This window comes from Microcaecilia unicolor, chromosome 2 (genome assembly GCF_901765095.1).
Source record: "Microcaecilia unicolor chromosome 2, aMicUni1.1, whole genome shotgun sequence".
NCBI lineage: Eukaryota > Metazoa > Chordata > Amphibia > Gymnophiona > Siphonopidae > Microcaecilia > Microcaecilia unicolor.
The window spans coordinates 96158257-96280152 of NC_044032.1; the positions used below are offsets into that span (position 1 = coordinate 96158257).

At 43.4% G+C, this 121896-nt stretch overlaps 1 protein-coding gene across 1 annotated transcript; it reads right to left on the reverse strand.

Annotated features, from left to right (window-relative positions):
• Positions 1–28336: 28336 nt before the first annotated feature.
• On the reverse strand, positions 28337–120866 carry LOC115462995 (interleukin-6 receptor subunit beta-like). The gene is made up of 6 exons (XM_030193146.1): positions 120689–120866; positions 82856–82936; positions 76783–77088; positions 72712–72832; positions 54805–54882; positions 28337–28393 (listed from the first exon to the last, which is right to left on the reverse strand). Exons 2-6 carry the CDS (start codon positions 82920–82922, stop codon positions 28348–28350), a joined length of 618 nt encoding a protein of 205 aa, XP_030049006.1. The 5' UTR covers positions 82923–82936; positions 120689–120866; the 3' UTR covers positions 28337–28347.
• Positions 120867–121896: the final 1030 nt, after the last annotated feature.

The window sequence follows — 121896 nt, forward strand, 5'->3', positions numbered from 1 at the left end:
TGGCATTATTTTTTTGCTGCGGTTAAGGCAGTTTTGTTTCAGCTGCCCCATGCTTGTTTTTTTGTGAAACTGAGCTTGTGTAAGGCTGGCCCAGCTCCATGCATACATGAAACAAGAGTATGTGCAGAGGATGGGCCTCTCTCTTGCATGCTCAGTTTCACAAAAGCCAAGCATGAGTGACAGGACGGGTGAGGGGAGTGGCTGGCTTGGTCCAGGAAAAGTGCTGCCAAGCACCAGGCTTCACACAACAATGCATCAATTTGGGGGGCACCAGACATCCCCCTTGGCTATGCCACCGGTATCCCTTAATGTGCTTTAACTATGATCAAGTGAATTTAGTGAATCAATAATAAAACAAACATTGTCCTTATACAAAACTGTCCTTGTGTCCAGCTCTGCTCTATATCATATACCAGGGGCCCACCCAAATGACGACGACTAGAACGGCGACTTTTACCCGAAGTCGCAATGATGAACGGGCAGGCAGCGCTGCGGTAGTAAAAGCAACAAGTCGACTGGTTCGACTCTCCGTCCTTCACTTCCCTCCCTTTGTGTCCCGCCTTCCTCTGACATCATTTCCTTTCGGGCGGGACGCAGAGGGAGGGAAGTGAAGGACGGAGAGTTGAACCAGTCGACTTGTTGCTTTTACTACCGCAGCGCTGCCTGCCCGTTCGTCACTGCGACTTCAGAAGTAGAATGGAACAGAAGTGAGCCAGTGGCCAGCCTATCGCGTCAAAACACTGCTTCCCAGAACAGAAGTCTATCACAAGCTCCACCCAAAGCCGCAAACAATCACCAAATTCACTGCAGATCTGGGACAGCCTGTCACAGGGAGCTATCAACAAGGCTGTTAAGAACTTCCCAAAGCAACTGAAGGCCTGTGTTAAAGCTGGGGGGGGGGGGGGGGGGGGGGGGTAGACTCTTTGAACATTCACAGTGACTGCAAAATTCTGACACATTGAGGCATATTTTCAAAGCACTTAGCCTTCCAAAGTTCCATAGGTTTCTATGGAACTTTGGAAGGCTAAGTGCTTTGAAAATTCTGACACATTGTTAACTGTATCATTTGAAGGACATTTTACTGTATTATAGCTCAGACATTTTTAACATGCAAAAATCGTTAGGTAGTGATGCTAAATGCTGTTTAATAGTAATACGTAAGTTTGATGACTAAGTACGTAAAATTTATTGTTGAAATTCAAAGCAGTTGCTGAGAAAACAGCAAAAAACTAGGGGGTTGCTTTTTTTTTTTGCCTCACCCTGTATATACCATATTTAATTCTCCCACAAAATTCAGAGAGAATGTGAAAATACACTGAACTTATCTGTAAGCAAATATTGAATCCTGTTCAACAGAGAACTCTGCCATTTTTGGACACAGAGTAAAACGCTAACTCAACAGCAGGAAAGTTTGCATTCTTCATAGAATTGTTACTGGTGACTGTTCCTGAAGAAGAATTGAAATGGAGATCACCATTGAACAGAATTAACCATTTGATTACAGATGCATGACAGCTGTTGCACATTACTTAGAAGTCCGTTGTCAGATACATTCTATGGTACTCTCAATACGAGTATAATTAGTAGGGCTACTGCCCACCCACGTCTATGTTCCCCCCCCCCCCCAATAAATCTGTTCTGGCTATGCCACTGCACTGGAGTCAAGTCTCTCTCTCCAAGCTCCTAGAGACATATGTCAAGTGTTTGCATTCTTCCTGATTATGTTCTGAACCCAAACAATGAGGCATCTGGCATGGGCGCAGAAGTTTATAATTTTTTTTTCCTAGGTTCAGTAGGGCTGGAAACCTGGCTTTGTCTGCATTATGTTTACATGTCATGTATTCTTTTTGTGCGTTTGTATGATTTATGTACTTTCCCCTGGATTCTATATAGTGCAACTGAAATTGTATGCACAAATCTGATCATATTCTGGACTTGCACAAGCCAATCAGCGCTGATAATTGCCAATTAACAAGCAACTGATATAAACTGGTATTAATTAGAATTTACGCGCACAACTTACTAGGCGTATTCTGTAAAGAGGTGTGCATAAATTCTAATGCACGTTGCCAAAAAGGGGGAGTGGAGTGGGCGTGGAATAGGCAGACCATGGGCATTCTGAAAATCTATGCGCACGGTTATAGAATACACCTGCTCTGCACCTAACTTAGGTGCCGGTATTTGCACCATGTTTTCCTTGGTGTGAACGGGTGCACCCAGAGTTAGGCGCAGGCATGGCCACTAGGCATATTCTATAAACTGCGCCTAAATCTTGATGCGGTTTATACAATACGCCTAGGCAGAAATATTTTTGGCGCCGATTTTTCAAACGCCATATACAGAATCTAGTCCTTTGTGTATATGCATTGTACCCCGCCTAGAACCGTAGATAGTGTGGGCTATACATCTCTATATATTAAAGGCACCTCCAAAGTTCTAATTGAAGCCTCTAGCTGGAAACTTGAGGTGGCAGAGATATCCGGTTTGGCACCTGGAGTGCTTGCCCTGGGTGATTAACAAGGTCAGCTGGGGTGCACAGCTCCTTGCAAGTAAAGCAATTAACTCCTCCCAGAGTTGTTTTCTCAGGCACCTCGAGTGGTTGCCCTGGGTGATTAACAAGGTCAGCTGGGGTGCACACTCCCTCAAACATACACACTCCGAGGAAAACCTTGCTAGCGCCCGTTTCATTTGTCAGAAACGGGCCTTTTTTTACTAGTTTTTAAATAAATATTGGAAAAGGATAGTATCTTAAACCAGAATCTTGAAGTGGTATATTTGTTAGTAACCACTAACAATAAATAATCCAAGTTTAACGTAAATGTTAAATTTAATAACTGGTTACAGAAGAAAAAAAAGCTTTCCTTAAATAAAAAGGGCATAACATTCCCTCAATATATTTCAGCTTATCTGCTGTTGTAAAAATTAATCTTGTAGAAAATAAAACCCCACAATAATACTTGAACACTTTTTAAGCAATACTTACTAGTTTCTGGTGTGACTGTGCTCTTTTCTTTACTCCAATCACTCCAATATCCACTACCATTTTTATTCCTGCAACGAAGTGAGATCACATACTCTGTGTAAGGCTTAAGATCTTGAAGGGTGAATGAATTTCGATATGTAGCTGTGTCTTCTTCGGGAACCTAGATAACCAAATATTATAGTTATGAATTATGTATCTGTAATTCTGCTAAACTATATGATGAGAAATAAAGCCTCTTTATTAGAAGCTCAATGCAGATAAAGCATTGGAAAACAACAAACATCACAATCCATTGAGAAAAAGTCAAAACAGTCTGCCTTCAGGCAAGCATTAGCAGTGAATTTGAGAGACTGAAATCATACACCATTTACTCTGGCAGAGGGGAGTGAAGCAAAATTACTCACCTGTAGTGATTTAATCCAACTGAGCTCGATGTGAACGTTGACTAGTGAGTTGTAGAATTTTCTAGTAGCATCCCACCGCAAATGCATGGGTGCTTTCCTGCTTGATGTGCGAGTGCAGGTCCCTCAAGACAGCGAATGATACATACCTGTAGCAGGTGTTCTCCGAGGACAGCAGGCTGATTGTTCTCACGACTAGGTTGACATCCACGGCAGCCCCCACCAACCGGAATAAAACTTCGCGGGCGGTCCTGCACGCAGGGCACGCCCACCGCGCATGCGCGGCCGTCTTCCCACCCGTGTGCGACCGTTCCTGCTCAGTTGAATGACAAGCAAGGAATGGGTAAAAACGCAACTCCAAAGGGGAGGAGGGAGGGTAGGTGAGAACAATCAGCCTGCTGTCCTCGGAGAACACCTGCTACAGGTATGTATCATTCGCTTTCTCCGAGGACAAGCAGGCTGCTTGTTCTCACGACTGGGGAATCCCTAGCTCTCAGGCTCACCCAAAACAAGAACCCAGGTCAATTTAACCTCGCAACGGCGAGGGCATAACAGAAATTGACCTACGAAGAACAACTAACTGAGAGTGCAGTCTGACCAGAATGAATTCGGGTCCTGGAGGGTGGAGTTGGATTCAAACCCCAAACAGATTCTGCAGCACCGACTGCCCGAACCGACTGTCGCGTCGGGTATCCTGCTGTAGGCAGTAATGAGATGTGAATGTGTGGACAGATGACCACGTCGCAGCTTTGCAAATCTCTTCAATAGTGGCTGACTTCAAGTGGGCCACCGACGCTGCCATGGCTCTAACACTATGAGCCGTGACATGACCCTCAAGAGCCAGCCCAGCCTGGGCATAAGTGAAGGAAATGCAATCTGCTAGCCAATTGGAGATGGTGCGTTTCCCGACAGCGACCCCTTTCCTATTGGGGTCGAAAGTAATTAACAATTGGGCGGACTGTCTGTGGGGCTGTGTCTGCTCCAGATAGAAGGCCAAAGCTCGCTTGCAGTCCAATGTGTGCAACTGACGTTCAGCAGGGCGGGTATGCGGTCTGGGAAAGAACGTTGGCAAGACAATTGACTGGTTAAGATGGAACTCCGACACCACCTTTGGCAGAAACTTGGGGTGAGTGCGGAGTACTACCCTATTATGATGAAATTTTGTATAAGGAGCATGAGCTACCAGGGCTTGAAGCTCACTGACTCTACGAGCTGAAGTAACTGCCACCAAGAAAATGACCTTCCAGGTCAAGTACTTCAGATGGCAGGAATTCAGTGGCTCAAAAGGAGGTTTCATCAGCTGGGTGAGGATGACGTTGAGATCCCAAGACACTGCAGGAGGCTTGACAGGGGGCCTTGACAAAAGCAAGCCTCTCATAAATCGGATGACTAAAGGCTCTCCAGAGATGGCTTTACCTTCCACACGATGATGATAAGCACTAATCGCACTAAGGTGATTCCTTACTGAGTTGGTCTTGAGACCAGACTCTGATAAGTGCAGAAGGTATTCAAGCAGGTTCTGTGCAGGACAAGAACGAGGTTCTAGGGCCTTGCTCTCACACCAGACGACAAACCTCCTCCACTTAAAAAAGTAACTCTTTTTAGTGGAATCCTTTCTAGAGGCAAGCAAGACACGGGAGACACCCTCAGACAGACCCAACGAAGCAAAATCTACGCCCTCAACATCCAGGCCATGAGAGCCAGAGACTGAAGGCTGGGGTGCAGAAGCGCTCCGTCGTTCTGCGAAATGAGAGTCGGAAAACACTCCAATCTCCACGGTTCTTCGGATGACAACTCCAGAAGTAGAGGGAACCAGATCTGATGGGGCCAAAAGGGCGCTATCAGAATCATGGTGCCGTGATCTTGCTTGAGCTTCAGTAAGGTCTTCCCTACCAAAGGTATGGGAGGATAAGCATACAGGAGGCCAGTCCCCCAATGGAGGAGAAAGGCATCCGACGCTAGTCTGCCGCGGGCCTGTAGTCTGGAACAGAACAGAGGCAGCTTGTGGTTGGTCTGAGAGGCGAAAAGGTCCACCGAGGGAGTGCCCCACTCTCGGAAGATCTTGCGTACCACTCTGGAATGGAGCGACCACTCGTGCGGTTGCATGACTCTGCTCAGTCTGTCGGCCAGACTGTTGTTTACGCCTGCCAGGTATGTGGCTTGGAGAAGCATGCCGAACTGGCAAGCCCAACGCCACATCCCGACGGCTTCCTGACACAGGAGGCGAGATCCAGTGCCTCCCTGCTTGTTGATGTAATACATTGCAACCTGATTGTCTGTCCGAATTTGGATGATTTGGTAGGACAGCCGATCTCTGAAAGCCTTCAACGCGTTCCAGACCACTCGGAGCTCCAGGAGGTTGATCTGAAGATCCTGTTCCTGGAGGGACCACAATCCCTGAGTGTGGAGCCCATCGACATGAGCCCCCCACCCCAGGCGAGATGCATCCGTCGTCAGCACTTTCGTGGGCTGCGGAATTTGGAATGGACGTCCCAGGGTCAAATTGGTCCGAATGGTCCACCAGTGCAGTGAATTGCGGCAACTGATGGAGAGGCGGATGACATCGTCTAGATTCCCGGTGGCTTGACACCACTGGGAAGCTAGGGTCCATTGAGCAGGTCTCATTTGAAGGCGAGCCATGGGAGTCACATGAACTGTGGAGGCCATGTGACCCAGAAGTCTCAACATGTGCCGAGCCGTGACCTGCTGAGACGCTCTGGTCTGGGAAGCAAGGGACAGAAGGTTCTGCGCCCTTGCTTCGGGAAGAAAGGCATGAGCCGTCTGAGAATTCAGCAGCGCTCCTATGAATTCCAGAGATTGGACTGGCTGGAGATGGGACTTCGGGTAATTTAGCACAAACCCCAGCAGCTCCAGAAGGTGGATAGTGCACTGCATGGACCGAAGGGCTCCTGCCTCTGAGGTGTTCTTGACCAGCCAATCGTCGAGGTACGGGAACATGTGCACTCCCAGCTTGCGCAAGTACGCCGTCGCCACCACCACAAGGCACTTTGTGAACACTCGTGGGGCAGAGGCGAGCCCAAAGGGCAGCACACAGTACTGAAAGTGCCATGTTCCCAAACGGAATCTGAGATACTGTCTGTGAGCTGGCAGTATCGGGATGTGAGTGTATGCGTCCTTTAAATCCAGGGAACATAGCCAATCGTCTTTCTGAATCATTGGTAGAAGGGTGCCCAAGGAAAGCATCCTGAACTTCTCTTTGACCAGGTATTTGGTCAGGCCTCTCAGGTCTAGGATGGGGCGCATCCCCCCTGTTTTCTTTTCCACAAGGAAGTACCTGGAATAGAATCCCTGCCCTTCCTGCCCGGGTGGCACGGGCTCGACCGCATTGGCGCTGAGAAGGGCGGAGAGTTCCTCTGCAAGTACCTGCTTGTGATGGGAGCTGAAGGATTGGGCTCCCGGAGGACAATTTGGTGGAGTGGAGGCCAAATTCAGGGCGTATCCGCACCGCACTATTTGGAAAACCCACTGGTCGGAGGTTATTAGAAGCCACCTTTGGTGAAAAACTTTCAACCTCCCCCCGACCGGCAGGCCGTCTGGTACGGACACTTTGATGGTGGCTATGTTCCCATGGATCCAGTCAAAAACACGTCCCCGGTTTTTGCTGTGGAGGCGCACGCTGTTGACGGGAACGAGCGAGCTGGGACTGTCCCTGTGCCTGATGAGGCCTTCGGGCCGGCTGGGTGTATCTACGCTTGCTGTAGGCGTAGGGCGCAGCCTGCCGGACCTGGGAAAAACGTCCACCTGCAGAGGTGGATGCTGAAGGCGCCCGGTGGGACAGCTTGTCGAGAGCGGTTTCCCGCTGGTGTAGTTGGTCCACCAACTGCTCGACCTTCTCACCGAAAATATTATCCCCCCGGCAAGGGACATCAGCCAGCCGCTGCTGGGTGCGGTTGTCCAGGTCAGAGGCACGCAGCCATGAGAATCTGCGCATCACTATACCTTGGGCCGCAGCTCGAGATGCCACATCACAGGTGTCATAGATACCCCTGGACAAGAACTTTCTGCACGCCTTCAGCTGCCTGACCACCTCCTGAAAAGGCCTGGACTGCTCCGGGGGGAGCTTGTTGACCAGGTCCGCCAGTTGCTTCACATTATTCCGCATGTGTAGGCTCGTGTAGAGCTGGTAGGATTGGATGCGGGTCACGAGCATTGAAGATTGGTAGGCCTTCCTCCCAAACGAGTCCAGAGTGCGAGACTCCCGCCCCGGGGGCGCCGAAGCGGTATCCCTTGAACTCCGTGCTCTCTTGAGAGCAGAGTCCACGACCGCCGAGTCATGAGGCAATTGAGGCCGCATTAACTCTGGGTCTGAGTGGATCCTGTATTGGGACTCCGCTTTCTTGGGGATGGTGGGATTAGATAAAGGTCTCAACCAGTTCCGAAGCAGTGTCTCTTTGAGGACATTGTGCAACGGTACCGTGGAGGACTCTAGGTGGTGATGGATAGTCGAGGACCTCAAGCATCTCGGCCCTCGGCTCATCCTCAGAGACCACGGGAAAGGGAATGCAGATAGACATATCCCTAACAAAGGAGGCAAAGGAGAGGCTCTCAGGTGGCGAGAGCTTCCTCTCCGGTGAATGAGTGGGGTTGGAGGGAAGGCCCACAGACTCCTCTGAGGAGAAATATCTGGGGGCCTCCTCCTCCCCCCACGAGGCCTATTCCTCGGTGTCGGACATGAGCTCCTGTAGCTCAGACCTCAACCGGGCCCGGCTCGACTTCGAGGCACTGAGTCCTCGGTGGTGGCGTCGAGCGGTGGACTCCCGCGCCGGCGGGGATGAAGCTCCCTCCATCGACGTCGACGGGGACTCCACCTGCGTGGCGGTCGAGACCGGTGCCGCAAGCGGCGTCGGCGTCGAAGGCCTCGGCACCGGGCTAGAGCACGCCGGCGCTTCCATCAACGGCGCCGGGGGGCACAGTCTGGCGCATCATCCCTTCCAGGATCCCCGGAAGGATGGCTCGGCAGCACTTGTCAAGGCCCGCTGTCGGGAAAGGCGAGGGGGCCGGTGGAGGTGCCGGTGGCAGAATCTGCTCGGGTCCAGGAGACGGCACCGAAGTGCCCGTGCCCTGACATAGCGATACCTCTACCACCGAGGGGGAACGCTCCTCCCGGCGCTGCCGCTTCCTCGGCGTCAAGTCATCTCTGGAGCCGGAGCTGGTAGCCAGCTGTGCCGTGGGCGACCGATGACGGTGCTTTTTAGCTTTCTTCCGGTGCCCATCATCGGCGCTCGGCGGTACTGAAGAGGAGGAGGTAGATCCCCCTTGGCCGCGAGGGATCGGGTCCGGTCCCGATGGCCCTGGGTAGAGGGAGTGACCAGGGCCGATTGCCCGCGCGGCCGCTCACCCCTGCCATCTCCGGAGGACCGGCGGGCCAACGGAACCTGTGCTCCTGGGGTCGGTGCCGATTTCGTCGACATCGGTACCAGTACCGAAGATCCGGAGGTCGAAACCGATGCCGTCAAAGTCGACGTCAAGGGGCCGGCGCAAGTTCCAAAAAGATGGTCCCGAAGAACTTGCCTCGCCACCTGTGTCTGTTTCCGTAAACCGAGACACAAGGTGCACGTCTTGGTATTATGCTCCGGCCCGAGGCACTGGAGGCACCAAGCCTGAGTATCGGTCTGCGAGATCTGCTGGCTGCACCGACCACACTTCTTAAATCCACTCGGGACCTTCGAGGACATCGATGGAAAAATTGCGTCGGCAAAGTCAAAGTCGTTGATGGTGGCAGTAAAAAGCACACCTCGAAAAAGAAAACGACCACGCGGCCACAAGGCCGCAACGAGGCGCCCCGCGCTAAACGACGAGGGGAGTACAAACAAAGTTTTCTTTTTTTTTTTTTTTGAAAAAGAATACGGAACAAAAGAAAACAAACGAAGAAGAAAAAAACTCACGTCTAAGACGCGATCCGCTTTCCGGGGCTGACAGAGAGCGAGACAAACTTGTCCTAAAGGACAAGTCCATAAACCGCTACTAAACGGACTTGGAAAAATCCAAAATCCCAGGAATAACATGTATAGAATGTTTGTACGTTTGGGAAGCTTGCCAGGTGCCATTGGCCTGGATTGGCCGCTGTCGTGGACAAGATGCTGGGCTCGATGGACCCTTGGTCTTTTCCCAGTATGGCATTACTTATGTACTTATCTCCAGCGCGGAAAAGAAAAGACTGAGCGGGAACGGTCGCGCACGGGCGGGAAGACGGCCGCGCATGCGCGGTGTGCGTGCCCTGTGTGTGGGACCGCCCGCGAAGTTTTATTCCGGTTGGTGGGGGCTGCCGTGGACGTCAACCCAGTTGTGAGAACAAGCAGCCTGCTTGTCCTCGGAGAAATGTATATCAGCTAAAGAATACAATTCCAAGGTGAGGTGGGGAAGGGGGGGCTACGTGAGAACATTTGTACTGCTGTCCTCTGAGAACATCTGCTACAGTTGAGTAACTTTGCTTTGTTCGAGGACAAGCAGGCCATCATATTCTTACGGATGCGAATCCCTAGCTACCAGGCTCACAGAAAACAATGTTAAGACAATAGGGACTCAAACGTTGAGGCCCGTTAATCAAACTGAAACAACCGAGAACTAGTAATAGAGGTGCGGCCTGGAACAGAAGAAAACTGGGCCTACGGGGGTGGAGTTGGATTCTAGACACTGAACAAACTCTGTAGAACTGTCTGTTCAAACCGGCTGTCACATCCAGCTGCTCAAGGCAGTAATGAGATGTGAATGTATGGACAGATGACCAAGTCAAACTTTGCAAATCTCCTCTATGGAAGCTTTTCCTCCCAACACCTAGAGTGGTACCATATGCACCAATGTCGACACCCATCGAGGTGCCAGTGCCCAAGATGTCTGCACAGACAAAAAAGGAGCCTCAGGGAGAAGCTGGGGCTTATCTGCAACTGGTGCAAGCACCCTCGATGACTAAGCGTTCTGCTGCTGCAGCATTTGTGCCAGCTCCTCCCTGAGCATGGCCCAAAACCGCTCATTGAAGGAAGGTATCGGCAAAGGTGGGGCGCCGGGAGAGAGGCAGCCTGAGAAGGCATTAGTATTGAACTGGTAGTGTAGGAACAAAAGGCACTATATATAGCATTACATGTCACTATATAACAAAGTTATAAAGGATTATAATACCTGACATCTTCCAGCATTGCCAACCTGATTTACATATACAGACTCTGGCTAATTTCATCTTTCACTGCCAAGCCTGTTGCTTGTCAGGCTTCAGACTTGCAAGAGCATTGCAAAACACCACCAAGGCTGTTGGTGGACAAGGAGAACCACCACTACATTACCTCACCATGAGGGGAATTCACAAACTTGTAGTTACAGAGTTTAAGGCTCATTTTCACCCAAGAAAAGCATATTGTTTACAGAAACATGACAACGGATAAGAGCCAAATGGCCCGTCCACAGCAATGACTATATCCTCATTTTCTTATGAGATCCCATGTACTTGTCCCACACTTTTCAAAATTCAGACCCAGTCCTCATTTCCACCACCTCCACCGGGAGGTGATTCCATGCATCCACCACCCTTTCTGTGACAAAGTATTTCCTTGGATAACTCATGAGCCTATAACCTCTTAACTTCATCCTATGTCCTCTCATTCCAGAGTTTTCCTTCATTTGAAAGAGGCTCACCTCCTGTACATTAATGACACAGAAGTATTTAAATGTCTCTATCATATCCCCTCTCTCCCGCCTTTCTTCCAATTTAAACATATTGAAAGCCTTAAGTCTGTCCCCATTCACTTTAAGACACAGACCACTGACCAATTTTGCAGCCACCCACTGGACCGATTCCATCCTATTTACATATTTTTGAAGGTGCGGTCTCCAGAATTGCATACAGTGTTCTACATGGGGCCTCACCTGAGACTTATACAAGGGAACTATAAACATCTTTTCTTCTGCTGGCCATTCCTCTCCATATGCACCCAAGCATCCTTCTGACCGTTGCCTTCTTTACCTGTTTGGTCACCTTGAGATCATCCGAACCAATCACCCTCAAGTCTTGCTCTTCTTTCATACACAGAAGTACTTCACCCCCTATACTATATCAATCCCTTGGATTTTTGCAACCTAAGTATATGACCCTGCATTTTTTTAGCATTAAATCCGAGTTGACAATTGCTGGACCATTCTTCAAGCTTTGCCAGATCCCTCCACATGATATCCACATCCTGCGGGGTTGTCTACCCTATTGCAGAGTTTGGTGTCATCTAGAGAGACACAAACCTTACCAGACAGTCCTTCCACAATATCACTCACAAAGATATTAAAAAGAGCTGGCCCAAGGACCAATCCCTGTGGTACACCACTGATAACATCCTTTTCTTTGGAGCATAACCCAGTATTGGTGCAACTAACATTTATGTGCCCGTAGTTACACCAGCCACAGATCTGGCATAACTGGGGGCACATAAATGCAGCAAGGATGTGCGTAACTTACAGTATTTTGTAAGTTACATGTGTAACTAGGAGCCCTGTCATGCTCACGCCCTCCTTGCATCTACATGCTAAGTCAAAATAAAACATATTTCAATTCTCTGATATTGTACTGTCATTCCAAATAACATACTCTCCACTGGGTCTGCATTACTGTAAAGCTGATCAGTATCAACCAATACATACATGATCATATATCAGAAATAATCCTGCATCAGGGAAAATATATAATTTCTGTCCTCAAAGCATAAATCTTCTTTCTAGCCTCAAACTGCATGAATAACTGGTTGCTTGACTGTACTTATGATCCGAGGACTGAAATTATAAAATTTATTCCCCAGATGTAGGATTATTTCCAAACCATGACTGTGTTGGTTTGGCACTGATCAACTTTACAGTAATACAGACTTGGTGGAGAATATATTATTTGGAGTAGCTACACAACTTCAGAGAATTCAGGTAAGGTATATCTATATAAATAATTCTCACCTCCAACATTCTGAAGCTCACTCTGTGGCAGGGAAACACTGAAGCCCTGCAGTGTTGGTAGGCTAGGCTGTCAGCACTACTCACTCTCACTCATGCACCACTCACTGTCACTCATAGACCCGCCTCAGCCACGCCCCATCCGCACGTAATTCACAACCCCAATGTTCTAATGAAGCTGCAAAGTCTGCAACTTCTGTGGTGGTGTAGATCGGAATTTTTACCCATCTGCCCCGCCCTCATGTCAAAACGTCATGACGTCGAGGGCAGAGCAATGACACTCAACAAATAGCATCGCTCACCCGCCCCGCCCTCGCGTCTAAACGTCATGACAAGAAAATACAAAAGGAGTGCGTTGCCTCCACAATGCCGCCGCAAGCCCCACTACAAACATTTACAGCGCAAGGTACGGACCACATATCACCCTCTTCTTCTCTCTGAAACGATGTCACCCGCATTCTGCGGACTTTACTTCCCGCTTCCTACAACTTCAACTGTGTCGTGGGTTGCACAGCAAGGATGCAAAACAACTGTTTGCTAAATGGTAGGGAAGCCGTGTGGGGAAAGGGGTTTTCTCTCACTCTCTTTCTTCTTCCTGCCTTTCACTCCGTCTCCCGCGCTATGAGCGCGAGTACACTGCAAGTGGTGGTCATACTTTCCTAAGCTGCCACATCAATTGACTTTCTCTGTTTAGTAATGGGGAAAATCTGACGTCTATTACAATATATTTTTCATGCTGGCGGCAGGTCTTACTACATCTCTCTGAAGCTGCTTCAGGGGTACCCCCCCCCCCCCCACACACCTGGCGATGGTGCTGCAGGAACAGGCAGTAACTGGGAGGGAGGGGGAGGGAAAACACTGAAACTGGGACGCAAACCAGTACAACTGGGAGGGGGAAATGGGAGGGATGGAGGGGGGTTTAGGACCCTAGAACTGGGAGGAAGGGGGTTCAACAACGCTGCAACTGGTAGGCCACAGAGGGAGGGAGGGAGGGGGTGGAAAAACACTGGAACTGGGAGGGGAGGGAGGGGGTGGGAATACCCTGGAACTGGGAGGGGAAGGGGGCCCTGCCACTGTCACTCTCACACACACACTGTCGCGCCCAGTCTCACTCTCTCTGTCACACACACTCAACACATTCACTCTCTCTCTATCACACACTCACTCTCACACACACTCTGAGGAAAACCTTGCTAGCGCCTGTTTCATTGGTTTCAGAAAAGGGTCTTTTTTACTAGTTTTATCATATTTTGATACTGAAATATGGACATTGATTTGAGGTTTTAAGACTAATGACTGATACTTGAGTTACCTGCAACTGTTCTTTTGAACACATAATGGTTTTAGTTATACTGGGTCCATCACAATAGTTTATATTTAAAATAAATATCATTGACTTTGAATATTATTAGGATCTATGAACTGTATTCGATATATGTTTGATTTTTTATAAAAGCATGAAAATATGTGCACGTTGAGCATTTTTCTGGATGCCCCTTTGTAATATTACCCCACAGAACACATCATCCCCTGTAATTCATCATGGGAGTTCCAGATTCTTGAAAACAGATTGTTGCCTTTCTACTAGCATTTATTATTTTTTTTATCAAATGATACAAAACAAAGGTATAAGGATACCCATGACTCCAAAAGATGGCACATAAGGATTGTTTTACAATTTTTGAGATCTCATCCATAGAAATTGGGTCCTGAATAGCTAGAAAACATCCTTTAGAAAAATTGTATGGATGTAACTCTAAGCAGAAAAATGTTTTTCATGATGGAACTGACTTCTAGTGGAAATTCACATCAAGTAATTTGCAGATATGTTCTTTAGGAACTTGACTACACAGTTTCCTTACTACATTTTACTGTTGTACTCTATTTATGTTTATGAATATTATATCAAAGTCAAACTGAAAGGGAAATGGAGTACAAAGCAAACAATCCAAAACAAAAAGCACCAGGAGCCTTCAAGACTGGAACATGTCCTTTAACTGACAGTAGAAATGATGTTGTACCATCAGTGACCCAACTCAGGTCGTGTTTCAGCACACACTGCCTGCATCAGGGGTCATGAGACAATACCTTTCAAAAATGAAAAAAAGCTAGCCCACCACCGGGGCTCCAAATAGTAATAGTTGACCTGCAAAGCAGTCAAAACTCTGGCGTTCCGGTGTCTGTCTGTTTTACAGACACCAGAGTTTTGACTGATTTGAAGGTCAACTATTACTATTTGGAGCCCCGGTGGTGGGCTAGCTTTTCCTCATTTTTGAAGGTATTGCTCTCATGACCCCTGATGCAGGCAGTGTGTGCCGAAACACGGCCTGTATCGGGTCACTGATGTACATCATTATTTCTATCAATTAAAGGGCACGTTCCAGTCTTGAGGGCTTCTGGTGCTTTTTGTTTTGGTACATTATATAAAAGTTAACAACAACAACAAAAAACATGGTTACCTTAGCCCAATCCATGCTGCTACTGGCTTTGTATTGAATATTATACTTGAGGTCCATAACAGTTTTATCTAACGGGTTCTCCCACACTATTTTCAAGGCATAGGGTAGTTCCGGTCGAGATATCACTTTTTCAATAACTGGAGGATTAGGCTTTACTGAAGAAAAGAATGAAATAATCAGAACATCAATTATTTAAAACATAGAATTCTAATATATTCTAATGCATTTATTCATTTCATTTATTTAAATTTAAAAACTGCTTTTCTATGCTTATGTAACCCAAGCCAAGGAGGTGCACAGAATAAAAAACAAATCATAATATACACTTTATTTGTTTGGATTTATCTCATGCTTTTTCATTGATAGCTTAATGAGGTACATGCGTTCAGGTACAGTAAGAATTCCCTCATCCCCTGAGGGCTTACACTCTTACAACCATCAGTTATTCATGGGGAAAACAGGAGAATAACCTCTGCAGAAGCACACAAGCAGCACAGACAGCAAACATGATCCATGGAATGAGGAATAGACGAATGTTCACCAAAACAGATTTTACTGAGGAAGGACCAAGTTTTGGCTTTGTCTTCGTCAGGGGTCTACAAACACATATAGGTAAAAATAACAATATAGTTAAAAACATGACATTTTTTAGTTTTTCAACATCCTTCATATTTAAATCCTTCATGTTAAATAGTACTCGATTATATTGTCCAAGTTTGTTTATTCACAGGAAGTTGCATCTTTTTATTGAACCTTTTTGAAAGAATCTGGTAGCAATGTTTTTCATTTTTATATTTATATGTCTCATGCTTATATACAATTTTACTGTTAATATTGGTTTTTGTACCACTGTGGTTTTTATTTCTAATTGTTTTTACCTATAGGTGTTTGTAGACCTCTAAGACAAAAATCAAAACTTGGCCAAGTTGGGTCCCTCCTCAATAAAATCTTTTTTGGTGAACTTTCGTCTGTTCCTCATTCCCTGTATCACATTTGCTATCTGTGCTGCCATCATTTATTAATGTGTGTTAAAGTGTTAATATGCATTGACAACTTTAAAGGAAGTTCTGCCTTTAGGGCACTATTTACTATAGTGCAGTTAAGGTGTTGCAGTTGCTACATATTAACTACTAAAATCAGCATGCAATAACTGCAAAAAATCTGTATTAACTTTTAGGGGTATTCTCAGCATCTTCCCACACTGTTCATTCAAACACAATACAGTTAATTTGATGACATCAATCTACCCATGGAGGTGGCATTAACTGTTCATTATCTACAATGTTAATTGTAAGGCACAAGCCCCATGTATTCACTAACTATTCTCTACCCTGCATAAGGCAGGTGGAAGGTAATTTTCTAACAGGTTGCCTAAGTTAAGAAGGCAAGACATTGCCTATTTGTAGAATATTTTAGAGAGACAAATGTCTTTTTCTTTACAATAATGTCAGCAGTAATTCTGTAGAATCTGCAGTTAAAATAAAGCCCCTAGTATGTTTAAGGAACTTTTTTATGCTATTCTATGACTTAACATCTAGTAACTCTACTGTCCATTCTACTACTTTTGGTCTCTCAGCTAAGGATCTCACAGTACTTCGCCAACAAGGTACAAAACCTTGTTAGCACCCTTCCAGTCCCCATTTCTTCCCCAGCTTCTTCCTTGTTGTCTTCATTAGTATTAGGCACGAAGGTCCCAAACCAACCCTCTACTCCCTACCTCAGCAAGTCATTGTGGTCCTCATTCCAACTTCAGACTCAGTTTTCTTTGTCTAAAAATACTGCAGGATGCGCCTCACCTTTTGCTCTCTTGATCTCATACTCTAGTCTCAACTTGTTTAGCCATCTCAGAACCTGATCTTTTGCCCAAGATACTCTGTATTGTAAATACTAGCTTATCAACTAGACAAGTACCTCTCCTCTGGAAAATTGCAATCATTCTTCCTATACTTAAAAAGCCTTTATTAGATCCACTTGTACCAGCACATTACGGCCCCGTATCTAACCTCTGCTTCATCTCTAAAGTTTAAAAAAAATAGTTTTCACTCAGCTTTTTTCCCTCTCTCAACAAACCTTGCCCCTCCAACCTAGACAATCTGGATTTTGACCTCACTTCAGCATAGAAACAGTTCTTACGGCAGTCCTAAATGAAATCTACTCTCACTTAGACATACACGTGATTGTTCTCGTAGATTCACTTGACCTTTCAACAGCTATTGACTTAGTAAATCACAATCTTATCACATTTATCTATAGGCATTGCTGGGGGATGTTCTTTCATGGTTCACTTCATTCTTCTTCAACCGTTCCTATAAAGGTCATCACATTCTTTTTTTAGTGCTTCACCGCGGTCATTGACTTGTGGTGTTTCATAAGGGTCTGTTCTGTCACCATTGCTGTTCAACCTATTCCTAAGTCCACTTGCTCTACTCATCCCAAACCACTGGGATTTCTTTCCACTTTTATACGGATGATATTTTGCTTCTCTTTCCAAAGAATTCTTATAACCTCACTATCAACCCACTCCAAAACTGCCTGACCATAGTCTCAAACTGTCTAAGTTACCATAAATTACTTCTCAACAAGCAAAAGACGGTGGCATGCTGGTTTACTGGCGGTTTTACTGTTCCCACTATTACTTTGAACCTTTTTGACACTAAATCACCCCGTACAATCATTTAGATACCTGAGAGTCATATTAGACACACACACACAACCCCCCCTTCACACACACACACAACCATATTCTGGTACTAATTAATTTCTGTGCTCCAAAGATTTGATCATTCTGGTTGAGCAGGAATGTATTCTCAGTACCTTAATCTCAGATCATGCAGATATTTCTTGTAAAACTGCAGCCTGAAAGGGCCCCAAGAAATCCTGTTGGATAACCACAAGATAAAGAACTCTGGGCTTATTTTACAAAGGCACACTAGCATTTTTAGCACACAGTAATAATTAGGGTAGATGGTAAAAATTAGGGTGTGTTAAATGCTAGCGTGGCTTTGTAAAATACCCCCTCTGAGAAATGATAACTACCCTGACAAAGGATTATTTCCAAAGAAGCAAAACAGAAGGGCTTTCCTACATTACCATCTAGGATGCTTATAAAGCTTTAAGAGGAGAGCTAATCAGCTACTGTACATAGTTTATGTTTAAATCTTGTTTATTGATGGCATTGCAACCCAACCCTAATACAGAACACTACTAACCCAGTATGCCAAAACATAACCATTTATATCCCCAACCCCCCCCCCCCCAACCCTCTGCATATTGAACCACTGCTATGTAGTGACCTTATGTATTAGATGTTTAAGATAGTGCTCCGTGCTCGAGGGGGTCAATGTCCTCCAAAAGACCACCCAAGTGGCCTGAAAGTGACAACCAGTGGCATGCTCAAAGTCTCAAATTTGCATACGGTCCATATGAAGCTGTTTAATCATTAGTGTCCTCCAATCCTGCAGATAGGGACCATTTGTATCCAACCAAAATGTAAGAATAGTTCTCAGTGCACACAATAGTGCCTTACGTGTAAAATTAAGGAATCCTGCAGGATATATGGATCCCTGTAGCGGGGCTCCAAATAATAGTAAGGGTGTTCTGGGAAGCACACAGTCCCAAAGTTGGCGTATATACTGCAAAAGACGAGTCCAACATTTCTGTACCACCAGGCATAACCAGAACGTGTCCCAGTGTCGCGTTCCCAGCTTGGCATTTGGGACACGGTCACTTGTGTCAAGATGCCACTGATCTTAAAGTAAAATTCAGCAGCTAGAGCAGAAAGGTATTACTGATTCATATCCCTTACTAATGACAAATATTTAACAGCTAAAATTTCAGTACAACAAACTGTTAAGCCAAGCGACTGCTGATGTGGTGTTTTGGCAGAAAGCTACTGGCTACAAAGGAAACAAGGTAAAATGCCTTTTGGCACAATACAAGGGTCAAAGAAAAAGTAATTGGGTTCATGCAATTAAAGTAGCTGCTGAAAACTTACGTATATCTAATAAGATACTTCAACAATTTTTGTTACACCATTCTTTGCTCTATAATACAGAGACTGGGCAATCAAGGAGACAGCAAGAGAGAACTTTTTCTTCATCCTGGAACTGATTGCTTTACATGCAGAACAGGTATAATCTCCAAAACTCCATTCATCAGGACAAAAATTATGCTGGCTATGAAAACTTTACATCTAGATGGCCTTTCCTTAGAATATATATATATTTAAGAGTCTTGCAGTACCTCTGTTACCCAAACTACTTTCATTATATCAGAAGCTGGACATGGGGTCATTTTCTGAGGCACTAGGTGTACCTCACCTGCATCTGTCAAAAACAACTGATTTTGATAAGTGACACGCCCACTTATAGGGTTTCAGCCAATCAAAAGTGAGGTCACGCCCACTCCCAGGCCCCTTGATGATGCAACAGCTCAAGCTACACCTGCTCCTCGGCCGCTTGGATGACATCAATGGATATGACATATTGATCCCGCCCTTTGCCCCACCTTATTTGCATAGCCCTGCCCAAACCCAACTTTTTTTTATATAGCACTTCCCCTTTTGGTGATGTCACAGGAAGTGATGCACAACCACGCCCCTTTTCAAGATGTCTGCCACTACTGTATGCACTACATCACTTCCTGTTTCCACTAATAGCTGAAATCTTAGATGGGTGTCATGTGATGGGAAGTGACATCAAACCCCCCCCCCCCCGACACCGCCCCTAGAGGTTTTCAACCCAGTCCTGTGGGGGGGGGGGGGGGGCACACCCAAGCCAGTCAGGGTTTTCAGGATATCCCCACTGAATTCAATGGGGATATCCTGAAAACCTCGACTGGCTGGGTGTGCCCAGAGGACTGGGTTGAAAACCCCTGTGCCTACAGCCTCAGTGGAATTTAGTTGCCCATGCTCAGCTTAACCTTTTTTTCTCACAGGAAAGAAAAAGACATTTTGTTTTCTTTTTCTTATAATTTTTTCTTTCAAAAGGATACCTTGTGCTTATTTTTAAAGCTGGTTTTACTGAATGAGAGCCGTAGACTGACTTTCCTCCCCCTCTTTTCTTTTAGATTACATAAGAAACCATAGTGGTCTGACTCATTAGGCTTTGAGATCCATTCACACAGGGGCATAAGCCCCTCCTGTTTTCAAGAGACAACTGTGTGAGATCATACCCTGCAGGGCGCGCACACACACAGCCATATCCTGGTCCATGAATTCTATAACACAGGGAAAGTATGAGCAGAAAAAGTGCTTTTTTATACAGGGGTCGCCTGTGTAAGATCAAAACAGCTTGTAGCCAAGCTAATTGTTTCTGCAGCCCCTCTGAAATGAAATCCCCTTTCCAACTCATCTCTCAAGGTAGAGCGCTGCTACTTTGTGTGACAAACCCTCCCCTTCCCCCTACTGTTTTCAAGACCTCTGTGTGAGCTCAATTTATGCTTTCAGACTTCACACAGACAAGTTAAAAAAAAAAAAAGAAAAAGGGGCAGAATAAATGCTTTTATATAGGGATTGCTTTACCCTTAAACAGTATTCATTTTAGGAAGCATGCAATGTTTAAAATAACCTGTAGCCTTACAGGGGTTGGGTAATTATTTCCTCAAGTGAATGAAAATGTAATGACATGTGGCAAAGCTAGGCATGTCTGGACAAGTCTGCAGGCAGACCAAAAGAAGCCTAAAAACAACACATGATTGATAGAAATAAAAAAGGCATTACCACCATTCTAAATACACCACCTCAGTTACTTTCTGTCACGGTTGTGGCCGTGCCCCAGGTCTACACTCACCTCTCCTTCCAGTGACCAGACCCTTCGGCTGCTGTGGACTGCCTTTTCCCTGTTTCCCAATCGTGTTCCAGAGATCATTCCAGTCCTATTCTGATGTTCCAGCATTCCAGCCTTGCTCCGGTGTTCCTGTGGTCAAGCCTTGCTTTGGTGTTCCTGTAGCCAAGCCTTGCTTTGGTGCTCCTGTAGCCAAGCGTTGCTTTGGTGTTCTTGCAGCCAAGTTTCGCCCTGGTGTTCCTGCTGCCAAGCCTCATTCTTGATTATGATATCAGTCAACTCCTTTATAAACAGCTTGGAACTTTTATGCCTTGCCTTTGAAACAGAGGTCTTCAGACGAGTTCTTGTCTGTGTGTGCTTGTTGCACTTCCAGCCTTACCTGTCTTCAGCTTCTGTTCCAGTCCTGCTTGTTCCAGCCCTACCTGCCTTCAGCTTCTATTCCAGTCCTGCTTCTGCTCGTTCCAGCCCTACCTGCCTTCAGCTTCTATGCCAGTCCTGCTTCTGCTCGTTCCAGCCCTGCCTGCCTTCAGCTTCTGTTCCAGTGCTGCTTGTTCTAACACTACCTGCCTTCAAAGCTTCTGTTTCAGTCCTGCTTGTTCCAGTCCTACCTGCCTTCAGCTTCTGTTCCAATCCAGCCTACATGTCTGCAGCTACGGTTCCAGTCCTGCCTGTCTGCAGCTACGGTTCCAGTCCTGCCTGCCTGCAGCTACGGTTCCAGTCCTGCCTGCAGCTACGGTTCCAGTCCTGCCTGCCTGTAGCTACGGTTCCAGTCCTGCCTGCCTGTCTGCAGCTACGGTTCCAGTCCTGCCTGCAGCTTCAATCCTTGGTTGGGTGGTTCTCTGGCAAGGGCTCACTTTCCTTGAATACGTGACACGTTCCATCTATCGGGGGGGGGGGGGGGGGGGATCAGAAAGACACAACAGCTAAACATGGAGTCCTACGAAGCCCTAATATACAGAGGATCAGAAGGGGTAAACACCCCTTGTTGTTAAAGTGAGGGTGACACCTCAGTCTTTATCTTAAAGGTCTTGACGCTGAGGCCGAGGACTACCCACCGGTAATTGACCTGACAGAATCACAAAACATTATTAGTAACCAGAACGTAGCTGAAACGGAACAGGAGTACCCGTTGCCGGGCCAGGAAATGACAAAGTCCTTGCTGGATAAATTGCCATGTGGGCTAAAGCTATTTGACTCTCAAGAAGTCAACATCTCGCTGACAGAAGACCTAGATTGTGAACAGAATATAACTGTGACTGAAAATGCCACGGATTTAGCAGGACACATTCAGAGATGCCGTCAATAACACAGAAATATATCTGAGGATACGGAACTCATAGATCTTCTAAACCAGACGGAGGCGTTGTTTTCCCCCATTTCATAGGTATGCATGTAATTTTCTTTTCCTTTTTTGACAAAATATGTTCTGGGGTATACCTTTGTGGAAGTTTTTCTTGATCTGCCTTTAACAGACCGCCCATATTCTCTTGTAGGTGAAAAACAAAGGCTATAGAGACGTCGCAAAGCCATAACCAGTCAGAGTCATGTACTTGTGTTGCTTGTGCTGCTGTTAGGCTGCAGCTGTTAGGATGCAGACGAAAACGCGCAAGATATTCAGAGATTTTGCAAATGAGCCTCCAGACCCGAGGATGATGGAGACATGGGATGGTGGCACCGTATAGGTCTTATTAAACAACCGAGGATACATGCTCTTTACTGGAAAATTGTCCAATTCGCTTGTACGAATAGTGATATACAACATTATACATCACTGCTGGGCCGAGGATGTGGCAAAAGGCTGTCAAGGTTGTGTGTTGGAAAGGTAGGGGCTGAGCCAACATGCGTGGCTGACATGGCACCCTAATGTCAGAGTGCAGAAACTACAAGCGTTGTAAGAGACTGTGCTTGGAACATATTCTAGGCATCATTCTAATAGCTGGGTACAAAATGGAAATACTGATGGTTTTTAAAACACCATCAAGGATATCATCAAAAGTGTAAAATCAGCGCCTAATCCGTTTGGCCAACAGAATGAAGGATATGGATTTTATAGATTATATAAACTGTATTTTATACAAAAGAAACATTAATTCCTTTTACAAGTGCATGTAGTTCTCAGTGTATCTGTTTCAGACTTTGAGATGTGTTTATATCCACTGTATTATACTTAAAAGAAAACATGATTCCTTTTACAAAAGAGTGTACTTCTAAACATGTTTGTTCCGTTTTAGACTTTCGGGCATGTTGAACAAGTGTAGATCACAGCCTGCGCAGGCTACGATTGTTAAATAAAAACATATCATAATAATAAAAATCATAAAACTAATGAAGCGTCATGTGTATTCTTATGAAAATGTGTAAAAAAAAAAAGGTTCAAGACCTTTGCTTTTCACCAACATATCAGCACATCTGGTCACAATTGACCTTTCGGACAGTCAGCCAAAATAAAAGGGGTGGGTGTCACAGAGGGGGGCCCCCCTTTGTCCAATCGTATTTCACATAGGCATGTTTATCCTGAAACCCCCTCCAACTGGGTAGACTACTATAGCACCAGGCTTGTGGTAGAAGGAATAATATGGCTAGAGATTATAAAGCCTCCGTGATCTTTTTAAGATTTAAATTAAAAAACCCTCGCCACAACACAGAAATGGAACCTACAGAGAGCAGCGGAAGTGATACGGTAAGATGTTTAAAACATTCCACCGTCTCGTTCCATCATAGTATATCTATGATTCACTATTTTTATCTATATTTTACATTCAGTATTATATATTTCAATATTCAATTTGTGTGATCACATTGGTATTTTGCTCCTTTATAATTAATCAGAAGTTTTATTATTAATTTATATGCTTTCTTGATTTGTGTTATAATTTTAATTACATTTCTTAGTTCGTATTAGTTATGTATATTTACTATTTTCATTACCTGCACAGCCCATGTTTGCTGTTTTTTTATTGCTTCTCTATGCATTTTATTTTATGTATGTATGTTATTTTGCTCTTGCAGAACAAAATTGTTTGACTCCTGAAGCAGGTGCAAGTGGTGCCAAAATGTAGGACTGCATCGAGTCATTTTCATTGACATCCTTCAACAAACCACCTGTTTTGGAACCACATTGGTCTGCCCCCTCCTTTGGTTTTGTTTCTGTGTCATGGACTGTCATTAGGGGGAGACGTCTGCTCTTTTTTTGTTATGCAAATCTATCTAAGCTCATTCATTGAGGTACTTCTGAAAACATGACTGGCTACATATGTCTCCATAAGAAGGCTGACAAGAACTGAAATAACACACAAATAGTATAGCAGTGTCCCGAGTGAAAAAGACGACACTGCTGGGTTTCTAACAGAAGAGCTGACCTATGCCAAGGACAAGGTCTACTTCTGAGAACACCAGGGAGGGGGGCTAGTACGTGCTTTTCACCTATAATACACCCACTTTTCCCATTATGTTGAGTCATCTGGTACTCAGAGGCTGCCAGGAGTTCACGCATAGGCCCAAGGTGACCCCAGCAAGGAAGATAACACACAGGACATCTGGTAAAGAAGGCAGGAGAAGTACTAGAAGTACTAGCCACATCCAAGTCAGCAGGCAGAGGTCAAACACTACGAAGAAGTAATGTACATAAGTATTGCCATACTGGGACAGACCAAAGGTCCATCAAGCCCAGCATCCTGTTTCCAACAGTGGCCAATCAAGGTCACAAATTACCTGGCAAGATCCCAAAAAAGTACAAAACATTTTATACTGCTTATCCCAGAAATAAGCAGTTGATTTTCCCCAAGTCCATTTTAATAATGGTCTATGAACTTTTCCTTTAAAAAGCCGTCCAAACCTTTTTTTAAACCCCAATAAGCTAGCCACCTTTACCACATTTTCTGGAAACGAATTCCAGAGTTTAATTACACATTGTGAAGAAATCTTTTCTCAGATTTGTTTTAAATTTAGTACTTTGTAGATTCATTGTCAATGACAAGACAGACTCAGAGGAGACTTATCTGAGGACAGAATGAATAAGAGTTACAGGGTTGTGCGGGAGGCTAACCATTCTTCCCAAGAACCGTCTTCCATAATCTGGTACAATCATTAGTACTTAGTCATCTAGATTACTGCAACTCACTCTACGCTGGATGCAAAGAACAAATATTCAAAAAACTCCAAACAGCCCAGAACACGGCAGCCAGACTAAAATCAAAATACGAAAGTGCAAAACCCTTACGAGAGAAGCTACACTGGCTCCCACTCAAAGAACGCATCACGTTCAAAGTATGTACCCTAGTACATAAAATCATCCATGGCGGTGCCCCAAACTACATGTCAGACCTGATAGACCTACCATCCAGGAATGCTAAAAAATCTTCTCGCACATTCCTTAATCTTCATTTCCCCAACTGTAAAGGTCTAAAATACAAATTAATGCACGCATCAACTTTTTCCTATATGAGCACGCAATTTTGGAACGCATAGCCACGTAACCTAAAAGCGACCTATGAACTGACCAGCTTCCGTAAACTACTAAAGACCCATCTCTTCGACAAGATATACCATAAAGACCAAAACATGTGAAACTCCCACATATATCTAGAAATGTTAATAATGCCTTCTGTTTTAGCATTATCATTTATTCCTTTACCATTGAACCCAAAATCTTTCTGTAATACTAAATGTTTACCCTCTTCTCATTTCCACTATCCATGATGTATTGCAAGCCACATTGAGCCTGCAAAGAGGTGGGAAAATGTGGGATACAAATGCAATAAATAATAAATAAAAATAATTAGATATTCATATCACAGAGCAGAGGCATTCATAGTGGACCAATTGGGGTGTGCCAGATCAGTACAAGACTAGACTAGTGACAGTATAAAGGGCAAGAGGCAGCCTAGGCTCACTCCTGTGTGCAACCAGCCTTCTAGGAGGTAAGTGCATGACAAATACTCAGAACACCTGAATTTGGTGTACTCAAACGAGTCCTCTGTTATGAGATGAGTAAAGAGGATTAAGATAGCATCTAAAACTGAAAGCTGAAGGTGTTGATCTTGCAATGATTCTTCCTGTGACCCCCGACAGAGAAATCTATTTAGCTTTCATGTCTACGCCACTGTCTTAAACACTGAAGTAATGGGAATAGATGAATAACTGCGTGGACCGGAGTGTGGGAAGAGGGAAGGTATTTCAGCCACTCTTGGTGCTGCAACACTCAGCACTGATAAAGGCACATGTAATAACCGAGTGCACGACTTACTCAACAGGGCACAGGGTCTTGATTTTCCAACCTCTGTACTGAGTACCAGCTAAATTCTTGTTTAAAACTCTATGTTGAACAATGCAGATGACAGGGAAGGTCCCAGGTGAGTTGTCAGGTGGCCCCATCAGGGACTAAAGGAGTATCCTAATAGTTAGTGCAGCGGCCTGAGAACCAGGGGAAATGGGTTTGATTCCCACTGCAGATCCTTGTGACTCTGTGCAAGTCACTTAACTCTTCATTGCCCCAGGTATAAAATAAATACCTGTATGTATAGTACATAAACAGCTTTGATTGTAATCATAAACAAGCAGCATATCAAGTCCTTTTCTCTTCCCCTTGGTGAAGGAAGCTGAGCTAATGGTGGTGCTTGCTCAAATCTGACTGGGGAGATTGAGAATTGGTTCAACTACTGGGCCTATCTTTAGAGTAGGGGTTCTCAACCCAGTCCTCAGGGCTCAACCAGGCAGTCAAGCTTTGAGGATATACACAATATGCACATATGTATATGGATATCCTGAAAATCAACTGGCTAGGTGAGCCCTGGGTTGAGAACCACTGCTTTAGAGTGAGGCTGAGTATTTCTTTGGTGAAAACTAGCCAATAACATAACCAGACAACATTCCAGGCCATTCCTGAGACAAATGGAATAACTTTTGCATTGGTCAGTGACAGATATTGTTCATAAGTATATAAGTATTGCCATACTGGGAAAGACCAAAGGTCCATCAAGCCCAGCATCCTGTTTCCAACAGTGGCCAAACCTGGCAAGATCCCAAAAAAGTACAAAGCATTCTATACTGCTTATCCCAGAAATAATGGATTTTCCCCAAGCCCAATTAATAATGATCTATGGACTTTTTCTTTAGGAAGCCATCCAAACCTTTTTTAAACTCCGTTAAGCTAACTGCCTTTACCACATTCTCTGGCATTGAATTCCAGAGTTTAATTACATGTTGAGTGAAGAAAATATTTCTCCGATTTGTTTTAAATTTACTACATTGTAGCTTCATCGCATGCCCCCTAGTCCTAGTATTTTTGGAAAGCGTAAACAGACGCTTCACATCTACCCGTTCAACTCCACTCATTATTTTATACACTTCTATCATATCTCCCCTCAGCCGCCTTTTCTCCAAGCTGAAGAGCCCTAACCGCTTTACCCTTTCCTCATAGGGAAGTCGTCCCATCCCCTTTATCATTTTCGTCACCCTTCTCTGCACCTTTTCTAATTCCACTATATCTCTTTGATACGGCGACCAGAATTGAATACAATATTCGAGGTGCAGTCGCACCATGGTGTGATACACAGGCATTATAACATCCTCATGTTTGTTTTCCATTCCTTTCCTAATAATACCTAACATTCTATTTGCTTTCTTAGCCACCGCAACACACTGAGCAGAAGGTTTCAACGTATCAACGATGACACCTAGAGTTCCCTTTCTTGGTCCGTGACTCCTAACGTGGAACCTTGCATGACGTAGCTATAATTCGGGTTCCTCTTTCCCACATGCATCACTTTGCACTTGCTCACATTAAATGTCATCTGCCATTTAGACGCCCAGTCTCATAAGGTCTGCTTGTAATTTTTCACAATCCTCCCGCGAATAAACGACTTTGAATAACTTTGTGTAATCAGCAAATTTAATTACCTCACTAGTTACTCCCATCTCTAGGTCATTTATAAATATGTTAAAAAGCAGTGGTCCCAGCACAGACCCAGAGAAGAGGGCCTGGGAAAGAATCCAAAATGTGTATGTGTGTGTGTACTGGGTGGGAGTGGGGGGGAGGGGAGTACAATTTGACAGTGACAAAAAGAAAAATTTAAAGGGCATAACAATTGGGAACTGAAAAGGATTAACTCTATGAACAACAGGAGAAAAGCTGTGAATTTTTAAGTGCAGAACCACACAGTCTATTGAAATAGATCTGGCAGTGTAAGGAGAAACATCATCTTGTCTTTCCCAGAAAGCTTTGAATTTATTCTGTTGTATATGAAATGGTACCCTGTATATCTTGAAAGCAAGGGGTTTTTTTTTGGGTGGAGATATAATAGCAATTATATAATAAATAAGTAGGAACTGCCAGAGAATGCTGCTAAGCAAAACTCTTTTGCAAACATTTCCATGCCACTTAACATTTGTACAAAAACTTTCATTCCTGAATCCAGACTGCCAATGTTACAGAGACTAGGCATGGTTTTGTATTTCCAGAAGGTAAGGAAGCCCACATAACTATGCAGCCTGACACATTAGACAGCAATGTTAACTTTGGTTTTCAGTGATCAAATTTCTGCAGTCTTTCATCCTGAGAGGAAATAAAATTGGCCATCAACTGTAAATGCAAACTAATTATCCAGTCTTCGTCTAAAGACTTCATACATAAATACTACACAATATAAAAACAAAAATATTTTAATAGATGAAAATTTAAGATGTTTTGGAAACATGTAATTTAACTAAAAATGAAACAAACAACAACATATACTCACCAATGTTCACGGGATCCATAGTATGAGAATCTGACCGGGCCTTCCCTAGTGCGTTCTCAGCTTCCACCCAGATCCATGTGTCAACAAAAAACTGAAAGTGTGGTTCAAGAATTGTACAGGAGTTATTTACACCAACTGGAATGCAGTCGGGATGTTTACCTGTTGACCTAAAATCAAGACAGAGAAACAAAAGTTACTCATCTGTAGCCAGTGTTCTCCAAGAACAGCAGGCCAAGTATTCTCATAGCTGGGTGATGTCATCCAACAAAGCCCAGTGTGGATGCTGACTAGCGAGACTGAGAACTTTCTGGTAGCACCCCACCGTGCATGCGTAGGTGCATTCCTATTCACCACATGAGCGTGGGTCCCTCAGTTATGTACAATAGGTAAAGAATACAACTCCAAGGGGAGGTGGGAGGGTATATGAGAGAATACTTGGCCTGCTGCCCTTGGAGAACACCTGGTTCTACTTCAAGGACAAGTAGGCATTCGTATTCTCACAGCTGGGAATCCCTAGTTACCAGGTTCACCAAAAACAACAATGCTAGGAGAATGACTCGAAACATCGAGGCCTGGTAGTCAATTAACCTGAAAATATGTGCATACTAGCTGTAAAGGTGCAGCCTAAAGCTAAACAAAACTGGGCCTAGAGGGGTGGCGTTTGGATTCTAGACTCTAGACTCCAAACAAGTTCTTCAGGACTGCCTGTCCGAACCAGCTATCACATCGTGTATCCTGCTCAAGGCAGTAATGAGATGTGAATGTGTGGACAGATGACCAAATCGCAGCTTTGCAAATCCTATGGAGGATGACCTCAAGGGGCTATGGACGAAGCCACTGCTCTGACTTTATGAGCCTTGACTTGACCCTCTAGTGTTAGTCCAGCCTGGGCATAAGTAAAGGAGATGCAATCTGTTAGCCAATTTGAAATTGTACATTTGCCAATGGCTAGCCCCATTCTATTAGGGTCAAAAGAAACGAAAAGCTGGGTTGACTGTCTATGGGCTTTAGTCTGCTCAAGGTAGAAGACTAAGGCTCACTTGCAGTCTAAGGTGTACACAATCATCACAATGAGCATGTGGTTTGGGGAAAAATATTAACAGGATGACTGACTGATTAAAATGGTATTCCGACACTACCTTAGGAAGGAACTTGGGATGCGTGTGAAGATCTACTCTATTGTGATGAAACTTAGTGTTAAGGTGGCTCAGCTACCAGGGCCTGAAGCTCACCGACTCTGTGAGCTGAAGTGACAGCTACCAAAAACACAGTTTCCCAGGTCAAATACTTCAGATGACAGAAATCAAGCTGCTCAAAAGGAGTGCTCATCAGCTAGGTGAGGACAACATTGAGATATCATGTCACAGTTGGAGGTTTGAAAGGGGACTTTGTCAAAAGAGCAAACTAGAGGCTGTACAGATATGGGCTTACCTCCCACATGGTGATAAGTACCGACTGCACTTAGGTGAACCTTTACAGAGTTTTCAAACCAGACTCTGGGGCAGATGCACTAAACCTAAGAAGCCAGCAACGTGGGCTTTAAACTGGTTCTAGCCAGTTTAGCGCACAAGTAGTAAAACGGGGACATGCACAAAAGGGCATTTTTCTGTCACGGTAGCAGCTAATGAAAACGGAATGCAAACTATTATAATGAGATGCACTGCAGTTGCAAATGATCCAAAGGCTATTATAATGAGATGCACTACCGTTTTCCCATCCCCTTACCATGGAAAACCTAACGGGAGGTCTGCACCTCTCGTTGGGGCTGCTGTGAGGGAATCGGAAAGGAAAAAAAAACGTTCAACAAGTGCTCAGAAGAACTCTCGTGGGTCTTCAAAGAACAAAGGAGGGGCACTTTGCGGTCCATTTCTCGGGCCCTGCTCGTCAGAGACGTCCTTTTTTTTGGGGGGTGTTTTCAGTGAAGGACGTCCTTGGCTGCTTGTCAGAGACGGCCTTTTTTTTTTTTTTTTTAAGTCCATAAAGGACGTCCTTGGCATGCGCAGAGCAGCCAGCATAACGCTTAGCTGCTCTGCGCATGCTCGACCGGCCGACTGGCTTCCGAGGGAATACAGAATGCAAGTGAGCTACAACGAGCAGCTCATTTGCATTCCATTTCCTTGATGCATGGCCGTTCCCTACCGATTCGCTATGGAATTGATAAGGTAAGGGCTCTTCCGAGGACCTTAGTGCATCTGGCCCTCAGAAAGGTGCAGAAGGTATTCAAGCAGTTTTTGTTTAGGGCACGTGAGGGGATTTAAGGCCTTGCCCTCACACCAGACAGCAAAACCTCCTCCAGTTAAATGAGTAACACCTCATTATCACTTGATAAGCAGATTAATACCCTTAGTAAAAGATTTGTTTTTAAAGCTCTGGCAATTGTGTACTGCAATAAGTTCTTTATTAGTGACGGAAGATTTTAGAACTATAGCTCAAGCGGTTTTGTTGCCACAATTATACTACTGTAACTCACTCTATTCTCGGATTTCAACTAAGTTGTTACGTTGTCTACAACTGATGCAAGATACTGCTATCAGGCTAATAAAGCTGCGCTAGGGGCTGCTGGTGCCCAAATGCCAACACAGCCCATTCACTCTGAATAGGCTGTGTCGGTATTGTTGAGTGGCAGCTGCTAGCGCGGCTTTGTAAACAGGAGGGGACTTTTTGTTTGTTTGGTTTTTAAGAACCTGGAAATTAGGGGTTTTTGTCTCTCTTAAAAAAAAAAGATTCATTTTAAATCTATTTGAGACTTTTCCTTTCTCTGGGGCCACAATAAAGAATAAGTTACCTCTGAATCTCAAGTCTGCACCTTCCTATCTTTTTTTTCAAGAAAACGTTATAAACTTATTTGTTCAAGCAACAAATCTGACTTTTTTTTAAACATTTTTGATTTTTTTTAGTGTTAATCTTGCATTATTTTTATTATGATTTTATTGAATTTGTTAATCCTCCTCATTATTAGAGCTTTTTTTTTTTAATTAACCACTGTGAATCCTTTAGGAAAATTAGTGGTATATAAAAGGCTGATAGTATAGTATAGTCTTTCCTGGAACAGCAAGATGCAAGAGACTCCCTCTGGCAAATCTAAGGATTCAAATTCTATGCTCTCAATATCCAAGCCATGAGGGCCAGGGATTGGAGATTGGAATGCAGGAGAGAGCCCTCATTCTGTGTGATTAAGATTGGAAAATATTCCAATCTCCACAGATCTTTTGAGGACAACTCCAGAAGAGAAGGAAACCAGATCTGCCTCAGCCAGTAAGCTGCGATCAGGATCACAGTTCCCTGGTCTTGCTTGAGTTTCAATGCTAGTCCATGTGATCTGAGCCTGGAACAGAACTGGGAAACTTTGTTGCTGAGATGAGCGGCAAAAAGATCCACTGAGGGGGTGTCCCATGCTCAGATCTTGCAGGCTACGCTCATGTTGAGACACCACTTGTGCGGTTGCAAAACTCTGCTCAGTCTGCCCACCACGCAGTTGGCCTTTCCTGGTAGGTATATGGCTCGAAGTACCATTCCATGAAGGAGAGCCCACTGCTACATTCCCACTACTTCCTGACATAGGAGATAGGAACCCATACCCCTGCTTGCATACAAAGAACATTGCAACCCGGTTGTCTTGTTTCAATGATAATAATTTGGTTTTCTATCAAATCTCTAAAAGCCTTTAGATGGTTCCAAATAGCCCTTAAGCAGACTAAGTTCCCTGGGTGTGAAGCCCAGCTACATGAGCTGCTCATCCTAGGTTGGATGCATCCGTTGTTAACACCTTCTGAGGAGATGGAATTTAGAAGGGTGGTCCCATAGTCAAATTCGATCGAATTGTCCAAGAGAGAAGGGCATGAGCTAACTCTGGAGGAATCTGGATACCATCCATTAGATACTTAGCCACCTGAGACCACTAAGAAGCCAGGGTCCACTGGATCGCTCTCAAATGGAGCCGTGCCATGGGAGTGACATACACTGTTGAGGCCCTGTGGCCCATCAATCTCAACAATTGCTAATATATGATCTGCTTGCTGCTTCGAACCTGTGAGGCTAGTGCTTTCATAGAGTCTGCTCTCGTTTGTGGGAGAAAAGCCTAAGCTTCTATGTACTCCAATCACTGGACCAGAAAAAGGTGGGACTTGGAGTAGTTTATGACAAACACCAGTAGCTCCAACAGTTAGGCACCCTTGACTCTATTGCCCCCTCCTGTGATGTGCTCTTGATTAGCCAATCATCCAGTCTGCATAAATATGCCACTACTACTGCTAGACACTTTCTGAAAACACTGGAAGCTGATGCAATGTCAAATGGCAGAATGTGGTACTGGTAGTAGCATTTTCCTATCTGAAATCTGAGATACTTCCTGTGACTGGGAAATATTGAAATGTGGGTATAGGCATCCTTCAAGTCTAGAGAGCATAGCCAGTCATTTTCTTGAATCACGGGGAGAACGGTGCCCAAGGAAATCATTCTGAACTTCTTTGACCAGAAATTTGTTCAGAGCCCTTAAGTCTAAAATGGGATGAATTCCCCCCTCTTTTTGGGCACAAAGAAGTACCTGGAATAGAATCCCTTCTGTTTTTGTCCTGGTGGCATGGGTTCAACCTTACTGGCCTGTAAAACATAACATAGGCATTGCCATACCCCAGAACGAAGCTCCATCAAGCCCAGTATCCTGTTTCCAACAGTGGCCAATCCAGGTCACAAGTACCTGGCAGGATCCCAAAACAGTGCAATACATTTTATGCTGCTTATCCTAGGTGGCAGTTCAAGGAAGGAAGTGGTGCAGTTGAGACCCAGCGTTCTGGTATTCCCCTTGACAAAGCTGGATAGCGTAACAGGCACCTGTCGGGGCGTCATGATTCGAAAACACGGGGTATTAAGATTCGAAAACACACCGGAAGGGTTCAGATAAGTGACCACCACAAGCCTGCCATAATTAGCACTGTCATGCTAGTGGATATGTGTGCAAGGATTGAACATGCTACGCTGAGAACAGCAGTAAATAACCTTAAAAAAGATAAAAAAAAAAAGCAGTTTCCAACAGAGGTTGATAGCACATGAAGGAAGGAAGGGGGTTTATCGATGATTAAAAATTGTCACAGAAAGGGCTTCACCTGTTGGTGAGTAAGACGATACAAGAGTACCCAGTGACTATATATGAGACTTTCCCCTTAAATAAATACAAGAGCTGTTCACTCCAGACAGTCCTATCTACCACAGAATTCTGTATATGAGTAGTTGTAAGTAGAATAGGGTTCACAAGTTTCACGCTTATCCTAGAAATAAGCAGTGGATTTTCCCAAATCCGTCTTAATAACGGCTTATGGACTGTTCTTTTAGGAAGCTATCCAAACCTTTTTTAAACCCTGCTAACTGCTTTGACCACATTCTCTGGCAATGAATTCCAGAGTTTAATTACACATTGAGTGAAGAAATATTTTCTCCAATTTGTTATAAATTTATTACTTTGTAGCTTCATTGCGTGCCCCTTAGTCCTAGTATTTTTGGAAAAAGTAAACAATCTTCCCTCAACTGTCTTTTCTCCAAGCTGAAGAGCCCTAGCCGCTTCAGCCTTTCCTCATAGGGAAGTCATCCCGTCCCATTCTCTTTATCATTTTCATCACCCTTCTCTGTACTTCTTCTAATTCCACTATATCTTTTTTATGAGATGTGTTGACCAGAATTGCACACAGTATTCAAGATGCAGGCACACCACAGACCGATACAAAGGCATTAGAACATCCTCATTTTTGTTTTTCAATCTTTCCTAATAATATGTATTTGCTTTCTTCATTGATGCTGCACTCTGAAAATGGTGGAGATTTCCTCTATTAAATACCTGCTTATGCTGAGTGCTGATGCAATTTGGTGGTCTTTGATGGCAATGCAGGCTGTAACTGAGACAGACTATTTGAAGAACCCACTGGTCTGAGGTTACAAGGGGCCAACTGTGTTGGTAAAAATTCAGCCTCCTCCCTACTGATAAGCCGTACGAGACAGCTACTTTGAGCGCAGCTATGCTCTCCTGGAGCCAGTCAAAAGTTCAATCTTTGCTTCGACTGGTGACTCAGCTGGGGCTTCTGAGGGCAGAATTAGAGAGGCTGAACACAAGGGGCCTGGAGGTTTTGCGCAGAGTGAGGTGGTGGTGGAAACTACTATTTCGCATTTAGCTATGCTCCTGAGTGTAGTAGGCTCACCACCTAGGCCCGCTTGAAACCATAGAACAGGAGGCTGCAAATGGAGTTTAGATGGTATCTGTATATTTTCTGATGAGGTCAGTGGCCTCTTCTACCTTATCTCCTAACAGGTTGTCACCTCAACAAGGAAAATCCGTCAACTTCTTCTGAACCGTTGGTTCTAGGTCACAGGCAAGCAGCCATGAGAGTCTGTGCATCCCACAACCATGGTGGAGAGTCTGAACACTATATCAAAAGAATCATACACGTCCTGGCCAGATATTTCCTACATTCCAGCTGCTTACTGGCCAACTGGCAAAACTCTGTGGCCTGCTCCTGTGGGAGAGAATCAACAAGACTTAGTGTGCTGTGGACCAAAGACTGCAAGTAAAGGCTCGTATAGAGCTGGTATGACTGGATGTGGGCAATAAGCATCAAGGCTTGAAAAGTTTTCCTCCCAAACAAATCCAGTGTCCTTGCCTCTGTACCTCGGGGTGCTGAGGTAGGAGTCCTGGAACTTCTGGCTCGACTAAGGGTGGATTTGACCACCAGAGAGTGATGAGACAGCTGGGCACTCTTAAATTCAGGAGCTTTCTGGATACTATACCTTCTTCAGTGCAACCTGCATTGAGAGGGAAGATTCCCAGTTAGTAAGTGCATCTTTAAGGATAGGGTGCAATGGTACTGTGACCCCTTCCTTAGGAGGAGACTTGTATTCTATGGCAGTTAATATTTTGGCCCTAGACTCTTCCTCTGTCTCTGACTTAAATGGGATGGCAGAAACCATCTCCCTAACAAAACCAGTGAAAGAGAGACCCTCAGATAGAAGACTGTCAAAGCACATCCCTAACCTACGACTCCAGGGAAGCTTCCTCCCCTGATGGCTGTATGTGTCAGTGTCAACAGACTTTGAGGTGCTGGCATTGAGGATCTCTGCACAGGCATAGGCTGAGCCTCAGGAAGAATTTGGGGCTGAGCCGCAGTTGGTGAAAGCGCCCTCGATGCCTGAGCTGTTTGCAGCTGCAGCATATGCACCAGCTCCTCCCTGAGCATGGTTCAGAACTGCACATCGAAGGAAGGCACTGGCAATGGGGGGGGGGGGGGGGGGGGGGGGGGGGGGGAGTTGGGAGAGAGGCAGCTTGAGAAAGCATTGGTGCCGAACTGGTAGCAGGAACCTGGATGCCTGGACACTTGCGCACCATCACCTCTTCCAAAGAGAAGTGTTCCTCCTGGTACTGATGCTTCTTGGGTACTGGCAAAGTCGATACCCCTGTGCTCCCAACAGAGTGTGTCAATGAGGACTGATGCTTGAGCTGCTTGGGCTTTCTCCATTGCTCAGCATCACGGTCCTTCGGTGCTGACGAGGATAACATTGAACCCGTACGTGTCCTCTGTGTCAGGTTTGATGCTGACCGGTCCTGGGGCCTGCTCTCAGCATCCAATGTCAAGAGAGGTGGAGGCCTTTTTGATGTCGGTGTACTCCCAGTGGACGTTGAAGTCTTGGCAGCCACTGAGGTTGATGCTTCTGGTGCTGACGACGATGTACCGGCCTTCAAGGATCCAAATGTTTTCTCCTGTTGGACCTGTTATGCCCTATGTGTCTTCAAATGCATTTTTAAACAGAGAGAACAAGATTTAGGTTCATGGTCAGGCCCAAGGCATCCAATGCACCAAGATTGTGGGTCCACCACAGAAATCACCCGATTACATTGGGCGAATCTCTTGAAAGCCACTGGTCGTCTTCTGGGACATTGAGAAAACAATTACGGCCAGATTAAACTACTTGTTGTTAGCCAAAAGAGGGGCAGCATTGAAACTGAGGTCGGTGCTCCAGCCTAAATAGGTTTAGCAGCTCGATAAAAAATAAAGGAAAAACTTGAAGAGCCGAAAAAACTAGTTAAAATAAAAGAAAAAGAAGAATAAGAATGAGAAATTATTAGCCTAGAAAAAGGAAAGAATACCTGCATGGGAAGGCACTTCAAAAGAGATACATGCACTGTGAGAACTCAAAACGTGCCCTATCTGCTCTGCGGAAAAAACGAGTCTGAGGGACATGCGCATGCGTGGCAGGAGAGAAAGGAACCAATGTATGTGCGGTGGGACACTACTAGGATGTTCTCAGTTTTACTAGTCAGCTTCTGTACCAGGCACTGTCGGATGACGTCACCCAGCTGGGAGAATACGAAGGACTGCATGTAGAATATTACCTGTACTTCAATTAATATAAAACTGAACAAGTTAATTTACCTGGCTCTTATGTCTGTGGCATCAAAAAAACTTGCAAGCTTAGAACAGGAATAGTGTCATGACTTTCAAAGTACAGAGTGACTGATAGGCAAGCCAAACTAGAATCTCAAAGTTTGCAACTTGGATCATTCATAAACACTTTAAATTGCTAGACCCCAGTTTAAGGAGGAAGTTAACAACCTGCATTTTGGCCTTAAGTCATGTTATTTGCCCCTTAATGGGAAGGGCTCTAATGCAGCTTGTGTTGCCCTAATGCAGCAATATTTAGGTTACCACAGGTTATACAGCAATGAGATACAAAACATGCATGTGTGCAAAGCAGTTCATTACTATGCTAAAAACCATAATGTAATGAACAGTGAACAACAAGTGCATACCACAAGTCGCATTTTGGCCCTAAAATGACAGTAAACTTTTAGCTGGGGCTATTTTACTGCCCGGGAGGCACTGGGTTTCAAAGCCACAGTCCAATGCTCCCAGCCTTCACCATCCCTTGATCCAGACCCCTCTCCATCTAAGCACCTTCCATCAAGTCCCCAAGTCAAGTGCCCAGCCAACCTTGGATCCATAACCACCCCCCCCCCCCCCACCACCAATTACAGCCTTACCTAATCTGTATAACCAACATCTATCTCCCCCTCCCGGTTGACCCCCTAGCCACCAAAGGTAAGCCCCCAACCCCCATGGACATACCGTATTGGACTGGTGGTCCAGTGGGTGATTGGGCAAGAGCAATCCCCAGTTGCTCCTACTTTTCTGGCATCATACCTTAAAATGGCACCCCTAGCTGTCTTGCACTACTACTGCTAGGGGATCCATTTTGTGGAAATGCATCAGAAAGGCAGGAGTGACTGGGGACTGCTCCTGCCTATGCACCCGCTGGGCCACCAGGCCATGTGGTATATCCACAGAGGTGGGGAGAATACAGATGGGGTGGCTTGATAGGGATATTCAGAATAGGGTGAGGAGTTGCACCGCGGTCCTTTACAGATGTGGCCCAATGCTCCCATGCCACTGGACTAACAATGCTTGTGAGGTGGCTCACAGGAGTGGTAAACCGAAGTGCACTAAAAGCATGCCTTTTAACTGTACCTTAATAACTTTTCCCCTTAAATGTTAGAGAACTCAATGGTTACAATTACATTTCATATGACATCTAAAGTAGTTACTGCCATATGTTTCCTAGCCAAGTGAAGACCTTTACTATAAACTAAGAGAAATTATGAAACCATTTCTGCAGATAATGCATTTTACCAATGGAAATCAACTTTTTAAAAATGTGCTCATCCTCAGTGTGAGCACAATGTCTGAGTTTTATCTGCATGGTGGTGCTCATGGTGCAAGGAAGACAATAATAGCTGTAATTAAAAATACTTATAACATGCAGTTTGACTGGAAAAAGTACCCATGGAGACAGCCGGCACAAGTCTCTGCAGTTAATTATACTTCCTAGGTAATTTTCAAATGGAAAGCATGATCCTACTAGTGCACTTTTTTAAAATTCCCTATCAGAACACAGTAAGAGTTATTGGCATCTTTTACTTGCAGTAGTAACTTTTTCTATAAAGCAAAACATTTTAAAAGTCCTTGAACTATAACTATGTGTCATTATAACTTACCACTGCACAAACTTTTGGTTTTTCAACCTCCAAGTATTTTGTGAAAGTTATAAGCATTTACTTCTAGTTTAGGAATAATATTGAATTGTATAAATTTATCTGGTTATGTTGCTGGATGAGGATTATGTTGTTTCAGTGGGAAGCTAGGTAGATGCTAGAATTTAACTGTATGTTTGTGTAATTGAGGGTGTGGATTTGGAAAGATTGAGGATTTTTACAGGGTATTTTATTATGGTTTATTAACATTTATGAACTGCCTTTCTTTAAATAACGAGGCTTTTTTTTTTGTAAAACTGTTGCAAGTATTGTGGTTGTAAATCAGAACCTGTTAAAAGAAGTGATTAAGAACTGGAGGGGGTCACGTGATGCTCTATAGCTGAGCGGACGTCTCTTGGCCAAGCTCCGCTCCAGCCACCCCAAAATCATTTAATTTACCTGCGAGATCTTCCCTATGCGGGGCTAGAAGAGTTCGGTCTGCGAGACCAAGTCCTGGTGCACCTTGTGACAGAGCTCAAGCCCATTTTAATGGTAGAGTAGGGGGGGGGGGTTATGCTCGCGAAGACCCCGTGGATAGGAAGGCACCGCGCACAGAACTTCGGCCTCAAGATGGTGGCAACGCAAGCGAGTCCTCCACAGGCCAGTCTCTCGGCGGAGACCACTAAAGGCAGTACAACAGATATCAGCAGTGCTTGAGGACAAACTATCTAAGCTGCAAACGGATCAAATTCGGGACTCCTTGGAGCGAAAGGGCACATGTATCCAGCAGGCGGAGGACCATATCTCGCACCAGGAGGATCGCGCTGAGGCGGCAGACATGAAGATTTTGGCGCTTGAGAAACAATGCGCGCTTCTAATGCAACAAGTTGATGACAAAGAGACTAGAGGAAAGCAAAACAATCTCTGAATCATAGGGCTACCTGAAACTGTAAAAGAAAAGGATCTATGGAACTTCATTGAGCGGTAGCTGCCGGAACAATTGAACATACAGTTATTAGACAAGGTGCTGAGAGTCGATAGGATCCACCGAGTTGGTGCCTTGCTTGAGGGGGAACAGCGCCTGAGACCTGTGATGGCCAGAATACTTAATTATGCAGATAAGGAGCGAGTTTTACAGGCATACAGAGGAAGGAAATCGCTTGACTACAACGGAGATAAGCTACTACTTTTCCAAGATTACTCAGCACATGTTGCTGATCAGAGGAAGCAGATGGGCCGAAAGTGTAAGCATTTGTTTGACAAAGGAATACGATTTGCACTATTGTACCTGGCGAAGATGCGTGTGATGCACGATAATAAACCTATCTTTTTCACGGAGCATGGAGCTTTGGGCCCATTTGTGGACAAACTGCAATGACTGGTGGGGATGAACGATTTCTCTCTACAGTATCGCACTTGCGCTGATCAGGGGTTTGACGTGCTGACGCGCTCTGCTATTGCCGAGGATCCTGAGAGCGACTAGGAACATGGGCCCTTGCCTGGAGCTCAGACGAGCCTGAAGGTCATGCGGGACATCATGCTTCTTTCATTATTAGCTGGTTGGTTCGAGCAGGGTTTCGTTTAAGCTCATTTAAGTCTGTTACTGATTTCGTTGAAGTTTTGTTACTGATTCAGAATTAATATTTCCTGGGAAGATCTTACTTTTACTGCTCATAGAAGGGGGTGGAGGGGCATGGGAGGGTTAGTGGTGTGAAGGAAGGGGAATGTTTGTTGTGCTTTTGTATGGGTTATGTGTGCTAGTATTGTTGGTTCCTTTGGTGGGTTGTCGGGGGGGGGGAGGGAGAAACTGGTTTAGTTTCTGGAGGGGTAACATGGGGAGTTCGGGGGGGGACGACAAATGTAATGCATGTTCATTGAAATCTTATAAGCTACAAGGGGGGGGGGGGGGAGATTGATGCTGCAGAGTGAATGGAGGGGGAAGTCTCTGCTTCATGTTAGCTTCACATCGGTCTGGGGGACTCAGCTGGGAGGTCCCCTGGGCATGTTGAGGATAGTGGTGTACTCGTTTGACCCTCGGTTGCTGATGGTGCTCCATGGTTGCTCTTAAAGTGGTATCGCTAAATGTGGACGTGTCCATTCTCCTGTAAAAAGAGCTAGAATCTTACAGGCGCTTAAGTGACTGGTACAGACAGCATTTCTACAAGAAACTCATTTGGGGAAAGCAGAACACCTTAAACTAAAGAGGGACTGGGTGGGGGATCTTTACTTTGCCGCTTATAACAGAAGGCAGCGGGGAGTGGCTCCCAATCAAAGAACGTACTGCTTTCAAAATCTGCACCCTGGTTCATAAGATTACCTATGGCGAGGCCCCGGGATACATGACAGACCTCTCGACCTACCAATCAGAAATACAACTGGATCAACACGAACATATCTAAACCTCCACTACCCAAGCTGCAAAGGACTCAAATACAAATCAACTTATGCACCCAGCTTTCCCTACATAAGCACACAACTATGGAACATACTACCAAAAGCCGTGAAAACAACTTACAACCACCTAAGCTTCCGGAAATCACTAAAAACTTACCTGCTCAAAAAAGCATACCCTTCTGACCCTACTTAAATACCTGAACCCTTAAACAAACCAAAGAACGTAATGGACATAACTTAACTCTTCCTCTATACGATTCCCTAATATGTTTGTTCCACATGAACCCTATTCTACCATAACATCACTGTGTAACTGTTTATACTGGAATTGGCGAACGCCTTTAAGGTACGGAGATGGACAAGAGAAGGATGGTATGAGTAGAGGGCAGTGTACCAAAGGAGGGACAGGGGCGTGCTTAACACATGGGCGTCCTCGGCCGATAATGGAATAAAGGGCGTCCCTGATGAGCATTTGGCTGACTTTACTTGGTCCAATTTTTTTCACGACTCAGTCCTGGATTTCAAGAACTGGAAATAGGTTAATCTTTCAGGGGGGGAGGGCTAGTTTAAGCATTTGCTACAGGCTGTTTGCTCTTCTGTCCAGTTACCTGATTTTCTAGGGGCCAGCCTCTTCAATTACTCTTTTGGTAAGCAACTAGTGAAAGAGATTCCTGCTTTTTTGATAGCAGGGTTGGGCCATGTTGCATTTTCATGCAGTTGAAGTTTGTGCTCGGGACTTTGGATCATTTTCTTCCACAGCGATCAGTGGCTCTAACAGTTTACCTCTATTGGTTATAAAAATGCTCCCCAAAACAGAGCCATCTGAAAAGTAATGAAATTACAGTGCAAGCAGGCAATGCCTACAGTAGTGGTACTAGGATTTTCAGTGGCTGTGTTTTTGGATGGGGGCGACCTTTGCTGACTACCTGAGGCTCTGTTTAGATCCGACAGTGCTATCATATTCAGCTGAATAAAGCTTGAGAACATAGTAACATAGTAGATGACAGCAGAAAAAGACCTGCACGGTCCATCCAGTCTGCCCAACAAGATAAACTCATATGTGCTACTTTTTGTGTATACCTTACCTTGATTTGTATCTGCCATTTTCAGGGCACAGACCATAGAAGTCTTGCCCAGCACTAGCCCTGCCTCCCAACCACCAGCCCTGCCTCTCCCCACCGGCTCTGCCACCAAATCTCCGCTAAGCTTCTGAGGATCCATTCCTTCCGAACAGGATTCCTTTATGTTTATCCCACACATGTTTGAATTCCGTTACCGTTTTCATCTCCACCACCTCCCGCGGGAGGGCATTCCAAGCATCCACCACTCTCTCCATGAAAAAATACTTCCTGACATTTTTCTAGAGTCTGCCCCCCTTCAATCTCATTTCATGTCCTCTAGTTCTACCACCTTCTCATCTCCGGAAAAGGTTAGTTTGCGGATTAATACCTTTCAAATATTTGAATGTCTGTATCATATCACCCCTGTTTCTCCTTTCCTCCAGGGTATACATGTTCAGGTCAGCAAGTCTCTCTTCATACGTCTTGGAACGCAAATCCCATACCATTCTCGTAGCTTTTCTTTGCACCGCTTCAATTCTTTTTACATCCTTAGCAAGATACAGCCTCCAAAACTGAACACAATACTCCAGGTAGGGCCTCATCAACCACTTATACAGGAGCATTAAAACCTCTTTTCTTCTGCTGGTCACACCTCTCTACAGCCTAGCAACCTTCTAGATACGGCCACCGCCTTGTCACACTGTTTCGTCGCCTTCAGATCCTCAGATACTATCACCCCAAGATCCCTCTTCCCTGTCTGTACATATCAGACTCTCACTGCCTAACACATACGTCTCCGGTGGATTTCTACTCCCTAAGTGCATCACTTTGCATTTCTTCGCATTGAATTTTAATTGCCAAACCTTAGACCATTTTTCTAACTTCTGCAGATCCTTTTTCATGTTTTTCACTCCCTCCTGGGTGTCCGCTCTGTTACAAATCTTAGTGTCATCCGCAAAAAGGCAAACTTTACCTTCTAACCCTTCAGCAATGTCACTCACAAATATATTGAACAGAATCGGCCCCAGCACTGATCCCTGAGGCACTCTACTACTCACCTTTCCCTCATCTGAGCGAATTCCATTAACCACCACCCGCTGGCATCTGTCCGTCAACCAGTTCCTAATCCAGTTCATCACTTCGGGTCCTATCTTCAGCCTGTCAAGTTTATTCAAGAGCCTCCTGTGGGGGACCATGTCAAAAGCTTTGCTGAAATCTAAGTAGATTATGTCTATAGCATGTCCCTGATTCAGTTCTCCAGTCACCTAGTCAAAGTGGAGGTGGAGGAGTGGCCTATTGGTTAGGGTGGTGGACTTTGGTCCTGGGGAACTGAGGAACTGAGTTCGATTCCCGGCACAGGCAGCTCCCTGTGACTCTGGGCAAGACACTTAACCCTCCATTGCCTGCCGCATTGAGCCTGCCATGAGTGGGAAAAAGCGCAGGGTACAAATGTAACAAAAAAAAAATAATAAAATAAAGAATTCAATGAGATTCGTTTGGCACTGGGCAGATGTTTTTAACGTCTTATCAACGATTACTCCCAGATCCCTTTCTAGGTCCGTAACTCCTGGAACCTTGCATGACATAGCTGTAATTCGGGTTCCTCTTACCCACATGCATCACTTTGCACTTGTCAACATTTAACTTCATCTGCCACTTGCATGCCCAATCCCGGAGTCTTGCGAGGTCCTCCTGTAATCTTTCACACTCCTCCTGCGACATGACGACCATGAATAATTTTATATCATCTGCGAATTTAATTACCTCACTAGTTACTCCCATCTCTAGGTCATTTATAAATATGTTAAAAAGCAGCGGTCCCAACACAGACCCCTGCGGGACCCCACTAACTACCCTTCTCCACTGAGTATACTGACCATTCAACCCTACTCTTTGCTTCCTATCTTTCAACCAGCTCTTAATCCATAGTAATATCCTACCTCCGATTCCATGACTCTCCAGTTTCCTCAGGAGTCTTTCATGAGGCACTTTGTCAAATGCCTTTTGAAAATCCAGACACACAATATCCACCGGCTCCCCATTGTCCACATGTTTGTTCACCCCCTCAAAAAAATGCAGTAGATTGGTGTGGCAAGACTTCTCTTCACTAAATCTGTGCTGACTTTGTCTCAGCCCATGTTTTTGTACGTGCTCTGTAATTTTATTCTTGATAATACCTTCTGCATCTCTGAATCAGATTTGGAAACCAGCTTGAAAACCATGTAGATACAACTTAGTGCTTCTAGTTATTATCACTGCCAAGTACTATGGAAACCCACATCTGTACAGCCTTTGGTTATTCACTTTATGCAAGGCTAGTTCCACTTAAAGCCTCCCACCTGCTGTGTCTTGGGATCTCAACATTGCTCTTACCCAGCTGATGAAAGCTCCATTACAGCTACAAAACACATGACCTGGTAGATCTTATATTTACTTGTTGGCGGTCATTTTAGCATGCAGTGTTAATCATAAGTTATATTTCTTATACTGCCAATCAACAGACAACGTAGCAGTTTACAAAGTAATAAAATCCAGTGGAGGAAACATTGAACCATATCTATGTGAAAGATAATAACATATAAAGCAAATAGAAGAGGGGAAAAACCATAGGTCAACATGGCAGGTAGCTAATACAGATTTTCATAAGCTAAATAGCCAAGCAGGAGGGCAGGGCTAGAGGGGGATGGAAAGAATGGTAGGGTAAGATCCACAGCAGTGATTACGAAAGCAGTAGTGAAAAGGGACAAAATTTCAATGGAGAATGTTTGGTGGTGGTATGACCTTAACAGCAACCCTAAATTTCTTAAAAGAAAGTTCCAATCTAAGAAGGAGCCAAATCGACAAGGTACAGTTGTAAATCACCTGGACTGGATGGTATATACACCAGGGTATTGAAAGAACTCAAACAAGAAACTGCTGATCTGCTGTTAGCGATCTGTAACCTGTCATTAAAATTGTCCGTAGTACCTGAAGATTGGAGGGTGGCCAATGTAATGCTAATTTGTTTTTTAAGGGTTCCAGGGTGATCTAGGATATTAATTGGTAATCCTGACATAACGGCAAAATAGTGGAAGCTATTACATAGAATAAAATTACCGAACACATAGACAAACATGGTTTAACGGGACAGAGTCAACATGGATTCAGACTCATCAATTTGCTTCATTTTTTTGAAGGTGTGAAGCAAATAGGAATTATTAGGAAAAGGAATACAAAATAAGACATAAAATCACCGTATCGCTCCATAGTGCAACCTCACCTTGAGTAATGTGTGCAGTTCTGGTTGCCATATCTCAAAGATACAGTGGAATTAGGAAAGGTTCAAAGAAGGGCAGCTAAAATGATTAAGGGGGTGTAAGTCCTCTTATATGAACAAAAGGCTTAAAACTATTTCAAAGTACACTAGTTATTTATTTTATTGCATTTGTATCCCACATTTTCCCACCTATTTGCGGGCTCAGTGTGGCTTACAATACATTGTATTAATGGAAGTACAATTTGTAACAACTCAATTGTGGTTACATTGTTATGCATTGAGTTTAAAACAGAGTCTACGTATCGTTAAGAGAATAGTACAATGGAACAAAACAATGGAACAAAGGAAGAACAACGGATACTGATAGGACTATAGAACAATAGCGCGAAAAACTTTCGGGTATAGCATTTTACCTGTAGATTAAGGTTTAAGTATGTTAAAATGAGAGTACAGATGAGAATGTGTTGATGTATTACTAACAGTGTGCGTAGACTTCATGTGTTTTGATCCTTTCAATAGATATTTTCGAAGAGATGAGTCTTCAATAATTTGCGGAAGTCGGTCAGCTCGTTGGTCGTCTTCAGGTTACGTGGAAGATTGTTCCAAAATTGCGTGCTCATATAAGAAAAGGTTGATGCGTGCATTACTTTATATTTTATGCCTTTGCAATTAGGGAAGTGGAGGTTCAGGAAAGTTCGGGATGATCTTTTAGCGTTTCTAGGTGGTAGGTCTATTAAATCAGACATGTAGGCTGGGGCAGGTACCTTATTCAAATATATTTTTCCAGTTTGAAAATGGACACTGTACCCTTATTATGGAAAGATGCCATTCTATGTCCCAGACTGAACGATCCCACATTAGGTACTTCCATTTTCTCTATCGACCTGTTACTGTCCTTTTATATCCAAAGTAACTGAATGATTGGTAGCGAACCAACTATATGTTCCTATGATAGCGGGGATGGGACGACTTCCCTATGAAGAAAGACTAAGGAGGCTAGGGCTTTTCAGCTTGGAGAAGAGACGGCTGAGGGGAGACATGATAGAGGTATATAAAATATTGAGTGGAGTGGAACAGGTGGATGTGAAGTGTCTGTTCACGCTTTCCAAAAATACTAGGACTAGGAGGCATGCGATGAAACTACAGTGTAGTAAATTTAAAACAAATCGGAGAAAATATTTCTTCACCCAACGCATAATTAAACTCTGGAATTTGTTGCCGGAGAATGTAGTGAAGGCGGTTAGCTTAGCAGTGTTTAAAAAGGGGTTAGATGGTTTCCTAAAGGACAAGTCCACAAATCACTACTAAATGGACTTGGGAAAAATCCACAATTCCAGGAATAACATGTATAGAATGTTTGTACGTTGGGAAGCTTGCCAGGTGCCCTTGGCCTGGATTGGCCGCTGTCGTGGACAGGATGCTGGGCTCGACGGACCTTTGGTCTTTTCCCAGTGTGGCATTACTTATGTACTTATGTATTATTTGGGAAAGCTTATGCTGCAGACCCGCCTAGCATCTCTAACTTCTGAACTGCTGCAGTTGTTACGACATATTGAACTGTATTGCACTTTCTCCTTTTCCACTCCTTTGCTGTTACTCGCTTCTCTTTCTTCATTGATTTTGATTGTTGCTGAACTGATGTATGTTTTTTTGCAGACTGATGTAAGCCACATTGAGCCTGCCCATGGGTGGGAAAATGTGGGATAAAAATGCTATAAATAAATAAATATGTCTATGTGGAAAACACCAATACCTTACATCTCAATCAAATCAGGCTTTTGCAGCTCCCATACTACTTGCTTTACATACATGTATTCAAACTCATATACACGTAGACCAGAACAAGACAGTTATCCTTCTGTCATTTGATCAATCAGTGGCATTTGACCTAGTGAATCATACATTGTTACTTTAAAGACTGACAGAAGTGGAAATCTCTAAATATTCTGCTAGAATGGTTTTGGTTTTATCAGGATGGACATATAGAGGGGCATTTTCGAACGGGGCGGGCCCTAAGGGCGCCCATCTCTGAGGATGGGGCCTCGAAGGGGCGGCCCCAACCGTATTTTCGAAACGAGATGGACGTCCATCTTTCGTTTCGATAATTCGGTTGGGGCCGGCCAAATGCCTTGGATTTGGCCGGGTCTGAGATGGGGCAGCCTCGGTTTTTGTCGATAATGGAAACCAAAGCTGGCCATTTCAAACTCGGCCAAATCCAAGGCATTTGGTCATGGGAGGGGCAAGCATTTGTAGTGCACTGGCCCCCCTGACATGCCAGGACACCAACCGGGCACCTTAGGGGGCACTGCAGTGGACTTTCTAAATTGCTCCCAGGTACATAGCTCCCTTACCTTCGGTGCTGAGCCCCCCAACCCCCCCCCCAAAAAAAAAAAAAAAACCCCACTCCCCACACCACTACCATAGCCCTAAGGGAGGAAGGGGGGCATCCACAGGTGGGTACAGTGGGTTTCTGGTAGGTTTTGGAGGGCTCCCATTTTCCAGCACAAGTGTAACAGGTGGGGAGGGGGTGGGCCTGGGTCCGCCTGCCTGAAGTCCACTGCACCCACTAAAACTGCTCCAGGGACCTGCATACTGCTGCGATGGACCTGAGTATGACATTTCAGGCTGGCATAGAGGCTGGAAAAAAAGTTTTGAAAGTTGTTTTTTTTGGTGGGAGGGGGTTACTGACCACTGGGGGAGTCAGGAGAGGTCATCCCCGATTCCCTCCGGTAGTCATCTGGTCAGTGTGGGCACTTTTTTGTGACTTGGCCCTGAAAAAAGAGGGACCAAATAAAGTGGACCAAATTCTCAACATGGACGCCCTTCTTTTTTCCATTATCGGCTGAAGGCGGCCATGTGTTAACCACTCCCCTGTCTCGCCTTCGCTACCCTACCGACACGCTCCCTTGAACTTTCCCCATCTCCGCGACAGAAAGCAGTTGAAGCCGGCCAAAAATCGGCTTTCGATTATACCGATTTGGCCGGCGTCAGGAGAAGGGCGGCCATCTCCCGATTTGTGTTGGAAGATGGCCGCCCTTCTCTTTCGAAAATAAGCTAGATAGGGTCCTGTATAATGGCTCTTATTCTGTTGGCACCCACAGTTTAATATCTCTATGGCCCCATTACTGGAACTAATACAGTCCCTTGGGGTCACAAGCATTTGCTTACACAGTCGATTTCCAGTTACTTAACCAAATTGACCAGAGTGATAAATCACCTGGACTGGATAGCATACACCCTTGGACACTGAAAGAACTCAAACTTAAAACTGCTGATCTGTTTTGTCTGTGATCTGTAACCGGTCTTAAAATCATTCGTAGTACTTGAAGATTGGAGGGTGGCCAATGTAACGCCAATTTTTAAAAAAGGGTTCCAGGGGTGATCCAGGAAATTAAAGACTAGTAAGCCTGACTTCAGTGCCGGGGGAAATACAGGAACTATTATAAAGAATAAAATTACGGAACACAGACAAACATGGTTTAATGGGACAGTCAGCATGGATTCAGTCAAGTCTTGCCTTACCACATAAGCACCGCCATACTGGGAAAAGATCAAGGGTCCATCAAGTCCAGCATTCTGTCTCTGACAGCGGCCAATCCAGGCTTCAAGAATCCAGCAACCCCCCCCCCCCCCCAAAAAAAAAGTTAATAATGTTCAATGGACTTTTCCTTCAGGAATCTGTCCAAACCCCCCTTAAACTCCGTAAGGCCAGCTGCTGTCACTACATCCTCCAGCAACGAGTTCCAGAGTCCAACTACATGCTGAGTAAAGAAAAACTTTCTCCTATGTGTTTTAAATCTACCATATTCTAGCTTCATCTTGTGTCCCCTGGTTCTATTATTGTTTGAAAGTGTAAACAAATGCTTCACATCTGTCCGCTCATTATCTTGTAGACTTCTATTATATCACCCCTCAGCCGCTTTTTCTCCAAGCTGAAGAGCCCCAACCATCTTAGCCTTTCCTCATAGAGAAGTCATTCCATCTCTTTTATCATTTTCATCGCCCTTCTCTGCACCTTCTTCAATTCCTTTATATCTTTTTTGAGATGCGGCGACCAGAATTGGACACACTATTCGAGGTGTGGTCGCACCATGGAGCGATACAATGGCATTATAACATCCTTGTATTTGTTTTCCATCTCTTTCCTAATAATACTCAACATTCTGCGTGCTCTTAGCCGCCGCAGCACAGTCTGCTTCATTTCTTTGAAGGCATAAATAAACCTGTAGAAAAAGGTGAGCCGGTTGATGTAGTGTATTTATATTTTCAGAAAGCTTTTGACAAAGTTCCTCGTGAGAGACTCCTGAGAAAATTGAAGAATCATGGGATAGGAGGCAATGCTCTGCTGTGGATTAGGAATTGGTTATTGGACAAAAAAACAGAGGGTAGGGTTAAATGGCCATTTCTCTCAATGGAGGAGGGTGACGAGTGGCGTGCCACATGGATCTGTACTGGGATTGGTGCCATTTAACATTTATAAATGATCTAGAAATCGGAACAAGTGAGGCTTTAGATTGTAAGCTCCTTTGAGCAGGGACTGTCCTTCTATGTTAAATTGTACAGCGCTGCGTAACCCTAGTAGCGCTTTAGAAATGTCAAGTAGTAGTAGTGATCAAATTTGCATATGACAATACTATTTAAAACACATATAGACTGTGAAAAACTGCAGGAAATTAGAAGTCTGGGTATCCAAATGGCAGATGAAATTTAATGTAGACAAATGCAAAGTGATGCACATTGGGAAGAATAAGCTCAATCATAGTTACCTTATGCTAGAATCCATCTTGGGGGTTCGGCAGCCAAGAAAGATCTAGGTGCTGTTGTAGACAATACGCTGAAATCTTCTGCCCTGTGTGTGTGGTGGCGGCGGCAGCCGCAGCCAAAAAAGCAAACAAGATGCTAGGATTGTGCGGAAAGGGATGATAATTAAGACCATGAATACTATAAAGCCTCTGTATTGCTCCACGGTGTGACCTCACCTTGCGTTCAGTTCTGGTCACTGTATCTCAAAAAAAAATAAAGCGGAATTAGAAAAGGTTCAAAGAAGGGCAACTAAGATGATAAAGGGGATGAAACTACTCTCCTATGAGAAAAGGCTAAAGAGGTTAGGGCTCTTCAGCTTAGAAAAGAGATTGCTATGGGAAGATATGATTGAGGTCTACAAAATCTTGAGTGGTGTAGAACGAGTATAAGTGAATCGATTTTTTACTCTTTCAAAAAGTACAAAGACTAGGGGACACTTCATATTACATGAAAATACTTTTAAAACAAATAGGAGGAAATATTTTTCACTCAACAAATTGTTTAATCTCTGGAACTTGTTGCTGGAGGATGTGGTAACAGCGTTTAGCGTATCTGGGTTGAAAAAAAAAGGATTGGACAAGTTCCTGGAGAAAAAGTCTAAGGTCTGTTATTGAGACAAACATGGGGAAGCCACTGCTTGCCCTGGGATTGGTGGCATGGAATGTTGCTACAATCTGGGTTTCTGCCAGGTACTTGTGACCTGGTTTGGCCACTGTTGGAAACAGGATACTGGGCTAGGTGGACCACTGGTCTGACCCAGTATGGCTATTCTTATGTTCTCCAAGCTGAAGAGCCCTAGCGGCTTTAGCCTTTTCTCATAGGGAAGTCATCCCATTTATCATCTTCGTTGCCCTTCTCTGTACCTTTTCTAATTCCGCTGTATGTTTTCTGAGATGCAGTGACCAGAATTGCACGCAGTATTCGAGGTACGGTTGCACCATGGAGTGATACAAAGGCATAACATTCTTACTTTTGTTTTTCATTCCTTTCCTAATAATTCCTAATACTGTTTGCTTTCTTAGCTGTAGCTGCACACTGAGCAAAGAGTTTCAACATCAACATCAACAATGACACCTAAATCCTTTTCCTGGGCAGCGACTCAATGTGGAACATGCATCATGTAGCTATAGTTTGGGTTCTCTTTCTCAAATGCATCACACTTTTGCACTTGCTCACATTTGGATGCCTAGTCTCGTAAGATCCTCTTGTGATTTAACAACTTTGAATAACTTTGTGTCATCAGCAAAATTTAATTAACTCACTAGGTATTCCCATCTCTAGATAATTTATAAATATGTTAAAAAGCAGGGGTCCCATTCAACCCCTGGGGAACCCCACAATCAACCCTTCTCCATTGAGAATACTGACCATTTAACCCTACTCTATGTTTTCTATATTTTAACCAGTTTTTAATCCACATAGGACATTACCCTCTATTCCATGACTTTGTCAAATGCCTTTTGAAAATCCAGTTATACAATAAAATCGAGTAGTTCACCTTTATCTACAGTTAAATGCCTTTTAAAAATCCATTTACACAACTTCAACTGATTCACCTTTATCCATGTTTATTCACTCCTTCAAAGAAATGTATTCGATTGATGAGGCAAGATTTCCCTTGACTAAATCCATGCTGGCTTTGTCTCATTAATCCATGCTTATGATATGCTTTGTAATTTGGTTCTTTGTAATAGTCTCTACCATTTTGCCCAGCACAGATGTCAGGCACACCGATCTATAATTTCCCTGATCATCGCTAGAACCCATTGCTGCTTGTCTCATCACCTAAAATAGCTCAGTTACTACATGCCACTTAAATAATACTGCACAGATTGTGTTTCATTGCCAGTCATAGCTAGTAGATACTGGTAAATTCCTACCTATTCTTTATGTCCATTGACCTGCCAAATTTAATGCAAAGTTTAATGAGTGCAGGTCAATATGCACCAAGTAGAAGGTAAGCCCATGGAAGTTGACATGCGTAGGTGACAGGTTCAGTTTCAAATCTCCAGAACAGAAAAAACTAAAAAGTCAAGAGCACAGTGAATTGTAAGCATACCAAGGCAATCCTGAATCAGTGAAACATCCTTGAGATGGAAATGTACCACTGAAGTGTTGAAAACACACAGATGCTAATATGCTTAAGACATAGCTAAGCCTTGTGAAAGCAACCCCCACTACTTAGGACAGTGATTCCCAAACTGGGTTCCACAAACTGTCTTCAGTTCAGTTGGGGCAGGAGCAATCTCCTGTTACTCCTGCCCATGCCAGTTCCGCTGACAAAATGGTTGCCAAGACCTCCCGTTGCAGTCTCGTGAGACTGCTGCTGGAGGTTCCAGTAGCCATTTTTAGATTGGAGTAAACGTGGGTAGGAGCACTGTGGATCACTCCGGCTCATGCTGGTTCCAATGTCAAAATGGCTGCTGGGACCTCCATCAGCAGTCTTGCAAGACTGCCGCGGGAGGTCCCAGCAGCCATTTTGTCAGTGAAAACGGTGTGGGCAGGAGTGCTCCTGCGCCCTCTAGACCACCAACAATATGGTAGGCCTGGGGAATGGGTGGGGGCTTACATGTGGTTCCAGGAGAGGATGGGAATTAGGTTTCTCTGTGTATGAAAAATATTTTAAGGTTTTGCCATAGAGAAAAGTTTGGGATCACCGACTTAGGCAGTCATGTACAAACACCCAATTTAGACAACAGACTACTGAAGCATTGTTTAGGTACTGCTGAGTCAAAAGCTCTCATGACATAAGTACTCCTGAATCAACAAGCACTGAAATTAGAGAATGCCTTATAGCACAAAGCAAAATGGATCAAACACACACTTATCAAAACCAAGGCACATCAATCTTGTCCTGAAAAAAGTACGAATTCACTAAGCGCCAAACACAAGATATTAAAAACCCACTTAGCACTACATTGCGAGATCATCTTGGATCCCGGAAGTACTCATGAAATGCACTGTCAAAGCATCAAAGCACTCTCAAGGTTCAAATGCAGAGGCACTAAAAGTACATTCCAGGTACCAAGTAGTTGCAAGGTATTCGAGTTCCAATGGAGCAATACAGTGGCCTATTATGACATACCACAGTGCTAGGCACTAATGAAAAAAACACACACAAAAAAAAAAAAAAAAACACCACCCCAAAGCAAAAACAAAACAAAACAAAAAAAACAGGGCAATATCTGTATATAAGGGACTAATAGTGTGACTAATGAGGAAAAAAGCAGCCATAAGGCAGAGACATATTTAAGGCAGCAAGTCATACTGAGGCAATGAAACAGCTGAATGAATGTGAGAAGTTTTGTACTGAATTGCAACAAGAAAAATAGCTGAGAGTATGAATGGATGACAACTGGCTGCTAGTTGAGGGTTTTAAGTTCTGGAGATCTATGGCTAGAAATGTCCCTGAAGTACAATGACAGAAAGTAGTTTAAGAATAAGTAAGTTTATACATATAGGCATACATTTTTTTTTAAAAGTTAAGTATATTATGTAGATTCACATGGTAAATATACACACTATCAGGCTTATTTTCGAAAGAGAATGACCATCTTTCGAGACAAATCGGAAGATGGACGTCCTTCTCACAGGGTCATCCAAATCGGTATAATTGAAAGCCGATTTTGGACGTCCCCAACTGCTTTCCGCCGCCGGGACGGCCAAAGTTCACAGGGGCATGTCGGAGGCGTAGCGAAGGCGGGACGTGGGCGTGCCTAACACTTGGTTGTCCTAGACCCATAATGGAAAAAACAAGGACATCCCTGACGAACACTTGGATGACTTTACCTGGTCGTGTTTTTCTTATGACCAAGCCACAAAAAGGTGCCCAAACTGACCAGATGACCACCGGAAGGAATCGGGATGACCTCCCGTTACTCCCCCAGTGGTCACTAACCCCCTCCCACCCTCAAAAAACATCTTTAAAAATATTTTGTGCCAGTCTCAGCTTCATCACAGCAGTGCAGGTCCCTGGAGCAGTTTTAGTGTGTGCAGTGCACTTCAGGCAAGCAGGCTGACCCAGGCACCCCCCCACCTGTTATGTTTGTGGAGGAAACAGCAAGCCCTCCAAAACCCACCACAAGCCCACTGTACACACCCTTCACCCATAAGGGCTATGGTAGTGGTGTACAGTTGGGGGTAGTGGGTTTGGGGGCTCAGCACACAAGGTAAGGGAGCTATGTACCTGGGAGCAATTTATGAAGTCCACTGCAGTACCCCCTAGGGTGCCCGGCTGGTGTCCTGGCATGTCAGGGGGACCAGTGCACTACGAATGTTGGCTCCTCCCACGACCAAATGGCTTGCATTTGGTCGTTTCTCAGATGGACGTCCTTGGTTTCCATTATTGCCGAAAATCAGAAACGACCAAGTCTAGGGATGACCAAATTTCAGGATTTGGACCGTATTATCAAAAGATGGACGTCCATCTTGTTTCGATATATCCGCCCCTGGATTGGGACGTCCTGCGAGGACGTCCAAATCAAAACAAGGACATCCCTTCGATTATGCCCCTCTATATATACATATTATCATTATTTTACTTTGGATTGTAGTGGTGATTTTAAAGTATGCTGAGAGACTACTATTAGAGAGCCCCCACAGTATGAAAAGATAAGACACATGGATAACAAGAACAAAGACTAATGCCGATCCAGTCTGTCAAATTTAATTCCTGTTGTGTTATTATAGGCTCTTAGTTGATTGCTGGCTTCAGTCTTCTACAACCAAGGATTCTTTCTGCTTATAACTCACACTTCTGAATCTCGTTACTCTTCCCCACCCCACCACCATCACTAGGAGGCTCTTTCATGCATCCACCAATCTTTGTGAATAAAATTTTAGCTAAAGCAGACTATGGAAAAAGTTTTCAGTTTTAAGCAGCCATCTTTGAATCCTAAAATCGCTCTCCTCTCCCTGCATACATTTATTTTTGGACAGTGAATCTTCTGCCATCATACTGAGGAGAGAGGTTTCTTGTTTACCTGGAGATCTGGTTTCTCTGAGACTTTTTATACAGCAATCTGTTTATTTTCATGCTCCAGTTGTGTCTCTCTTCAGCCCTGAGAGTAGGCAAACGCATGATTAAATCTGTGCCCACCATATAATAAATTTTCCAGTATCAGTACAATTTTTTTTTCTTAGCAGCAGCAAAATAAAAGTTTATAGACCTAAAAAAAATCATTGTTTTGCATTTCATCCAAACCATTTCAACATGCATTCCAAACAGAAACACATAAGCATTAAAATGGACAGTGATGGACATGAAGAATTGATTATAAAAACATTGATTATATAAACATTTTATGGTGCACTACACTGAAGAGAGAAGGAAGTAAAAAGTTTTAGAAAAGCAGACAAGTTAGGTGGTTCTCTGAAAATGGTTCACTTCATAAGACTATGGATTATTTCCCATGGAATTTTACAGTTTCTATTAATGTCATGAACTCACTAGCCCCTGTTTTACCCTGCATGCCCTTGCTGTATGCAGCCACTGTTTGTTTGTTTTTTCATCCTAATGGGATAGAGTCAGTCAGTATGTGCACAAAGATGCATCCAATATTTCAGAGTACTTTATTTGGAGAATACTGGAAGTCTTATCAGTAGTCATACAGAAAAGAAAAGAATCAGCTACCAATGTTCAGCATGATTGATGATCTAGAATATCCCAGTGATGTAAAATGCATGAGAAGGGCAAACAGGGCAAAAACTGAGGGAATAAATGGTTTCAGATAGATAGTCAAAAAGTATGTAAGAAGCCAGATTAATAACAAAGGAAAAATCTGAAAACAATTAAGAAAACATACATACAAAATCAGTCATATCCTTATTAACGTTTTTCTTTCATTTTCAACTACATCTTCCTTCAAAAAAACAAAACAAGAGGTCTGAGAGCATTTAGAAAAGATTTGGTACTGCTCTGTTGTGTGGTGACTTTCTATAGGGCTAATTACCCCACGATACAGCTGGGCCATCACTTGTATGCACTGGCAGGGCTGGCTCTGGTGTAGGTTCATCCTGGAAGGAAATGCCAAGGGTATCCTCCTTTAGTTCAATGGAAATGGAAGCACTGCCCTGCTGGCCCCTGCTCCCCGAAGCAATGAGTCTCCTTGCAACCTTGTCTGCATTTTATTTTCTTTGGTAAAGCCAAAAGTGTTGATACAGAAGATCTGGGAGCAGTAATAAGTTATGAAATCCTATGAGCTATTTTAAGGTAAGAATGTATCTCAAGCTAACAGCAAGGAGGAGGTTGGTGTGGGGCAGCAGTGTTGGAAAAGTAGGGGAGGAAGTTCTTCTTTTGGTTTATGCACACTCCCTGTCCTCCCTCCCCCCCCCCCCCCGGGTGCCAGACATGACTCGGGACTCTCTCAGCAGCAGGGACACAGGGTGCCTTGGCCTGCCCACCCCCTCCACCCACTTCAGGCCAGTCCCTCCAACACTGCAGCAGCACGTGTCTGGCTGACGGGGATGCTCAAGCCCTTCCAGCCAAGGACATTCACCACCCATGCTGCATAAGAAACAGGAAGTTCATTTTAAAAAACTGTTGACGGGTATGCATGGAGTAAGTGATAAGGCTTGGGTTTCAAAGATTCGAAGGTGTGCTTTCCAACAACTAAACTATGCTCTCAGCCCATACTACATTGGATGGTTCTTTAGATTGCTGTATCGAGAGGCTCAAAAAAAACCCAGATGTTCAAGCAAGAAAATTCTTTCAAGAACATCTGGGTCACTATTCAAACACCAAGATCAGTGTTTGAAATGTTGGCCATGGCATTTAAATTGTCCATCTACATACAGCACTTCTAGATGCATATTCAGTGGTGAGTGAACAATGCTAGATATACCTATAGCAGCAATATTTAGCCACTATCCAGATAGCTATATGTTTTAAGTTAAGAAACCTTTTTGCTGTCCTTTCTCCATGCAGATACCTGGATAACAGCTGAATAAGCTGATTAACCACAAAGTTAGGTGGAACATCCTCCACCCTTGCTCTGCCCTAGTACTATCTAGATAGTGCCAGGGAAGTCACAACATTTTCAGTGGTACTATACATAGCAGTTGCTACTCTCTGGAAGTGCTAATTATGTATAAATTAATTCACATTCACAACGTGATCAGAAAGCTTAAATCTAGACTGAAAGCCCACCTCTTTAACATTGCTTTTGACTCGTAACCACTCGCATCCACCTACCCTCCTCTCCTCCTTCCTGTACACATTAATTGATTTGATTACTTTATTTTTGTCTATTAGATTGCAAGCTCTTTGAGCAGGGACTGTCTTTCTTCTATGTTTGTGCAGCGCTGCGTACGCCTTGTAGCACTATAAAAATGCTAAATAGTAGTAGTAGTAGTAAAGCTTGCCAGAAGTGCTAAAAAAGAAATACAAATGAATATCCAATTAGGGGCAGCAGCAAACCAATGATAATGCTTAGTTGAACTTAATTAACGGAACCAGATACTTTTGATCTTTTTCCACTGGTGGTTTCATTATTTTCTCTGATAAGAAAAGAAGGAGCTCCTAAAAATAAATGAGAAAGCTTGAAAAAGGATAGCATTAAAACAGCCGATTTTTGATTAAAATAAAATTTAAACATAAAAAGCAGTTCAACTTCTGCTTTTCCCCTTCAACCAGATGTCACTTTGCTAGTGGATAGTGATATGCATAACAAAGTTATGCCACTATGGGTAAAGTGTTCTAGAAATCTGGATATTATTTTTTAAAAGAAAACACCTTTTCAAGACACGCTTGTTGTGTTTCTGGGTTCCTTTACTTTCCTTTTAAGGAAAATAATGAGTCTATCAGAAGAAAAGACAGCTTAAGGATAATTTTTTATTATTAGAACAAACACTTATTCTAGTATCTTTTGTATATATTTGTAGTTTTACTAGAAGGCTCCAGTAAATCTTCTATAAGCTGAGTCAGTGTTGGTCATTGTACATATTCTTTGCAATTTTCAGTTTGGGTCACACCTTTCTACAGAAAAAAATGTACCCAGATGTTAGATCATATATGACCAATATAATTACAAAATATGACTAGACCTCTTTGTGCTATCCTGTCCTTTGATGCCCTCCACACAGCTATTCAAGCTTTTATCATTACACTAGACTGTTGCAATTCTATTTACACTGGTCTCCCCCTCTCTCAGATTAAAATATTACAGACTTTACAAAACTGTACTGCACGTTTTCTATGTAGGGCCAAGAAATTTGATGATATCACCCCTCTTTATCTGCTTGCATTGGTTCCCATACAATACCAGATTCCATTTAAGATATTTTCTCATGCTTATACAGCCTATCACACAGAGACTCCTTCCTACCTCTCAGCCCTAACTAACCCCCGCATGCAATTTCAATCCCTTGATGCCAATTGGCTCATTCTTCCTGGACCCAAACAATGTTTCCATGAATCCACATGTCAATCAGCTTTCTCATATCTGGCCCTGAAACTATGGAACGACCTTCCACCTCCCATTCGTGGAGAAATTGCCTTTTCTAAATTTAAGGCTTTACTGAAAACTCTTTTGTCAGTAGCCTGATTTATTAATTTATTTTTTTAAGTAGTGGTTTTTCCTATTGGGACCTGTTACCCTAAGTAGTAGGCTGTGTCTCTGTCCTCTGGCTGGATGTTTGCCTGTCTGTTGGATGCATACCCACCTGTTATAACTTATTGATGGAGTTATTTCCTTTTTCATATGCTTGTTTTACTGTAGTTGTACACCGCCTAGATCCATCGTGTGTGGCATATGCGGTATAGTAAATTGAACAAACATTACAAAAATAGAAAGTTAATATATTGATAACCCCCCATAAAGCAAAATAAAAATAACCTTACATCTTATTAATATAGAAATTCAGACCAAGGAAGTAAAACAGCTCAGAAACAGACATGAATGTCAGAGCAGAATCCAGGAGCTCAGCCCTCAGACTGCCCCAGTGCTATCTGGATAATGCCATGGAAGTCTGTAATGATTTTCAGTGGCTTTATCTTGATAATATTGCTAAAAACGGGTGAATAATTGCAATTAGTGCTACTCAGCAGGTGCTACTAGCTTTGAGTGTGGGACCCTTAGCATATAAATTGGATCTACAGATTATTCTTCCATCCAGTCTTTTTCTTACTTTTAACAAAAATACAGTGGGTCAACATAACATCAGAGAAACAGACAACACAAACGGCACAGATGTGGACAGAAGCATAAGCGATGGGGTAGGCAAGATCTAGGGACACAGTAAAAAACGTCTTCATGCTTGTTTCATCTCTCCACCTACAACAGGACTCAAATATAAACATAGAGGCAAATATTGTGTAAGCAAACTGAGGAGTTCAGCCTGACCGGGAGAAAAAAACCAGGAAGGCCAAGCAAACAAAAAACAAAACAAACTTCATAATGAAAATTTTGTTTTTATCTACTACTTCACATGAATTACTGATTAAATGATTCTAAAGAATAAGGAGCCCTAACAAAAGGTGTGTTGATATAGATATCTACATATAATCTCTATATCTATCTCTCTGTATCTATGAAATATATATATATATATATATATATATATATATATATATATATATATATATATATATATATATATTTCATATATATATATATATATATATATATATATATATTTCATATATATATATCTATGAAATAAATATATATCTATATGAAATATATATATATAGATAGATAGATAGATATAAAGATATATATTTATTTCATATATATATAGATATATATAGATATATATTTATTTCATAGATATAGATATATATTTCATAGATATAGATATATATATAGATAGATAGATAGATAGATATTTATATATCTATATCTATGAAATAAATATCTCTATATCTATATGAAAAGACACAATGCCTTATCCTTTCATCACAACATAACAAGATCAATTATACTAATACAAATACCCCAAACCACATTCTTCCTGTTTCAGATACCTTGAAACTCCTGCGAGTCACAATTGATCGAAATCTTACTCTAGAAAGTCACACGAAAAATGTAACAAAGAAAATGTTCCATGCAATGTGGAAACTTAAAAGAGTAAAACCTTTCTTCCCAAGGGAGGTATTCTGCAATCTGGTGTAATCAATGGTGTTAAGCCATTTGGACTATTGCAATTCCATCTATGCCTGATGTAAAGCACAAATTATTAAGAAACTCCAAACAGCCCAAAACACTGCAGCCAGACTCGTATTTGGAAAAGCGAAATACGAAAGCGCCCAACCCCTCAGAGAAAAATTACACTGGCTCCCACTAAAGGATCGAATTACATTCAAAATTTGTACCCTGGTTCATAAAATTATTCATGGCGAGGCCCCGATAAATATGTCAGACCTCATAGATTTACCAGCAAGGAACACAAAAAGTTCATCACGTTCATTTTGAACCTCCATTACCCCAATTGTAAAAGACTTAAATATAAATCGATATATGCATCTAGTTTCTCCTACATCTGCACGCAACTTTGGAACGCATTACCGAATGCCATAAAAACAACACAGGATCTGGCAGCCTTCCGGAAATTACTAAACCTGTTCAAAGAGACTTATCAAAAGGAGCCTTCATAAAAGACCTGATATCATAACTTTACCAGAATAAGTGACATTGAACTATTTTTATTTGGTTACTTTAATCACATTGTCATTATTGAATGTTGTATATTACCCTTGTTCTCAAAAACCTGAAATGAACTATATATCTTTCTTCTAATTTACTTTTATTTTCTGTACTTTAATTGTAATAATATTCTGTATTTTTCATTCCGGAAATGGCGATCGTCATTACGGCATAATGTAAGCCACATTGAGCCTGCAAAGAGGTGGGAAAATGTGGGATACAAATGCAGCAAAAAAAAAAAAAAAAAAAAAAAAAAATATATATATATATATATATATATATATATATATATATATATATATATATATAAGAAGATCACTTCCTTCCACTTTTAGTTCTATTTTACTGCAAAATTCTGGACTACTCTCTATTGTCTCTTCTGGTTGGAAAGTTTGTTTATTGAAGAAAAAGCTAATTTGGAAGGAATTGTGTGTTGGGAAAGTTTTAAGGCATGATTTTTGCCCTGGTTATGTTCTCGTGTTCTTCTCTCATATACAATTTTTGTATTTTAGCAGTCTAAAAATTGTGTTCATAACAATTCTCACTTAATTTAATAGACAAGTAGGGCTGCAGTTTGATTAAAAATTGTAATCGCATGATTAAAAGCGGGGCATAGCCAGCAGTCCATTGGGAGGGGTCACACATTTCCCTTCCCTCCCCACCCCTCCACATTAGATATCATAGCTTTGCTAGTGGGGATGCCGAAGCCCCACCAATTGAAGAAATCCACTGTCAAAGTGGTCCCCTTCCTCCTTTTAGTGCTTCAAGGAAATCAGCGGGGTGCCTCCAGCAACCAATGCTTGCACTTCCCATGCTCGTTGAGTGCCGGCATTGGTGGCTGGAGGCACTGGGAGGGGAGGGGAGATGCCGGACCGACCAGGGAGGGCAGATAACTATTAATCGCGACATTTTAAAATTGCAATTAATAACTAACATACGTGTAGCCCTAATTTAAAGTTTAACACCAGGGTTATCTTTGGAATTGGCCCTTTGAGATGCTTATATACATATTCGATAACGTTTACAATATATGTTTTTATACATTCGCTGCCACTGAGTGAGGTTATTTGATTAAATGGAAAGTTAAACCCATAATTATAATTCTGTATTGTTGATCATGTAATTTTGTTTTTATACAAGACATAAGCACTTTTCAAAGTGTTTGAAATAATTAGTTCATTTTATTGAGTTTGTTGTTAAAAAGCTCTGGATAATCAAATTCTTTTGGTATGTACATTAAGGAGTCCTTTTACTAAAGGTGCACTAAAATGAAGATACATACCTGTAGCAGGTATTCTCCAAGGACAGCAGGCTAATTGTTCTCACTGATGGGTCGACGTCCATGGCGGCCCCAAAAACGTAAATCTTCCCTAGCAACAAATGTTTGCTAGAGCCATCAAGCGCGCGGGCGCGCGCACCGCGCATGCGCAGCCATCTTCCCGCCCGTCGCGCGAGAGCCCCGATCAGTTCGATAAAGCAAGAACAATGATAAAGACAACTTCAAAGGGGAGGCGGGCGGGTATGTGAGAACAATCAGCCTGCTGTCCTCAGAGAATACCTGCTACAGGTATGTATCTTCATTTTCTCCGAGACAAGCAGGCTGCTTGTTCTCACTGATGGGGTATCCCTAGCACCCAGGCTCACTCAAAACAACAAAGAAAGGTAAACTGGGCGAGGACATAACAAGAATTGACCTACGAAGAAAACATCTAACAGAGTGCAGCCTAGAACAGAATAAAAATGAGCCTAGGGGGGTGCAGGTGGATTCTAAACCCCGAACAGATTCTGCAGCACTGACTGCCCAAACCGACTGTCGCGTCAGGTATCTTGCTGAAGGCAGTAGTGAGATGTGCATGTGTGGATTGATGACCACGTCGCAGCTTTGCAAATCTCTTCAATAGTGGCTGACTTCAATAGTGGCTGACTTCACCGACGCTGCCATGGCTCTAGCACTATGAGCCATGACATGACCCTCAAGAGTCAGCCCAGCCTGAAGGAAATGCAATCTGCTAGCCAATTGGAAATGGTGTGTTTCCCGACAGCAACTCCCCTTCTGTTGGGGTCAAAAGAAACAAACATTTGGGAGGACAGTCTGAAGGGGCTTGTCCGCTCCACATAGAAGGCCAATGCTCTCTTGCAGTCAAAGGTGTGCAACTGATTTTCAGCAGGGCGGGTATGAGGACGGGGAAAAAATGTTGGCAAGACAATTGACTGGTTCAGATGGAACTCCGACACCACCTTTGGCAAGAACTTAGGGTGCGTGCGGAGGACTACTCTGTTATGATGAAACTTAGTATAGGGAGCATGGGCTACAAAGGCTTGAAGCTCACTGACTCTACGAGCTGAAGTAACTGCCACCAAGAAAATGACCTTCCAGGTCAAGGACTTCAGATGGCAGGAATTCAGTGGCTCAAAAGGAGGCTTTATCAGCTGGGTGAGAACAACGTTGAGATCAAATGACAATGGTGGAAGTTTGACAGGAGGCTTTGACAAAAGCAAACCTCTCATGAAGCGAACAACTAAAGACTATCCAGAGATAGGCTTACCTTCTACATGGCGACGATAAGCACTAATTGCACTAAGATGAACCCTTACTGAGTTGGTTTTAAGACCAGACTCTGATAAGTGTAGAAGGTATTCAAGCAGGGTCTGTGTAGGACAAGAGCGAGGATCTAAGGCCTTGCTATCACACCAGACGGCAAACCTCCTCCATTTGCAAGAGTAACACCACTTTGTGGAATCTTTCCTGGAAGCAAGCAAGACCCGGGAGACACTCTCAGAGAGACCCAAGGAAGCAAATTCTATGTCCTCAACATCCAGGCCGTGAGAGCCAGAGACTGGAGGTTGAGATGCAGAAGCGCCCCCTCTTTCTGAGTGATGAGTGTTGGAAAACAGTCCAATCTCCACGGTTCTTCGGAGGACAATTCCAGAAGAAGAGGAAACCAGATCTGACGGGGCCAGAAAGATGCAATTAGAATCATGGTTCCATGGTCTTATCTGAGTTTCAGCAAAGTCTTCCCCACCAGAGGTATGGGAGGATATGCATACAGAAGGCCCTTCCCCCAATGAAAGAGAAAGGCATCTGACGCGGGCCTGAAGTCTGGAACAGAACTGAGGGACCTTGTGATTGATCTGAGTGGCAAAAAGATCCACCGAGGGGGTGCCCCACTCTTGGAAAATCTTGCGTACCATGCTCATGTTGAGCAACCACTCGTGAAGTTGCATTATCTTGCTCAACCTGTCGGCCAGACTGTTTACGCCTGCCAGATACGTGGCTTGGAGAAACATGCCGTGACAGCGAGCCCAAAGCCACATATGGATGGCTTCCTGACACAGGGGGTGAGATCCGGTGCCCCCCTGCTTGTTGATGTAGTACATGGCAACCTGATTGCCTGTCTGAATTTGAATAATTTCACTGGACAGCCGATCTCTGAAAGCCATTAGAGCATTCCAGACCGCTCACAACTCCAGGAGATTGATCTGAAGACCTGTTTCCTGGAGGGACCAAAGTCCTTGAGTGTGAAGTCCATCGACATAGGCTCCCCACCCCAGGAGGGATGCATCCGTTGTCAGCACTTTTTGAGGCTGAGGAATTTGAAAAGGACATCCCAAAGTCAAATTGGATCAAATAGTCCACCATTGAAGGGAATTGTGAAAAAAAGTGGAGAGCTGGATTGCATCCTCTAGATCCCCTGTAGCTTGACACCACTGGGAAGCTAGGGTCCATTGAGCTGATCTCATGTGAAGGCAGGCCCATAGGAGTCACATGAATTGTGGAGGCCATATGGCCTAGAAGTCTCAACATCTGCTGAGCCGTGATGTGCTGAGACGCTCTGGCCAAAGAAACTAGAGACAGAAGATTTCTGCTCTCGCATCGGGAAGATAGACACGAGCCGTCTGTGAGTCCAGCAGAGCTCCAATGAATTCTAGTTTTTGAACTGGAAGAAGATGGAACTTTGGGTAATTTATAACAAACCCAAGCAGCTCCAGAAGTTGAAGAGTCAACTGCATGGACTGTAGAGCTCCTGCCTCTGAGGTGTTCTTCACCAGCCAATCGTCAAGATAAGGGAAGACATGCACTCTCAGTCTGCGCAGAGACGCTGCAACTACTGCCAGGCATTTGGTAAATACCCTGGGCGCAGACGCCAGACCAAAGGGCAGCACACAATACTGGAAGTGCTGCATTCCCAGACGAAATCGAAGATACTTCCTATGAGCTGGAAGTATAAGCATCCTTTAAGCCCAGAGAGCATAGCCAATCGTTTTCCTGAATCATGGGAAGAAGGGTGCCCAGGGAAACCATCCTGAACTTCTCTTGGACCAGAAATTTGTTCAGGCCCCTTAGGTCTAGGATGGGACGCATCCCCCCCGTCTTCTTTTGGACAAGGAAGTACCTGGAATAGAATCCCAGCCCCTCTTGCACTGGTGGAACGGGCTCAACTGCACTGGCGCTGAGAAGGGTGGAGAGTTCCTCTGAAAGTACCTGCCCTTGCTGAAAGCTGAAGGACTGAGCTCCCGGTGGGCAATTTGGAGGTCTGGATATCAGATTGAGGGAGTATCCTAACTGCACTATTTGAAGAACCCACCGATCGGAGGTTATGAGAGGCCACCTTCGGTGAAAAAATTTTAACCTCCCTCTGACCGGCATTTCGCCTGGCATGGACACTTTTTTATGGCAGCTATGCTCATCTGGAGCCAGTCAAAAGCCCGTCCCTTGCTTTTGCTGGGGAGCCACAGGGGCCTGCTTTGGCGCACGCTGTTGACGTGAACGAGTTCGCTGGGGCTGAGTCTGAGAAGGCTATCGAGAAGGAGGATTGTACCTACGCCTGTTATAAGCATAGGGAACACGCCTCTTTCCCCGGAAAAAACGTCTACCAGTTGAGGAATAAGCAGAAGGTACCCGGGAGAGATTGTCCATAGCGATTTCCCGCTGTGTGATCTGATCAACCACTTGCTCGCCCTTCTCGCCAAAAATGTTACCCCCCCCCCCCCCCCCCCCCCGGCAAGGATCATCCACAATCCGCTACTAGACTTGATTGTCCAGGTCAAAAGCACCCAGCCATGAGAGTCCGCGCATCACTATACCTTGGGCAGTGGTTCTAGATGCAACATCAAAAGAATCGTAAGCACCCCTGGACAGGAATTTATGACACACCTTCTGCTGCCTGACCACCTCCTGAAAAGGCCTGGCCAGCTCCGGTGGGAGCTTATCAACCAAGTCCGCCAGTTGCTTCACCGTGTTCCTCAAGTGGATGCTCGTGTAGAGCTGGTACGACTGAATCTTGGCCACGAGCATGGAGGACTGATAGGCCTTCCTCCCAAAAGAGTCCAGGGTTCTAGACTCCCTTCCCCGGGGGCGCCGAGGCGAAATCTCTAGAACTCCTGGCTCTCTTGAGAGCGGAATCCACAACCATAGAATCGTGAGGTAACTGTGACTCCATCAACTCAGGTTCTCCGTGAATCCGATATTGGGACTCAGCTTTTTTTTTGGAACGGTGGGATTACTTAACGGCTTAATCCAGTTCCTTAGCAATGTCTCCTTACGGACATTATGCAAAGGGACAGTGGATGACTCCTCAGTCCTGGGCTTATTATCAGATACCACAGGGAAGGGAATAGCCACAGACATTTCCCGGACAAATGAAAAGAAAGACTCTCCGGGGGAGAAAGCTTTCTTTCTGGTGAAGGAGTAGGATCAGCGGGAAGACCACAAGACTCCTCAGAAGAGAAATACCTGGGATCCACCTCTTCCTCCAACGAGGCATCCTCCTCTGTGTCGGACAAGAGTTCTCTGACTGCAGTCCGAAACCGGGCCCGTCTCGACGCCGAGGAACCATGTCCTCGATGGCGATGTCAAGAAGTCGACTCCCTTGCCGGCGGTGATGAAGCTCCCTCCAACTATGTTGAAAGAGTCAACCTGGGTGGCAGCTGAGGCCGATGCCGCAAGCGGCACCGGCGTCGAAGACCTCACCACAGGCGGAGAGCCAACTGCCGCTTCCATCGATGGTACCGAGGGCGCAAGCACCCCCCGCACCGGAACAGACTGACGCAGCAGCCCTTCCAGAAGACCTGGGAGAATGGCTTGGATGCGCTCTTCCAGAGTCTCTGTCGGGAAAAGCTGTGGGGTCGGTGCAGGAGTCGAAGCCAGAACCTGCGAAGGGCAAGGAGGCGATACCAGGCTCTCCGGAGACCGACGCAGCGACACCTCTTGAATGGAGGGTAAGCGGTCCTCCTGGAGTCGACGCTTCATGGGTGCCGAATCCATCGACGCCTGGAGCTCCCGGTATCGTGTTTGGAAGGAGACCGTTGACGATGCTCCTTTGCCTTTGCTCAATGCACGTCATCGATACTCTTCTGTACCGACGAGGAGGACGTGGAATCCACACGCCTCCTTGGGGTCGGGTCCGAGAGTTGTCTGTCCCAGTGGGCCTGCACAGCAGGAGTCTTCGAGGCAGGTGGAGACCCACTCAATGGCTCACTGCTCCCAGCGTATGGTGGTCTCTGGACAGCCATTACCTGCACTCCCGAAGTCGATGCCATATCTGGTGCTGATGTCGACATCGACGCCGAAGTACCGGGCGAAGCTCCAAACAGACGGTCCCGCTGAGCTTGTCTCGACACCTGTATCCGCTTTTTCAAGCTAAGACACAACCTACACGCGTCTGGGCAATGGTCGGGCCCAAGGCACTGAAGACACCACGCGTGGGGGTCGGTACCTGAGATCGCCTGGTTGCACCGAGTACACTTCTTGAAGCCGCTGGGAGTCCTCGATGACAGAAGTCAAAATTCTGAATTGTGCCAAAAAGGAGGGCACAAAAATGAGGGGCCGCGACAAAATTGAAAAGAAACTTAAAAGGGAAAAAAAAACTAGGAATAAAGGTCGTTTTTTTTAAAGTTTTTAAAAGAAAACAGCTCAAAAAAAGAGCATAAAAGAAAATAAGAGCGAAAAACGCCAGAAAACGAAGGCCCTTTTCGGGCCGAAAACAGAGAGACTGCAAGCAGTCACTCCCCAACCGCGGAAGGCGAAGAACTGATCAGGGCTCTCGCGCAACAGACGGGAAGATGGCCGCGCCCGCGCGATCGAAGGCTCTAGCAAACTTTTGTTGCTAGGGAATATTTCCGTTCCTGGGGCCGCCGTGGACATCGACCCATCAGTGAGAACAAGCAGCCTGCTTGTTCTCAGAGAATAGATTTAGTGTGTGCTAATGATTAGTGTGCGCTAAATGATAAGATGCCCATTATATTTCAATGGGCAACTTATCATTTAGCACACACTAATCATTAGCACGCACTAAATCTGATAGCACACCTTAGTAAAAGGACCCCTTATAGTAGAAAGAATAATTTATCAGAACTGGACATAAAACGTGCTAGTTAGACTATTAAAAATTTAGCCATCAGAGGTAGATTATTTATTTTTTTTAGCAAATATTTTTTATTTAATGAACACCAGCCCTTGAACGTCCTCTACACCCTCACATATGCCACGGATGTAGAGCATTTCCAAGCCAGAAGCAATGTAGCAAGGACTGAATCAGAATAACCTTTTTGTCTCAACCAAGCCCTTTCAATGGCCAAGCCATAAGACCAAAGGGACACAGATCCTCCAGATGTACCGGACTTTGCTTCAGCAGCTGAATCAGGTCTGCATACCACGGCCTCTAGAGCCAATCTGAGGGTACAAGAATTATTTGACCCTGGTGCAATGTGATCCTTTTCAACACGCAGCTGAACAAGGACCAAGGAGGGAAGACATACAGCAGATGTGTCTCCAGCGAGGGCTGCAGTAGGGCATCGATCCCCATCAACCCCAGTTCTTTCCAACGGTAGAAGAACTTGGGCACTTTGGCATTCCTTTTCATCATCATCAAGTCCAGAAGCAGAGATCACTAATCGATCCACTATCAGCTGAAAACCATGGCTGGATAGCTCCCATTCTCCCGGGTCCAAGGATTGCCTGCACAGAAAGTTCACCTCCATATTCAAGGACTCAGTGATGTGAGCTGCTGACAAACAGATATTTTTCTCCACCCAATTCATAAAGGAGGCTGCCTCCACCACCATCAGATGGCTGCGGGTCCCACCTTGCTTGCTGATATAAGCCACTGTTGTCACACTGTTGGAGAAAACACAGACTGGGGCCCCCAACTGAAAGTGAGTGGAGGAGTGGCCTAGCGGTTAGAGTGGTGGACTTTGGTCCTGGGGAACTGGGTTCGATTCCCACTGCAGGCACAGGAAGCTCCTTGTGACTCTGGGCAAGTCACTTAACCCTCCATTGCCCCAGGTACAAATAAGTACCTGTAATATGTACCTGTAATATGTAAGCCGCATTGAGCCTGCTATGAGTGGGAAAGCGCAGGGTACAAATGTAAGAAAAAAAAAAAAGGGAGAAAAGTCGTGTAAGGCACTCTGAACTGCCCTGAGCTCCAACAGACTTTCTACTAATGAGACTCCTGTTCCATCCAGGTGCTTTGTGCCAGATGGAACTTGTAATGAGCTCCTCAACCTGACTTGCTGGTGTCTGTTTTCACCACCTCCCATTTTATTACTGAAAAGGGAGCTCCAACGATCAAATTCCTGGGCAACAACTACCACTGCATACTGGCAACCAGCATCCAAGAAAGATGAAGCCCGTACTTCTGAGACACTAGACACAAGCGGCTGAAAAGGAAGTCCTGTAATGGCCGCATATGAGCCCATGCCCATGTCACCACTTCCATCGCTTCTGTCACTTACCCCAGACCCTGGGCCTGCCTTAACTGAGAAGGTGACCCTGTTGAACTATCTTCGACCTCCTGCGTTCCCGTGAGGAAGATCCCCTCCCTTCCTGTGTCAGACAGACACCCCAGATACTCCAAAGTCTGCAAAGGAGTTACTCTGCTATTCTTGAAATTGAGAAAACAACATGACAGCAGAAGATGGAAGACTTTGTCCATCACTGCCATGCTGTCCGAATAGGACCATGCACGAACGAGCCAGTTGTCAAGGTATGGGTGAACTTCGATTACCTGGTGCTGAAGCAATGCCACAACCACTACCATTACAACCTCGGTAAATGTTTTTGGTTAAGTGGCAAGACCAAAGTGCAAAGCCATGAACTGGAAGTGATGGCCTAGCACCGCAACACAGAAACCTCTGATGCGGCAGCCATATGGGCATATACAAGTACAACTCCTTGAGATCAAGGGTATTGGGCAGCGGATGCATGCCAAAAATCCTTCACGTTTGAAAGATCCTTCACATCTACTATAATAAAAAGCACCTCCAACATTCTGAAGCTGACCGTGGCACACTTCAGTGAAGGGTTCGTAAGATTCGTAAGTCTATCACCATCTCTCTCTGTCCCGCCCTCGCGTCAAAACGTGATGACGTCGAGGGCAGAACACTGACAGGGAAGGGAACGCTGCAGAGTTGCCAGGCAAAGGAACGCAACATCACAAGGATGAGTGAGACGCTTCTCTCACAGGACAGCTGGCTGCACACATGAACCGCGCAACACATTACAGCCCTTCCTCCACACTGACAGCTGAACGGCAAAAACGAAGCGCACGAGACGCTTCAGACGTTACTCCACATGAACCGCGGAAGCCCCTTGACCACTACTGCGAGCTGAGCGGCAGCGGACACCAACAGACGCTTCAGCCGTTCTTCCAAACGAACCGTGGAAGGACCACCTACACCCCTTGATTGCCACTGAGAGCTAATCGGCAGCGGGCAACAACAGACGCTTCAGCCGGACAGCAGCGTGGAACCTAACAGGTGAATCACAGAAACAAAACAAAAACAGATACACTGCACAGACACTGAACTCAGTGTCACACTCTCTCTCTTTCTCTCACACACAGAGACACACTCTGTCTGTCAGAGACACACACTCTCTCTCTGACACACACACACTGTCTCTCACACAGACACATACTCTTTCTGTCACACACAGAGATACTGTCTCTCTCTCTCTCTCTCACATACACACACACAAACAATGTGTCTCTGTCTCACACACTCTCTCTCTGTTATCCCCCCCTCCCCCCACCTGTCAATGTCACACACACACACACACACTCTGATGCAGGACATGGATACATGGACACTCTCTCTCTCTGTGTATCACACACTCAATCACTGACACCCCACCCCCACAGCAATGCTGACCCCCCTCCAACCCTTCCCAATAAAGACGCATCAACCCTGTCACACTCTCTGTGTCACATACACACACTGATGCAGGATCCCACTCCCCCGTGGAACTGGGAGGGAGGGAGGGAGGGAAGGAGGGAGGGGGGGATGACGACCCTGGAACTTGGAGGGAGGGAGGGAGGGGGACGACGACCCTCGAACTCGGAGGGAGGGAGGGGGGACCCCTGGCACACACTCTCATTCTCACACATTCTCTCTCTCTCTCTCACAGACACACTTGCATCCAGTCTCACTCTCTGTCACACACACACACTCGCACATTCACTCTCTCTCTCTCTCTCACACAGTCACTCTCACACACACTCTCTCAAATATACACACTCCGAGGAAAACCTTGCCAGCGCCCGTTTCATTTATGTCAGAAACGGGCCTTTTTTACTAGTATAATATATTGTGCATAAAGTCTTTCTAAACAATTCAAAATAGAATATAAATGCATATCTAAAATTAATTACAAGGCAGAGCAAAAAAGAAATTTTCACTAGTTTCTTAAAAAGTGTACATACCATTTCCTTCCTTGTGGAACAGTCAGCGTTCATCAGACACAAAGAACTGTCTCAACATAAGAATCTGGACCAGCATTATTAAGGGGACCTTTTACTAAGCCATGTAGGCGCCAACGCATGCCCATCACGCGTCAATTTGGTGTTACCGCCCAGCTACTGCATGGCCCAGGCGGTAATTTCGTTTTTTACGCAAGTATGCTATGTGCGCCGGAAACCGAGCGGTAATCGTCATTCTATGCAAATAGATGATTACTGCATGGTTAATGCATGAGACCTTACCGCTAAGTCAATGGGTGGCGATAAGGTCTCAGATCCAAAATGGACGCGTGCCAATTTTTATTTTGCTGCACGTCTATTTTCAGCAAAAATTTAAAAAGGCTTTTTTCTGTTGTTTTTTTTTTTTTACTATACAGGCACATGCCCACACTAGCACAGCCCATTTTTCAACGCACCTTAGTATAAGGACCCCTAAGTAGTGAAACACATCATCATCATCTTAATTTTAAAATTTCCACTATAATTCATAGGCAGCCAATGTAATGGCTTCAGTATAGGGGATATAGAATCTCAAAGATGCAGACCCATTAAAAAAATTCTAGTGACAATGTTCTGAACCTTCTGCAATGGAGCAACAGTTGTTCTTTGGAGGCCCACCAAAAGGCAATACAGTAATCCACGGTATTAATATATGAATAATGAAGGCTAGATCTTCACACAGAAAATGTCATAGAGCTTCAGGATCAGGTGAGAATATTGATGCTAGTATTTCCTTTATTCGCATCAGATAAAGCAACTAAGGTACCTTCCTTCAAACAGCTGAAGCTGAAAACTAAGAAAGGTTTCCTCTCCTACATGCTGAAATTCAGAGGCAGAACTGCAAAATATACCCATTCCTCCCTATTCCCAGACAGCTCTATCCCAACCAGGATATATAGAGTCTCAATTTTAGAATACCGAGTCTGGAAGAATTTTAAGGAGCAGCTAACCACTCATCCCTTACATGGAAGTGTTCCAAAAAAATGAGGGCTATATTCAGTTAGGTTAGCCTCATGAGTAGGACCACTTAGCACTTCATTGGGATTTTGTTACTTCATATACTCATCAATCCTGTAATGAGGAAAACGAGCGTGCAATGATGAATGTGTAACAAAACAAATTCAGGTAACCAAACTAATTTTTACACACCACCAATCTAGTCATACCATTTTCATAAAACTGCCATGATTGCATATTGTAAAGGTACAGAAGTTAACCATCCCTTTTTTTTTTTTTAATTCCCCAAGTAAAGAAAGAGAGAGACTAATGGGCTCACCTCCTGCTGGAGACTGAGAAAATACTGAGGCTAGGGTCACATGGCCAGGGCTCTTATTGGCTCTCTAGAGTCAGAGGTTTCTCAGTCTCCACCTGCTGGAAGGCGTGCACAATCCATCAGTCCAATCCTGGGCCAGTCCAGAGGGATGCTAAGGAAGAAACACATAGTCTGATAGTAGAAAAAAAGGAGATGAAATTTACTATTTTTGTTTAACATAAGTGACATATTCACCATTGATGCTTCAAAGTGAAATTAGTGGGCAGGAAAGTAGGCCTTCCAGGATTCCAGGTACATGTCAAATTATCGTCATTATATACAATGCAAGTCAAATTTTCAGGTTTGTCTGGAGGCACTGTAAAAGACAAAAATATTCTTAGTATTATTCTGAAAAATCAAAGGAAAACAGGGATATTTAAGGAAGGCGTTAACTTGGTGAGTTTGGACATGAGCCAAATTGAAAAGGTCCTGTTGAGGTCTCTAGGTACAAACATATCACCCCCAAATAGAAATAATAGCAATTTTAGAAGAAAATAAGTGTTAACTTACCTCCAAATATTTTTGTTAAGCCTGTTTTTCACACTACTGGGCTGCTTCATGAAAATGAACTAAGGTGTTGATGGTATATTTATTTATTTTAGCACATTTTTACCCCACCTTTTCCCACATGTGCAGACCAGTGGTTAATCAAATACAATTAAAGTAGATGGGATAGAAGAGACAAGGAAAAAAAGAAATAAGGTTAAGGGAAAGAGAGTCCAAAATGGTATATGAAACGTATTGGAAAAGGTGCTCACTGATTGGTGTAGATTTTATAAAACTGGGAAAATATGAAAATATCACCAGGAAGTTTTAATGAATTCTATTAGAGCAAACAAATTTAATACTACAATCCAAATCCCGCCCTATTATGTGAAATTTTTTTTTAAAGTTACAGAAGTTCAAACATGTGACTGTTTTTGGACCCATGGTAAGCCGCATTGAGCCTGCCATGAGTGGGAAAGTGCGGGGTACAAATGTAACAAAAAAAAACAAAACAAAACAAAAAAATCAGCCACTCTCAACATTTTGAATCTGCAACTTTAACCATGTTTTCCCCAGAGACTGTCAAATTTTACTGCCACTTTAGTAATCCATCTTCCTGAAGCAGCTCAGTGGGGTGAAACATAGGCTATGCTGGAGCTAGAGTAACAAAATATTCTCTTTTATTACAGTGGTAATATGGACAGCTTGTGCTGGAAGTAAAGATTTCAAATATTTTTATGGTAGTGTCTAGTATGCATTTTGATGTATGCCATGATTATCCAAATAGTAATATATATGAAATTTGGAATTGAAGATTCATTATTTGATAAAATTAAAAATATTTTTTTTGAAGTTTATTATTTTTTGGTACAACATGATTAGATCAAACATGTGGTGACATGAGAGATTTTTCACCTGGAATCACATACACCTGGATTCTATAAAGGCCCCTTAAATTTAGGTGCAAATCCTAATGCACATGAAAACGAATTGGTTAATGAGCCACTATCAATTACTGCCGTTAACTGGCACTAATTACGACTAACATGCAGTAAGTCCTATGTGCTATTCTATAATCATGCACGCCTAAATTGTCTCATGTGTAACTCAAAAGGGAGCGTAGCCATGGGAGGGGCACGGGTGGGTCAGGAGCAGTCCCAAAATTCAGGTGCAGTTATAGGGTCATTTGCTCACCAGCATTCACACCAGATTTCAGCAGTCATAGGTCCTCATGCCCAAGGTTGGGCATGAGAAGACACACTAAGCTCCATTCTATGAAGGGTGTTCAGCCTGACCTGCTCTTTATAGAATAGCGCTTAGCACAGTATTCTTCCCAGCACCTTACTTTGCGGCCCTTTTACTAAAGGGTTGGCATGCAGCAAAAGGCTTGCTACGCTCTAATCTGGAACTAGGAAGCCTGAAGGTAGTTCTCACGGAGTGCCATTTCCGGCACTACAAAAAATTTTCTATTTTTGTAGCGCTGGTGTTTACCTGGGTTAGTGTGGGAGCCCTTACTGCCTCCTCAATGGGTGGTGGTAAGTGCTCCTCCCCCACCCCCCGAAATGGCTGCCCAGCAAGTGGATCACTTACCGCACAGCAATTTCTTTTCCAGAAAAAAAAGACAGACTTTTACCCACTGTGGTAAAAGGGGGCCTCGGCACATGAGTGGGAAAGCGCGGGGTACAAATGTAACAAAAATAAATAAAAAAATAAAAATATCAAAAAGACACACCGACACTAGCACAGGCCCCCTTTTACCGCAGCTTAGTAAAAGGACCCCTTTGGGTGCCATTTACTAAATCTGGCCTATAGTTACTAAGGGGCCCTTTTTACTAAGTGGTGGGTAAGCCCACTGCAGGCTTACTGAATCTTCAGCTGACGTCAGCAGTAGTTACACCCTCAGGGTGCGGCATTTCCAGCAATAACATAAATATTGAAAAAATATTTCTGCAAGGAGTTACCCGGCAGTAATTGGGCAGCGCCGTGCACTACCCGGTTACCACAGGAGACCTTACCACCACCACCAGGTAAGTGCTCCCCCCCTGCAGGGTCACGCGGTAAGAGGAATCTTACCGCATGACAATGTCTTTTTTTTTTGGCATTTTACAGCTGCGGTAAAAAGGGCCTCAGCACACAGCAAAAATGGCCCCCACTGCTAGCGCAGGGACCTTTTTACTGCAGCTTAGTAAAAGGGGCCCCGAGTTGTGAGCACACAGTGTTTTCCTTCTCCCATTTTTCTGTTTCTTTGATGTATATGTAAAATTGTAAAACAAATTTGTATAGAGATACATGATACATAAAGATATTAGTTTTATTTTCTTTTGGGTTTAGGCTTGTTCCCTAATTACTTGGCCCCTCTTCTTTTTGAGCCCCATTTACAAAGCTGGCATGTGCGCCGAGGCCCCCTTTCACCACAGTGGATAAAAGGCAGGTCTGTCTTTTTTTCAGGAAATGGCCATTGAGGTTTCGGCAAGGGCTCTCACACTAATCTGGCTATAACTGGGAAGCGAGCAGCAGTGATTGATTACCGCCAAGTATATATCGGCGCTACAAAAATAAAAATATGACATGCACTGGGGGAACTACCACCGGGCCTTTTTAGCCTGTGTTGGGCTTACCGCGGCTTTGTAAAAGGGGCCCTTTGTTTGTAGATTTTTACTAAAGCTTTTGACACTGGTACCACAGAGGAGGGTCAGTGTTCAGTTTGGCCTTTTTTTCCCCTTTTTGTTATCTCAAATAGCTTGGGCTATAAGTGATGTAGGGTCAGAAGATGGAGTTCATATAGTCAGACACCCGTACCATAGCAGCATTGTTTGCACAATGTGGAGCCCAAGGTTCAGGTTTGTGTATTTTGGTAGTAGATAAGAGATATCTGGTTAATACTCATGGGCTGTATCTCTGCATACTTTTCCTATGCATTAGTAGAATGTCTCTTCAAGATGTATAATTCCATCTGGTATTTTTCATTGGGTCAAAGGACAGGGGCTCGTAAAAAAAAGATACTCAAGAGCTTGGACTCGCCACTTCCCATTTGTAGTTCAGTCTATTCATTACTACAGTTCCTTTTTTGTCAGTTTCTTTGACATCTTTGAAAATCTTACCAAAGTTGTGGATGGTGTTATATTTTGTAAAGTTTGGTCATGGGGCAAGTGATATTTGTCGATTATCTCAGTTTGGACACAGCGCTTCAATTAACTGGGGTTATCCATGCAGTGCTTTGCTTTTTGTACTTTTCCCAACAGAATTCAGAAGAATGACAAGCACAGAATCTCTCTAGACAGAAGGATGCAAGGGTAAAGCCTAAGGCTTGTTAGGCCCTGTAGTACTGTAAAAGGGACATGCAAGATAGAAGGGCTTTGCCATCATTTTCTGTTCCTAGAAGATGCACTTAAAACCTTACACAAAATGTTATGTTTTGTATATGAAATACTCACCAAACTGTTTTGTGCTGTTCTTGCCTTTAAGCTTACACTTATTAGAATACATACAAACACAATCTATGATTCCTCAGATGAAAATTATGTATTAAACTCTGATTTGACCTATTACATGAGAATATTTATATAGCACTGAAAACAATAATATAAAAGACATACATGCTTAGAGTTTCCTATATATGCACATGAAAGATAGGAATAACATGGGATATTGAATATGTAGCTTTATAATAATTATTATACATCTGATTAATCCTCACTCATAATGATTAGGCAATTTCCAAAATATTTTTGTAATAATTCAATATAAAATGCATTATAGCTAAAGAAAAGAAACACTTACAGCCCAATGTGAAAAAAATTCCATGAAGAGTTTGTTCTATCTGACCATAAACCCGAAAGCTGCATGTAAGTGGACTTTCAAATGAAGATGAGACATTGAGAGTCACGCTGGAAGTTGTTTGGTTAATTACAGTATATTTTTCTTCAGGGATCTCAGTAGCTTTAGATTTCCAGATAATGTGACTGGCATTTTGCTTAAAAAGATCAATGCAGGTCTCGTTAAGAGTGCAAAATGCTATAAATTGGGAGCCTATTGCCAATACAGATGATTCTGGGGTGATGTGGCCACAGGCCTTTAATTGTTCATCTGCAAAAAAAGACAAACAAAAAATTGGTACCATAACACTAAAAACATAATAATGTTGAATAATCATAGTAACAAATAGTAACATAATAAATAAGCCCAGAATGGACCATCTACTCTGTCCAGTAAGGCAGGTTACCAACCCCACCCCTCCCCCATGACCTTTTTTTTTTAAACTTGACAGTTCTAATTTGTTCTGAGTGGACTCTCAAAGCACCATCTTGTGTACTGAAGAGATTGCTGGCTTCCATAAAATGGAGTTAGCCATAAATTTATATAAGTGAAATAAAAAAAATTCAACCAACACAAACTTTTTTGAAATGTTTCAATAGGCTTAAACTACAGGGTGGGCAAAAAAAAGGTAACCCCTTGGAGTTTTTTTTGCTGTTTTCTCAGCAACTGCTTTGAATTTCAATGAGAAATTTTACGTACTTTGTCATCATACTTACGTTATTACCATTAATATATTAAGTTATATGTTACTGACATTTTAGTGTTATTACCTAGATTTTTGTACATTAAAAATGTTTGAGGTAACAGTAAAATAACATTCAAATGATATAACAATGTGTCATAATTTCACAATCACTGTGAATGTTCAAAGCATCCACCCCCAGCTTTAACACAGGCCTTCAGCTGCTTTGGGAAGCTCTTAACTGCCTTGTCGATCAGTCCCTGTCCTGTGGAAGGCTGTCCAAGATCATCTGCAGCACTTCCTCGAGTTCAATGATTGTTTGCAGCTTTGGGTGGAGCTTGTGACAGGCCTCCAAACTAGAGAGCTGCACGGCTTCCGTCCCCGCGGGAATCCCGCGGAACCCGCGGGATTCCCGCAGGGACGGAGGCAGTTCCTGCGGGGTTCCCGCGGGGATGGAAGCAGTTCTGCGGGGTTCCCGTGGGGATGGAGGCAGTTCCTGCGGGGTTCCCGCGGGGATGGAACCAGTTCTGTGGGCTTCCCGTGGAAGTGTAAGCTGCACCTGCACCAGCCTCTCATCTACCGAATACCAATTTATTTGAGTGCTGTCTCCTCCTCCTCTTCTTCCTTGCTTTAATAGCATAAATGTGGAAAGTCTTCCATTAAGGAGGTGATAGAGTCACAAATGATGACGGAATTCAAAAAGGCGTGCTAACCTTAAATGGCTGCATGTGTATGGATATGTCAAGTGACACTTAGATGGCGACTCTGGCTGTGATGAACTAGAGCTGATACCTGGCAGACTTGTATGGTCTGTGTCTCATACATGGCAATCTGGTGTAGGATGGGCTGGAAAGGGCTTAGGCAGCAACTTCAGTGGCTGGAACATGAGGACAGTGCTGGACAGACTTTTATGGTCTGTGTCCCACAAATGAGAACATGAATAGGCTGGAGTGGGCTTCGATGGCAACTCCAGCAGTTGGAACATAAGGTTGGGGCCAGATAGACTTCTATGGTCTTTGTTCCAGAAACACGAAAGAAAGACCATAATCAAGTATATAATATCACACTCGTTGATTTAATGATGAATTGATCATGAGTGTGACTATTGGGCAGAGTGGATGGACCGTTCAGGTCTATTTGCTGTCACTTACTATGTTACTATTAATCCTCTTTGCTCCCAGTCTGGTGCACAGACCTCAGCTCTGACACAGGCACGAGAATCAGATGTCACCTGACCTACTGGCGCGTGCAAGTGGCGGCCTCTCAGCACACACTGCCAGTGAATCAGAGACAAATCTTACATGTGCTCACCAGAGTGTTCCAAGTTCCAACTTCCGTTCCTTCCTTGCCTACAGTGCTGTGGCTCAAATCCAGAAAGAGACTGAGGGAGCTGACTGGATCTTTCTTTTATGTACTATTAAATTCTTATGGGGATGGGTGGGGATGGGCTAAATTCTTACGGGGATGGGGACGGGTTGGGATGGTTTAAATTTTTGCGGGGATGGGTGGGGATGGGTAAGATTCCAGTGGGGATGGGTGGGGACGGGTAAGATTCCAGCAGGGACGGGTGGGGATGGGTAAGATTTCTGTCCCCGTGCAACTCTCTACTCCAAACACTACTGCCCAGACAAAAGTCTATGTCACTGTGACATCATTAACTGTAAGCTGGTATCCCTTTTTTTTTTCCCCAAATAATGGTAGTTTTACAGTGCAAAAATTTTTGAATGCACAAAAATTGCTGGGTTATCACGAAAGCTAAAATGTAACTTTGCCATATTTAAAGATACTATCTACAGTTACATGCGGAGTGGAACGAGATTAACAATAAAGCTGTAAAATTTCAGGTGACCTGAGGATCAGAAGCCTGATTTGGGAATTGAATCCAATTTGTGTGCACGGCAACATTCACCACTGAATCAATGGTCCAGTCACTGGTTTATTTATCTATTCGGAAGGGCATACCAGGCTGACCCAACTTAAACGCATCAACCCTGCAACACTTCACTATCAAAGAACGTATTGGACATTATCAAACCCTCCTACCTTTAACCCATATGACTGAGTCTTATCTTCCCTATAACACCTTAACTTCTTTTGTATTTATCCCCTACCGAACTTGGTGAATGCCTTTACGGTATTATGTAAGCCACATTGAGCCTGCAAATAGGTGGAAAAATGTGGGATACAAATGTAACAAAAATAAATAAATTTAATTTAAATACAAAATTACTAATCCATGGCTACAATTTACATCCATTTCCAAGATAGGAATATTCTCTAACCAGCTGCAAGGTATCAGATCATCAATGTCTTTGGATTTAGTAGAATATTTTGTTCAATGTTTAGGAACTATGCAATCTAAAAACACACAAAAGATTTAAAGAGCAATACTTTTATTCATTAATTTACAATAATACATGAGAAAAATCTCACAAAACTGGGGATCTAATTGCATCATTGCAGGAAATATCCCATTTTTTCCTCTAAAAATTATGTTTGGTCTATTTCAAATCAGCAATTTTGAACATGCCAAGTAGTTTTGCTCCTTATCTAATTACATTATATTCTTGTGCCTAAAGGCCCTGTTTATTAAGCTGCGCTATAGGCGCATTTTTAGTATGCACCAATGCTAGAGACACCCACAGAAATATATGGGTGTATCTAGTGTTTAGCATATGCTAAAAACGCTAGCATATCATAGTAAATGGGCCCTAAGAACAGCATTTTCTTTAAACTTCTCACTCTGTTTCTGTTTAATAGCCAGTTCCATTCACCATTTCATTTTATTTCCTTCCCCTCCTAATTCAATATACAACAAATAGGGAAACAATGTGGAGCACAGTTTATGTAATTCTTTCCAATCCTACTATATACGTATATGGGTCAATGTATGTCTGCATTGTCTTACAGTTGAGTGTGGGGTATCGATGTAGGTTGTGGTTACATGTTTGCAACCTTTGTATGGCAGTGTTAGGGTACGTGTTATAAAATGATTGGCTTGTGGGGTGATAGGGCAGTGGAGCAGTTGTGAGGGCAATTTGCAAGGGTAACATTTAGGGGTGGGGAGAGTAGAAAATAAGGAGAGGCAGTATGACAGGAGGAATTTTTTTATAATTGCTAGGTTTCATAGTATGTAAGTTTGTATGCTACAGCTGCTGGAACTCCTTTTCCCATAGAAATACAGTGGGCCATATTTTGTGAGGTGTATTTCTCTGGAAATCCTGGCCCAACTTAGCCCATTTTTGAACTTGATATGTCTTCTTACCAGTACCATTTCTATGGAAAAATGTTAAGGTACAAACCAGAAAAGCTTTAGATTCCGGCTTCCTGGCTTGCAGCATAAAGCCCAAAGAGAGATGCTAGAAAAGACAGTGAACTTACCTTGTAATAGGAATTCTGATGACAACAGATCAAAACAAGTGAACAGAAGAGCAAGAAAAGGGTTAGAGATCCACAGGGAACATTAGGGGTGAAGCAGAAGAGGGTAAACAGGTGTTGTTAAAATCCGTAGTCAAAACTATATCCAAACAAACTGAAGTGGGAATAGTGCATGAATCAATCTACATTGCTAATAAAGCAAAAGTGTGTAAAATATCAGCACGAGTATCAGTACAGATATGAATAAGAATTTTCAAAGCACTTAGACTTACAAAGTTACATGGAGGGGCATTTTTGATATGATGTCTAAGTCCAACTTTGGACATTTTGCTAAAAACGTCCAAAATTCAAGTGGGGAATACAGTCATTTTCAAAACAGAAAAAAAAGTCTTTTTTTTTTTTCAAAATTGCTATTTGCTAGATGTTTTTGTGCACTGTGCGTTTATCTTTTTGGTCCACTTTCAAAAAGGCTCATGGATTATTCTTCAGTACTAGAGACACATCAGTTCAACAAAGATGTAACTTCTTACGCTGTTTTTGATTTTGTGGACAGATTGTCAGTTTGCGATCTTTGACAAAAATCTGTTATTCAGCCAACAAAGACCACCTTTAAATTAAAAAAAAAAGGGGGGGGAGGAGGATGGGACAACTTCCCTCTTAGGAAAGGTTAAAGCGGCTAGGGTTCTTCAGCTTGGAGAAGAGAGATTGCCGAGGGGAGATAAGATAGATGACTATAAAGTACTCAATGGAGTGGAGTGGAGCGGGTAGACGTGAATCACTTGTTTATTCCTTCCAAAAATATTAGGACTCGGGGGCATGCAATGAAGCTACTAAGTAGTAAATTTAAAACAAACCAGAGAAAATATTTCTTCACTCAATATGCAATTAAACTCTGGAATTCATCTGACAGAGAATGTAGTAAAAAGCAGTTTGCTTAGCAAGGTATAAAAAAAGGTTTTGATAATTTTCTAAACGAAAACAAATCCATAAGCCATTATTAAAATGAAAAAGCCACTGCTTATTTCTAGGATAAGCAGCATAAAATCTGTTTTACTTTTCTGAGATCTTGCCAGGTACTTGTGACCTGGATTGGCCACTGTTGGAAAACAGGATACTGGGCTTGATGAATCTTCGGTCTGTCCCAGTATGACAACATTTATGTTCTTATGTTCAAAATCAAACTGTGCAGACATTTTTGAAGATAAGATGCTCCAAAATGGTAACACCACCAACAAAATGTGCTAAACAAATCCTTTGGCCAGCTGGGACTGTAGTACCAATGCAGAAAAACACAATGGTCAAAACGGAGATAGTGCAAAGCTCCTGAGGGATGTCCAATGATCCTGATGCAGTTTTTGAAGGGTGGCTAATCAAATACAACAAAACAAAGCTACAGAAGTCCCATGCATGCTTGGATAAAAACTCTAGAACCTGTTTCACACTTGCGCAGACAGTCACGTAACTCATCTGCATGACTGTTATTTGCTTGTCAAAAAACAATGGAACAATCCATGCCCATACTAGATCATTATATAGCATGAACATCTAGACACTAAAATTCAGAGGTGTTAAGTTTTCAACAAACGTCTTAACATTTTAGCACGTCAGAGTATCTATATATATAAAAGGCACTTTGAAGCCTCAAGCCGGAAACTTGAGGCGCCCGAGATATCCGGTTTGGCCTGCAGGCTCCAGTCACTGTAGCTCCGCCCTCGCGTCAAAACGCGATGATGTTGAGGGCGGGGCGGCCCTCGCAACCACTTCACTGAGGGACAAAGGGATGAAGAGGAGAGGTGTGGAACTCGAAACGGAGGCACGGAGGGGGTGTCTGCAACTCGGGAGGGAGGGAGGACGGGGGGGGGGGGATTACCCTGCTAGCGCCCGTTTCATTTTTGCCAGAAACGGGCATTTCTTACTAGTGTTATAATAAAATGATTGTATTACTTTCCTTTTCCATTATACATATTCAAATCTTACCTGTACAAGAATAAGTACTCAGTGCAATGGGTACAGCATATATAATCCAACTCCAACCAGATAACATTTTCTGTGATAGTCCTGTAAAAACAATATTGATGGTTTTTACTATCTGTGTTGATTCAAACAATTCAAATGTATGCCATTTATTTATTTTTAGCAGAAAGGCTATCAGACTCCAATAAAGCGCAAATGAATACCCACACACACACCACATCTTCCCCTCCCTAAAATTTCCACATTAAAATTACACTTTTCTAAACATACTCCATTTGTTGCTTCCTTGGATGGAGGCATAAATATGCTATTTAAGATTGATGCAAAAAGTCACAACTGTCAATATATATATACTACAAGTGTAAGCAGCTAGTGGAGACCATTAAATGTTTCAGTCATTTTTACACTTAAACTTTATAGCATTATAAATAATATATAGAGTATATTACTTCAATGTTTCACTGTCCCAGAGGTCTAAACAGTCAGGTTTTCAGGACGACCACAATGAATAAGCATGACCACAATGAATAAAAACGAGACCTGAGTTGCCAATGTATGCAAATCTCTCTTGTGCACATTCGCCATGGATATGCTAAAAACCAAATCAGTTAGGTGTGTCTCCAAGAAAGGGTTGGGAAACACCCCCCCCCCCCCAAAAAAAAAAAAAAAGAAACCCAACAACACAGCCTTTCATAATATGCAAGAAATAGTATTTCTATAAAATATATACAATTTGTAAGTGCTATACATTTTTTAACACAAAAATCATTGCAGATTAACCCATACAGTCCAGAGGTGCTTCAGACACAAGTTTGCTATATTGAAAACCACTGTATATCACATTATGGCATGAACATTCACAACATCCAAAGGAGAGGAATTCCAAACTAATCACACAATAATACCAACAAGTGTAACTGGTCATGAAAAGATCCACAGTCCATGACCCCATTACAAATGGCAGTCCCTGTAATATTTGATTTATAAGAGAGAACTGTCTTTTTTTGTGTATGGTGTACAGTGCTGCATATGCCTTGTAGCGCTATAGAAAAGATAAGTAGTAGTAGTAGTAGTAGAGAATAAAAATGGGTTAGCCTGAGTAGTTGCATATGAAAGTTCATGGTGCCTTTACCCCAAGTAAGGGCCAATTCCCAACTAAGCTGGAGGCCCAAGGGAGTAGCAGAAAGAAATAACCAGAGCAAAATAAAACCCACAAAGCATTGGACGTCCTATAGAAAATCCTCAATACAGAACAATTCGTTGCTACAAGGAAATATATTTGCTTGTGTGGAGCAAGTTAGAAGCATGTTGTATTAATCAAACGTTAACAATGAAATACACAATATAAATGCATGAAACAACAAGCGGACAAAGCATGTGGAACATGGCTCATGGAATTCTTTCCAACCTCTCCACGAACAAAGTCTGTGTGTCTGTGAGCCAATGTGTTTTGAAAAGTGCAATTCATTTATGTTACAATGAAATCAGTATATGTCTGCTACAGATGTTGAACTTGTCCTCTCATAAAAAGGTCATTTTTTTAGGGGGGGGGGGGGGAACAATTTCTCTTCCACTATCCACCATATAGATAAACTTCACTTGCATAGCACAAGAACTTCCCTAACTTCTTCTACTAACCTATAAATGTACTCACTCTGCTGCTCCCCAGTATCTCTCCACACTCGTCCTTCCCTACATCCCTTCCGTGAACTCCATTCCCTGGATAAATCCTTCTTATCTGTTCCCTTCTCTGCTACTGCCAACTCCAGACTTCGCGCCTTCTGTCTTGCTGCACCCTATGCCTGGAATAGACTTCCTGAGCCCCTACGTCTTGCCCCATCCTTGACCATCTTTAAATCTAGATTGAAAGGCCACCTCTTTAACATTGCTTTTGACTCGTAACCACTTGTATCCACTCGCCTCCACCTACCCTCCTCTCCTCTTTCCTCTACACATTAATTGATTTGTTTGCTTTATTTTTTTGTCTACTAGATTGTAAGCTCTTTGAGCAGGGACTGTCTTTCTTCTATGTTTGTGCAACGCTGCATACGCTTTGTAGCGCTATAGAAATGCTAAATAGTAGTAGTAACTCACCTCCACTCTTCTTGTAACTAGGTCTGCTTTCCAGTGCTTCACACCAATACATTATCATTGTCTGAATCCTAGATACAGCCTCTGCTGCTAGTCATATTGAAAGAAGGTAGGACATACAGCGGGGAGGATGACAGAACTGCAAACTGAGGCTTTAAACTCTGAAAAGTGTGCAGACACATTAGCTATTCTACCTTCTGGACATTTAGTTTAAAAATCTGTTGAATTCTGAAAACGCAAGACAGCTGGCAATCTTAAACTCTGGAGTACACCTTACAGGGTCCAAAGTATGCTCATCATTTGGCAATGTCTTAATATGACCCTGCTTATGGCAACAGAAATTAGTTTGGCAGTACACAACATATGCTGTGCATGTATTTTGTCAGGTGGGGGCAGGAACTGTTGTGGGAGGCGGAGGGTAGCTGCAGGGGATTGCTTTTGGTGGTGGGATATAAGTTTTAGAGGCAGTTTGAGGGTTAGCTTGGGGGGATTCATTCTGATCCTCTAGAAGATACTCAGTAAACATATGTGCCCTTTTCAAAATGGTCTACAAATTCTGGAGCAAGTCTAGTAGCTTGCCCTATGAGATTAGAGCACAGCATTCTGAAACTGTCTTCTCCCAAAACACTACAATGTGATTTTTAGAGTTCTTAGGATTTTTTTCAGGATAGATCTGACCACCACAGCTTGCTGTGGCAGCTGGCACTAGTTGAATCCTTTGGCTCTCTTGTCATGATCGCATTTGCCTTCTTTCTGACCAGAAGTACAGAGTGTGTTTATTTCCCAAATTCTTCTTTGTACATCCTGGTAGAACGAGCATGAACAGGCACTTCCACCAATTCCTTAACAGTATCCAGGTACTTTTGCAGACCAAAAACATGAGAACTGAAATACCGGGTCAAACCAAAGGTCCATCTAGCTCGGTGTCCTGTTTCTAACAGTGGCCAATCCTGGTCACAAGTACCTAGCAGGATCCCCAAAAGTAGCAAGATTCCATGCTACGTACCCCTACGGATAAGTAGTAGCTTTCTCTAGGTCTACCTTAACTGTTCATGGAATTTTCTGGATTCTCTCTCATTCCTGTAAATCAAATAAATTATGGACTTGGCTATAAACTATACAAAATTTGAAAAGGAAGGGTCCTTGGGGAGGGGAGGGAAAAGGAGAAGGTGGGATCTATTGCTTGCCTGTGGGGGAAACAGGTCAGATGGGAGATCTGTTGATCTGTTAAGTGAAAAAAAGTCAAGCATCTAGAAGAAATGGTGGAAGCTGCAAGTGATGCACCTAACCAAATTTGTCAAAATAAAATAAAATAAAAATCATATTTAGAATGTAAAGACAGTACCAAGTGGACTTCTACAATCTGTGTCCCAATAATTGCAAAAAAAAAAAAAAAAAAAAAAAAACAAGGATCAAGTATCTATATAGCATGTTCATTTTTGGTTTAATCATGAAGCAATAATGAGCATGACTGCTGGGCACGCCAGATGGCCTGTTCAAGTCTATCTGACATCATCTATTATGTTAGAACATGGGAAAAGGAAATAAACCAGATAAAGTGGTTAAAAAGGATCAAAACACAAATTCAAAAGAAAAATAAACTGCACCAAAAATGGAGATTATTGCCACAAGGTCAAACATGGGGACTGGAATCTGAAACACACATCAAATTTATCTCACAGGAAAAAAAAAAAAAAGGAACTATATGTTAACTCACCAATATCCAGCTTTTTTGTTTTTTTTAAGTTCCTAGAATGTTCTGAAAACGTCCACTGGAAACCAACCAAAAAGCATCGCCTGGAAATGAAAATGCCTCCCCAGCACAGTAAACTACAAGAAGCATTGATGAGCAGGCCTCATGGAAATATGAAGATACTCCTCCTCAAGATCCAGGGAGGTCAAGAACTCTCCTGGACACACCATTACCACATATAGGCTCTCCGTTTGAAAATATTTGACTTGCATAAACTTGATGAAGTGTTTGAGGTCATGAAGAGGATGATACAAGTCACCCTTCTTTAGTACTTTGAAGTATATGGAGTAACAGCCCTATTCTTGCTCTTGAGCAGAACAGGCAGAACAGTCCCTAACTCCTGCAAGGACTGAAGAGTGGAAAGAACAGCCTCTTTTTGGTGCAAAGGTTTGTATGGGGATCCCAAGAAAAAACTGCAATTTGAGAAGCAAACTCTAATTTGTAACTGTCACTGATAATGTCCAGGACCCATTGGTCTGACGCAATCTTGGTCCACTTGTCGTAAAACTGGGCAAGCCACCCCCTATAAACCCTGTCAAAGAGTGGACCAGAACCCCATCACTGCAATGTATGAGCAGCAGGGGAAGATCTGGAAGACTGGGTGCCCACTCATTTATCTGAACGAAACGACTGTTTTGTCTGGTACCTGGGCCTTTGAAAGGAAACAGAGTGACCAGGCTTATATCGTTTGGAGTCTTTAAGGCAAGAGTGAGCTGAGGCTTGTCCTCTGGCAAACACAGACTTAGAATCCCCAACTCCTTGACCAACTTTTCCAAATCTTTGTCAAACAGTAATTTTCTTCAAAAAGGTAACTTAATAAGACACTGCTTGGATGCAGCATCTGCTGCCCAATGGCTGAGCCACAGCAAACGCCTAGCAGTGATTGCCAAAGCCATCTGCTTGGCAGAAGCTCGAATAAGATCATATAAGGGAGCCAGCTAGATAAGCTAAACCTGTCTCCACTGCAGGAAACCTAATAGCCAGAGAAAATTTAAAGTGGTACTCGCAGAAACAGACTGCCGGTTTCTTTGCTCAGGCACTGAAGAATCACACTTCCAGACTGGAACAAGCTAACCAATAAATGCCTCAATAGCAGCAATACTGCTGTTCCTCTTGAGAGAAGAAGCTCTTTGCTCTCTTGCAGGTGTCCATCTTCTCTCTCTTTTTTTTTTTTAAAAGAGTTTATGAAAAAGGAGATGAGAGGCAGAGGAGAAACGGCAGGAGGGGTAGAAGGGGGGGGAGGGACCTGACACCACCAGGTGCATCACAAATAGGCACCAGACAGTTATCTTAACACCCCTTAGCTCAACTGAACCAGGAACACACAAAAAAAGGAGCAAAGGTAGAAACTATCTACCACCTGCTGGAGACAGAGAACATACTGACTACATAAGAAGCATACCGTCCTATAAGACAGACGACAACAGAACTGAATCTCCAACTGCTGGTAGATGGTCACAACCCACAAGTTTCTGGATTCATCTGCTACTGATGACAAGGATCAGCGGTTCCCGATGAACACAGTTCACGAGGAGAGGAGCAGAGAGAGGTAAGAGGAAAGATAGTGAAGAGATGCAGAATGAATGTACTTGTAGATTAGTGAGAGAAGTATGAATTATATAGAGAGACAACATAGTGGCTTGAGAAAAGGTGTATCATTACTGGTAAAAGTTAAATTTTCCAGCTAAATTTTGTCACGAGACTACAGCGTGTTCACTGCTAGCAGCTTGTAACAATCGCTCAGTTTAAAATGGACTTAAAGACTTACCTCTTTTTAGAAGCATTTGGGCCACAGCTAGAAGAGTTTGCATGGAAAGTCAGTTTTTTCCCTCCCTCCCTCCCGTTTTACCCATGCCCCTTCTCTTGCTTTTCTATTAACTATTGTATTTCCACCCCAGCTCCTATTGTATCTATCCTGTTGTCCATTCTATGCCTGTCTGTATGATTTCACTATTACTAAATTCCATAACAGTATCCAGGTACTTTTGCAGACTAAAAACATGAGAACTGCAATACCTGGTCAAACCCGGTATGATTTCACTATTACTAAACTGTACACCGCTCAGACATATGTTTGATGGGCGGGATAGAAAGTCCTTTAATAAACTTGAAACTAGTCTAATGCGATAAGAACTTCAGTAGAATACTTAGAAAAGAAGGGGTGGACAGTGCTGCTGTCCTTGAGAAAGAAATTACACATTTTAGTACTTTGAAATGTATATGGAGGAGAGAGAAAGACAACTCTAAGATTATGGGCGAAGGGGACTGGAAGAAAAAAATAGGACAAACGGGAAAAGTGAATTTGGGAGGAGATTAATACAGCCAAGATAGAACTTCCTTCTTCCAACATAAAAGTGGAACATCCAAGCGGTAATGTCAGACAAGTGGAATGAGACTTGGGCCTGGATTCGTGATGAAATTTCTTGTATGGACAGATAGATCTAGAAGCTGCTAGCATCAAGATAATACTGAAAACAATGCGAGATCAGACACTAAGAGAACAAGTAGAGAGAGAAAGGAAAGCGGCTTAGACCAGAGCCCTGACGTAAACAACGATAGTGGGACAGCAGTAGAAGGTGATCCAGAGGGCAAACTAAAGGTGTAATGGGAGAAGTACGAAGAAAGCCAAAACAGAAGAGAATCCTGAAATCTGAGGGAGGACAGGCTACCAAACAGTACGTGGTGATCAACTGTGTCATACCCAAAGATAGGTCAATGGGGATAAGGATCAAATAAAGGCTTTATAGCGACTCTGGCAAGAGTTGTTTTTCTGGAATGTAGAATTGCTGGAGTAAAAAAAAGTAGCATTTAACAGCAGTAAATTTAAGTAGTCTGGATGTGAAAGGGAAGAGGGATTTGGGATGATTGTTGTTTGGGCAGAAAGTTTGGCGAGGGTGGGGCCCTACCCTTGAATCTAATAAATGTATGATGACCCTGTGTAACTGTAAACAAAGCTACAAGATATGCTTGATAATCTATAATATTAAGATCAGTATGTGAAATGTCAACCTGCTGTCTTCTATATATAAAGCCTTATAAAAGCTTTCATGCCCTTATACTTTGACATTCTGCTGTGCAGATCAGTGAATTATACAGTTTAGACAAAAAACTGTTTATTTTCAGGGTTTGATGAATTAAGCAATGTGTTAGAATGCTACTGTGTTCTAATGCATACACTATAAAAAATACATTTTATTCCCAGTGCCGTAAACTAGTGGAATACAAACTACCACAATATTAAGTGTGTTGTCAGAAAAAACAGCACACACCGCCACTGGGTCAGGGAGGTCTCAGACCAGACAGCTGACTCCTCACATCTAAAATTTGGGAAGCAGGAACAATACCTACTTAGCTCCTGCCTCTTGTGCGACCGAATTCCTAAATGGCAGTACCTGATCCCCTACTGGTATCAGGATGTAACACTAGGAGTTAGTCTGTTGCCTAAGAACCAGGGAGCGAACACTGATTGCAACACAGCACAAGCCGTATACGCCATCCAATGTCCCTGCCAAAAATGGTATACAGGGCAAAGCGTAAGGTCAAACAACGTATAGGAAAACACCTCAGCAATTTATGACTGAAGAAAATGGAGGCGCCTTTAGTAGTACATTGGGAATCTCATAGACAATCAGAATCAGATTTAAAATATGTCATTTTGTCCCAAGTGCATTTACGATGGGGGGGGGGGGGGGGGGGCCGAAGACATTTTTGCAGCATTAACTCAGATTGAACAAAAATTTATTTTTCAATGGGACACGGTACAACCTAAAGGACTTAACAAAGAAACAGAATGGTTAACACAATAAAAGTGATACGCCAAACCTATTTAGTAATGTTCTTGTCAGCTGTGATTTACATATAAGAATCCGGCTTCAGAGCACACGCCAGATTTCTGATTGCAGGGAGGAACTTGACACAGTTTTGCTACCCGGTAAGACCACAAGAGATATTTTTGAAATGTTTACTTGTGAGGTTATTACAAAACATCATGGAAAATTGAAGATTTTAAGTTATATTATTTTGAAAGATATATCAGAAGGAAGGGCTGTAATAATGCACCGGTTTCTGTTTTTTTAGCTTTGAAAATATGTTCCCCTGAAGACTCCGTCACGATGAAACGTGGCTCCACGTTGGAACAACAATGGGGATATGAACCTGGTTTTAAAGCACTTTGAGCACTGACACTCTGGATGTTAATTAATCAGCAGCAGCAGCACTCAACCCTGAATTGAACTGAATTACCTAAAAGATAAGTGTTATTTTCATCTGAATTTTTTCATGAAGAAGGTAGGCAGGCAGGTTCAGTGCCATGATGGTTTAGGGTTGTTGTGCCTTACGCTGTCACTGTGCACTATGGTAAACTGGCACAATAGCACAAACTGAACACTGCATATTTAAAAAGAAAAACAAATTTTGTTAAGAATTGAAAGTTATTTCATGAATGGGACTTTTGTACATACTGGTGTGAATGATATACTAGTTATAAGAAACAGGGAAGCCAGGTCTCAAATCCCACTGCTCTTCCTTGTGATCTTGTCCAAGTCACTTAACCCTCTGGTATAGGTTTAGATTGTGAGCCCTGTTCAAATCAATGCCAATTAGTACCGAATTTATCAATGCCATGAACGTAACTGGCACAATTCTATAAACTGTGTACACAATTTTGCATGCGAAGCACAAAAAGGAGCGAACAAGATTACAGAATGAGGGGGAATGTGCCTAGAAATGTTAGAGAGAAAATAACTGGACAGAGGACTGCTCTCTGTGGAACATAATTTAAAACGTTCCTACCCTCAGTCTTACAGCGTGCATTGTCTTCTCAAGAATGGTGCAGTACAGCTAGGTAAAAGGAATTATTTCTGGCTTTTTGCTCACTTTGCATAACAGAAATATATCCACTGAGTCTTATAATTAAAAGCAGCCTTTATAGAGATGCAGAAAAACAAGTCATGGTTTCCTTGGCATGGAGGAGTAGCCTAGGGGAAAACCCGGCTGAAATCCCACTGTGGCTCCTTGTGATCTTGGGCAAAGTCATGTAACCCTCCATCTCCAGAGGTACAAACAGATTATGAGCCTTCCAGGGCCAGAAAAATATCTACTGTAGCTGAATGTATACTGCTTTGATAACTATCGAGGTCGTAAGCTACTCTTTCATGCACTTTGTAGATGCTGAGCTTCCCAAGAAAGAAATATTTTGGGTTAAGGTCAGATTCTTGAGAAGTGCTTGAACAGATTGTCTGACCAGAAATTTTCTCCTAGCTATGCCACAAGTTGTATGGATGCCTTGTCTCCCACATCAGGCATCCCTGATGCTCATTTGTGAAGTCACAATGATGACAAGTTTGCATCAGTTCCTGGCTCTTTCTTGTTCACTTAACTACCTGGTAATAGGAGGAAAAGGTCTCAGACGTTACTCTATCCCATACACAGTATAGGGATTAGAAAGAAAATACCAGCCTGACCATTGCAACCATTGACCAAAACTCGCTCCATCCACATTTTAATTTTTTTTATCTTAAATTTATTTTTCTGAATTCATTTTTCATTTTATGTATATTCAAACAAGAGATGACCATTTGATCCTTCATAGATAAGTTCTACGTATTATCTGTGACACACTGGGCTCAGTGTGTCACAGATTAATGCTACTGCTTTTGCTATATTGAAGGATCAAAAGTCATCTCTTGTTTGAATATACATAAAATGAAAAATGAATTCAGAAAATGAAGATTTATGTATTATATATATATATATATATATATATATATATATATATATATATATATATATATATGGATGGAGGGGTTTTTTGGTAGTTAAGTGAACAAGCTGTCCACCTTCTATTTTTTGTTTTTGTTGTGTGTGGACACATTTTGCCTGTTTTTTTTGTTATTAAGTGTTCCTTTTTAAACACATCTGCCCATATCCATCACCACTGTACTAAGCTGGAAAAGGAAATGGAATGAGGTTTGTTTGGTAATCAAACCAAATCCTGCTTACCTTTGAAGCTCTTCTAGATTTCACCCCCCCCCCCCCCCCCCCCCCGAATGTGTTATTGGCTGCAAACAATATTAGGAACTATAGAACAGGGATTGCTACATAAATCCTCTCCCTCAAACAAACCACTGCATTTCTACTAAATTAATAAATGATGTCATATTTTGTCAGTGGAAGCTCAACTGCAGTTAAAATACTACTTCAGTGCAGTGAACTCCATAGGTTGTACTGAAAACCCTTTCTCTGCTTGTACAGTATATACTGTTAAAGGTACAGTGACTGCAGAAAACCAAGTATTTAGACATTTATTTTTCCCCATAACCATAGGAGTCAGCTTGGTGGGTGCCTGGGTATTCCCAATATTGAGCAAACTGACTATGTTCAGGGAGGGTTAGTTTCTATAGGGTTAGCACCCCCAATCATATTGAAAAGTTGGCTCTTATACCCATAAGTAATTAATTCTTTCTAAAAGCAAAATACAGAATTCATGAGAAGTTAATATATTTTTCGCTTAACATCAATGGAAGGGAAATTTGCATTCAAAATCATTCATGCAAAACACCATTAAAATAAAGTAATTAAACATGGTTGAACGTCAAAGGCCTAAATGTGAATTTAAAAAAAATGTAGCTCCTAACACTAAACAGCAGTTACTTTTCAGATTTTTATATTATGAAACCAACTCATGGGAGTGTTTTAAACATGTTGTATTTTATTATTTTGATAATTTTATGGTTTTAACGTGAGTATATTTGGTTTGTCTGATATCTGTAGAGCGTGGTTTATGTGCTGTTTATTATCAGCAGACTGAAAGAGATGTATATAAGTTCTAATATTAAAGTCTCTGTATCTGGTTAAATTTTAACAGAGAATTAAGAGGCAGATGCACTAAAGCTAAATGAGCCTTTAATGACCCTCCAACGAGGAAAATTTGATCCGTTGCATGCATCAAAGGGCTTTTACCGAGGAAGCCAGCAGCTAACGAAAACGGAATGGAGATGAGCAATTAGTGTGAAAACCCCATTGAAACGACATGCACTAACCTTTTCCGATTGCCTTTACGCAGGAAAAAAGCAGGAAAACTAACGAGAGGTCTGGACCTCTCGTTAGGACAGCTCTGTGCCAAGAAAAATCATTAAGTGAAAAAATAAACAAACTTTGAGCCAATCCCAGCGCATTAGCAGAGCTAAAAGCGCTGTGATTGGTCCAAAGGACGTCAGCAAACACATCAAATAAAAAAAATAAAAAAAGGATCGGGAGGGGGCAAGGGCGCTCATCAGGAGCGTCCTGTATGGACGGCCTTGCCCCCCCCGCTGCTCCCCACTTTCCGCCCCCCCCCCCCCCCCCGAAAAAGCAAAATGCTAGCTGCCCCGGTCCCCCTCCCTTTCTGTTCCTGTGTTCTACAGAGCTAACTCTGCCTCCCGTCATTCTTGTGCCCCGTGCCCCGCCCCCGCTGCCCCCCCTGAGGTCGACTACGCCGCTCCCCCCCTCCACCGAGACCCCCCTCCCTATTAACGACCCGAGCAGCGCCTCTCACCTCTTTCAGAAGCGCTGCACGGGCAGGAAGATCTATTGTGTTGGTTGTAGAGTCTCCATGACGTCTCTTCTTCCCTGGCCCAGGCCCCGCCTCCTTCTGACGTAGGTTACTTACGTCAGAAGGAGGCGGGGCCTAGGCGCTGCTCGGGTCGTTACTAGGGAGGGGGGTCTCGGTGGAGGGGGGGAGCGGCGTAGTCGACCTCAGGGGGGGCAGCGGGGGCGGGGCACGGGGCACAAGAATGACGGGAGGCGGAGTTAGCTCTGTAGAACACAGGAACAGGAAGGGAGGGGGACCGGGGCAGCTAGCATTTTGCTTTTTCGGGGGGGGGGGGGGCGGCGGAAAGTGGGGAGCAGCAGGGGGGGGGGGGGCAAGGCCGTCCATACAGGACGCTCCTGATGAGCGCCCTTGCCCCCTCCCGATCCTTTGTTTTGGGATTTTGCTGACCGGGTAGCCACGTGTATTTGTTGTGGCTTTTTTTTTTGTTTGTTTTTACGTTTGCAGCATGCGCAGAGCAGCCAGCAAAACGCTTGGCTGCTCTGCGCATGATTTAGGGGCCGATTACCGATGTGTATTGTGATTCTTTGATACATTGTACGTTTGAATACCGATCTGAGCATGTGTGACTTTTTTTTTTGGTGCATTCTTCGTTTTTTAAAAATCGTTAGGGACTTTAACGATTTTGATTTTTTTACGTTTGGTTGCTGCATCTGCCTCTAAGTGAGAAAAAAAACATGCTGCTGACAAGATACTTGATCAGAAGAAGCACTGTGTACATTCCTGGTGGTCATACCATCAAACAGGTATCAGCAGAGTTAGGCAGGCTTAAAAAGAGCTACCAAATAGTGCAATTTTGCATTTAAAGTCTTAAAAAGATGCAAGGCTCGAGGCCTCAGGACCATTGTTGTAATGGCCAAAGCAGAAAACACAGTCAAGTGGGTTTACTAAAAGCGAGGAAAAATCTGCCACCACCTCCAATAGCAAATGAAAACTCATGGTGCCAGAATTCTAGCACAGGGTCCAACTGACTTGAAAGACAGCGAGCGAGCGAGCGAGCGAGCATCTACAAGGTTAAAAAAAACAAAAGAATGCATTTGCTTCAGAAATGAAAACAAGATTTAAATCAATCTTTAATAAAATACTAAGTATCAAATTCTCCAGTGCATGAGCAACAGACCTTTGGCACATATGCTGCTTAAGCATTATCTTTATTTACCTTTCTGAAAGAGAATCAGACGTTCTGGGAAAATGTTGTTTTTCTGTCTGAACAAACAGAGGTAATGACCAACATGACAGACCCATAAAAATACCTGGAAAACCTGAAGCCAGCTAAAATTTCAAAAGCCAGGAAGAAGCTATTTCCCCTTGATTTTTCCTTTTTTATATTTTTTTCCACACTGTCCTCTCCCTCTAGCCTCTCTTCATCTATGTGGCCTGTGAAAAGAGGGCGTAAGGCCCATGCCAGGCTTCGGATCTTTTGCGGTACAAACTTCTTTCTCACTGGCTCAGGTGCTTGAGAGTTCATTGGGAGAAAAACAAACAACAACAACAAAAAAAAAACCCCGAAGAGCTACAGTAAAAAGAAGTGGGAAAATGGGACTTCCTGCCTAATAACAAACTGAGGTTGAGAAGGAGGTAGCTTCCCTACAATAGCAAGGTCCAAACAAAGTAAAAGGACTTAGGCAGTACTGAGTCTGGTAATCTACAAATACATATAGAAAAAAAATACATATACACATCATAAAACATGTATTGATGATAAAATTTTTGTATAAAAACCATAATACATTAAAACAAATTACACACAATTGTGTAAAAAACAAACCAGTTATATTTAAAACAATCATATTTAAAACTGTACTTGGGTAGTGTGACTTAGCCAAGTATTAAAGAGATTAAGAGTCCCCCATATTTAAAAGCAAGGTACAAAACAGAAGACAGCAATACCTTTGGTATGACAAATCTATATTGATTTGTGTATATTAGCTATTCAAAATTACCAACAGTATATAAAATTAATATGGATCCAAAAAAGGACCAACTCCTCTGCTCTACGTCACATACTTTTCTGTATATCACCTGCAGTCCTTCTTCTACAAAGGGGGGAGGGAGCAGCCTCATTTCCCTTTTTTCATATTTATTGGCACCCATCCTCTGAATCAAATTTGATGTCTAGCATTCCAACTCATTCTTGTCAGAGCTCAACTCATTTTTTCTATCTACCATATTCTAATGCTTTAGTTTACAAGTTATCTATGCACATTCAAAAGCACTCTAGGTAGCATATATTATATAAAAAGGTAAAGAAAATATAGCCTCTATCAATAAGAAAGGTAACCTATTATAGTACCATACTGTAGTACGTCAATGGAAAACTAATCTCCTTTTTCTCTCCACAAACTAGCACAAAAGAGATTCCCAGAGCTGTGCTACCAACCTGCATGAGGTCTCAGTTTGCTATATTGGTTTCAGTCCTTTATATAATGAATACAGCTCTTAGGATCTTACAATATTTGTTTACTTATCAGAGCTATTTTTCACCACAAACACATGGTCTAGAGTGGCAACATATGCATTCACATCAATGAAGCACGCTCAGAGGATTGATCTTTGGATGCTGCATTCGCTCTGCCATCTGTGTTATAGTAATGTATTACAGAAAGCTTGAATTTTTCCGTCCCTTATATCTTACTAAGGATTAAAACATTCACATTATACCATAAGATGTAGCTTAATTTAATTCAAAAAGTTTTATAACCTGTTGCTTTCAACAAATATTGTACAGTGCGGGTACAATAAAACATTCAGAACAAATCACCACCCCCCAACACCAAAACACTCCCTTCCCATCTCTAACCCATCCAACCACCCTCTACAAAAAAAAAAATCACCCATCCTTATAATACTGAATAAAACACTAACCTCCCCCTGTTTACTAAGCCATGCTAGTGGCTGCCATGCAGCAATGCCAACACAGCCCATTCAAAGTGAATGGGCTGTGTTGGTGCTAGCAAGGCTTAGTAAACAGGGGGTGGGGGCAAGTCTTCAACAGTTTCTGAAAAGACACGGAGGTCCATATTCAGCTTGCGGTGCTCAGCGTTTTGCTGACCGCCATCAGCATTATAGCAAGATATTTAATGCCAGGCCATATCTGGGCTCCTGCACTGAACTTCCACATCTATGGAGCCAGTGAAACCATAGCCGTTTAAGTGCAATATTCAGCACTTAATCAACTATGGCAAACTGCATAAAAGTCCATCCTATTTATGCGGTTACCTTGAATATCACAGCACTTAACTAGCCAAGTACTGACTCTGCCCCGGAATGGGAAAATTAGGTTCTTACCTTGGTAATTTTCTTTCCTTTAGTCACAGCAGATGAATCCATTACGAATGGGTTGTGTCCACCTACCAGCAGGGGGGCGATAGAGAACACTGAAAACCATAGTGCCCCTAGGACGGCTAGCTCCATCTGCCTCTCAGTATTTTGAAGCTTCCAAAATAGTGTTAAACTGCAAAGTAGCATAACATGAACTTTCCTCACAGCGAACGAACGCCCCAGAACAGGAGCAATAACACAAAGGAGGGACGATCTCAACCTCCTGTAGTAGAACAGAAGTCCTGAAGACTACTTTCCAACTTCTCCCAATGAGGGAGCATGTCTGCAGGAAAAACTGAACACAAAACAGAGTCAATCAGGGAGGGATCGTGGATTCATCTGCTGTGACTAAAGGAAAGAAAATGACCAAGGTAAGAACCTAATTTTCCCTTCCTTGTCATCAGCAGCAGATGAATCCATTATCAAAGCAATCCCTAGATAGGGCAGGAACAAGCCACACCACGCGCAAGCACTTGTGCTCCAAAAAGCGTGTCCCTCCTGGCAGCCACATCCAGCCTGTAATGACGGGCAAGAGAGAGCTTAGAAGCCCAAGTAGCTGCACTACATATCTCTTGAAGAAAGAGTACTCCCGTCTCAGCCCATTCTTGTGGAATGTGCCTTAAAGGCGTCAGGCGGAGGCCGGCCAGATAGCAGATATGCAGAAAAAATGGCTTCCTTAAGCCAACGGGCTATAGTGGCTTTAGACGCTGGAGACCCTCTGTGAGGACCTGACAACAATACAAAAAGGTGATCAGAGGTCCTGAAAGCATTAGACATCTGCAGATACTGCAAAAGAGCCCTGCGCACATCCAGAAGGTGCAACTGCCCAAAAGATTCTGGATACTCCTCCCTAGTAAAGGAGGGCAGATAAAATAGGCTGGTTTAGGTGAAACGCTGAAACCACTTTAGGCAGGAAGGAAGGCACAGTACGTTACTCCGGACTCTGAGAATTGCAGAAATGGGTCTCGACAGGACAGCGCCTGGAGCTCAGACATCCATCTCGCCGATGTAATAGCCACCAAAAAGACTGTCTTTAGAGTCACATCCTTCTCCGAAGCTTGCATCAGCGGCTCGAAGGGCGAACACTGAAGAGCCTTTAATACTAGCCCCAGGTTCCAAGCCAGACAAGGGGCCCGCACGGGAGGCCAGAGCCGAAGCACCTCTCTAAGAAACCGTGCAATGTCCGGATGCGCAGCCAGGGAGAGTCCAGCGACCTTCCCACGAAAACATGCCAAGGCTGCCACTTGAACACGCAGGGAATTATAGGCCAAGCCTTTTTGTATACCATCCTGCAAAAAGTCAAGTATTGGCGAGACAGAAGCCCGCATGGGTGTGATCGCTTTAGAAACTCACCAAGCCTCAAACTGGCACCACATCTGAGCATAGGCAACAGAAGTGGAACACTTGCAGGCCTGCAAGAGAGTGGAGATGACCTTGTTAGAATAGCCCTTGTCTCTCAATTGCACCCTCTCAATAGCCATGCCGTAAGACCAAAGCAGCAGGGATCCTCCATGTTCACCGGACCCTGCGTCAACAGGTTCGGTACCAGAGGCAAAGGAAGGGGAGCCTCCACCAGCATCCGCCGGAGGTCCGCATACCACGGCTGCCTGGGCCAATCCGGGGCAATGAGGATCACCACTCCTTGATGCAGCCGAATTTGCAGGAGTCGCCCTATTAAGGGCCAAGGAGGGAACACATACAGGAGGCCTGGGGGCCAGGGTTGAGCCAAGGCATCCAACCCCGCAGAGCGAGGATCTCTCCCTCTGCTGAGATTGAGAGGGGGTCAGGTGACTTTTGGGTATATTGATGACCCAGCCCAGAGACCACTCTGGCTGTTACATGACGACTCTCTTCTGCAGAGTCCGCTCTGATGAGCCAGTCGTCGAGGTACGGGTGAACCCGGATACCCTCTCGCTTGAGAAAAGCAGCTACTACCACCATTACCTTGGAAAAGGTTCGGGGAGCTGTGGCGATGCCAAAAGGCAAGGCCCGAAACTGGAAATGATTTCCCAACACCGCAAACCGGAGGAACCGTTGGTGCGGGGGCCATATAGGAATGTGCAAGTAAGCTTCTTTTAGGTCCAGAGCCGTGAGGAATTCTCCTGGCTGTACCGCCGCAATGACGGAGCGCAGACTTTCTTTGTCGAGAATGGGCCGAAAAGACCCACCTTTTCGCGGCACCACAAAATAAATGGAGTAAAGACCGCAGCCGTGTTCGGCGGGAGGCATAGGGATCACCGCTCCAAGGTGCAAGACTTGTAAGGTCTCCTCTACCGCCGCCCGCTTGACGGCAGTACCGCATCAGGACTCCACAAACACGTCTCTCACCGGGGCACCGAATTCCAATCGGTAACCTTCTCTGATCAGGTCCAGGACCCACTGATCTGAGGTAATCTTGGTCCACTCCTCGAGAAAGAGGGAATGACGTCCTCCTACAGCTGTAAAGGAGGAGTGGACCGGCGTCCCATCATTGTGGAGGATGGCCCTGAACTCCTGGCCTTGAGCCTGCCGCTGCGGAGCGTTTGTCCGAGCAAAAGGAGTTCCTCTGCTGAAAGCGGGCACGTTGATTAAACCCCGCAGAGTGCCCCGTGCGATACCTTCTAACTTCACGGAAGCGAGGTCTGGAGGAGGAGGGAACCACTTGACCCTTGGAAGAAGGCCGCGGCCTATCCTCAGGTAACCGCTGGGGTTTAGCATCCCCCAGGTCTTTAACACTCTTCTCCAACTCCTCTGCAAATAACAGAAGGCCCCGAAAGGGTAACTTCACCAGCCTTTGCTTAGAGGCCATGTCAGCAGCCCAATGCCGTAGCCATCGAAGGTGGCTGACGGACACCGCCACAGACATCTGTTTAGCTGAAGCTTTGACCAGATCATAGAGGGAGTCAGCTAAAAATGACAAGGTCGACTCCATGCGAGGTGCAACCTCAGCGAGGGACTCTGCACCATCCATGGGTTGTTCCACTGCCTGTTGTAACCAAGAGAGGCAGGCTCAAGCAGCATAAGAACTGCAAACAGACACCCTTACGGCTAGGCCCAAAATCTCAAAGGACCGTTTTAGCGCTGATTCCAGCCACTGGTCCTGAATGTCCTTCAGGGCGACCCCTCCCTCTACTGGGAGGGTGGTCTTTTTTGTCACCGCCGTGACTAAGGCATCCACTTTAGGCATCTCAAAACGGGCCAAGTGCTCCTCACTCAGAGGGTAAAGATGCCCCTTCGCCCTGGCCACTTTCAAGGGCCCCTCGGGGTCAGCCCATTGAGCAGAAATAAGCTCTTGGATGGAGTCATGCAAAGGTAAGGCACGAGCAGGCTTCTTAGTACTCGCCATCCTCGGATTGCCAGAGGAGGCCTTGCCTTGAACAGGGTCATCAATAGAGAGGGCCTGCAAGGCATCAGAGATAAGTGCTGGCAACTCATCACGGTGGAAAATCCGAACCGCAGTGGGAACATCCAGATCCAGTGGCAAACCGGCTCCTTCATCTGGCTCTTCAGACCACGAAGGCCTGCCAGATCCCTCAGAGTCCCCACTGCCTGACCACAGGGGGGGGGGGGGGAGAAGGGGGAGCGCCACTCTCCGACGGGGAATTTACCTGTCTATGCTTAGCGTGCATCCAACGCTCAGGGGCATCCACGTCTGGCATCAGCCTCGGGCCATCATCAGTCAGAGGGGAACCAGGTAGCAACGCAGTGTCAGACACCTGCGGCAGAGCTCTTTTCAGCATGAAGGCTTTATGTAAAATAAGCACAAACTCGGGGGAGAAAAACTCACCCTGACCTCCTGTCTTCAAATTAGGAGCCACGGGGAACGGAGCTCCTCTGGTAGTCTCGGCCCGAGGCGCCCCTCTGCTCTCAGACTCCTCCGCAACCGTGGGGGTTGAGCCATGCGGCGCTTCCAAGATGGCGCCCGCTGCCAGCTCCAACGAGTGGGAAGAATCATCGCTCGCCATGTTCGTACTGGCTCTACCGTCTAAACAGCACATTTTCAGAGCCCCGCTGCTGATCTGCGCTTGCCACAACGGGAACAGCGCTTAACTCCCTCAGCAGCCATCGCCAAAAAATGATGGAATAAAATTCAAAATGGCGGCTTCGCGCCAAAATAACCATGATCGCAACGCCGTCCGCGGACCCTCCCCAGAGGAGCTGAGTACCGCTCTTATCTCAAAGGACCGAGTCCACGAGCTCCGGTCACGCTGCACAGTCAGGAAAAGCCTCAGAAAGAGCAGCGCTGAAAAGAGCTTTTTTTTTTTTTTTTTTTTTTTTTTTTAAACGCTGTGAGGAAAGATGGAGGCAAACAGCTACAGAGGCACTCCGGAGGCAGAAGAGGGTGGGAAAGGGCGAACCTATATGCCTGCATCCACACAGGAGGCAGGGAAAGGGCGAACCTATGTGCCTTTAAAGTGGGCTCCACTTAGCCACAACACCCCTGCTACAACTGGCAAAAGTACAGGAGCCACCCCAGGCAGAATCTTCAAGGAGCTGAACAAGCTGCGTCCAACCCTGCTGGGAGATTAAGAAATACTGAGAGGCAGATGGAGCTAGCCATCCTAGAGGCACTATGGTTTTCAGTGTTCTCTATCTTCCCCTGCTGGTAGGTGGACACAACCCATTCGTAATGGATTCATCTGCTGCTGATGACAAGGAATAATATTTAGGGTGTCCTAAACGTTACTTATTTCTATAATTTAAACAGAAAAAATGATGGCAAATAAAGACCACATAGTCTATCCTGTCTGCCCATCCTTACCACCTACTAAGCTCTACAATTCCTGCTTGTCCCTTAGTGATCGTCTTGGCTTGCCCCATACTTTTTTGAATTCAGATACAGTTTTTGCCTATCACCTCTGCTAGGAGGCTATTTCATATAGCCATCTCCATCTCCCTTTCCGTTATAAAAAAAAAAAGAAAAAAAAAAAGAGGAGATACCATTAAATAAACCTCAGTACCAGATTTAACTGTTTTACTTAGTTCTTCCTGAACCCCCACAACAAGGTACACACCACCATTATTACATCTTACATAACCTTTACTTTGTACTGTGCTGTTAATGTTTGTGCAGCTAGAGGCTGGGAAATAATGAAAATTAAATGTACAATAAACTGCAATTATCTAAAATCTCTCTAATAATGCACTTCCTTTCAATTCCATTTAGCTGAGTTGTTGTCAAGGAGGTTAGATTGAGAACAGGTGATGGTACGAGGCTATCTAGCCTATTATATGGGTTGAAGCCAGCAGGCGGAGCTTGCTGGCAGTAGGCGTTGATTGCCACCACACTGGTTCATCCAAAACAACAGCAAACTCTACTGAAAACAATAGTAAAAGATTATTAGAAATAACAGACTGCCTATGCGTGGTCCATCTGTAAAAAGTCAAAAGCTATTCCAGTTGGATAGGCAGTGCCTTAAAAGGTGGAGGACAAAAGACTTTTTAAAAACTTGACAGTTTGGTGGGAACTGCAGTACAAATTCTTGCTTTGCTTACACATCTCTCCTCACAGAGCATACATAGCAACACTCCGAGAGACAGATTCTTGCCCAAAGTGCAAGGGCACCAACGCACACCTGGGACACATGTATTGGAGCTGTACTCGAGTAAAAATGTTCTGGACTGAGTTAAACATACATGTGTCACAGCTCTGGAACACGTCGTGGAAACCGTCCCCAAGGCAGCCGTTTGACCTATTTGGGATAAAAAGGCCTGCCCCAGCGGGATTTAAAGGTTTTTGAGGAGAGCAGTACTGATGGTGAAGCGAATTATACTACAACTGCGGTTGGCGGCGGACTGCCCAACCATATCCCACTGGAGATCAGCAATGATCCAAGCATGTGCACTAGAGAAGAAAGGAATCCCGGACCTGGCCTCCAGGAGAGGCAAACAGTTTTGTAACACCTGGTCTCCCTTCTGGGACTCTCTCACCACAGCAGCACGAAGCAAGATATTGAACTGTTAATCTATGTTTGCAAGGGGATGGTAGGGGAGGGGCGGGAAGGGAAAGAAGGGGGGGCAGGATGGGGGGGGGGTGGATAGGTGGGGAATAGTTGGCGAAGAAACAAAAATGCAAGACGAACACTGTTTTCTTTTTACCTGTTGTATTATTTGGACACGAATGTAAGTTGATCAAGTTTGGATTGCAATAAACATGATATTAAAAGAAAAAAAAAAAAACATGACAGTTTTTTAATTTATTTGAAAGCATCCCATATGTAATATAAATATAATGAAATCAAAACTGAATCACTAAAACAGCTTCAAAAATTATTGTAACTGGTGGAAACAGCATTAATAAAGGCTGTATTTTGTGCTCATTTTTCTACACTATTCTATACAATACAGTAATACAAGGCCAAACTTTAGTGAGGATATCCTGTTTACTGATGGGTTCATCTTAACTGTTGTAATCTGCCTTGGGAAGCCTGGTGTTATAAAGTCTGGAAGTAAAATTAAACTCTCCTTTCAATGGGGCACATGGAATCACATCTTCACCTCATCTCTTTTGTACAAATGGATTATTCTGTTTTGAGCATGTTTCAGGGACAAGTGGTTTTCATAAGTCAAAATAATACAAATTTTTCTTTCATGTAGATCTCTCATTTGTTTAAGCATAACAAAATGGGCTATAAGCCCGTAATGCAGTCCATTAGTTTTGTTATTATTTTATCCTTGTGATGACTTATACTGTGCCAAAACTGAAAATATAGTGAGACAGAACAGAATTCAGTAACATCCAAAAATTAACATTATAACTGTGTTCACATTTGGGTAATAACTGAGAAAATGCTATTGAAAAATGACTTGAAGAAAAAATAAATATAAATCACAGCACTGGAAAATGTTGGCACATTTAGACCAACTCTGGACTTCTGCATGAAGGTAGCTCTGCCCTCATTATTGAATCTCTCTCTTTTAAACAGTAGCAATAAACAATATTAAGCACATTTTTATAATATACCACTGCATTCCATAAAACAAAAGGAGAAAGTTCCGACAAACCATCTTTCTCTTGTGATCTAGGCAAAGGAAAAAAAAATAAAGAGATTGTAAATGCTCCCACGTTTCAACCTAATTCATGTTTAATCTGGGACATAAATGTCCTAAGTAAATAAATACATAAATAAATAAATAGATAATGAATGTTGAGAATCTGATTCTCATAACATGATGTCTGTTTTACCAGGAGAAAAAAAAATCTCTTCATGAATATGATGCATGCTAGGGTGGTCCTATAACCAGCCCCTCCAAATGACACAGATTATGATTTATAACAAACTACTACTCTACCTATGAAAAGTTATTGTTACTATTCTTCCTGTGTGCACATCCGTATGCTGCAACAAGCTGGCATGTTTGAAAATATAAGTGAAAATAAAAATGCTACCAACAATAAAGAACAACATGGATACAGCAGCGCATAGGTTTGTTTGCTTTATTTTGAGTGTACCAAAAAGGGGGGGGGAGTCACAAGTTCATATTTACCCACTGAATAAACCAATCTGATAGCTGTATTCTGAAGTATTTGCAATTTTTTCAATAAAAAAATTGCACACATACAGAGAATTGTAATAAGCCAGTTAATTTAAGATTAAGACTTGTGTCAAGAGTTTGAATTGGGGAAATTCAAAACAATTTCCAATACAACATAAGCGTTGTAAACACAAAACGATTTTCTTAGCAAGAGAGAGAATTTGTTTATCAAAAGAAAAGGTGTTATCTAAAATTATTCCCAAAACCTTCATTTCCATAACCAAAGGGAAATTGGTCATATGAATATCAAACTCTGATGCTATGGTGATCGGAATTAAAAAAGCAATACAAAATGTGTTCTTTTCAACATAGATACCCTTTTCTCAACGATGTTGACATAACATTCTGCTCTTGTCCTAATAGCAAACTGGGACTGGGAATGAGAAGCAGAAGTGTCACATCATCAGCACAAATAAAATACTCTATCCCATTCTGTTGGAGTGCCCTACCAAGAGAAATCATCACCATATTAAACAAAACAGGTGACAAAGGGGATCCCTGAGGGACACCACAACTATTTGTCCAGCACACAGAAAAAGACCTGTTCATCTTCACTGTGTATTTGAGAAAGGTCAAAAAATCTTTAAACCAATTCAAAACTTTAATTTCCAATGACAATTTCATCAAATAGGTATAACAAGACCTAGTGATCTACAATACCAAAGGCGCTGCAGCTAGGTCAAACTGAATCAATAAAACCTGCCATCCTTTAGTCAACCAGGTCTTATCTACCAAAAAAACAAAGTACAGTTTCCATGCTATATTTACTTCTAAATCCGGATTGGGAGAAATGTAAAACCTGGTGGTTGTCTAAATATGTGGTTAATTGAGCAGTCACTATTGCCTCCATAATCTTGACAAAATAGAGGTATGGAGGTGATAGCACAGTAATTTGATAGAGCAGATAAATTGCCTGATAGATCTTTTGATATCGGTGGTAGAACAAAATGTCCAAGAAAAGCTGTGAAACAGACTTGTTGAAAGTAAGATGGTGCGTCAGCAGCTTGGTGGAAAGATTGTGAGCTCCATTAAGACAGCGCTACCTAAACTATTGAACTGCCAGCAAAAGGTCAAGTCCCTCTCCCTCCGGCTGTGTCAACTCCTGTACAGCAGAACTGGATGGTTTCTTCAGCCACAACCCAGGAATCTTGAAGAGAACGCTAGCCTTGCTGTTACTTAAGGCGAAGGTGCATTCATTCAGCTCGAGGACGAGATTTCTTTAACCCCTCCAGTTTAACAACCACCATTGTGAAGGGAAATGCTCAGTTTGGCGACAATTCTGGTGCTGATAGATAATGCATGCAATGAGTTTCCACAGTGGTGGGGGACCATCCTCTCATGGATTCTCCCTTGAAAAACAGCAGCTGTAGAGCAGGACAGCCTACTGACAGCACAAACTGGATTACTGCCTGCAGAGGAGAAGCTGAAGTGTGGCTAGTGACAGAAGCCTGAAGCAGGCCCTACTTAAAGACTGGGACATCTTTACTGGCTGATATGGTTCTAGTTAAGCCTCTAGTAGTGAACCTGGAAGCTATCTGAACACCTTTAGTAAGAAATGACTCTTTAGCTGCAAGTCGTTCCTTGGATGTTAATTCTTGGGTACTGGCTTAAAAACAAGAATCTTGTTCAAAAGAGGTTATGGAAAGTCCAGAAACTTTGGAGAATGATTTTAAGGATTTAGGAGCAGTGAGAACAGCTTTGATTCAAAATGAGGAACTACAATATAGCAAAGCAGAACAAATTGAGAACTATTCAAAAGTAGCCAGGTATCATATTGGATGTCATTCCCCTAAAAAATAAAATCTTTTCTTCTTACTGGTAAGCAAATAGGTAGTAAAGTGGATGATCATGGTTCATTTTCTTGACCTAACTGCTATGCTGAACAGATCAACTCTAGAAGAAGTCCAGAGAACTACTTTGTTGATCCCTTTTGTATCTGAGCAGGATTTAAATATAGGAATAAATCCCCGGATTCCATAAAGGTCACCCAAATGTGGGAGTGGATCCCAAATCCCAAACTAATTATTGACTTTAATTGGCACTAATTAGGACATAGAATAGTGCATAGGCAGATCTGTCCCTAACATTGCACATCTAAATTGTCTCATGTGCAATTCAAAAGGGAGCATGGAAGGGAAGGTGGGTCAGGGGTGTCGGCATCGTATCTCCCAGTCCCTTCTCTCGTCTAGGGCATACATATACAGGTCTTTCAGTCTCTTCTCATACGTCTTTTGGTGCAAGCACCATACCATTTTTGTCACTTTCCTCTGGATCGCTTCAAGTCTTTATGCATCCTTAGCAAGATATGGCCTCCAAAACTGAACACAATACTCCAAGTGGGGCCTCACTGATGATTTGTACAGGGGCATCAACATCTCCTTTCTTCTGCTGGTTATGTCTCTCTCTATAGAGCCTAGCATCCTTCTGGCTACAGCAACCGCATTGTCATACTGTTTTGTCGCCTTCAGATTCTCAGATACTATGACCCCAAGATCCCTCTCCTTATCTATGAATGTCAACATCTCACCTTCTAACATATACAGCTCTCTTGAATTTCTACTCCCTAAGTGTATCACTGTGTACTTCTTTGCATTGAATTTTAACCACCAAACATTAGACTGTTTCTTTTTTTTTTTTTTTTTTTTTGCAGATCCATTTTCATGTTTTCCACTCCCTTCAGGGTTTTGACTCTGTTACAAATCTTGGTATCATCTGCAAAAAGGCAAACCTTACCTTCTAACCTTTTAGCAATGTTGCTCACAAATATATTGAACAGATTTGGCCCCAGCACAGATCCCTGAGGCACTCCACTACTCACCTTCCTAAATAGATTATAACCTGGTATGTTTGCGTCCCAGTCACAGGAATCACTGAACCATGTCTTGGTGATAGCAACAATATCTAAGTCTGGCTATAACATCAGGGCTTGCAGATCATGAACTTTGTAGGTTAAGACTGTGAGCCTTTGTGGTCATTGCTTTCCAGCTACATTTTAGTGGCAGTCTCATCTGTTTAGTTCTTTGTTTAGTCTAGTAGCGCTCTAGAAATGTTAAGTAGTAGTAGTAGTAGTCTCACTTCCTACTGTGTTGGTAAGCAGCAATTTGCTAACATTATTGTTTACATTGCTTTCTTTATACTGTCACATCTTGTCTTTTGCTGGGGGTGACCACTGGAACTGACCTGCATACATACTCCACCCCCATCTTCTAGCTTAAACACCTAGAAATATATTGCCTGAATTTCTCACCAAGTTTTTGTTTTCACATGTATTGTCCCATCCTCTTCATGAACCTAAAACTTTCTTGATGACACCACGCTTTGAGCCACTTATTGAAGCTCTCAGTATTTTGTAAACTTTTCTCACCATTTCCAGAAGTAGGTAGTACTTCAAAAAAATCTACCGATTTGGTGGTGGTGGTGGTATCTCTTTTCTGTTTGTTCTCTAAAAAGAGATAACAGACCTAGCACAAAGATACTGTAGTTGAAGTCAAGAATGTTCCTGTTTAATCTGGGGCATGGGCGGGTCATATTCTGTAGGATAACCAATGGAATAGTAGTAGGAAATAGCTAGCAATGCTGATTGGCTCCTACAGTATTAGTGTCCTATTTGAATGGGGCACCATCTTGGCTGGTAATCTGAACAGAAAGAGGGCAGCGGCTAGGGCTTTTCAGCTTGGAGAAGAGACGGCTGAGGGGAGATATGATAGAGGTCTATAAAATAAGTGGATTGCTTGTTTACTCTTTCCAAAAATACTAGGACTAGGGGGCATGCAATGAAGCTATAAAGTAGTACATTTAAAACAAATCAGAGAAAATATTTCTTCTCTCAATGTGTAATTAAACTCTGGAATTCATTGCCAGAGAATGTGGTAAAAGCAGTTAGCTTAGCAGGGTTTAAAAAAGGTTTGGATAACTTTCTAAAAGAAAAATCCATAAGCCATTATTAAAATGGACTTGGGGAAAACCCACTGCTTATTTCTAGGATAAGCAGCATAAAATGTAATGTACTGTTTTGGGATCTTGCCAGGTACTTGCGACTTGGATTGGCCACTGTTAGAAACAGGATGCTAGGCTTGATGACCTTCGGTCTGTCCCAGCATAGCAGTACTTATGTACAGTGAAGGGCTGTGGCAAATGAAGAATGTGCACTTAAAGAATAGGTAATGCAAAGTTATAAGTACAGGCTAGTAATTCCATTCTTGAACTTTGATTGGGATCATTTTCTCACCACATCATTATGTATTATTTTTTCTAGGACAGGCAGTGCCGCTAAGCTCCTGAGGAAGCAGTAGCGAAACAGTAGCGCTCTGTTCAGCTGGCATGCAGCAAAGCAAAATTAAGTTGCCCAATTTTTGAATATTTTGCATTATTTGAACATTTTATGATGTAAAAAATGAAGTAAAAAACAAAAACCAGGTTTTCTAGACTAGTGGCGGAGCTGCTTAGGAATCAAAGCAACTCGTAATGGGTTTGGTTTAATTATAATAAAAATCTGTGGTATTCTGAGCTTCTGAAGTCTTGTCCATTTAAATGTTTATAAGTTACAACAAATAATAAAAATGGTTTGAAACTTGGGAGCAAAAATATTCACTCATTAATGCACTTAGTTCCATGAAAATTTTAGTCCTGTACTTCTGGAAAAATACAGCTGGTGCTTTTTGAAATAAAAAGGACAATAAGTAATTTTATTTTGTCATTATGAATATACATTAGAAATGTATTTTGAAGTTTGATTGATAGTAAGTTTAGAAAGAACAGTGACTCGGATCCCTGTAAGATAGTAAATAAAATGCAGAAACTTTGCCAAGGGCTGCAAAGTCAGCACTTCCTTTGAACTATTTAGAGCAGAGAACAGCAGAAGCAATGGGTCTACACCACACTGCATCCTCTCCGGGAATCAAGGCGTAACTTAGCTTCAACATGAAGGTTTATTACACTTACAAGTTACAACATAAGAGGGAGGAAATAACTAGGTTCCAAAAACAGCTCTCTTGATATTTGAGTGCTGGTAGCTGATACCACAGAAGAGAGGCAATGTTGATTTCCTTAGACAAAGGATTTTTTTTTAATTTTATTTATTCATTTATTAAAAAAAAATTACAAAAAACCTCTTGCATAGAAAGTCTCTACAAACATAGTAAGATTTAACAAGGAAAATAATGCAATAAAAGTAAAATAATTCACTTTCAAAGAATAGAAACTCAAGTCCATAAATCTAGAAATCCAATATGTAGGAAATCAACTGGAGAAATAAACAAAAGGAAATAAACATCAGATATCACACATTGACTAAGTGGAGATGCCTTATTCTTATAGCTTTTCCTTATTTGCCGAGGCTATAAGTGCAGACACATGAGCTGGTTCCATAAATACATATTTCTTCCCCCCAAGTCTTATTATGCACTTTCAGGGGTATCTTAAAAAGAAGGTACCCCCCAGGTGTAGCACTTCCGGCTTGAGGAGTAGGAATGGTTTCCTCCGCCGTCTAGTCTCCTTAGAGACATCAGGAAACAAAAGGATTTTAAAGCCTAAAAAAGGCTTTTCTTTATTACGGAAGAACATGCGGAAGATCCAATTCTTATCTGGTAATAATGCAACGGTCGCTACCAAAGTAGCTGCCGTTGCAACTTCAGAGTCAGTAGTTTCAAGCAAAAGAGAAATGTCTATCGGCTTTTCAGTTGTCTGGTTCAATTCTTTCCCAGGAACATAATAAACCAAGGTAAAAGGTGGAAAACTTTGTTCAGGTATATTCAAAATTTCACGCATATAGCGCTTTAACATCTCAAGAGGGGCTACATTATGTATTCTAGGAAAATTAACGAATCTCAAATTATGAATTTTAGTATAATTGTCATCAATAGAAATCAAACAAAATAAAACATGGAAAAGAAAATAAGATGATACCTTTTTTATTGGACATAACTTAATACATTTCTTGATTAGCTTTCGAAGGTTGCAAATGTGCTAGCTGACAGTGTATTTTACACTGAATGATATATACCACATTGGAAGATGAGCAAGTGAAAGATCTTCCAATGTGGTATATATCATTCAGTGTAAAAAATGTAACGAAGGATGCTATATTGGAGAAACAGGCCAGATGCTTAAGACAAGATTCAATTTACATAGACATCATATGAACAATACTGGTGCCAGCAGGGTTCCCACGCCTGTTGGTCAACATTTTACAGGACCAGGACACTGTACCAGTGACTTCACAGTGAGAATCCTGAAAGGTAACTTTAAAACCATACAAGAACGTAAGACCTTTGAAGTCAGAATGATTGAATATTTTAACACCCAACAGAAAGGACTTAACAAGGATCTGGGGTTCCTAGCCCATTATAAACCATAAAGCTGTATGTCTCTGTTGATCACCCTCCCCTCACCTATCCACACCCATCCTGTTAGAATATCAATGATATGCTTTGATGTCCCCATGCATACTTCCTACCCACCCCCCTCCTCCCACCCTGTCAGACTGTCATAGTAATGCTTGAATGTTTTCACTTATATACACTGTCAGCTAGCACATTTGCTTATTTCCGATCTGAGGAAGAAGGGCAACCTTCGAAAGCTAATCAAGAAATGTATTAAGTTATGTCCAATAAAAAAGGTATCATCTTATTTTCTTTTCCATGTTTTATTTTGTTTGATTTCTATTGATAACCTTAAGAGTGGACTAACACGGCTACCACACTCCTCTACTTAAGTATAATTGTCAAACATTTCAGATTTCATCCTGAGACTGGTCAAATCTTTTATCATCATTGATTGAGTTGTTTCAAAGTTCAAAACTTTTTGATCGAATTTCTCCTCCAATTTTCCGATTTTTTCATCTAAAACTTTGAGCTCCTCTCCTTTTTTTTGTACATCGATTTCCAAAGATTTCATTTTAGGTAACATCTCATTGCTTTGTTTCAGAAAAAGCTGTCACAAGTTAGATACCAAGTCCCATAACGTTTCTAAAGTTACTTCTTTTGGTTTTTCTACTAGCAGTTTAGGTAGTTCTAACCTTATGGTAGCCTGTTCAGGAGTCACACTCTGTTCCTCTCCCCACACTCCGTGGCGTCTCCATGGGCAAATTGCCCTCCATTCCTTGCTCCGCTGTTATCCGAGCTTCCTCTCGACGCTCTTCTGGGCCCTCTGTACCTTCCGGAGTAGAGACCCTGTCGATCCAAGGAGGAAGGAGCTTGTGCCAATCGGCTGGGGAGGTGGTGAGCGCATGGCGGGGCTTAGAGTAACATCAAGGCCAATGGAAGCCGAGTTCTCCAGATCGTCGGTATTCCTAGCTGCCAGCATTCCGCTCTCCGAAGCAGCTCCCGATGGTCTCACAAACCTATCAATAGGACCTGGCAATGGAGGCAACGGGGAAGCTCTAGCCGCCACTCTACCTCGGCGTTTTGGCATTTCTTTCAAAGGTAAGAGTGAGACTCGCCGCGTCTTAGTGAAGTGCGGCCATCTTGGATTTCTCAATATTCCTAGACAAAGGATTTTTATCTGAGAATGATTTTTGTATTTGGAAGAACTGTGAACAATCGCGGTGGATATTTCAAACATTCTGATGAGTTAATATGGTTGCTATAGTGAGGAGCGTTTGAGGACTGTTTGTTTCTTCAATTATGAGGAAGAGGAAAAAATAAATATATAAGAAGTCACTCATGCAAATTAATGCTTCTAGTGGGTAGTCTGATGGATAACTACGTGGTAACAGCCCTTTGGTATCTGGAGTTCACTATACAGAAGTGTCAATTCCCAGAGATCCCATGGCTCTCTAATCAATGCCAAGAGGCCTGTTGACTAAAGCGCAGCAATGTTTTACAATTACTGTGTATCATCCCTCATTGGGGAGGTCTTTTACAAAAGGTGCGCTAGCGTTTTTAGTGTGCACTAATCATTAGCATGCGGTACACGCTAGAGATGCCCATAGGAATATATGGGTATCTCTAACGTTTAGTGCATGCTTAATTTTAGCTCGTGCTAAAAACGCTAGCAGACCTTTGTAAAAGACCCCTCCCCCCCCCACCCCCACGAAGGCTGACTCCTTCATCCCAATCTGAAGTTACTAGCCCTTATGGAATGGGAATTGAGCAATATTCAGTCCGTACTCTAAGCCTACCAAAGTCTAGCCAACACATACTAAAAGCTGCAAGAAAACATCTGGCCCGCCACTGAATTTTGTGTGTCCCATGAAATCTTGGAAAGTATACTCAGAAAATGTCATTAACCAGAATTTTGGCGATTTTAAAAGCTACATTTTGCAAATATTTTCAGAATAGCCACTTGAGCAGTTTTGTTTCCATCATGTTTAGTAACATTTTTAATTATCACACAAGGGGCTCCTGTTACTAAGGTGTACTAACTGATTTAGTGTACACTAAATATGAAGCAGCCCATTTTATTCCTATGGGGTTCTTAGCATTTAGTGCGTGCTAATTATTAGCACATGCTGAATCCAGTAGTGCACCTTAGTAAAAGGAGCCCAAAGTCTATGAAGCTCTGTGTATTTCCAGTTCTAACATTGGCCTCCTAGGGATAGCACTGATATTCATGCAACCTTCTGTGTATAAAGATTACCCACCCCTGCACTACGAGAACCTACGTTTTCAAGTGAAAAAGATGTTTGCACATGCTGCTTCACAATCGGGCACAAATACAATTGCTATTTACTGTGCTTTTTATTTTATGTTTATTATCTATATGCATTTAGAAACTTATTTTGCCCATGTCCCGTCCCCCCCCCCCCCCCCATAGTTACCACACAGGCTTTGCAAGTTGATGGAGATACTTAAACCTGTTTGGTCGTTAGAACTGCCAGCTTTTTAGAATAATAAATAAGCTCTGCTGATGCCAATGTGGCACTATGAGAATTATGGTGCTTAGCTGTTGTTGAAATCTGTACAGCGTTTTTACTATACTTGGGATTTGGAGGAAAGGGGAGGGGGGAAGGGAAATGCCTAAAGAACAGACCAGGTTCAGGAATTGCTAGTGCATCTCAGGCTAGGTAGTCAGAGGATGAGAAAATGGAGCAGCAGAGAGGTATCTGAATTCTTGTTACTACAACAAGGTTAACCTGAAGGATCCATCAATCCTAAGAGATTATCTGCAGAGTTGCCATATCTAGGGACCACCCTGCTGCTGAGCTTGTCAACCACATGGTTCTAAACCCTGGAGATATACGCAGCTTGTATTTGAATGTGCTCAGTTATAAGAGTATCATTCATTGCTTCTCAGCAGAGACGGACAGATTCCATTCCTTTTTATTTATTTATTCATAATTTACTATATCTTACAAATCTGACTGGTAGGGCTAGGTGGGTTACAGTCTAAACCAAAGTAGTAGAAAGGAACTACAAAGTATGATAATAAAGATAATCATTCAAAACTCATCCACACAATGACCAGAAAACACAAGAGAAACACAAAGAGAAAGCAAAAACATGACACAACAGGACAAGATCTTAGTGTTGAACTCCAGTGAGTTGGAGCTTGTTGGAAAAACCAAACCTTTAATTCAGCTTTAAAGCTTTTTAGAGATAATCCACTCCTTACAATTAGGGGTAGACTGTTCCATAACTGAGGAGCAATAAAGAAAAATGCTGACTGGTACTGGTGGGTGGACTCACAGGACCCTATTTACTAAGCTGCGTTGTAGGTGTGATATCGTTTTTAGCGCATGCTAATGGCGGAGACATCCATAGGAATATATGGGTGTCTCCAGCATTAGTGCATGCTAAATTTTAGCACACACTAAAAACAAGAGCGCATCTTAGTAAACAGGGCCCATAGGAAGCAAAAGAACAGAATAACCATGCTGAGTCAGACCAGTGGTCCCATCTAGCCCAGTATCTTGCTTTCAACAGTGGCCAATCCAAGTCACAAGTACCTGGCAGAAATCCACACAGTAGCGAGATTCCATACTACCAAGCCCAGGGCAAGCAGTGGTTTCCCCAATGCCTATCTCAATAGCAAACTAAAGATAGGACTGGGATTTATGCGGTTACCCTGGCCAGTTAAGTGCTAAATACTGGCATTTAACTGGCCAACTGCTGACCTGTCCCCAAAATAGCTGGTTTTCACTTGGGTGCCGACTGCTAATTTTCAGCGGTGATAATCGGCAAAGTGTTGCTGAAAATTAGCGGATAGCCCCGAACAAGCAACTGGTCAGCAGCTGGTTAAATCGTTTTGAATATCAACCAGAGAGTTTTTAATTTATTGTTTTTGTTACATTTGTACCCCACACTTTCCCACTCATGGCAGGCTCAATGCGGCTTAGGTACTTATTTGTACCTGGGGCAATGGAGGGTTAAGTGACTTGCCCAGAGTCACAAGGAGCTGCCTGTGCCTGAAGTGGGAATCGAACTCAGTTCCCCAGGACCAAAGTCCACCACCCTAACCACTAGGCCACTCCTCCACTCCTGTATTAGATATTTAACTTCAGTCCTAACTGTATCAGTATTAGTTCTCTCTACTGGACTAGTTTTCTGAAAGAGGGTGAACATAGCAAAATAGCACTCTGTAAACAATCTGGTTAGATCATATAAAAAGATGTACCAGTTAAAAAAAAAAAAAGCACCCCTAAATCCATAGCTCCAAAGCAAAGGTACCGACCGGGTACCTTGGGAGGTTTCTCCAAAACCCTATAATCTAGCTTCATCTGAAAATTTTACTCTTTTAAAAAGAAATGTAAAAATAAAAATCAACACATAGCGAAACACCGGGGCCGGTGGTGGGAGGTGGGACTGGTGGTTGGGAGGCGGGAAGTACTGCTGCGCAGACTTGTACGGTCTGTGCCCTGAACAAGGCAGGTACAAATCAAGGTAAGGTTAACACATATGTTTGTCTTGTTGGGCAGACTGGATGGACCGTGCAGGTCTTTTTCTGCCGTCATCTACTATGTTACTATGTTCACAAGGGAAAGAGGGCTAAGAAATTATTTAGTAGGCACTGTACAACCATAAATACTTGGTTTCTATCAAATCGAAGGCATTAATCAAGAATACAACATAACTCAAAATATAAACATTACAAAAAAAATAAAACCTGCAAATGACAAATGTCATTCCTATGACCTCCCATGGCATTCCAGTTTCACTGCTGTGTAACAGAACCTTAAGGTTTAGTCCTTTATCACACCCTTGCACCTGCCTAAGGTCCAAATGCTTTACAGCAGTCCACTCCCTCCTTCTGATAGAACCCATCTGTGATTTACCATATCCACATTAACACAGACCTTGATTCCATCAGACCTAGAGGAATCCAGTTAGATGACTTAACAAAAAAGGTACAGAATAAATAAAGATAGTTTGCAGTGCATTCCAATAGGTGCAGTAATCTTTGGGTATATGTATACATATCTAAAATGTATTTATTCATTAACTGGAGAAAACTGAATGTTTATATGAAAGTAAGTGTGTGTACATCAAACATATAAATGGCAAGAGGCGTACTCACTCGCAAATGCGCAGTAGAGACCCTCTCTGTCCTGCCCCCGCGTCAATACGTGATGATGGGGGCGTGACAGAGAGGGAACCTGCACACCTGCGAGTGAGGGAACCACCGTCGCCACTGGTCCCCCCCCCCCAGGGTTGCCGCTACCGCTCCCCCCACCCACCCGGAGTCGGAGTCCCCGCCGCCGCCACCCACCCTCCACCCGGCCCGGGTACCTGGCTTCACTATTCAAACTGCTGGAACGCAGCACACAGCTCATCTGAGCTGCCGTTGGCCTTCCTTACCTGCCTGTGTCCCACCCTCGCCGACGTTGCGTCACACGAGGGCGGAACACACGCAGAGAAGAAGGAAGGCCGACGGCAGCTCAGATGAGCTGTGTGCTGCGTTCCGGCGGTTTGAATAGTGAAGCCAGGTACCTGGCCCGGATGGAGGGGTGGTGGAGGGAACTCCGGGGGGGGGAGGGGCGACTGCGACCTATCCGGGGGGGGGGCCTTTCAACCCCCCCCCCTTCCTTTACTAGCCCGTTTTTACGGGCTCAACGGCTAGTATTATTCATAAGATTAATTTTCTTTTTAGCCTTTTAATTCAAGTCCTACTATGCCTCTCACTCATCCCTTCCAGGTTACAACAGCCTCTGTTCCTCCACGTGATCCTGCTTTTCCTGCAGGTACTTATGGAAGATCTAGAAACAGCATCTAGTTATCAATCCATAAGAAAGGCCTGTTAACCTGGAATAGAATGTCACATACTGTATTCTTCCTAAAGCTTGGTACATGCTTAGACCATAGGTTCTTAATACAGTTGATCTAGCTCCAGTAAACAGCAAGACATTAAATTTCGTCCATCTGCTGATTTACTGTCCTCCCTCTTTTGTGGTGCCAAAATCCCTAACAACCTCATCTGAACAAAATGGTTTTCCTTGCCTCTAGGCCACAGAAAATAGACTGTTTTCCTGCTGTTGTCTTCTGACTCATAAACCTCAGTGAAGCTGTTCAGGCTTCCTACTTTCCACCAAGGAACTGAAGCGGAAGAGAAGAACATAAGCACCGCCCTACTGGGACAGACCAAAGGTCCATCAAGCCCAGTATCCTGTTTCCAACAGTGGCCAATCCAGGTCACAAGTACCTGGCAAGATCCCAGAACAGCAAAACAGATTTTATGCTGCTTATCCCGAAATATGCAGTGGATTTTCCCAAGTCCATCTTAATAATGGCTTATGGACTTTTCTTTTAGGAAACTATCTGAACCTTTTTAAAACCCTGCTAACTGCGTTTACCACATCCTCTAGCTACGAATTCCACATTCTCTGGCAACGAATTCCAGAGTGTAATTACTTGTTGAGTGAAGAAACATTTTCTCCGATTTGTTTTAAAATGTACTACTTAGTAGCTTCTTTGCGTGCCCCCTAGTCCTAGTATTTTTGGAAAGAAAAACAAGCGATTCACAATTACCTGTTGCACTCCACTTAGTATTTTATAGACTTCTATCGTATCTCCCCTCAGTCATCTCTTCTCCTAGCTGAAGAGCCCTAGCCACTTTAGCCTTTCTTCATAGGGAAGTTGTCCTATCCCCTTTATCATTTTCGTCACCCTTCTCTGTACCTTTTCTAATTCCACTATATCTTTTTTGAGATGCGGTGACCAGAGCAGTGGGCTGGGAAGCAGGGACCCGGTTTTAAATCGCAATGTGGTGCCTTATAATCTTGAGAAAATCACTTAAATCTCTCTTTGCCTTAGGTATAAACTTAGATTGTAAACCCTCTGGAGATGAGAAGATACCTACTGTACTTGAACATATCTTGCCTTGAGCTACAACTAGAAAAGGTGCAACATAAATCCAAAATCCCTTCCCTCCTCCCTTTTAGTATATGGTGATGGTGGAGCTACAAGCCAGGCAGGGATATTCCTGCAGAAGAGCTACACAAGACATGTGATAGTGCACACTCAGTAGGTCTCTGAACTCCCAGCAGGTGATACAGAAATCAAATGGGCACACTGCAGAGCAGCATTCTAAAACCTAAGAAAGTTCGGGTTCGATTCCCACTGCCGCTCCTTGTGACTTTGGGAGTCACGTAACCCTCGTTTGTGATAACCCAGTGTTAACTAATTAGCATGTGGTAATCCTAATGAGCTAGCTTGTTAATGTTTCGATGCCCATTCTCCACCCATGACACACCCTCTGAAAAAGAATATTTTGGAAAAATAAGTAATGATTGGGTTAGCGCATGCAAACAGACTAAATACCTGTTTTTCACGTGATAAGCATGCATTAGGGCTTAATGGATTTTAGCCAAACAGCCCCTTAGATTCCAAGCCCTCAACTTGCAGGGAAATAGTGGAGGAGCAGCCTAATGGTTAGAGCACTGCTCCTGACATCCAGAGGTGGCTGGTTCAAATCCCACCGCTGCTCCTTGTGAACTTGGGCAAGTCACAACCTTCCATTGCCTCAGGTACAAACTTAGGGCCCTGTTTACTAAGGCACACTAATGCTAGAAACACCCATATAGCCCTATGGGTGTCTTTAGAATTAGCACGCTAACAGCGCGGCTTAGTAAACAGGGCTCTTAGATTGTGAGCCCTCTCTTAGATTGTGAGCCCTCTTGGGACAGAGAAATATCCAGTGTACCTGAATGTAACTCACCCTGACCTACTACTGAAAAGGTGTGAGCAAAATATAAATAAAATAAAATATCTAGTGTACCTGAATATAACTCACTTTGAGCCAAATAAATCTCTTGCATGCACCCCCTCCTAAAATGCATGTCCACGCAGCTCCAATAGTAATATCATCCTCTAGTGTTGGGAGCAGGTAGGTGGATATCATACAGCACCAGAAAGTGAAGCAGGAACAGATAATCTAAGAGGGAACACCTATGCATAGAATCCTGCAAATCCCCGAGAGCACAGGGTGAAAGGAAGTCTGGAGCTTTACAGGAAAGAAGGGAAAATGTTCTGGTCAGGCATGGAAAGGAAAAAGAAATAGCTGTCACCTTGGATCACATCAGGTTGGGTTAGGCTAGGAGGGAAAAGGGTGCTGATACTGTCTAGGCAAGTGTCCAATAAATCTTCCCCACAATTTTTTTTTATTTTAAATCATTCAAATAGTAACTGTCAATCTAACTGCATTCTGTTCTAAACAAGCATAAATAATAGTCAAACTGAATCACAAACTACGATACTTAAAAGGAAAAAAAATGACTAACACACTAGCTTGCATAACCCATGTTATTTATTGCAGGACCCATCTCTGCATTCTCTGGCAACGAATTTCTGGGTTTAATTATGCATTGAGTGAAGAAAATTTCACTGAACTGGAACTTGTAACATCGTGAAACAATTCACATATTTTGCAGTTTTGACTTATAAGATTTATTGTAACATACATTATGCTGAATTGCAGTCAACTGCACTATGCAGTATGTATTTCTCTAAATATTTCTATCTGTATGCCACATTGAACCTAAACATTGTTTGGGGAAATGCGGGATATAAATGACAAAATAAATAAATAAAAATCTTAGTCAATGGGACTTATTTACTAACAATGTACCCTGTGGTGACACACTTTAGTAGATCAACACCGGTCTTGATTTTTTTAAACAACCTATCTTTGGTGACCTAGATACTTTCTTTATTAAAGAGCAGTACGAAGCCACATTTTATGAATATGAAGATAATACGTATTAGAGTACAGGCCAGTAACGGTGAGGGCTATATACAATCCTGCTTCAACAAACTGCCGCTACACAGGCGGGGTGGGCCACAGAAGAGCAAGCCCGAGCAACCTTTTGCCCCATACAGCATCAAAAGCAAGGGATGCTTTGTTTGGCCTTACCAACGACAATGGTATTCCACTAAAGTTATCTAAACCGAGCCGCCAGGCTCACAAAAACTAACAGCAACGTAACACACTCACTCCCACATATTTCTTAACGGCCCACTTCTCAATCGGGCACCAGCCCTGGCTAACCACATACAGGAGAGAAACAGCGGAAGAACACTAGGGGACAGGAAGCTTCGGTCCCGATGGGGTAACCCACTTTGCGCTAGAAAACTACTGCAGCGAACGCCCCTCTGACGTGAGCCATCCCTAGAAGAGAATAATGGGAGCGCCTTACCTGCTTCCGATCCCCCTTCGGCCGGCCTCGCGCTCCTTTAAGAATGACCGAAGCCGAATAGCAGCAAATCACCGCACGCACGGCTACGGCCTAAGGAATCACAGCCCTCCAGCCACTTCTGTCTCTCCGATAACCACCCTAGGCAAAGCAAGCGCACCCACCGCCACCGCTCGCAGCTCGAGACTAGACGGCCTTGGTGCTGCTCCGCCCACAGGCTCGCTCTGATTGGACGGAGCCGAGGCAGATCCTTCTCAGCAGAGGAGGAGTTACTTTACCCCTGTAGAAAAGGTCGCTGAAAAAGCTGGGCTGGACGCTGAGAGAGATAGGTCTTCCCGTAATCGGGCAGTGAGTGACTGTTCCGGGATTTGGCGTCTGTAGAGTTGGCACATATTCTCTACATGGGAAAAAGAAGTGGAAGGAAAGGACATGCGTAGCCTAGACTGGAATTTCCCTTACCCTCCAGTCATTCAGATTCAGCAAAACTTTAACAGAGTGTGTATTATTGTTAGGCATTAGCTCACACCTTTTTTAGTTGTAGCTCAAGGCGATGGTGAGTTACTTACATTTAGGCATAGTAAGTATTATGGGGCCCGTTTAACTAAGCTGTGTTAAAGAGGCATAGGTTATGATTAGAATGTGGGATTCCCCAGGGCCGCTGTGAGACAAAGCTGGCCAAACACCCCTGCATATTGCCCCCTCTGCTGCACAAGTCTTTCTTCAAGTACTTCAGGACCTGTGGCCAGCAGAGCAGAGTTAACGCGATAACTCCATAAGACCAATCAGGCATCTGAGCCATGCCAGTGCTGGGCGGGCTCCCCTTGGAGGCTGGGACCCTGGGGAATTCCCCCCCCCCCCTCAGAGGCCCTGGGTTTCCCCATGTGCTGAAGCCACTTGTAGCGCAGCTATAAAATTGTTGCATTTCCATTTTCCATTAATGGCTGCCAGGCACTAATTTCCCAATTAGTGTGTGGCTATTAGCTCATGAGCCTTTACCAACACCTATTTAGTAGGCAGAAAGAGCTCACATGCTAACCATGCACTAATTGGTTGGTGTTCTGCAATGTAGCTGTGCTAACTGATTAGTGCTGGGCATGCCTACTCTCTGTCCCCCAAACAAGCGTGTGCAGATGCCTGAACTACTACTGGGCACCTGAGCGTGCCTCGTGGTAGTGCATTTTGGTGTGCAGGAAGCACACATTAGTGCTTAC

Coding starts and splice junctions, on each gene's coding strand:
- LOC115462995 (XM_030193146.1), bottom strand. CDS start 82,922: ATGTTATCTGGTTGGAGTTGGATTATATATGCTGTACCCATTGCACTG. Junction 77,089..82,855: donor GAGTACTTATTCTTGTACAG/GTAAGATTTGAA, acceptor CTTTTTTTGCAG/ATGAACAATTAAAGGCCTGT. Junction 28,394..54,804: donor CAGAGAAACCAGATCTCCAG/GTAAACAAGAAA, acceptor CCACACTTTCAG/TTTTTTGTTGACACATGGAT.